Source organism: Crinia signifera, unplaced genomic scaffold (assembly GCF_055691185.1).
Source record: "Crinia signifera unplaced genomic scaffold, ASM5569118v1 HAP2_SCAFFOLD_107, whole genome shotgun sequence".
NCBI lineage: Eukaryota > Metazoa > Chordata > Amphibia > Anura > Myobatrachidae > Crinia > Crinia signifera.
Genome location: NW_028142001.1, coordinates 223185 through 367363, shown reverse-complemented (window position 1 = coordinate 367363; position 144179 = coordinate 223185). Strand labels below are relative to the sequence as shown.

The following is a 144179-nucleotide window of genomic DNA, read 5'->3' as shown; positions in this document are numbered from 1 at the left end:
GTACTTAGCCATTGCAATGATTAATTTGATTTTTTATTTATACTTTACCACTACAGTGGAAGAGATGGGACGTGATTGCAATCCCCGCCCGGCTCTAGCGCTGTTTAGTCTGGTGAGCGCACACAGTAGCCACGCCCTCTGATAAAGTCTTCTGATGAAACGCGTTAGGGTGTGGCCTGCAGCGTTCACAGCTGTCCTTCTGCACCTGGCGTCTGCTCTGACAGTGGTCTCGCAGACGAGTGATTGCAATCCCCGCCCGGCTCTAGCGCTGTTTAGTCTGGTGAGCGCACACAGTAGCCACGCCCTCTGATAAAGTCTTCTGATGAAACGCGTTAGGGTGTGGCCTGCAGTGTTCACAGCTGTCCTTCTGCACCCGGCGTCTGCTCTGACAGTGGCCTCGCAGACGAGTGATTGCAATCCCCGCCCAGCTCTAGCGCTGATTAGTCTGGTGAGCGCACACAGTAGCCACGCCCTCTGATAAAGTCTTCTGATGAAACGCGTTAGAGTGTGGCCTGCAGCTTTCACAGCTGTCCTTCTGCACCCGGCGTCTGCTCTGACAGTGGTCTCGCAGACGAGTGAGCGCAATCCCCGCCCAGCTCTAGCGCTGTTTAGTCTGGTGAGCGCACACAGTAGTCACGCCCTCTGATAAAGTCTTCTGATGAAACGCGTTAGGGTGTGGCCTGCAGCGTTCACAGCTGTCCTTCTGCACCTGGCGTCTGCTCTGACAGTGGTCTCGCAGACGAGTGATTGCAATCCCCGCCCGGCTCTAGCGCTGTTTAGTCTGGTGAGCGCACACAGTAGCCACGCCCTCTGATAAAGTCTTCTGACTAAACGCGTTAGGGTGTGGCCTGCAGCGTTCACAGCTGTCCTTCTGCACCCGGCGTCTGCTCTGACAGTGGTCTCGCAGACGAGTGATTGCAATCCCCGCCCAGCTCTAGCGCTGTTTAGTCTGGTGAGCGCACACAGTAGCCACGCCCTCTGATAAAATCTTCTGACGAAAGGCGTTAGGGTGTGGCCTGCAGCGTTCACAGCTGTCCTTCTGCACCCGGCGTCTGCTCTGACCGTGGTCTCGCAGACGAGTGAGCGCAATCCAGCGAGTAACCGTCTGCAGGACCCATGATAGGAGTACACTATTCCGGTGTTGCTGCTATTGCCTTGGTGTTTTTAAAACACGCCTTTTGGTAACCAGCCCACAGTTAAGAGCAATTTTTGTTTGAACCAGGAAAATTTGTACTTTTATTCCAATAAAAAATCTCCATTTTAATGGATGAAGCGCCCTATCCATTTCGATCTGGATTAATTACCTCCGATTGACCTTGGTGGTGTCACAGTGGAGAAGGAGCTGCAGCCATTCAATTTGGACTTTGGTGCGATTAACCCTGAGTTGTACACAGAGTGTATGCTGGAATTGTGCTTGTACTCTTATCCAGCGCTTGTTTAACCTTTTTCTTTTCATATATACTCTGTGTATATTATATTGATAGAGTGTGTACCTAATCACAATGATTCTTCCTTACAGGATAAGCTACAGATGTTACCACCATACAGCAACACTGAGCCCCGTGATGAGCGCCACGTGTTATTTACGTGTTACGAGAACATACGACCACTGAACGATACCTGGGACTCTGATGTACAATGCACCAACAATTGTGCAGTAATCTCACTTATGTGCCTTTATACACAGAATGACCACAACTTGTATAAGATACAATAAAGTATTTCTATGTAATCTGCACACCCACAGCTATCTGTATATTACCCATCACTACAATGTGTCCATGCTGCAGGTAACCGGTCACCGTCACTACGTCATTGGTTACTGTATACTCCATCTCCTACATATACACAGTATACAGATGTACTATATACACCCACAGCTATCTGTATATTACCCATCACTGCAATGTGTCCATGCTGCAGGTAACTGGTCACCATCACTACGTCATTGGTTACTGTATACTCCATCTCCTACATATACACAGTATACAGATGTACTATATACCCCCACAGCTATCTGTATATTACCCATCACTACAATGTGTCCATGCTGCAGGGAACCGGTCACCATCACTACGTCATTGGTTACCGTATACTCCATCTACATATACACAGTATACAGATGTACTATATACCCCCACAGTTATCTGTATATTACCCATCACTACAATGTGTCCATGCTGCAGGTAACCGGTCACCGTCACTACGTCATTGGTTACTGTATACTCCATCTCCTACATATACACAGTATACAGATGTACTATATACCCCCACAGCTATCTGTATATTACCCATCACTACAATGTGTCCATGCTGCAGGTAACCGGTCACCATCACTACGTCATCGGTTACTGTATACTCCATCTCCTACATATACACAGTATACAGATGTACTATATACACCCACAGCTATCTGTATATTACCCATCACTGCAATGTGTCCATGCTGCAGGTAACCGGTCACCATCACTACGTCATTGGTTACTGTATACTCCATCTCCTACATATACACAGCAGCCTGATGTACTATATACCCCCACAGTTATCTGTATATTACCCATCACTACAATGTGTCCATGCTGCAGGTAACCGGTCACCATCACTACGTCATTGGTTACTGTATACTCCATCTCCTACATATACTCAGCAGCCTGATGTACTAAATACACCCACAGTTATCTGTATATTACCCATCACTACAATGTGTCCATGCTGCAGGTAACCGGTCACCATCACTACGTCATTGGTTACCGTATACTCCATCTCCTACATATACACAATATACAGATGTACTATATACACCCACAGTTATCTGTATATTACCCATCACTACAATGTGTCCATGCTGCAGGGAACCGGTCACCATCACTACGTCATTGGTTACTGTATACTCCATCTCCTACATATACACAGCAGCCTGATGTACTATATACACCCACAGCTATCTGTATATTACCCTTCACTGCAATGTGTCCATGCTGCAGGTAACCGGTCTCCATCACTAAGTCATTGGTTACTGTATACTCCATCTCCTACATATACACAGTATACAGATGTACTATATACCCCCACAGCTATCTGTATGTTACCCATCACTACAATGTGTCCATGCTGCAGGTAACCGGTCACCATCACTACGTCATTGGTTACTGTATACTCCATCTCCTACATATACACAATATACAGATGTACTATATACACCCACAGTAATCTGTATATTACCCATCACTACAATGTGTCCATGCTGCAGGTAACCGGTCACCATCACTACGTCATTGGTTACTGTATACTCCATCTCCTACATATACACAGTATACAGATGTACTATATACACCCACAGTTATCTGTATATTACCCATCACTACAATGTGTCCCTGCTGCAGGTCCCTGGTCACCATCACTACGTTATCGGTTACTGTATACTCCATCTCCTACATATACACAGTATACAGATGTACTATATACCCCCACAGTAATCTGTATATTACCCATCATTACAATGTGTCCATGCTGCAGGTAACCGGTCACCATCACTACGTCATTTGTTACCGTATACTCCATCTCCTACATATATACAGCAGCCTGATGTACTATATACACCCACAGTTATCTGTATATTATCCATCATTACAATGTGTCCATGCTGCAGGTAACCGGTCACCATCACTACGTCATTGGTTACTGTATACTCCATCTCCTACATATACACAGCAGCCTGATGTACTATATACCACCACAGTAATCTGTATATTACCCATCACTACAATGTGTCCATGCTGCAGGTAACCGGTCACCGTCACTACGTCATTGGTTACTGTATACTCCATCTCCTACATATACACAGTATACAGATGTACTATATACACCCACAGCTATCTGTATATTACCCATCACTGCAATGTGTCCATGCTGCAGGTCACCGTCACTACAGTACGTCATTGGTTACCGTATACTCCATCTCCTACATATACACAGTATACAGATGTACTATATACCCCCACAGTTATCTGTATATTACCCATCACAACAATGTGTCCATGCTGCAGGTAACCGGTCACCATCACTACGTCATTGGTTACTGTATACTCCATCTCCTACATATACACAGCAGCCTGATGTACTATATACCCCCACAGTTATCTGTATATTACCCATCACTACAATGTGTCCATGCTGCAGGTAACCGGTCACCATCACTACGTCATTGGTTACTGTATACTCCATCTCCTACATATACACAATATACAGATGTACTATATACACCCACAGTAATCTGTATATTACCCATCACTACAATGTGTCCATGCTGCAGGTAACCGGTCACCATCACTACGTCATTGGTTACTGTATACTCCATCTCCTACATATACACAGTATACAGATGTACTATATACACCCACAGTTATCTGTATATTACCCATCACTACAATGTGTCCCTGCTGCAGGTCCCTGGTCACCATCACTACGTTATCGGTTACTGTATACTCCATCTCCTACATATACACAGTATACAGATGTACTATATACCCCCACAGTAATCTGTATATTACCCATCATTACAATGTGTCCATGCTGCAGGTAACCGGTCACCATCACTACGTCATTTGTTACCGTATACTCCATCTCCTACATATATACAGCAGCCTGATGTACTATATACACCCACAGTTATCTGTATATTATCCATCATTACAATGTGTCCATGCTGCAGGTAACCGGTCACCATCACTACGTCATTGGTTACTGTATACTCCATCTCCTACATATACACAGCAGCCTGATGTACTATATACCCCCACAGCTAACTGTATATTACCCATCACTACAATGTGTCCATGCTGCAGGTAACCGGTCACCATCACTACGTCACTGGTTACTGTATACTCCATCTCCTACATATACACAGCAGCCTGATGTACTATATACCACCACAGTAATCTGTATATTACCCATCACTACAATGTGTCCATGCTGCAGGTAACCGGTCACCGTCACTACGTCATTGGTTACTGTATACTCCATCTCCTACATATACACAGTATACAGATGTACTATATACACCCACAGCTATCTGTATATTACCCATCACTGCAATGTGTCCATGCTGCAGGTCACCGTCACTACAGTACGTCATTGGTTACCGTATACTCCATCTCCTACATATACACAGCACCCTGATGTACTATATACCCCCACAGCTATCTGTATATTACCCATCACTGCAATGTGTCCATGCTGCAGGGAACCGGTCACCATCACTATGTCATTGGTTACCGTATACTCCATCTCCTACATATACACAGCAGCCTGATGTACTATATACCCCCACAGTTATCTGTATATTACCCATCACTGCAATGTGTCCATGCTGCAGGTAACCGGTCACCATCACTACGTCATTGGTTACTGTATACTCCATCTCCTACATATACACAGCAGCCTGATGTACTATATACCCCCACAGCTATTTGTATATTACCCATCATTACAATGTGTCCATGCTGCAGGTAACCGGTCACCATCACTACGTCATTGGTTACTGTATACTCCATCTCCTACATATACACAGCAGCCTGATGTACTATATAAACCCACAGTTATCTGTATATTACCCATCACTACAATGTGTCCATGCTGCAGGTCACCGGTCACCGTCACTATGTCATTGGTTACTGAATACTCCATCTCCTACATATACACAGCAGCCTGATGTACTATATACCCCCACAGCTATCTGTATATTACCCATCATTACAATGTGTCCATGCTGCAGGTAACCGGTCACCATCACTACGTCATTGGTTACTGTATACTCCATCTCCTACATATACACAGCAGCCTGATGTACTATATAAACCCACAGTTATCTGTATATTACCCATCACTACAATGTGTCCATGCTGCAGGTCACCGGTCACCGTCACTATGTCATTGGTTACTGAATACTCCATCTCCTACATATACACAGCAGCCTGATGTACTATATAAACCCACAGTTATCTGTATATTACCCATCACTACAATGTGTCCATGCTGCAGGTAACCGGTCACCATCACTACGTCATTGGTTACTGTATACTCCATCTCCTACATATACACAGCAGCCTGATGTACTATATAAACCCACAGTTATCTGTATATTACCCATCACTACAATGTGTCCATGCTGCAGGTAACCGGTCACCATCACTACGTCATTGGTTACTGTATACTCCATCTCCTACATATACACAGCAGCCTGATGTACTATATAAACCCACAGTTATCTGTATATTACCCATCACTACAATGTGTCCATGCTGCAGGTAACCGGTCACCATCACTACGTCATTGGTTACTGTATACTCCATCTCCTACATATACACAGTATACAGATGTACTATATACACCCACAGCTATCTGTATATTACCCATCATTACAATGTGTCCATGCTTCAGGTAACCGGTCACCATCACTACGTCATTGGTTACTGTATACTCCATCTCCTACATATACACAGCAGCCTGATGTATTATATACACCCCCAGTTATCTGTATATTACCCATCACTACAATGTGTCCATGCTGCAGGTAACCGGTCACCATCACTACGTCATTGGTTACTGTATACTCCATCTCCTACATATACACAATATACAGATGTACTATATACACCCACAGTTATTTGTATATTACCCATCATTACAATGTATCCATGCTGCAGGTAACCGGTCACCATCACTACGTCATTGGTTACTGTATACTCCATCTCCTACATATACACAGTATACAGATGTACTATATACCCCCACAGTTATCTGTATATTACCCATTACTACAATGTGTCCATGCTGCAGGTAACCGGTCACCGTCACTACGTCATTGGTTACCGTATACTCCATCTCCTACATATACACAGTATACAGATGTACTATATACACCCACAGCTATCTGTATATTACCCATCACTACAATGTGTCCATGCTGCAGGTAACCGGTCACCGTCACTACGTCATTGGTTACTGTATACTCCATCTCCTACATATACACAGTATACAGATGTACTATATACACCCACAGTAATCTGTATATTACCCATCACTACAATGTGTCCATGCTGCAGGTAACCGGTCACCAACACTACGTGATTGGTTACTGTATACTCCATCTCCTACATATACACAGCAGCCTGATGTACTATATACACCCACAGTTATCTGTATATTACCCATCACTACAATGTGTCCATGCTGCAGGTAACCGGTCACCATCACTACGTCATTGGTTACTGTATACTCCATCTCCTACATATACACAGCAGCCTGATGTACTATATACACCCACAGCTATCTGTATATTACCCATCACTACAATGTGTCCATGCTGCAGGTAACCGGTCACCATCACTACGTCATTGGTTACCGTATACTCCATCTCCTACATATACACAGTATACAGATGTACTATATACACCCACAGCTATCTGTATATTACCCATCACTACAATGTGTCCATGCAGCAGGTAACCGGTCACCATCACTACGTCATTGGTTACTGTACACTCCATCTCCTACATATACACAGTATACAGATGTACTATATACACCCACAGTTATCTGTATATTACCCATCACTACAATGTGTCCATGCTGCAGGTAACCGGTCACCATCACTACGTCATTGGTTACTGTATACTCCATCTCCTACATATATACAGCACCCTGATGTACTATATACACCCACAGTTATCTGTATATTACCTATCACTACAATGTGTCCATGCTGCAGGTAACCGGTCACCATCACTACGTCACTGGTTACCGTATACTCCATCTCCTACATATACACAGCAGCCTGATGTATTATATACACCCACAGCTATCTGTATATTACCCATCACTGCAATGTGTCCATGCTGCAGGTAACCGGTCACCATCACTACGTCATTGGTTACTGTATACTCCATCTCCTACATATACACAGCAGCCTGATGTACTATATACACCCACAGCTATCTGTATATTACCCATCACTACAATGTGTCCATGCTGCAGGTAACCGGTCACCATCACTACGTCATTGGTTACTGTATACTCCATCTCCTACATATACACAGTATACAGATGTACTATATACACCCACAGCTATCTGTATATTACCCATCACTACAATGTGTCCATGCTGCAGGTAACCGGTCACCAACACTACGTCATCGGTTACTGTATACTCCATCTCCTACATATACACAGCAGCCTGATGTACTATATACCACCACAGTAATCTGTATATTACCCATCACTACAATGTGTCCATGCTGCAGGTAACCGGTCACCATCACTACGTCATTGGTTACTGTATACTCCATCTCCTACATATACACAATATACAGATGTACTATATACACCCACAGTTATCTGTATATTACCCATCACTGCAATGTGTCCATGCTGCAGGGAACCGGTCACCGTCACTACGTCATTGGTTACTGTATACTCCATCTCCTACATATACACAGCACCCTGATGTACTATATACACCCACAGTTATCTGTATATTACCCATCACTACAATGTGTCCATGCTGCAGGTAACCGGTCACCATCACTACGTCTTTGTTCACTGTATAGTCTATCAGAATAGGGGAGTGTGCCACATGTAATGCCACCACCCCACAGTCAGGGGGGAGTGTGCCATATATGATGCCACCACCCCAAGGTCAGGGCAGGGGAGTGTGCCACATGTAATGCCACCACCTCACAGTCAGGGCAGGGGAGTGTGCCACATGTAATGCCATCACCCCACAGTCAGGACAGGGGAATGTGCCATATATGATGCCACCACCCCACAGTCAGGACAGGGGAATGTGCCATATATGATGCCACCACCCCACAGTCAGGGCAGGGGAGTGTGCCACATGTAATGCCACCCTCCTACAGTCAGTGCACGGGAATGTGCCACGCGTAATACCACCACCCCACAGTCAGGGCAGGGGAATGTGCCATATATAATGCCACCACCTCACAGTCAGGGCAGGGGAATGTGCCATATATGATGCCACCACCCCACAGTCAGGGCAGGGGAGTGTGCCATATACAGTATGATGCCACCACCCCACAGTCAGGGCAAGGGAGTGTGCCACATGTAATGCCACCACCTCACAGTCAGGCCAGGGTAATGTGCCATATATGATGCCACCACCCCACAGTCAGGGCAGGGGAATGTGCCATATATGATGCCACCACCCCACAGTCAGGGCAGGTCAGTGTGCCACATGTAATTCCACCACCCTACAGTCAGGGCAGGGGAATGTGCAATATATTATGCCATCAGCCCATAGTTAGGGCAGGGGAGTGTGCCACATGTAATGCCACCACCTCACAGTCAGGCCAGGGGAGTGTGCCACATGTAATGCCATCACCCCACAGTCAGGGCAGGGGAGTGTGCCACATGTAATGCCACCACCCACAGTCAGGGCAGGGGAATGTGCCATATATGATGCCACCACCCCACAGTCAGGGCAGGGGAATGTGCCATATATGATGCCACCACCCCACAGTCAGGGCAGGGGAATGTGCCACATGTAATTCCACCACCCCATAGTTAGGGCAGGGGAGTGTGCCACATGTAATGCCCATCACCCCACAGTCAGGACAGGGGAATGTGCCATATACAGTATGATGCCACCACCCCACAGTCAGGGCAGGGGAATGTGCCATATATGATGCTACCACCCCACAGTCAGGGCAGGGGAGTGTGCCATATATGATGCCACCACCCCAAGGTCAGGGCAGGGGAATGTGCCATATATGATGCCATCAGCCCACAGTTAGGGCAGGGGAGTGTGCCACATGTAATGCCATCACCCCACAGTCAGGACAGGGGAATGTGCCATATACAGTATGATGCCACCACCCCACAGTCAGGGGGGAATGTGCCATATATGATGCTACCACCCCCTATGTGCAAGCTAATAGGGCCCTGGGAAAGCATTGACACCAGGTGGAGAGCGGGGGGAGCCAGAGAACCACGACCTGCAAGATAAATCCCTTTGAGGGGATCCAGGCTGCCCTCATACGTGGGCGACCTGGCCCCCACTTGTATGGTGGCTATATCAGACCCCCCGGGGGTGGATGACCTATGACCCGCCGCCAGAGTAGAGCTCCTGGGTGGCTCATGTGCCCCCCCAGCCACCGCGTGGCTGCACTTGCTCCCTATCGCGGGTGGGCTAGGGAGGGGGGCGAGGGGCATGTTATCCACAGGTGAAGCCGGGCGGCAACGGCGCAGTGCTGGTGGAACCAGACAAGTCCAGCGGCGAGCCGGGTGGGGACACGCCTGCTGCGCTCGCCGCTGGCAGGGAAGAACGAGAGACGGCGGACGCCGCCTCCCATCTTGTAAGCAAGGGCTCCCTGGCGATGACGCGGGAGCCCGCGCCGCCTGTCTGTCGCCACTGCGTGCTGCTGCGGCAGACAGAGGACGGACGGACTCCGCTAGCCACCGGGGAGGGGGAGCTGTCCTGCTGGAGCGACGCATTGCGGCCTGCAGCAAAACTAATGGTGACTGAGAAGGATGAACTATTATACGGGCGCTACTTTTCTTTGCAGATGCGATTGAGTTTGAAAAAACTCAGGAGCCCGAGGTGTTCTCCCTACCACCAGTGCTGTGCCTAAACACGTGCAAAGGGGGCCGTGCGATCGAAGTGGGCCATCTTCTGAAGGAGACGGGCCCCGTTTTTCCCCTAACCCCTCTCAACCATAAGGCCGAAGAGGGGAAAATAGGGAACGGTGGGTCCTCCTCGCCGAAGCTTAGAGAGACCCTCATTCCTCAACCCCCGGATTGGTTAGGAGGGTGGGTCCTCCGCACCCGAAGGTTTGGAGAGACCCTCAGTAGACTTCCCTCCGCCTTGTGGCTCGGGGTCGTCCTCGGGGGGCACGAAGCTCTCCCCAAAAGGCGAGAGCTTCGGCACATTGGGGAAATGGAAGGCCCGAAAGGGTCGACCACAAGTAATACAGACTCAAGAGGAAGAGGAACCACCTGACTACCCCTTATATACCCCTGCCTAAGCTACCGCCCATTCTACACCTGATTGGCTACACCTGAAACCCTGGATTCTATGGGTAAGAACACTTCAACTAACTTTATCATACCAATCACAAAATTCCAAGGCTCTTCTATGCCCGCCTATGCAGCCCTCGCTCACGGGGGGGGGGGTGCAACAAGTCGCTGGAGGTGGGTCACTGGGGTCCCGTGAATCGCGGGAGGGTGGGGGGGTCGCGAGGGTCCCGTGAATCGCGGGAGGGTGGGGGGGGTCGCGAGGGTCCCGTGAATCGCGGGAGGGTGGGGGGGTCGCGGGGGTCCCGCGAATCGTGGGAGGGGGGGTCCCGCAAATCGCAGGAGGGGGGGGTAATGGGAGGGGGCCGCAAATCACGGGATGGAGCGGTCGCCGGGGTCCTGCGAATCGCAGGAGGGGTGGGGGTTTGCTGGCAGAGGAGGGGGGGTGCGGGAGTAATGGTGGCTGTGGAGTAATGGTGGATGGTGGGGGTGTACTGTAGCCCTGGTTGGGCGGGGGGAGGTGATGTCAAGGGGGTGTGGTGTGTAGAACCTTATACACATGGAACACTTTTTCCAGGGGGGGTGGGTTTGTGTATCCCGCTGGGCGGGAACGTTATATACACAGGGGATGAGTGACAGATCTGGCTAAATATATAAGAGATATACTGTGTGGCACCATCTGCAGGACACAGACTGCTGACACCAATCCCAAATTAATCCAGCCCAGTAATCTGATAAATCTTGTTCTGCGGCATTAACCCCTGGAGGTCTGGCTCCTTACTGTAGGATACAGAGAATCCCGGTCATTGTATACCTGCAGCTGTAACATTAACCACCGGCCTGCGCTCAGATACTCACAGGTATTATGTACATGTAGCATGGGTCACTCACAGGTATAACATACATGTAGCATGGGTCAGTCACAGGTATAACGTACATGTAACATGGGCCGCTCACAGGTATAACGTACATGTAACATGGGCCAGTCACAGGTATAACGTACATGTAACATGGGCCAGTCACAGGTATAACGTACATGTAGCATGGGCCAGTCACATGTATAACGTACATGTAACATGGGTCGCTCACAGGTATAACGTACATGTAGCATGGGTCGCTCACAGGTATAACGTACATGTAGCATGGGCCAGTCACAGGTATAACGTACATGTAGCATGGGCCAGTCACAGGTATAACGTACATGTAGCATGGGCCAGTCACATGTATAACGTACATGTAACATGGGCCACTCACAGGTATAACGTACATGTAGCATGGGCCACTCACAGGTATAACGTACATGTAACATGGGCCGCTCACAGGTATAACGTACATGTAACATGGGCCGCTCACAGGTATAACGTACATGTAACATGGGCCGCTCACAGGTATAACGTACATGTAACATGGGTCAGTCACAGGTATAACGTACATGTAGCATGAGTCACTCACAGGTATAACGTACATGTAGCATGGGTCACTCACAGGTATAACGTACATGTAACATGGGCCACTCACATGTATAACGTACATGTAGCATGGGCCAGTCACATGTATAACATACATGTAACATGGGCCAGTCACAGGTATAACGTACATGTAGCATGAGTCACTCACAGGTATAACGTACATGTAGCATGGGCCAGTCACATGTATAACATACATGTAACATGGGCCAGTCACAGGTATAACGTACATGTAGCATGAGTCACTCACAGGTATAACGTACATGTAGCATGGGCCAGTCACATGTATAACATACATGTAACATGGGTCACTCACAGGTATAACGTACATGTAACATGGGTCACTCACAGGTATAACGTACATGTAGCATGGGCCAGTCACATGTATAACATACATGTAACATGGGCCAGTCACAGGTATAACGTACATGTAGCATGGGCCAGTCACAGGTATAACGTACATGTAGCATGGGCCAGTCACAGGTATAACGTACATGTAGCATGGGCCAGTCACAGGTATAACATACATGAAACATGGGTCACTCACAGGTATAAGGTACATGTAACATGGGTCACTCACAGGTATAAGGTACATGTAACATGGGTCGCTCACAGGTATAAGGTACATGTAACATGGGTCGCTCACAGGTATAACATACATGTAACATAGGTCGCTCACAGGTATAACGTACATGTAGCATGGGTCGCTCACAGGTATAAGGTACATGTAACATGGGTCAGTCACATGTATAACGTACATGTAGCATGGGTCACTCACAGGTATAACGTACATGTAGCATGGGTCGCTCACAGGTATAACGTACATGTAACATGGGTCAGTCACAGGTATAACGTACATGTAGCATGGGCCAGTCACAGGTATAACGTACATGTAGCATGGGCCAGTCACAGGTATAACGTACATGTAGCATGGGCCAGTCACATGTATAACGTACATGTAACATGGGCCACTCACAGGTATAACGTACATGTAGCATGGGCCACTCACAGGTATAACGTACATGTAACATGGGCCGCTCACAGGTATAACGTACATGTAACATGGGCCGCTCACAGGTATAACGTACATGTAACATGGGCCGCTCACAGGTATAACGTACATGTAACATGGGTCAGTCACAGGTATAACGTACATGTAGCATGAGTCACTCACAGGTATAACGTACATGTAGCATGGGTCACTCACAGGTATAACGTACATGTAACATGGGCCACTCACATGTATAATGTACATGTAGCATGGGCCAGTCACATGTATAACATACATGTAACATGGGCCAGTCACAGGTATAACGTACATGTAGCATGAGTCACTCACAGGTATAACGTACATGTAGCATGGGCCAGTCACATGTATAACATACATGTAACATGGGCCAGTCACAGGTATAACGTACATGTAGCATGAGTCACTCACAGGTATAACGTACATGTAGCATGGGCCAGTCACATGTATAACATACATGTAACATGGGTCACTCACAGGTATAACGTACATGTAACATGGGTCACTCACAGGTATAACGTACATGTAGCATGGGCCAGTCACATGTATAACATACATGTAACATGGGCCAGTCACAGGTATAACGTACATGTAGCATGGGCCAGTCACAGGTATAACGTACATGTAGCATGGGCCAGTCACAGGTATAACGTACATGTAGCATGGGCCAGTCACAGGTATAACATACATGTAACATGGGTCACTCACAGGTATAAGGTACATGTAACATGGGTCACTCACAGGTATAAGGTACATGTAACATGGGTCGCTCACAGGTATAAGGTACATGTAACATGGGTCGCTCACAGGTATAACATACATGTAACATAGGTCGCTCACAGGTATAACGTACATGTAGCATGGGTCGCTCACAGGTATAAGGTACATGTAACATGGGTCAGTCACATGTATAACGTACATGTAGCATGGGTCACTCACAGGTATAACGTACATGTAGCATGGGTCGCTCACAGGTATAACGTACATGTAACATGGGTCAGTCACAGGTATAACGTACATGTAACATGGGTCAGTCACAGGTATAACGTACATGTAACATGGGTCAGTCACAGGTATAACGTACATGTAGCATGGGTCAGTCACAGGTATAACGTACATGTAACATAGGTCACTCACAGGTATAACATACATGTAGCATGGGTCAGTCACAGGTATAACGTACATGTAACATGGGTCACTCACAGGTATAACGTACATGTAACATGGGTCACTCACAGGTATAACGTACATGTAACATGGGTCACTCACAGGTATAACGTACATGTAGCATGGGTCAGTCACAGGTATAACGTACATGTAGCATGGGTCGGTCACAGGTATAAGGTACATGTAACATGGGCCACTCACAGGTATAACGTACATGTAGCATGGGTCACTCACAGGTATAACGTACATGTAACATGGGTCAGTCACAGGTATAACGTACATGTAACATGGGTCAGTCACAGGTATAACGTACATGTAGCATGGGTCAGTCACAGGTATAACGTACATGTAGCATGGGCCAGTCACAGGTATAACGTACATGTAGCATGGGCCAGTCACAGGTATAACATACATGTAACATGGGTCACTCACAGGTATAAGGTACATGTAACATGGGTCACTCACAGGTATAAGGTACATGTAACATGGGTCGCTCACAGGTATAAGGTACATGTAACATGGGTCGCTCACAGGTATAACATACATGTAACATAGGTTACTCACAGGTATAACGTACATGTAGCATGGGTCGCTCACAGGTATAAGGTACATGTAACATGGGTCAGTCACATGTATAACGTACATGTAGCATGGGTCGCTCACATGTATAACGTACATGTAGCATGGGTCACTCACAGGTATAACGTACATGTAGCATGGGTCAGTCACAGGTATAACGTACATGTAACATGGGTCAGTCACAGGTATAACGTACATGTAACATGGGTCAGTCACAGGTATAACGTACATGTAACATGGGTCACTCACAGGTATAACGTACATGTAACATGGGTCACTCACAGGTATAACGTACATGTAACATGGGTCAGTCACAGGTATAACGTACATGTAGCATGGGTCAGTCACAGGTATAACGTACATGTAACATAGGTCACTCACAGGTATAACATACATGTAGCATGGGTCAGTCACAGGTATAACGTACATGTAACATGGGTCACTCACAGGTATAACGTACATGTAACATGGGTCAGTCACAGGTATAACGTACATGTAACATGGGTCACTCACAGGTATAACGTACATGTAACATGGGTCAGTCACAGGTATAACGTACATGTAGCATGGGTCAGTCACAGGTATAACGTACATGTAACATAGGTCACTCACAGGTATAACGTACATGTAGCATGGGTCAGTCACAGGTATAACGTACATGTAACATGGGTCACTCACAGGTATAACGTACATGTAACATGGGTCACTCACAGGTATAACGTACATGTAGCATGGGTCACTCACAGGTATAACGTACATGTAACATGGGTCACTCACAGGTATAACGTACATGTAACATGGGTCAGTCACAGGTATAACGTACATGTAACATGGGTCAGTCACAGGTATAACGTACATGTAACATGGGTCACTCACAGGTATAACGTACATGTAACATGGGTCACTCACAGGTATAACGTACATGTAACATGGGTCAGTCACAGGTATAACGTACATGTAACATGGGTCAGTCACAGGTATAACGTACATGTAACATGGGTCACTCACAGGTATAACGTACATGTAACATGGGTCACTCACAGGTATAACGTACATGTAGCATGGGTCAGTCACAGGTATAACGTACATGTAGCATGGGTCGGTCACAGGTATAAGGTACATGTAACATGGGTCAGTCACAGGTATAACGTACATGTAACATGGGTCAGTCACAGGTATAACGTACATGTAACATAGGTCACTCACAGGTATAACGTACATGTAACATGGGTCACTCACAGGTATAACGTACATGTAGCATGGGCCAATCACAGGTATAACGTACATGTAACATGGGTCACTCACAGGTATAACGTACATGTAACATGGGTCACTCACAGGTATAACGTACATGTAACATGGGTCACTCACAGGTATAACGTACATGTAACATGGGTCAGTCACAGGTATAACGTACATGTAGCATGGGTCACTCACAGGTATAACGTACATGTAACATGGGTCACTCACAGGTATAACGTACATGTAGCATGGGTCAGTCACAGGTATTATGTACATGTAGCATGGGCCACTCACAGGTATAACGTACATGTAACATGGGTCGCTCACAGGTATAAGGTACATGTAACATGGGTCACTCACAGGTATAACGTACATGTAGCATGGGTGTCACAGGTATAACGTACATGTAGCATGGGCCAATCACAGGTATAACGTACATGTAGCATGGGCCAATCACAGGTATAACGTACATGTAGCATGGGCCAATCACAGGTATAACGTACATGTAACATAGGTCACTCACAGGTATAACGTACATGTAACATGGGTCAGTCACAGGTATAACGTACATGTAGCATGGGTCAGTCACAGGTATAACGTACATGTAACATGGGCCAATCACAGGTATAACGTACATGTAACATGGGTCACTCACAGGTATAACGTACATGTAGCATGGGCCAATCACAGGTATAACGTACATGTAACATAGGTCACTCACAGGTATAACGTACATGTAACATGGGTCAGTCACAGGTATAACGTACATGTAGCATGGGTCAGTCACAGGTATAACGTACATGTAACATGGGCCAATCACAGGTATAAGGTACATGTAACATGGGTCACTCACAGGTATAACATACATGTAGCATGGGCCAATCACAGGTATAACATACATGTAACATGGGTCGCTCACAGATATAACGTACATGTAACATGGGCCAATCACAGGTATAACGTACATGTAACATGGGCCAATCACAGGTATAACGTACATGTAACATGGGCCAGTCACAGGTATAAGGTACATGTAACATGGGTCACTCACAGGTATAACGTACATGTAACATGGGTCGCTCACAGATATAACGTACATGTAACATGGGTCACTCACAGGTATAACGTACATGTAGCATGGGCCAATCACAGGTATAACGTACATGTAACATGGGCCAGTCACAGGTATAAGGTACATGTAACATGGGTCACTCACAGGTATAACGTACATGTAACATGGGTCGCTCACAGATATAACGTACATGTAACATGGGTCACTCACAGGTATAAGGTACATGTAACATGGGTCACTCACAGGTATAACGTACATGTAACATGGGTGCTCACAGATATAACGTACATGTAACATGGGTCACTCACAGGTATAACGTACATGTAGCATGGGTGTCACAGGTATAACGTACATGTAGCATGGGCCAATCACAGGTATAACGTACATGTAGCATGGGCCAATCACAGGTATAACGTACATGTAACATAGGTCACTCACAGGTATAACGTACATGTAACATGGGTCGCTCACAGGTATAAGGTACATGTAACATGGGTCGCTCACAGGTATAACGTACATGTAGCATGGGTCACTCACAGGTATTATGTACATGTAACATGGGTCGCTCACAGGTATAACGTACATGTAACATGGGTCGCTCATAGGTATAAGGTACATGTAACATGGGTCGCTCACAGGTATAACGTACATGTAACATAGGTCACTCACAGGTATAACGTACATGTAACATAGGTCACTCACAGGTATAACGTACATGTAACATGGGTCGCTCACAGGTATAACGTACATGTAGCATGGGCCAATCACAGGTATAACGTACATGTAACATGGGCCAGTCACAGGTATAAGGTACATGTAACATGGGTCACTCACAGGTATAACGTACATGTAACATGGGTCGCTCACAGATATAACGTACATGTAACATGGGTCACTCACAGGTATAAGGTACATGTAACATGGGTCACTCACAGGTATAACGTACATGTAACATGGGTCGCTCACAGATATAACGTACATGTAACATGGGTCACTCACAGGTATAACGTACATGTAGCATGGGTGTCACAGGTATAACGTACATGTAGCATGGGCCAATCACAGGTATAACGTACATGTAGCATGGGCCAATCACAGGTATAACGTACATGTAACATAGGTCACTCACAGGTATAACGTACATGTAACATGGGTCGCTCACAGGTATAAGGTACATGTAACATGGGTCGCTCACAGGTATAACGTACATGTAGCATGGGTCACTCACAGGTATTATGTACATGTAGCATGGGTCGCTCACAGGTATAACGTACATGTAACATGGGTCAGTCACAGGTATAACGTACATGTAGCATGGGTCAGTCACAGGTATAACGTACATGTAACATAGGTCACTCACAGGTATAACGTACATGTAACATGGGTCAGTCACAGGTATTAAGTACATGTAGCATGGGCCGCTCACAGGTATAACGTACATGTAGCATGGGTCACTCACAGGTATAACGTACATGTAACATGGGTCAGTCACAGGTATAACGTACATGTAGCATGGGTCACTCACAGGTATAACGTACATGTAACATAGGTCACTCACAGGTATAACGTACATGTAACATGGGTCAGTCACAGGTATTAAGTACATGTAGCATGGGTCAGTCACAGGTATAACGTACATGTAGCATGGGTCACTCACAGGTATAACATACATGTAGCATGGGTGTCACAGGTATAACGTACATGTAGCATGGGTCAGTCACAGGTATAACATACATGTAACATGGGTCACTCACAGGTATAACATACATGTAGCATGGGTCGCTCACAGGTATAACGTACATGTAACATGGGTCGCTCACAGGTATAACGTACATGTAGCATGGGTCGCTCACAGGTATAACGTACATGTAGCATGGGTCGCTCACAGGTATAACGTACATGTAGCATGGGTCGCTCACAGGTATAACGTACATGTAGCATGGGTCAGTCACAGGTATAACGTACATGTAGCATGGGTCACTCACAGGTATAACGTACATGTAGCATGGGTCGCTCACAGGTATAAGGTACATGTAACATGGGTCAGTCACATGTATAACGTACATGTAGCATGGGTCGCTCACATGTATAACGTACATGTAACATGGGTCAGTCACAGGTATAACGTACATGTAACATAGGTCGCTCACAGGTATAACGTACATGTAGCATGGGTCGCTCACAGGTATAAGGTACATGTAACATGGGTCAGTCACATGTATAACGTACATGTAGCATGGGTCGCTCACATGTATAACGTACATGTAACATGGGTCAGTCACAGGTATAACGTACATGTAACATAGGTCACTCACAGGTATAACGTACATGTAGCATGGGCCAATCACAGGTATAACGTACATGTAGCATGGGCCAATCACAGGTATAACGTACATGTAGCATGGGTCAGTCACAGGTATAACGTACATGTAGCATGGGTCAGTCACAGGTATAACGTACATGTAGCATGGGATACTCACAGGTATAACGTACATGTAACATGGGTCACTCACAGGTATAACGTACATGTAACATGGGTCACTCACAGGTATAACGTACATGTAGCATGGGTCGCTCACAGGTATAACGTACATGTAACATGGGTCACTGACAGGTATAAGGTACATGTAACATAGGTCACTCACAGGTATAACGTACATGTAACATGGGTCGCTCACAGGTATAAGGTACATGTAACATGGGTCGCTCACAGGTATAACGTACATGTAGCATGGGTCGCTCACAGGTATAACGTACATGTAACATGGGTCAGTCACAGGTATAACGTACATGTAGCATGGGTCAGTCACAGGTATAACGTACATGTAACATAGGTCACTCACAGGTATAACGTACATGTAACATGGGTCACTCACAGGTATAACATACATGTAACATGGGTCAGTCACAGGTATAAGGTACATGTAGCATGGGTCAGTCACAGGTATAACGTACATGTAACATGGGTCAGTCACAGGTATAACGTACATGTAGCATGGGTCAGTCACAGGTATAACGTACATGTAGCATGGGTGTCACAGGTATAACGTACATGTAGCATGGGTCAGTCACAGGTATAACATACATGTAACATGGGTCACTCACAGGTATAACATACATGTAGCATGGGTCGCTCACAGGTATAACGTACATGTAACATGGGTCGCTCACAGGTATAACGTACATGTAGCATGGGTCGCTCACAGGTATAACGTACATGTAGCATGGGTCACTCACAGGTATAACGTACATGTAACATGGGTCACTCACAGGTATAACGTACATGTAGCATGGGTGTCACAGGTATAACGTACATGTAACATGGGTCAGTCACAGGTATAATGTACATGTAGCATGGGTCAGTCACAGGTATAACGTACATGTAGCATGGGTCACTCACAGGTATAACGTACATGTAACATGGGTCGCTCACAGGTATAACGTACATGTAACATGGGTCACTCACAGGTATAACGTACATGTAGCATGGGGCACTCACAGGTATAACGTACATGTAGCATGGGGCACTCACAGGTATAACGTACATGTAACATGGGTCGCTCACAGGTATAACGTACATGTAGCATGGGTCAGTCACAGGTATAACGTACATGTAGCATGGGTCACTCACAGGTATAACATACATGTAGCATGGGTGTCACAGGTATAACGTACATGTAACATGGGTCAGTCACAGGTATAATGTACATGTAGCATGGGTCAGTCACAGGTATAACGTACATGTAGCATGGGTCACTCACAGGTATAACGTACATGTAACATGGGTCGCTCACAGGTATAACGTACATGTAACATGGGTCACTCACAGGTATAACGTACATGTAGCATGGGGCACTCACAGGTATAACGTACATGTAGCATGGGTCACTCACAGGTATAACATACATGTAACATGGGTCACTCACAGGTATAACATATATGTAGCATGGGTCGCTCACAGGTATAACGTACATGTAACATGGGTCACTCACAGGTATAAGGTACATGTAACATGGGTCACTCACAGGTATAACGTACATGTAGCATGGGTCGCTCACAGGTATAACGTACATGTAACATGGGTCACTCACAGGTATAACGTACATGTAGCATGGGCCAGTCACAGGTATAACGTACATGTAACATGGGTCACTCACAGGTATAACATACATGTAGCATGGGCCACTCACATGTATTACGTACATGTAGCATGGGTCACTCACAGGTATAACGTACATGTAACATGGGTCACTCACAGGTATAACATACATGTAACATGGGTCACTCACAGGTATAACGTACATGTAGCATGGGTCACTCACAGGTATAACGTACATGTAACATGGGTCACTCACAGGTATAACGTACATGTAACATGGGTCACTCACAGGTATAACGTACATGTAACATGGGTCAGTCACAGGTATAACGTACATGTAGCATGGGTGTCACAGGTATAACGTACATGTAGCATGGGTCAGTCACAGGTATAACATACATGTAACATGGGTCACTCACAGGTATAACATACATGTAGCATGGGTCGCTCACAGGTATAACGTACATGTAACATGGGTCGCTCACAGGTATAACGTACATGTAGCATGGGTCGCTCACAGGTATAACGTACATGTAGCATGGGTCGCTCACAGGTATAACGTACATGTAGCATGGGTCAGTCACAGGTATAACGTACATGTAGCATGGGTCACTCACAGGTATAACATACATGTAGCATGGGTGTCACAGGTATAACGTACATGTAACATGGGTCAGTCACAGGTATAATGTACATGTAGCATGGGTCAGTCACAGGTATAACGTACATGTAGCATGGGTCACTCACAGGTATAACGTACATGTAACATGGGTCGCTCACAGGTATAACGTACATGTAACATGGGTCGCTCACAGGTATAACGTACATGTAGCATGGGGCACTCCCAGGTATAACGTACATGTAGCATGGGTCACTCACAGGTATAACATACATGTAACATGGGTCACTCACAGGTATAACATATATGTAGCATGGGTCGCTCACAGGTATAACGTACATGTAACATGGGTCACTCACAGGTATAAGGTACATGTAACATGGGTCACTCACAGGTATAACGTACATGTAGCATGGGTCGCTCACAGGTATAACGTACATGTAACATGGGTCACTCACAGGTATAACGTACATGTAGCATGGGCCAGTCACAGGTATAACGTACATGTAACATGGGTCACTCACAGGTATAACATACATGTAGCATGGGCCACTCACATGTATTACGTACATGTAGCATGGGTCACTCACAGGTATAACGTACATGTAACATGGGTCACTCACAGGTATAACATACATGTAACATGGGTCACTCACAGGTATAACGTACATGTAGCATGGGTAACTCACAGGTATAACGTACATGTAGCATGGGTCAGTCACAGGTATAATGTACATGTAGCATGGGGCACTCACAGGTATAACGTACATGTAACATGGGTCACTCACAGGTATAACGTACATGTAACATAGGCCGCTCACAGCTTTAACGTACATGTAACATGGGCCAGTCACAGGTATAAGGTACATGTAACATGGGTCACTCACAGGTATAACGTACATGTAACATGGGTCACTCACAGGTATAACGTACATGTAACATGGGTCACTCACAGGTATAACGTACATGTAGCATGGGTCAGTCACAGGTATAACGTACATGTAACATGGGTCAGTCACAGGTATAACATACATGTAGCATGGGTCAGTCACAGGTATAACATACATGTAACATGGGTCACTCACAGGTATAACGTACATGTAACATGGGTCAGTCACAGGTATAACGTACATGTAACATGGGTCACTCACAGGTATAACGTACATGTAACATGGGTCAGTCACAGGTATTATGTACATGTAGCATGGGTCAGTCACAGGTATAACGTACATGTAACATGGGTCACTCACAGGTATAACGTACATGTAACATGGGTCAGTCACAGGTATTATGTACATGTAGCATGGGTCACTCACAGGTATAAGGTACATGTAACATGGGTCACTCACAGGTATAACGTACATGTAGCATGGGTCAGTCACAGGTATAACGTACATGTAACATGGGTTACTCACAGGTATAACGTACATGTAGCATGGGTCAGTCACAGGTATAACATACATGTAACATGGGTCACTCACAGGTATAACGTACATGTAACATGGGTCAGTCACAGGTATAACGTACATGTAACATGGGTCACTCACAGGTATAACGTACATGTAACATGGGTCAGTCACAGGTATAACGTACATGTAGCATGGGTCAGTCACAGGTATAACGTACATGTAGCATGGGCCACTCACAGGTATAACGTACATGTAACATGGGTCACTCACAGGTATAACATACATGTAACATGGGTCACTCACAGGTATAACGTACATGTAGCATGGGTCAGTCACAGGTATAACGTACATGTAGCATGGGTCAGTCACAGGTATAATGTACATGTAGCATGGGTCGCTCACAGGTATAACGTACATGTAGCATGGGTCAGTCACAGGTATTATGTACATGTAGCATGGGTCAGTCACAGGTATAACGTACATGTAACATGGGTCACTCACAGGTATAACGTACATGTAACATGGGTCACTCACAGGTATAACGTACATGTAGCATGGGTCAGTCACAGGTATAACGTACATGTAGCATGGGTCAGTCACAGGTATAAGGTACATGTAACATGGGTCACTCACAGGTATAACATACATGTAACATGGGTCAGTCACAGGTATAACGTACATGTAGCATGGGATACTCACAGGTATAACGTACATGTAGCATGGGTCGCTCACAGGTATAAGGTACATGTAGCATGGGTCGCTCACAGGTATAAGGTACATGTAGCATGGGTCAGTCACAGGTATAACGTACATGTAGCATGGGTCGCTCACAGGTATAACGTACATGTAGCATGGGTCAGTCACAGGTATAACGTACATGTAACATGGGTCAGTCACAGGTATAACATACATGTAACATGGGTCACTCACAGGTATAACGTACATGTAGCATGGGTCAGTCACAGGTATAACGTACATGTAACATGGGTCACTCACAGGTATAACGTACATGTAACATGGGTCACTCACAGGTATAACGTACATGTAGCATGGGTCAGTCACAGGTATAATGTACATGTAGCATGGGTCGCTCACAGGTATAACGTACATGTAGCATGGGTCACTCACAGGTATAACGTACATGTAGCATGGGTCAGTCACAGGTATAACGTACATGTAACATGGGTCACTCACAGGTATAACGTACATGTAACATGGGTCAGTCACAGGTATTATGTACATGTAGCATGGGTCAGTCACAGGTATAATGTACATGTAGCATGGGTCGCTCACAGGTATAACGTACATGTAACATGGGTCAGTCACAGGTATTATGTACATGTAGCATGGGTCAGTCACAGGTATAACGTACATGTAACATGGGTCACTCACAGGTATAACGTACATGTAACATGGGTCAGTCACAGGTATTATGTACATGTAGCATGGGTCAGTCACAGGTATAACGTACATGTAACATGGGTCACTCACAGGTATAACGTACATGTAACATGGGTCACTCACAGGTATAACGTACATGTAGCATGGGTCAGTCACAGGTATAACGTACATGTAGCATGGGTCAGTCACAGGTATAAGGTACATGTAACATGGGTCAGTCACAGGTATAACGTACATGTAACATGGGTCAGTCACAGGTATAACATACATGTAACATGGGTCAGTCACAGGTATAACATACATGTAACATGGGTCACTCACAGGTATAACATACATGTAGCATGGGCCACTCACATGTATTATGTACATGTAGCATGGGCCACTCACAGGTATAACATACATGTAGCATGGGCCACTCACATGTATTATGTACATGTAGCATGGGCCACTCACAGGTATAACATACATGTAGCATGGGTCACTCACAGGTATAACGTACATGTAGCATGGGTCGGTCACAGGTATAACGTACATGTAGCATGGGTCACTCACAGGTATAACGTACATGTAGCATGGGTCACTCACAGGTATAACGTACATGTAGCATGGGGCACTCACAGGTATAACGTACATGTAGCATGGGTCACTCACAGGTATAACATACATGTAGCATGGGTCAGTCACAGGTATAACGTACATGTAGCATGGGCCAGTCACAGGTATAACGTACATGTAGCATGGGTCACTCACAGGTATAACGTACATGTAACATGGGTCACTCACAGGTATAACGTACATGTAGCATGGGTCACTCACAGGTATAACGTACATGTAACATGGGTCACTCCCATGTATAACGTATATGTAGCATGGGTCAGTCACAGGTATAACGTACATGTAACATGGGTCACTCACAGGTATAACGTACATGTAACATGGGTCACTCACAGGTATAACGTACATGTAACATGGGTCAGTCACAGATATAACGTACATGTAGCATGGGTCGCTCACAGGTATAACGTACATGTAGCATAGGTCAGTCACAGGTATAACGTACATGTAACATGGGTCGCTCACAGGTATAACGTACATGTAGCATGGGTCAGTCACAGGTATAACGTACATGTAGCATGGGTCGCTCACAGGTATAACGTACATGTAGCATGGGTCAGTCACAGGTATAACGTACATGTAGCATGGGCCAGTCACAGGTATAACGTACATGTAGCATGGGTCGCTCACAGGTATAACGTACATGTAACATGGGTCACTCACAGGTATAACGTACATGTAGCATGGGTCAGTCACAGGTATAACGTACATGTAACATGGGTCACTCACAGGTATAACATACATGTAACATGGGTCACTCACAGGTATAACATACATGTAGCATGGGCCACTCACATGTATTATGTACATGTAGCATGGGCCACTCACAGGTATACCATACATGTAGCATGGGTCACTCACATTATGTGATCTGCTCTGCCAGTCCCTCCATTGGTTGCCTGTATCTTACTGTATTCAATATAAAACACTTCTACTCGCATATAAAGCTATTAACCATACTGCACCAGCTTATATCTCTCTACGGGATGCGGTCATCTATTAGAATGAACTTAGTTCTACAGTCATTAGGTCGACCCCACTAGGTCGACTGGCAGGAAGGTCGACCTGACTTAAGGTTGACATGGGCCAAGGTCGACATGACTTAAGGTCCATGTCGACCTTAAGTCAGGTCGACCTTCCTGCAAGTCGACCTAGTGGGGTCGACCTAATGACTGTAGACCTAAATGCAGTCTGACGAATGATCCCATTCCCTCTCTACTTATCACAGAATATCTCCCATCTCGCTCTCTCCGCTCTGCACGTGATCTGCGTCTCTTCTGCACGGATCACCAGCTCCCATTCACTATTACAGGACTGTCATCGGGCTGCTCCCATCCTATGGAATGCCCTTCCACGCACAATAAGACTCTCCGCTAGCCTCCAAACAATCAACTGCTCCATGCAAACTCACCTCTTCAGGCAGCCTATCATATTTATATACCACACACATAACCCTCCGAGGCACTTATGTATTATATAGCTTCCCTTCTGGACTTGTAACTTGGTCGGACTGCTATGCTATTACTGGTGCCTGTCCTTTTGCTTCCCTCCCATATCCCTATAGCAGTGATTTTCAACCTTTTTACCTTGCGGCACACTAAATAAGATTTTAAAATTGCCAAGGCACACCATGAGATCCCCACAGGGCAAAACACATTGGCCCACACAGGAAAAAAAAACTATTGGCCCCCATATAAAAAACAATCACACTGGTCCCCACAGGTAACAAAAATAACATGCATTGGCCCTTTACATGAAAATAAGAGACCAGTAAATACTAGTTGAACTGGTGGTGGCTGTAAACTGGTTTGGGCATCTCTAGATCTGGGGGCACACTTGGCACAGTGGTTGAAAAACACTGCCTTATAGATTGTAAGCTTGCAGCAGGGCCCTCCTACCTCCAAGTCTGTCTGTCTGTTATTAGCCAGTTTGTTTTATCACTCTAGATTGTAAAGATGAATCTTCTACAAAAATATAAGAAACTGTAAATAAATAATTCCTCTGAACAATGCTACTGTATTGGAAATATGGCTCCTCAATCCTGTGCCATACCAATCCTAACTCCCAGGTCTCACTCCCCCATTTTCTAGACTACCCCCACAACCCAGCCAACCTGATGCCCATCTCCCTGTCCCATCTTTTCTCCTGTGCACTCTGGAATGCTAGATCAAGCTGCCAACTATCCACAACCTCTTCATCTGCCACTGACATCCCCTGCTGCCCTCTCCTATGGAGGCATCTGCTTCACCCACTCGGTCATACCTGATGTCCGCCAGGTGGAGGAGTGGGCATCCTTCTCTCAGGTAACTGCACCTTTTGTGTCATCCCACCTGAGCCCTCCCTCACATTCTCCACCATTGAGGTCACACTATCTGCCTCTTCTACCTCATTCACCTCCTCGTGGCAGTGATCTACCACCCCCTGGCCACTGTTCCCACTTCTTTTTTTTTTAAATATATGTTTATTGAATTTTTTACAATATAGACTTCCATTACATACATTTTACAGAGGGTATAGAGGGGGAGAATATACATCGATTCCTTAAACATAACAGCAATTGTTTTACACCAACATTGACATTGCCAAAAAAAGGGGGGGGGGGGGAGTTTACCACCACTGTTTGTTCATGTCTAGTTCCAATCTGTTATATTGTGTGGGAATGGGGCATAGACTACCGTACTTGTGTGTCATGCTGGTGTTTTCGTCCAAGTAGCTTTGTCGGTGGTTTGGTTTTTGAGAACCTTCATGGTCTTAAATTTCTAAAGTGAGGCGAGTCACCTTGTGGTAATTTACGTTAGTTTGCAGTCAGTGGAGGGAGTATCGATGGGTTGCCGAAAGTACTTAGGGAGGAGGAGGGGATGGGGTGAAGGGAGGAGGGAGTGATTCAACTATTTACAAAGGTGGGGGGGGGGGGGGTGGAGAGGGAGAAAAAAAAAAGGGGGGGGGGGAGGGAGGTGGAGTTTGCATACATCTTAGGTTCATTTAAAGTACTGTCTTCTGGTGTATAAGTATTTATAGGTTTGCATTAATTAGTCGTTTGGTTCATGTTTGTCTCAGTGAGAAGAAGAGGGGGGGGGGGGGGGGAGGAGGGCTTGGGGGTGGGAGTGGTATTGGATGTTCCAGAGGTCTCCGACTTGCTCAGTCTCCCATATTTCTTATCTGGTTATTTCTTCATGAGCATCACTTTATATACATCACATTTAAGGTATACTAAACAATATGCACGGCACAATAAACAATATACAGTTTTCAGGTTACATTTTAGTGGTACTATGCCTGTCAGAGGTCTAATGCCAATTGGAAACGGGTTGATATTCAAGGGAGAATATCAGGAAAGAAACTCCCGGGTGGGGCACTGCCTTCTATAATATAAACGTATCAGTCTAAAATATCAACTTTATTAATACTAAAATTGATCCTGTTAATGGATCAAGAGACGAACATGAGACGAGGACATACAGATAACATGAATAGAAAAAATTGAGAAAAGATCGTGAAAATATGATATCTGGGTCTGAAAATGGGCTAAATGCCTCTGCTCAATATGGCTGTAATATCAGCGTATTCCTGTAAAGGATTATTTCAGACTAAGCACGTCTTCAATTAACCATATTGGTTATCATAAGCACATATCTAATAAATGCGTAACAAATGGCACACTGTCTGGCAGTACAACTTATTGTTATCTTAATTACTTTCTAATGGTCGAAAACTGTGTATAATCTCACTCTAATTGGACTGCAAGATCCAAGAGAAATTGAGAATTGTGGTGAAGTACCTGGGTTGAAAATGCTCGCCTAGTGGCTGCTGCCTGTGCATATGATGGCAACCGGACAACTGCACAGTTGAGCGGACTCTGCGAGCGTCACAGGTACAGGAGTTAAGACAAAAAGGAGGTTTCTGCTGTCTCCAGGGGTGACCAACCTGGCCCTGTTATACAGTGACAGCGCAGAGTCAGGTAATGGGTCCCCTGGGGATGAGAGAACCCCGACTATGGGAGATGCCAGAAAAGAAGAGCAATTTCACTTTAATCCCAGGTGTACGCTACTGTCCAGTGTGTACGCATGTAGACGTAGTGAACAATGGTTGAGCGGTATATCTGGGTAGTGAATTGCAGAAGGAAGCACAGGGTGCACTCTGGTATTGTTCCTTGTGGGTCGCTGCTATACCGTGCAAAGGTAGTAAAAAAGGAAGAGATTTCAGAAAATGCACAATCTGTACTTCACATAAGACTGAATATCTTGCTCTAATTGGCCGCAAGCCCAAGAAAGAAATGGGCTAACAAAAATTGATACAACTCCCAGTCAGATGGATATCTATGATAGAATATACACAATGGTTTAAAATGCAGTCCTGGTCTGTAGTCTTGTGTCGGCACACACTATGTGTCGACCTTACCCAAATACACTATATTCAATGTTGAAATTTTTGATGAATGGAGGGAACAAGTCCCACGTATGTGACAGGGTGAAAATATATATGAAGGAAAGAATCCCCTATAAATACGGAGTCACACTTTAAAACCTAAGGTCAATCAATACATTCAAATATAGCATCAACTGGTATAGGCAGGGTGACAGGGTGAGGTAATTGGAGAGAGAAATCCTCCATGCAATACGGGTTCACAATTTAGTGCCTAGGTGAATCAACATGTGATATCAATAAATATAGGTAGGGGGTTGTATTGCCATAACCCTGTAATTCCAACCATTAAAAAGCAGATAATGACAGTATTGCCCTGAGGGCTGTTGGTAACTCACGGACACCGGTTCCCGGGTGCAGCGCTGGGAAGTCTGTCTATCCGGTAGCAAAAATCCCCCAGTGTGTACACTCAGATACTGCTGGCTGCAATTGGTCGGTAAAGGTGAAGAAGAAAGTTTTTTGTAGTAGTAAATCTGTAAGTTGTCACGATAATAATAAATGGACAGTCTTGGTATAGAAGAAAAAGGTAAGCAGCTGCGCGCTGTTTGTATTCTCCTGCAGCGTCTGCAGGCACAGGTGTGGACTCCGTTGTGCCTCTCCACAGTCTGTGAGGCAGGCGGTGTGCACCGAGATTGCTGCAGAGATCTGATAAGCAGTACGGTGCCCCGTCCAAGAGGTAGTCCTCACAGCAGTAAGCATCCACTGTGTGCGGCGGTGGTGAATGAACAGAGCCGCCGGTGATGTAACTCAAACAGCTGTGTCAGCGTTTAGAAGGTGCACACGCTGTCCGGAATATCGCGCTGTCAGGGCAGTAGTAGTAGCCAAGTAGATATGTGTGAAGCGTGCAGGGTCCCGCTTGTACACAGCGGGGTCCTAGGACACCGAGACATACGTTTCACTTAGGAATTGCCGGATACTTCAACTGCGAGACTAAGAACTTAATCTATTGCTTGGAATGCCAATGTAATTTGAGATACGTTGGCATGACCACCCGTCCTCTGAAACAGAGAATACTCGAGCATGTTGGTAGTATTCGAAATGCAGCCTCCGACCTTAAAAAATTCAAGAAGTTAACATCCGTGGCACGTCATTTCCACAAACATCACGGAGGATCCTCCAAGGGCTTGAAAGCTTTCGGACTCGAACAACTCCATCTGGGCATTCGTGGTGGAGATATCACCAAGGAACTATTAAAAAAGGAAAGTAGCTGGACTTTTAGACATAATTCCGTCACCCCGACGGGTCTAAATGAATTTATTAATTATGGCGTCTTCCTTAACCCATGAAATCTCCATCTAATTTTCAGTCATCTGTTACGCTTTGCATTCTTTCCTTGCCTCTTGGTAGTATCTATAACCAAATAATAATTTTTTTACTCAACTATACTATGCCAGTTATCAATCTAACTCATATTGCTTTTCTTCCCTCATCCCCTCACCCTATATCACCACTTCACTCCAACCCAGCCTAATTATTACATGTCTAATATAATGGAGCACAAATAAATATCCATTTTCCCTTTATAATCACCACTCACACTACGGATGTGAGTCATATTTATACATATCCACTTTCACATTCACTATTTGTATTTTTTTCACAATTTGGCACGGCTCTGTTTTTTATTGTTTTTTACTGTGTTATGTATAAATGTGCACCTACATGTCTCCCTCACCTGTGCATATATATGCACAGGTCTTAGGTCTCCTTTTATTTATACTTTCAAACGTCACTATACGCACTATATACTCAGCATATTGCTATTTTCACTATAGGAAGAAATGAGTTTATGAACAAACATCCACATGACATATGTATTATCAATCATAATATTAAATGCCAATGCAATACTGTGCCTAGCATGCAGCACTTCCTACCATATATACGCATATATGTTTTTAGCTAGTACTTCTACTGTTCTGGGGACTTTTTACCTCCATCTCATACAATTAATTAATTAATTTCGCCACATATATTCTCCCTATGGGGTTTAATATGGTCATAATCATTATAAGAATTCTACGCTGTTCTCAAAATCAAACATAATCATTTCTCCCAGTCAATACCCTTTTACCTTCCTTTTCCTTCCTCCTTCCATCTGTTAAATGTATTTATCAATTAATCAATTAATTAGAAACCTTCCATTTAACTTATTTCAGGACGCTTTTTAGCTCCAACATGCACTTCCAATTAGGCTCAGATCCTACTCCCTCCCATTTTTCACCTGCCCCCATTTGGGATTGGCTAAGAATCATTTAAATACTGAACGCCATAGCACACCTCTACACCGATTGAGAAAGCTTCCTAAGTGAAACGTATGTCTCGGTGTCCTAGGACCCCGCTGTGTACAAGCGGGACCCTGCACGCTTCACACATATCTACTTGGCTACTACTACTGCCCTGACAGCGCGATATTCCGGACAGCGTGTGCACCTTCTAAACGCTGACACAGCTGTTTGAGTTACATCACCGGCGGCTCTGTTCATTCACCACCGCCGCACACAGTGGATGCTTACTGCTGTGAGGACTACCTCTTGGACGGGGCACCGTACTGCTGATCAGATCTCTGCAGCAATCTCGGTGCATACCGCCTGCCTCACAGACTGTGGAGAGGCACAACGGAGTCCACACCTGTGCCTGCAGACGCTGCAGGAGAATACAAACAGCGCGCAGCTGCTTACCTTTTTCTTCTATACCAAGACTGTCCATTTATTATTATCGTGACAACTTACAGATTTACTACTACAAAAAACTTTCTTCTTCACCTTTACCGACCAATTGCAGCCAGCAGTATCTGAGTGTACACACTGGGGGATTTTTGCTACCGGATAGACAGACTTCCCAGCGCTGCACCCGGGAACCGGTGTCCGTGAGTTACCAACAGCCCTCAGGGCAATACTGTCATTATCTGCTTTTTAATGGTTGGAATTACAGGGTTATGGCAATACAACCCCCTACCTATATTTATTGATATCACATGTTGATTCACCTAGGCACTAAATTGTGAACCCGTATTGCATGGAGGATTTCTCTCTCCAATTACCTCACCCTGTCACCCTGCCTATACCAGTTGATGCTATATTTGAATGTATTGATTGACCTTAGGTTTTAAAGTGTGACTCCGTATTTATAGGGGATTCTTTCCTTCATATATATTTTCACCCTGTCACATACGTGGGACTTGTTCCCTCCATCCATCAAAAATTTCAACATTGAATATAGTGTATTTGGGTAAGGTCGACACATAGTGTGTGCCGACACAAGACTACAGACCAGGACTGCATTCTAAACCATTGTGTATATTCCATCATAGATATCCATCTGACTGGGAGTTGTATGCACTAAATTGTGAACCCGTATTGCATGGAGGATTTCTCTCTCCAATTACCCCACCCTGTTACCCTGCCTATACCAGTTGATGCTATATTTGAATGTATTGATTGACCTTAGGTTTTAAAGTGTGACTCCGTATTTATAGGGGATTCTTTCCTTCATATATATTTTCACCCTGTCACATACGTGGGACTTGTTCCCACCATTCATCAAAAATTTCAACATTGAATATAGTGTATTTGGGTAAGGTCGACACATAGTGTGTGCCGACACAAGACTACAGACCAGGACTGCATTTTAAACCATTGTGTATATTCTATCATAGATATCCATCTGACTGGGAGTTGTATCAATTTTTGTTAGCCCATTTCTTTCTTGGGCTTGCGGCCAATTAGAGCAAGATATTCAGTCTTATGTGAAGTACAGATTGTGCATTTTCTGAAATCTCTTCCTTTTTTACTACCTTTGCACGGTATAGCAGCGACCCACAAGGAACAATACCAGAGTGCACCCTGTGCTTCCTTCTGCAATTCACTACCCAGATATACCGCTCAACCATTGTTCACTACGTCTACATGCGTACACACTGGACAGTAGCGTACACCTGGGATTAAAGTGAAATTGCTCTTCTTTTCTGGCATCTCCCATAGTCGGGGTTCTCTCATCCCCAGGGGACCCATTACCTGACTCTGCGCTGTCACTGTATAACAGGGCCAGGTTGGTCACCCCTGGAGACAGCAGAAACCTCCTTTTTGTCTTAACTCCTGTACCTGTGACGCTCGCAGAGTCCGCTCAACTGTGCAGTTGTCCGGTTGCCATCATATGCACAGGCAGCAGCCACTAGGCGAGCATTTTCAACCCAGGTACTTCACCACAATTCTCAATTTCTCTTGGATCTTGCAGTCCAATTAGAGTGAGATTATACACAGTTTTCGACCATTAGAAAGTAATTAAGATAATGTGAGATGGGTGTAGGGGCGGTGCGGTGTGGTGCCTGCTGCCGTGCAGGTGTCGTCGGACCACTTACCTGGCGCCGCACCCTCTCACCTTCAGGCCGTGCCAAATCACGGTCCTGGAATTCTCCGGCACCCGGACACGAACACCTAGGAGGAAGGAGAGTAGGTGAGAGCTGTTCCTCCTGGACGAAGACCGATGCGCCCTCCGTCCCGCGACGTCTCTACAGTGGCACCCTCCGGGCTCCGGGAAACATCATCATCGGCGCACTGCCTCAGAGCCCGGAGTGTCACCTATTGGCACTGGCGCACCTAGGTGAGGCCTTGACCTTGCACGGGGTACAAGGTCCGCGTAGGCCCTGGATGGAGGAAGGAAGGGAGATAGGCAGGAACACACAAACAAACAAGACGACACTCACCGTCCTCACTCTTGTACTGCGTCCGCACTCTTGTACTCTAACCCACGGTTCTCCTCACAGGTCCCTGTAAGGAGACAAACACCAGACCCGTGCAGAGCCTAACAAACCTAAACGTGGCACGACTACATAACTACAACACAAAGCCCTAGAACTGACTAAGTGTGTGTGGTGCAACACAACTACGCAAATCTAAACAACTTTGCTCTGCACGGACAACATACAATACAGTACAAGACCTTACCAACCAGCTGCTCCTTTAACCTCTGCCTGTATTCAGATGTACTCCCTTCCTGGCTAGAGCTGGCCAGCGTATGCTCACTCTAAATCAGTACCAGTTAGCTACTACAATCACTCCTAACTGACGGCTCAGGCCTAGTGCCTGTCTGGGTCCACAGGCCTAGTGCCTGACTGGGGCACAGGCCTAGGGGCCTGATTCAATTAGCCCCCCGAACTATGGAGGGCCTCGGGCCTTACACCCGGCTACGGTGCAACGGGCCTAATGCCCGGCTAAGTGGGCCACGGGGAGGAGACTCAACACAATACAACAGGGCCAGGAGGGCCCAACAATCACGTGGCCACGGGCCAAGAGGGCCCGACTATAAATCCCACAGGCCGGAGGGGCCTGAATGTACCCACGGGCCTAGTGCCCGACTCCCGGTGGTCAAGGGTAGGGGGTAGGTGGCCTGGGGCCACCTACCTGGGGTTGGGAGAGGCCGCGGGGGGGAGCTTCCTCAGCTCTGATGCTTTCCACCCCCGCTGGCCTCTCCGTGGGCGGCAGCCATCTTCTTTCTTCTGCCGCTGGCCTGGCCTGGCCAGCGGCGGCGCCGTTTCCGCTCTTCTTCCAGGAGGCGCCGGAGATCTTCTTTCTTGATCCCGGCGTCTTCTCTCTGCAGCGGCCGCCGGAGCTCTTCAATCCGTCGCCGCTGTGTCCTCTCTCCTCCGGCGTCTTCTCGCTTCAGCCGGGGCGCTCCTGCGCTCCGCCGGCGTGGGACCTTCCTGCTTGTTCGCCTCCCGGCGGCGTCTGACGTCAGACGCCGGGGGCGGGCTTTTGGACGGCGCGGCGAGCGCTGATTGGCTCGCCGCGGCCGTCTGTCATTGGCCGCCGATTTGGGAGCCATGATTGGCTCCCGAACGGCGAGAGATTTAAACTGACGCGAGCGGCGCTTCGCCGCCCGCACTGTCAGCGCTGGGATCGGTGCTTTGATCCCAGCGCTGTTCCTCCTTGTTGCTGCCTGCACTATTGGCACAGGGATCAAACAGCTGATCCCTGCGCCGGGGAAGGTGGTGTCCCGTGTGGGACCCAGCCCTCCCTCTCCTCGTCTCTGCTGCTGCTCCGGTGCTGGGAGCAGGGGAGCTGTCCCAGCACCGGGGCATATCATTACATTTCCCCCCCCTTTTTCCTTTGTAGTCCCTACAAAGTCCTCACTCACCAATATCCGGGGGTCAGGGCATTCTGAAGTCCTCTCAGGGAAGTTGTCTTCGGGAGCCCAGTCTGGACCGACTGTGGCCCCACTTTCTTCCACTGGCTCCGGACTAATCTCCGTCCCTCCTGACACTACTCTCCGGATCCTCTGGGGAAGTGGCTGCTTGTTATGGCCATTCACCATAGGCCACCAGGGAGAATCTTCTTCAATGGGTGCAGCGTTCACCCATGCTTCTTCCTCCACCTGGTCTGGGTCGTCATCACGGGCTCCATGGGGTGGAGCTGACCACCAACCTATGGCAAATTCCTCCGGGGCATCTCTTTCCTCCCGGGCAATCGTCACCATCGGACAAGCTTCTTCATGGGGCACTTCCAACGGTTCCATATCTCTGGGAACGGTCCCTCCCATGGCATCACCATCCTCTCCTTCCCCTTCCTCCATCGAAGTCCATCCTTCCAGCAGGGGGTCTTGCGCCAGGATCTTCTCTTCCTCTTCCCCGAGGGCGATCAACTGCGAACACTGCTCCACATCCTGCAAATCCGGTTCTTCAGGCATGGCTAACACTTCAGAGTCTGGATTCTTCTCTACAGACTCCGGCGCCAGGTGCCGACCTTCTTCCTCAGCGTACTCCCTCTTTTCCGCTGGCACTTCACGATACCCAGGGCACTCCTGTTCCAACCGTCTAGGTTGAGGACTCTGCCAACCTCGGGAACTTCTGGGCTTCTTTGCCACTGGGTCTTCACGCTCTTCCTCAATGCGTGGTTGCTTCACCTCCCGGTCATTCACGTCGGCCTTCAACGGGAAAGAATCTTTTCCAGAGGTCTCTTTTTCTGGGCACAACATTGCCATGGCGTCTTCCCAGGGACACTCGTGGGCCAAATGTCCCTGTCGCCGACATTTCCAACAGGGGGGCATTGACGCGGTCTTCCCCGGAATCACAGCGGCCACCTCTTCCACACAAGGGTACCTCTTGCTCGGCGCTGGCACAGACAAAATGGGCACCTGCGAACTCACTTCAAGCAGGCTTTTCCGCTCCACTGCTCTGGCTTCCTCCTGCCGTTTCTGGACCCCGCCATCGGGGATCATCCACTCTTTAGCCATCAGGTCTGAGTCCCCGTGTTTCCATTGTGGTTTAGTCTGTGGCCTCTCTGTCCACTTGGTTTTCGGCGGCCAGTCCCCAAAAGGACAGTCCGGTCGCAGATGTCTCGGATCTTCACATAACTCACACCGGCCAATGTCATCTTCACTATACGGCTCCTCCCATAAGCAGCTAAAATCCTTGTGTCCATACTCCCCACAGAGCTTACAACGGGGCTGTTTCTTCACCGGGACCTTCTGTCGACGCCTTGGAACGACATCCTGGACCATCTGGGTCGTCTTCCTCGGAGGCGTCCGGCAGGCTCCTTCTATCGCAGTTTCTCTCCAGGGACAATCACTGACGAAGTGTCCGACCTGTTGGCACGTCCTACAGGGGGTGACGGCAGCCTTCTTGCGCCCCTTCTCCCGGCGCTCTTCTTTGGTTCTCTGTATCGACCGTTCCACCATCATCCTAAATTCTTCTCCTGTCACAGTCGCCCATCCGTCGTCGTCAACCACAGGGGCGTGGATCGGTTCCGACGCAATCCGCTGGGGGGTCTTCCTGGGGACGTTCCACATCGTGTCCGCGGTGCGTATCCTGCCGACTACGCCAAATGTGAGATGGGTGTAGGGGCGGTGCGGTGTGGTGCCTGCTGCCGTGCAGGTGTCGTCGGACCACTTACCTGGCGCCGCACCCTCTCACCTTCAGGCCGTGCCAAATCACGGTCCTGGAATTCTCCGGCACCCGGACACGAACACCTAGGAGGAAGGAGAGTAGGTGAGAGCTGTTCCTCCTGGACGAAGACCGATGCGCCCTCCGTCCCGCGACGTCTCTACAGTGGCACCCTCCGGGCTCCGGGAAACATCATCATCGGCGCACTGCCTCAGAGCCCGGAGTGTCACCTATTGGCACTGGCGCACCTAGGTGAGGCCTTGACCTTGCACGGGGTACAAGGTCCGCGTACGCCCTGGATGAAGGAAGGAAGGGAGATAGGCAGGAACACACCAACAAACAAGACGACACTCACCGTCCTCACTCTTGTACTGCGTCCGCACTCTTGTACTCTAACCCACGGTTCTCCTCACAGGTCCCTGTAAGGAGACAAACACCAGACCCGTGCAGAGCCTAACAAACCTAAACGTGGCACGACTACATAACTACAACACAAAGCCCTAGAACTGACTAAGTGTGTGTGGTGCAACACAACTACGCAAATCTAAACAACTTTGCTCTGCACGGACAACATACAATACAGTACAAGACCTTACCAACCAGCTGCTCCTTTAACCTCTGCCTGTATTCAGATGTACTCCCTTCCTGGCTAGAGCTGGCCAGCGTATGCTCACTCTAAATCAGTACCAGTTAGCTACTACAATCACTCCTAACTGACGGCTCAGGCCTAGTGCCTGTCTGGGTCCACAGGCCTAGTGCCTGACTGGGGCACAGGCCTAGGGGCCTGATTCAATTAGCCCCCCGAACTATGGAGGGCCTCGGGCCTTACACCCGGCTACGGTGCAACGGGCCTAATGCCCGGCTAAGTGGGCCACGGGGAGGAGACTCAACACAATACAACAGGGCCAGGAGGGCCCAACAATCACGTGGCCACGGGCCAAGAGGGCCCGACTATAAATCCCACAGGCCGGAGGGGCCTGAATGTACCCACGGGCCTAGTGCCCGACTCCCGGTGGTCAAGGGTAGGGGGTAGGTGGCCTGGGGCCGCCTACCTGGGGTTGGGAGAGGCCGCGGGGGGGAGCTTCCTCAGCTCTGATGCTTTCCACCCCCGCTGGCCTCTCCGTGGGTGGCAGCCATCTTCTTTCTTCTGCCGCTGGCCTGGCCTGGCCAGCGGCGGCGCCGTTTCCGCTCTTCTTCCAGGAGGCGCCGGAGATCTTCTTTCTTGATCCCGGCGTCTTCTCTCTGCAGCGGCCGCCGGAGCTCTTCAATCCGTCGCCGCTGTGTCCTCTCTCCTCCGGCGTCTTCTCGCTTCAGCCGGGGCGCTCCTGCGCTCCGCCGGCGTGGGACCTTCCTGCTTGTTCGCCTCCCGGCGGCGTCTGACGTCAGACGCCGGGGGCGGGCTTTTGGACGGCGCGGCGAGCGCTGATTGGCTCGCCGCGGCCGTCTGTCATTGGCCGCCGATTCGGGAGCCATGATTGGCTCCCGAACGGCGAGAGATTTAAACTGACGCGAGCGGCGCTTCGCCGCCCGCACTGTCAGCGCTGGGATCGGTGCTTTGATCCCAGCGCTGTTCCTCCTTGTTGCTGCCTGCACTATTGGCACAGGGATCAAACAGCTGATCCCTGCGCCGGGGAAGGTGGTGTCCCGTGTGGGACCCAGCCCTCCCTCTCCTCGTCTCTGCTGCTGCTCCGGTGCTGGGAGCAGGGGAGCTGTCCCAGCACCGGGGCATATCATTACAATAACAATAAAACAAATTGTAAGTGTGTACCCAGCGCTGGACTAATTAGCTGCTGGTCTCTTGTAAGGATCAACGCCCTGATCCAAATACATACATAGAACACACAAAGATTTAACAAAAGACTAGCGCTGTATTTTTGATAACAATTGAAGGTTATCTGGGATGTGAGATGTAACAATCCCTGCAACAGAAAGCTTCCTGGTGCCGTATGGAATTGAACTTACAATTGGGTTCAATCAGGTGTTCCCGTAATGGTTTCTTTGTATAAACATCAATGCAGCAGGGAATACCAACAAGGAATCAACTTACATGTAAGTTCTGTCCCGCGTGCACATCAAGGGTTTCTTTATCAATCGATAACCAGAGGCGTCGGTAGACAGGTAAGAAGATATTACAGCCATATTGAATAGAGGCATTTAGCCCATTTTCAGACCCAGATATCATATTTTCACGATCTTTTCTCAATTTTTTCTATTCATGTTATCTGTATGTCCTTGTCTCATGTTCGTCTCTTGATCCATTAACAGGATCAATTTTAGTATTAATAAAGTTGATATTTTAGACTGATACGTTTATATTATAGAAGGCAGTGCCCCACCCGGGAGTTTCTTTCCTGATATTCTCCCTTGAATATCAACCCGTTTCCATTTGTACTTACCATACTCCCCGGGAGCACCTCCACAACGAGATTATAACATAATTTACTCACTCACATGTTGACTGGAGTTTAACCTTCTCACCTGCTAGCAAATCAGTCCTGTGCACCTGGCCCCCATCCCCTCCCCCTTTCCCCATTTTTCCAGAGGTCTAATGCCGAAAGAATGCGTGCTTGGAATTCTGGGGGTTTCGATCGGATAAATGGTTCCCATTTTCTCATGAAGCTAGTGGATAGGGTTTTTGTTGCACATAATGAGTTGTATCGTTCACATGACATATATTTCAGCAGGAGACCTTCCAAATCCATAAGATTGGGGGTATGTTTATCTATCCAAGATGTCAGAATCACCTTTTTTGCTGCAGTAAATAGAGTAGTTAGAAATGGAATCAGATGAGATTGTGTTTCATCTAATTCCCATATCGTGAAGTCTAGGAACAACATAGGTATTGGGTGTAGTGATATGCATAATTTGAATGTGGAATTCACATAACATCTTATTTTGTTCCAATACTTTTTTATGTTCCCGCAGGTCCAAAAGTTGTGGTAGTAGCATGCCGAGTGGTACCCACATTTGAGGCATTGACCCGACTCATCTGGGTCGAAGTAGCTGCGTTGCCTCTGCGACATATACGCTCTGTGAATGAATCTAAAATGTACTTCCTGAAGTACAGATGATTGGAGTAAGCGCATAGAGGATTCATATCTGTCATATATGTTACTTGTGTCTAATAAAGGGATGTCTTGTAACCATGAGAGTTTTGATTTATTCCATATATTCTGCGTGTCTTGGAGTAATAATGCTTCATAGATGATCTTGTGTTTAAAGGTGCCTTTCAGTAGTTTATCTACCCAGATATTTATCGGTGTGTGTGAGTGTGAGATGATTCGGGACGGGGATATTGATAAGACATAATGGTGTAGCTGCATAATCGGGAATAGGTTGCTGTGTGGCAATTCAAATTTTTCTCTGAGAGCTGAGAAGGGGATTAGTTTACCTCCCGGGTCGAATACTTGTGAAATCAGCTTCAAGCCTTTGGCCTGAATACGATTAAAGGTGGGGTTGTTCACCGCTGGGGGGAACATGGGGTTGCCACAGATAGGTATCCATTCAGTGTGTGTACTGGAAGTCCCTATTTTTTTGCATATCTGCCTCCATGATAGGTAGATATCCCTAAAAAGGGGGTTGTTCATTATGTTTTTAGGTATATATTTGGGGTCGGAGTGTAATAGGGCTTTAGGGGTGTATGGGAAAAACATTGCGCTATCAAGTGCGTAGATTGAGAAGGTGTCAGTTTCCGCGAGCCAACCTACTGCAAATCTTGCTAACAGGGAGCTGGAATACTTTGTTAAGTCAGGTAGTCCCAATCCACCTCCCTTTTTTGGGAGTTGTAACTTGGGTAGGGATATCCTCGGTTTTTTGTGATTCCATATAAATTTGGAGCATGCTTGGTTTAATATTTTTACTTCCTGGGGTTTTATTTTTATTGGGAGCATTTGTAGTGCATACATTATTTTCGGCATTATCACAGTTTTTACTACTTCTACTCTTCCCAAGAGTGAAAGGGGTAAGTTTTTCCAATCTTGTAATGTCTTGAGGAGTTTTTCAATTATTGGGGGGAAATTGACTTTGTTTAGGTTTGGTAGTTTGTTTGGGATTTGTACTCCTAGGTATTTTATGTGACTGGAGTTTAGTTTTATGGAACTGAGACTGTCTTCTGTCGGGAAATTTGGGGTAGGTCCCTGTATAGTTAGGAGTTCTGATTTGTCTGTGTTCACTTTATATCCTGCAAATTCTCCGAAAGAGCGTAGAATCTGGAAGACAGTCGGTATGGCATATTGCGGGTAGGAGAGAAATAGCAACATGTCAGCCGCGAATAATGAAACTCGCAGGTCGACATGTTGCAGCATGCTTCCCTGGAATTTGGGGGAATCTCTAAGGGTAATTGCCAGAGGTTCTAGAGCTAGCACAAACAACAGGGGGGACAGGGGACACCCCTGTCTCGTGCCTCTTAGTATGGGGAACGGGTCAGACAGTATGCCGTTACAGATAATATTAGAGGAGGAATCTTTGTATAATGTCATTAGTAGTTCAATAAATTGTTCGGGGAAGGCAAAACTCCTTAATGTGTGGTAGAGATGGTCCCAGTGCACCATGTCGAACGCCTTTTCAGCATCCAATGATAGGATAGCTTTCGGGCAGTCCGACACAGCGCACTGGGCTCCAGCCAACGCCACTAGGACTCTTCTAATGTTAATGGAAGAGTTGCGGTTTTTAACAAATCCTGTCTGGTCGCTGTGTATGAGGAAGGGGAGCATTTCCTTCAGGCGTTCTGCCATGATCTTGGTAAGAAGTTTATAATCTAAATTTAATAGTGAAATGGGTCTGTAGGAGCTAGGGGAGGAGAGATCCCTACCTGCTTTGGGTATTACGCGTATATTTGCCGAATTGAAATATGTAGGTATAGTTTTGGAGTGTAGTATAGTGTTAAATACTGTTGTTAGCACTGGGGTGATTTTTGCAGTTAATAATTTATAATAATCCGAAGAAAGGCCATCCGGCCCTGGTGCTTTTCCTGATTTTAGTCCAGTGTGATGTCCTTTATTAAGGCCTCTGAATTTTCAGGGGATAACTGGGGAGTCGTTAAGCCATCCCAAAATTGTTTCTCAGAGTCTGGGTTAGTAAGTGGCTGTGAATAAAGATTTGTGTAGTAGTCGCAAAGTGTTTGCGCTATTTGAGAGTTTGATGTGGCTAGGGTACCTTTGGGGGTTTGGAGAGGGTGTATCGTTGCGGGGGTCCTTTGGCCTTGTAGTAGGGAGGATAACAGTTTGCTCGATTTGTTCCCAAATCGGTGAAATCGGGATGCTTTTGTGAATGAATAGATGGATTCTGATTTCTCAATTTGTTGTTCAAAGAGAGCTTTAGATTCTAAGTATTTTTGTTTGTTGGCTAGTGTGGGATTGGTATTATATATCTGATAGGTGTCTGTTAGGGTTGCTTGTGCTTTTATATAGTCAGCCTTCATGGTTCGTTTGAATGATGACATGCGGGATATTATTTCACCTCTAATTGTGGCCTTAGAGGCCTGCCAAAACAGCAGGGGGTCGGATTGCAAGGTAGGTGCATTGTCTAGGGCGTAGTCATCCCACGCCTTCAACACTGCATTTCTTATTTGTGTGGAAGTAGCTAGTGTTTGTGGGCATCTCCACATTGTTGGTGTATTTTGTGAGGGATTTAGACATAATTTGATGTGTACTACACCATGGTCCGAAATAACAATTGGAGCCATGTCTGCATATTCAATCCGGGGTAGCATAAAATGTGATAATAATATGTAATCTATGCGGGACATGTGTCCCGTAGCTGCTGAGAGGCAGGAGTAACCTTTTTCAGTGGGATGGAGTACTCTCCAGGTATCTAAGAGGTGTAGAGTTTCACATAGTGCAGGAACTCCGAATTTTGGAAGCTTTCTGGGTTGTTTAGGGGGGCATTGCTTATCTAGCTGAGTTAAGGATACTAGATTTAGATCCCCACATAGTATGATAGGGTCGTTAGGGTGTGACGATAAGAGTGATACTAGCTTTCTCAGGAAGGATTCTGAATATTGATTGGGGGCATATACATTTAGACATATCAAGTTTTGCTGTCCCATTTTCAGGTGGCACATCACATATCGACCATTTGGGTCTGCAACAGTCTTAATTACACTCACATCTAAATGACTTTTGGCCAGGATTACAACCCCTCTGGCCTTTGAATTATAAGATGCTGAAGCTAGTAGCTTCCATTTTAGTATGTTTAATTTTGTTACCTCTGAGGGGATTAGGTGGGATTCTTGTAGAAATATCAGATCTAAGTTCAGTTTGTTAAGATAGATTAAGATCTTCTTTCGTTTTATGGGGGAGTTAATACCCCCCACATTCCAGCTTCCTATGTGTAGAGCCATTTCAGCTCATGGTTCATATATCCTACGTAGACAGATGCATGCAAATTTGGGGGAGAGGGAAAATAACAGGGGGGGAATAAAACATAACAAAACTAGAATATAACATCTTTGTGAGACTTCCTTGTCTCGTTCCGGGGAGACTAAAGATCTCTCTTGTGTGTAGTCTTTTCCTAGTGCTCCTAAGCCCTAACGGCTCCTTAGCGGGTTTCTTAAACTAAACACTGTAATCAAACATACATGTAAACATTTTAACAGTGAGAAAGTTCCATACGACCTGTAACTTGGATATTGTGATGGCTGTATGGCCTTAAAGAGGTTATAGTCTGTTATTAGTCGAGTCTTTCGTGATTTCCAGCATGTCGGTGGCATTAAACATGACCGTCTCCTATTAAGTGGGGGAAGTCTAATTTACACCAGTTCTTCTTGATGAAGCTCAGAAATCTTCTCAACTCTTTGCGTGGTTTGAGCTGGGCCTGGTGTAGGAAAGTCTGGTCATGCCAATAAACTTGCAGGCGGGAGTGTTCTTGGCAGGGAGCTGGACGTTCCTATGGGTCTGTGAAGGCTGTTCATTCGCAATCAGACATTCCGCCTTGATCATCAGGGAGGGGGGTTTCTTCGTTTATAAAGCATTCTGCGTCCGCTGCAGACATAAAGTCTTTAAAAGAAGTGCCGTTGTAAATCCTCAATTTAGCTGGGTACAAGAGTGCGAATTTGCGCTCCATTTTAATAAGCCTCGAGCATATTGGGGAGAACTCCTTCCTCTGCTTGGTCAATTCAGCTGAGTAATCTTGAAAGATCAGTATGGAGTGATCCTTCCATTTAATATTTCTGTGCTTTCTAGACGCCGCCCAGAAAAGTTCCTTGTGTAAATAATTGAGTGTTTTAAAAATCACTGTTCTTGGTCTGGATTCGTTCTGTGGGCGCTGGGGGCCAAGTCTGTGTGCCATTCAATCACCATGTCGGTGCATCTGTCCTGAATCCCCAATAGCTCTGGAAGGGTATTTTTAATGAAGTGGAACAGTTCTGGTCCTTTTATGGTCTCTGGAATCCCCACCAGACGGAGATTATTCCGTCTGGATCTGTTCTCCAGATCTTGTATTTTATTGTGGAGAGCCAGGAGTTCTCTGGAGTGCTGGGACACTGCTGGTTTAATCTCTGCCATGTCCTGAAAGCATTCTCCCAGTCTGCATTCAGTATCCAGCACCCTTTTTTGTATTTGGGCCAGTTGATGGTTTATCTTTTCTGTCTGCTCCAGGAATAGGGGTAGTATAGCAGCCCTGATAGCCCCCACCATCTCCCCATAGGTGACCGGTGCGTGCAGGTCAGGTATTACCTTGTCCTGTGGCAGAGGTACAGTCAGCTGGAGTTCCTCATCAGAGGGGTTTGCAGGGGAGGCAGCCTGTTAAATGGCTGGGGATCTCCTGGTGCCTTGTATTAACGGCGTTGTCTGGAGCTGCTGGCGCGTGGGCTCCGTGATCTGCGCCATCTTGGATGTGGCAGGCGTCGCGATTTTCTGGCGTTGTGTGCGGGGTTTGGATCCTGGCATGTCCGCCAGGAATTTCTCCATACGCTGCTCGGCGGGTGCTGGAGGGAGTCTGGGGCTGTCAGGCTGGCGTGTTTGGAGGCTCCGGGAGCCGTGAAAAGGTTGTTTAGGAGCCGGTGGGCAGCGGAGCTGAGGCGCACGCTACCTCACATCAAGCCACCGGAACCGGAAGTCCTGTTCCCACTTCTTTGACAAATTTGTTGCCTGGTTCCCTCTCTACTCAAACCTCCCCTCTATCATCCTTGGTGACTTTAACATTCCTATTGACATCATTAATGCAGCTTCCACTAATCATCTTGCCCTTTCTTCCTCCTTAGGATTTGCAATCTTGGCCACTCCGTTGACCTCGTCTTCACTCACCAATATGATCTGATTTTTCAAACTCCCACTCTCTGACAATCTGCTTTCATTTACCCGCTCATCCTTCCCTTTCCCCACACACTCAGACGCACCATCACCAGATGAGTGCCCAACCTAGGGCCTCTCGACCCACTTTCCCTTTCTCCCTCAAGACTTTCTTTCCTCTTTTCAACCAGACAGCCGCCTCCTTTTAAAACTCCACTTACCTCTGCTCTCCTCTGTCTCCCTCCACCGCTCTAAACCCAAACCCTGGCACACAAAACTAACACGATTCTTACAAATATGTTCCTGCACCTCTAAGGCTTTTGATGGAAATCTCACTCTCTGGTGGGCTTCCTCCATTTCAAGTTCTACTCTTTTCCTTGCCAAGCAATCATTTTTCCAAACACTCATTTCTTCTCAGTCTTCGTCCCTGTCATCTCTTTGAAACCTTCAACACTCTAGTCTCTATCAGATCATACCCGCTCACTGTGCACATCATATGCGGGTCGTGTCCCTCGCGTCATCGTGAGCGGGTCGAAAGAAACACTGACAACCCGCTCACGATGTGCATCGTGAGCGGGTCGTCCTGGTGTGTACCCCGCATTAAACCTTTCAATCTCTACTGACATCTTTCCCTCACCATTCAAACATGCTGTGGTGCAGTGGAGGTTTTTACCTATGGGATGCAGCTCCCCCTCCTGCCACTGCATCTGTGAGACTGAACTGGCTTCACTGTGACTTTGTCACATCCACCATGGCGTTTACCCAAAACCACTGTGCTGTGCTCAGCCCTAGGCTCTCTAGCCGCACTTATAGAACCATGGCGCTCACCTCCATCCGCTTGTGTCCCTGGCTCCGGTGGGGTACATGTGGGCCGCATTGTCATTGCGTGGTGACACTGGTGCTATGTTCTCCACTTCTATTCAGGGTATGAGTGGGGGTGTGGTATGGGACTCCGACAGTCGGGATCCCGACAGTCATTATCCCGACGTCGGGATCCCGACTGCCCGGAGTCAGACAGCATGGCGAGCGCACCTATGCTCGCCACGCTGCGGGCATGGTGGCTCGCCACCTATTCTATTCTCCCTCTATGGGGGTCGTGGACCCCCACAAGGGAAAATAGCGGGTGTTCGTCGGGCACCCGGCTGTCGGCATTTTGACAGTTGGGATCCCGACGTCGGGTAAATGACTGTCGGGATCCCGACTGTCGGGATCCCGTCCGGCACCCATGAGTGGCGTACTGCCATGTGTGTTTGTACCTGGTTTGCTCTCTGACTGAATGCCGGCGTTGCGCAGCTGCGTACATCCAGGCCGGCTGGAATCTGTCGCCCTCACTGGCGGGCACCATCTTGTTGGTTACCTCTGCCTCTCCTGGGCGGCTCCGCCTTCCCTGTCAGATTGCCTGACCAATCACCGCGCAGTCCACCTGTTAAGTACTGACTGACCAGTCAGTACAATGATGTCGATCCCTCAGCATCATTGCTCCCGCCTGGCTCTGTAGCTTTCCGCTACCATCCTGAGCGTCTCCACTGAAGATTCCCTGCTGGTCGTCTACTGCTTCAAGTGCCTAAGGACTCGCTACCGCCAAAGCGGACCTGCCAAGGTTAGTCCTTCCAAGGGGTCTCACCTTGCCTTAATTCCCAACGGTTACTTCCACGGTCATCTCTGTCTGCAGCCACGACCATACTCAGCAAGGACAAGTCTTCTTCAGTTATTTCTTCACCCAATCCTCATCCAATCATCCAAACATCCAATTCTTCATCAAATCATCCAATCCTCATCCAATCATCCAATCCTCACCCAATCATCCAATTCTTTATCCAATCTTCATCCAATCATTCAATCTTTAATACAATCATCCAATCTTCAACCAATCCTTCATTCTTCAAAACCGATTCTTTATTTACTACAACTCTTCAAACAATATTGCAATATTCTTTCAAGACCAAGCATCATCATCTTCTGCAATAATATATTGGACTATTGACTTTGTACTTTCATATCTGCCACATATATTTCATGCCATCAATATCATTGTCTTGCAATACCTTTATTAAATCTATTTAATTTTACATCACTTGTTTCACTCCATTCTGTCGTGGATGCAACCCCCTTACGTTAAAGCACCCAGCCTACGTTAATCTGCAGCTGGTGCTTCTAAAAGAGTTATATAGAAAGATTGTTCAGCGATGAACAAAGGCAAAACAAAGAGGGTTTTTGGGGCACACTTTTTTTAAAGATTGGATGAAAATGTGATAGTGTGTGAGTTAAAATTTAGCTTTTATTACACCAATTAAAAGGATGGGGAGAAAACACACAAAGACAAAAAACACGTCACTTATATAATCTATATATTATACCTTAATAGGACCGGTATTTGGCACTGTAACTGCTGGCGAAAATGATTATTGTACGGTATCCACCTCTAACATAAATGGAAGGATTATTTAATTACTCACAATAATGTGCACATAAATGACAATTATGCAGACGTCCCAATCAAGCTATATGTGCATAATGGTATCTTCAGATAATTATAGGATGGAGAAATTAAAGAGTGAGGCAGAGTTAAAGGCGAGGGAAAAGAGAGGATGAAAAGGATGGAAGCTCCTTAGTGGGCACCCTGCACTTCTGCTGTCCCGGTGTACATACAGTACCGAATATTCCCTAAGGGTCTCCCCAAAGGTACTTATTCGGCCGTTCACTGTTTAGCTACTGAGATCGGCAGGGTTCAGGCGATGCAGTGATGTGTGACCGTATACCCTGACGGATGAGAGAGTACAGCGGTGATGTAAGGGGCAAGATTTCACTTCTGCTTTCCCCCGGGTGAGTTCAGTCGTACCCTGATGCCATTTGGTATTGCAGGGAGGACCTGGTCTCCCAAGGGATGAGAGAGTGATTGAATAAATAGGGTTGGAGAATAAAGAGGTGGTTGTTGTGATTAACAGACCCTTCTGCTATCATCCATCATAGATATCTATAGGATGGAGGTTGAGAGTGGTGGTCTGTAGGCACTCACCACCGAAATTAAATGGGTGGACTAGGACCCAAAATTTGATGAATGTGCCCTCTCAACGGAAAGCAGCTATATGTCACTGTGGTGCCAGTAATTGTCAATGCTGTGCACCACTGGTGATATTGGGGCTAGATATAATCCAAGGATGGGAAAAAAGTGATTGCTTGTGCAGCAGGTTGTTGCAAAGCCTCAGATTTGTTCAGGCATAAATCAGAATTAGCGTTCAGTGATGTGCTAATACAAAATAAATATGAAAACCTGCATGCATTTGGAACAATCACTAAGCATGGTAACAATCATGAGTTACTTTACTGTAGAGGTAATAACATTGTATCACAATATCCATTATGGGTATAGTGTCACTCGTAAATGGTTTTGCTAAGTAATTAGACACAATGTATCCAGATAAATGGTCTGCACATGTAGCTTTCAAATAAAGAAAATTGACTTGATTAAATCGAAGGAGATGACAGAGTCTCCCGCTAAGTTAATTGTCACAGAACTTTTTACACGTTGGTTTTAGATATGCAAATTAGAGTGCCTGTTGCACGGCATACCTTATGGGCTTTTACAGGTGTATGATACCTTATTAGCCCTGTGTGCGGTCCAATCGGTGTAGCTATGAAAGCGGGGAGGCAGTGTGGACAGCCTTCGTGTACGCGGCACAATTGCCGTGGAAGGAAAGACCGCCGGTCCTCTCCTGCTGCTGCAGGGGGCGAGCGGGGCTGTACGCCGACAGCGCTTCTTTCCTGAACGTCTGCGGGCGTCTGAGAGGTGGATCCGGTCACGGAGACACGTGTTTCGCTGTACGGGCTTGTTCACAGTGACGTGTGTGCCCGGTGTTCCCTCCTCTCTATTTGAGCGATTCATTAACCAATGAGATTGGAATTCAGAGTGACGTATTGTTAGAATACCAGTCATGGGAATATCTTGGTGAAGGTGAAGTAATGCTGGGATACTAGATCCCTAATTAACGCTAATGGATTTGAGGGATTGATGTGAAGCTGGGACAATCTGAGTACCTCAGCTTACGGACAAGCAAGTAATATTTACTAAGATGTTTTAATATATGGGAGATTGTTGATTGTTATAAGTGGATGCTTATAAAAGAATGGAGGAAATAAATATGTATATATATGCGCGCAAAGGGATAAAAATTGGGTGTGGGGAAGGATGAAAAATTAATTATAGTACGTATATATACTGAAATATTGGGAAACGCTTAAGAGACACACATACATAAAGAGGAGAAAAAATGTGGAGAAAAATTGTGCACGCATGTATAGCGATCTATATGGTTATATATACCTGGTTTTGATACAGTGGTATGGTATTGCAGGTGATAACCTAGGGAAGATATGTCCATGTTAATATACACAATGGTGGGCTCCAGTGTAGTTAAGTGGGCTTGTGATGGTTGCAACCCATAGAGGATCCAGAGTGGCTGCCCTGTGCCAGATGGTATTAAGAGTGTGCCTGCAATATTGCTTGTGGCTAAAATGGACTGCTGGATACATGGGGCCCTCCTAGCTTAATGCTTGATTCTACTGTGGTGGAGATAATCTATTATTAATTTTTATAGGGGTGTTTCATGCTGCTGGAGAAGTTTAGATAGAAGGAAAGCTGCACTGAGACATGGATTAGAGCTCAACTGGTCTGTACATGATAGTTTATTAGTGCATGCACGATAGTTTAGTTACATACTGGAATGCGTGGTCTCGTTGTATGTTGTATGATGAGGGGTGCTTCATTTTTGGAGGTGAATGAATGGCGACCCTTGATGGAAAAGCATTGTTTACTATTGAAGATGCTATGGAGGGGAAGCCTAAGTATTTAAGGTGTATACTGGTGTGGTATAACTGTTATGCATCATAGGGTAGTTCTGAGGGTAGATTCTTCTGTGGACATGATGTTGATGGCTCATTGTAGGAATGCACCATAATTTGTACCTTCGTTAAACCCAAGGGTGCGAGTGTGGAGAGCTGGAATATCCACCAGCTTTCTTTCTGGAGGAGTGTCTGATTGACATCTCCTCCTCGACGTCCCAGGTGTACCTGCTCTAGCCCTGAGAAGGACAATTTGGAGGGGTCAGCTGAGTGATGGTTCAAAAAATGTCTGGCAACAGAGGTAAGTTGCTTAAATCTTGCCTTATCTCTGGTAGCATTTCTAATCGTTCCAATGTGCTCCAGGATTCTTTGCTTCAATGGACGTGAGGTCATCCCTACATATCGTTTTTCACAGGGACAGAAAAGGCAGTAGATCATGTTCGAGCTCTTACAGTTGTAGTATCCCCGTATTGTCAACGGTTCATCAAATCTGTTGGTGATGACCGTAGTGTTCTTAGTGTGGGGGCAGGCCTTACAGTTCCCACATGGGTGGCTGCCATTAATTATTGGGGTCTTGGGTGAGCCTTTGCTGAAGTGGCTCCTGACCAAATTATCCTTGAGGTTGGGTGCCCTCCGCCAACTTAGATCGACCTGTGGGTTTAGTTTTGTTGCCAGGTCTGTATCCGTTAGTAGGATATGCCAATGTTGTTGTACAATTTTTTTAATGGCTTTCCATTGATGGCAGTATGTGCCCACCATCCTGATGGTCTGTGCGGTATCCTTTTCTTTGTTCTGAAATAAGATCTGGTCTCTCTGAGTCGTTTCCACGCTTCTTTTAGCTTTTTTAATCAACCTCTTGGAGTACCCTCTCTCTTGTAATCTTTGTGATAGTTCGTCACATCTTGTAGAGAAGATTTTATCATCCGAACAATTCCGACGAAGCCTCAAATTCTCCTTTGGGCAAGTTGTTGACCGTCGGTGGAAAGTCGGAGCTGGTACTATACAATAAACTGTTTGTGGAGGTGGATTTTCTGTGTAGTTCAGTACAGAGTTTGTTGTTATCATCTCGATATAAACGTAGATCCAGAAATGTGATGCTTATGGGACTGTACTCAGAAGTGAACCTGAGGTTTAAATTGTTGGTGTTGAGTCTCCTAATGAAATTGGTAAGTTGGAGCTGGGAACCTTTCCAGATTATAAATACATCATCAATGTACCGCATCCAACTATATATAACCATATAGATCGCGATACATGCGTGCACAATTTTTCTCCACATTTTTTCTCCATTTTTTCTCCTCTTTATGTATGTGTGTTTCTTAAGCGTTTCCCAATATTTCAGTATATATACGTACTATAATTAATTTTTCATCCTTCCCCACACCCAATTTTTATCCCTTTGCGCGCATATATATACATATTTATTTCCTCCATTCTTTTATAAGCATCCACTTATAACAATCAACAATCTCCCATATATTAAAACATCTTAGTATATATTACTTGCTTGTCCGTAAGCTGAGGTACTCAGATTGTCCCAGCTTCACATCAATCCCTCAAATCCATTAGCGTTAATTAGGGATCTAGTATCCCAGCATTACTTCACCTTCACCAAGATATTCCCATGACTGGTATTCTAACAATACGTCACTCTGAATTCCAATCTCATTGGTTAATGAATCGCTCAAATAGAGAGGAGGGAACACCGTGCACACACGTCACTGTGAACAAGCCCGTACAGCGAAACACGTGTCTCCGTGACCGGATCCACCTCTCAGACGCCCGCAGACGTTCAGGAAAGAAGCGCTGTCGGCGTACAGCCCCGCTCGCCCCCTGCAGCAGCAGGAGAGGACCGGCGGTCTTTCCTTCCACGGCAATTGTGCCGCGTACACGAAGGCTGTCCACACTGCCTCCCCGCTTTCATAGCTACACCGATTGGACCGCACACAGGGCTAATAAGGTATCATACACCTATTAAGCCCATAAGGTATGCCGTGCAACAGGCACTCTAATTTGCATATCTAAAACCAACGTGTAAAAAGTTCTTTGACAATTAACTTAGCGGGAGACTCTGTCATCTCCTTCGATTTAATCAAGTAAATTTTCTTTATTTGAAAGCTACATGTGCAGACCATTTATCTGGATACATTGTGTATAATTACTTAGCACAACCATTTACGAGTGACACTATACCCATAATGGATATTGTGATACAATGTTATTACCTCTACAGTAAAGTAACTCATGATTGTTACCATGCTTAGTGATTGTTCCAAATGCATGCAGGTTTTCATATTTATTTTGTATTAGCACATCACTGAACGCTTATTCTGATTTATGCCTGAACAAATCTGAGGCTTTGCAACAACCTGCTGCACAAGCAATCACTTTTTTCCCATCCTTGGATTATATCTAGCCCCAATATCACCAGTGGTGCACAGCATTGACAATTACTGGCACCACAGTGACATATAGCTGCTTTCCGTTGAGAGGGCACATTCATCAAAATTTGGGTCCTAGTCCACCCATTTAATTTTGGTGGTGAGTGCCTACAGACCACCACTCTCAACCTCCATCCTATAGATATCTATGATGGATGATAGCAGAAGGGTCTGTTAATCACAACAACCACCTCTTTATTCTCCAACCCTATTTATTCAATCACTCTCTCATCCCTTGGGAGAACAGGTCCTCCCTGCAATACCAAGTGGCATCAGGGTACGACTGAACTCACCCGGGGGAAAGCAGAAGTGAAATCTTGCCCCTTACGTCACCGCTGTACTCTCTCATCCGTCAGGGTATACGGTCACACATCACTGCATCGCCTGAACCCTGCCGATCTCAGTAGCTAAACAGTGAACGGCCGAATAAGTACCTTTGTGGAGACCCTTAGGGAATATTCGGTACTGTATGTACACCGGGACAGCAGAAGTGCGAGGTGTCCACTAAGGAGCTTCCATCCTTTTCATCCTCTCTTTTCCCTCGCCTTTAACTCTGCCTCACTCTTTAATTTCTCCATCTTATAATTATCTGAAGATACCATTATGCACATATAGCTTGATTGGGACGTCTGCATAATTGTCATTTATGTGCACATTATTGTGAGTAATTAAATAATCCTTCCATTTATGTTAGAGGTGGATACCGTACAATAATCATTTTCGCCAGCAGTTACAGTGCCAAATACCGGTCCTATTAAGGTATAATATATAGATTATATAAGTGATGTGTTTTTTGTCTTTGTGTGTTTTCTCCCCATCCTTTTAATTGGTGTAATAAAAGCTAAATTTTAACTCACACACTATCACATTTTCATCCAATCTTTAAAAAAAGTGTGCCCCAAAAACCCTCTTTGTTTTGCCTTTGTTCATCTCTGAACAATCTTTCTATATAGCTTTATTGCTTAACATATTTGGGAGCACCGCCAACCCAGTACCTCATATAATTTTTTAAATTAATAGGTCTTATGTTGGTTTCATAAATATAATTAATCAAACTATCTTATTATAATTTTCGCCTGTGACAATCTCCTTTCCTTTGTACAAAGCTTCTAAAAGAGTGACAGACTTACAGTGACTTTCTATTGGAAATCCGACCTGCCAGTCACCAAGGCAGTTCCATTGGGAGGTGTTCCCTCCCTCCGGGACACCTCTCTATACTGAGCAGCAGCCCATAAAATACAGGGTCTGCGCTTGCACAGAACCTATGTTGGTACTGCACTGTATTGGTACTGCTCATGCACTGGTTCCGGTGCCTGTCATCTGTATTGTACAGGCACCTGGACCATGATTTTAACTGCTATGCACTGTTCTCATCATTGTGCAGGTGACCAGGAAGAGTGGCGGCAGGGGGGGTGCTGGCATCATGGGCAGTACAAGCATCCTCCTACCATAAGGTATGAGCCACCACTGCTGTGGTCTATGCTATAATAAAAAATACCAACCTCGACTTCATCACCCACTAGCTACCGCCCCATCTCTCTTCTCTCATTCTCCTCTATACTACTTGAATGGCTGGTTTACACCAATGACCTGCTGTCAGCCAAATCCAGGGGCCACTTCTCCCTGCTTATCTTTCTGGACCTCTATGTTTCCTTTGATTCTATGGATCATCCTCTCCTCCTACACACACTCCAAAACATTGGTCCCTCTGGCACTGTCCTTGACTGGTTTACCTCTTACCTCACTAACTGCTCCTTCTTGGTGTCTGCTTCCTGAACCACCTCACCCCTTTCCATCCTTCCTGTTGGTGTCCCTCAGGGTTCCGTCCCTGGCCCCTTCTTTTCTCCCTGGGTGCGCCACTTCACTCATTTGGCCTCCAATACAACTCTCTCCGATTTCCATCTGCCTCTCCACCATCTCCTCCTGGATGTCTGAGCGCTCTCTGAAGCTCAATATGGACAAAACTGAACTCCTTGTTTCCCCAGGTCAGAGTAACACCCCCTACTAATATCTCTATCACTGTTGACAACACAGTCATCTCCACCATTTCCCAACTCTGCTGATTGGGTGTCACTTGACTCCTCCCTCTTCTTTGCACCTAACATCTAAGCTCTGGCACTATCCTTTTGGTTCCAGTTATGCAACATTGCACCGCACTAGGCCTTTTCTATCCCAGAGTCAACTAAATTTATAATCTACTCACTGGTCATCTCATGGCTCGACTACTGCAATATTCTCCTCACTGGCCTCACTCACTCCCCCTCCAATCAATCTTCAACTCCGCGGCTAGGCTTATCTTCTTCTCCCACCACTACCCTTCAACAAACTCTGTACTACTCCCATTTCCCCTACAGAAACTTCTTCAAGCTCCTCACCCTCACACACAAGGCCATCTCTGATCCCACTGCTCCATACTGTCAGAACCTGAGTGTTTTGTGAACCTGGACACTGGTCAGGATTCAGAGGATCTGGATCGGCTGGAGATTGGAAAGTAGCTGGGTGGATTTTATTATTTATTTATTTATTCCCCCAAGACCTGGCAGGGGTCTTGGGGGAGTGAGGACCCCTCAATGAAGGGGTCCTTCCTTCAGAATTTACCTACCCAGGTTAAAGCCTGGGGATGTCCCCGGTGCCCCTGGGCGGTGGGCATTGGGCTGATTGTGGTGTAGAAAAATGTAATAAACCATTGTATATTGCTGTGGAAATATGAGTCCCAGCAAGCCTCCCCACATGCAGGGACTTGGAGAACCACAAGTCCCAGCATGCGAGCTTTAATGGGCCCGCTGGAACTTGTAGTTCCACCGTAATACAATTAGTCAAATAAACACACAAACACACAAGAATAATAAAACTTTATTACATTTGGAGCCCTTTTATCCAAATATTTACCTATCTTAAGCCTGTAGGTAGGTCGCCGTCCATCGGTCTGTCCGTCAGCTGGTGGTCCTAAAGAAATCCTTTCTGTACCTGTGGAAGGAAATTCTACTTACTCTTCGTTTCATGTAGGCATCCATGGTCTTGGCAAAACAAAAAAACACTGGTCCCGGCACCAGAACGTTTTTTGGAGGAGAGGTAGGAGGTGTGTTTACATCCTGTGGCTTCTCCTCCCGAATGCCACTATTGGCCACCTAGCAGCACTTAGGGCTTTATTTTGGTTCATTCTTTCTGACAAAATCCTTCTTAGATGGACAAAACCATGTGCACTGCAGGGGGGGGCAGGTGTTACTTGTGCAGAGAGAATTAGATTTGGGTGAGTAATTTTGTTTCTGTGCAGGGAAAATACTGACTGCTTTATTTTTACACTGCAATATAGATCTCACTTTGAAGTAAAACCCCACCCAAATCTAATTCTCTCTGCACATGTTACATCTGCCCCACCTGCAGTGCACATGGTTTTGCCCATCTAAGAAGGATTTTGTCAGAAAGAATGAACCAAAATAAGGCCCTTAGTGACCAATCAGGAGCCACTAGGCCAAATTTGCCCTTAGGGGTCATCCCCGGGCAGAATTAAATTCCATTAGAGACCAGGTATCAGCCATCCCCTGTAAGCAATTATTAAAAACTAAGGATACTGATAAGGGCATTAAAAAGCTATTAGGGTCCCTTGGACCTTGTTCTACCACAGACTCTGTATCCAATACTAAAAAAGTCAAATCTTTATGGCCAATTCTAGCCACTGATAGAGATTACATTACTACAGGGGTAACGAGTTCTACCTAGTTACACCAGGGGAAGAAACATTAGAGACTCCGTAGTCAAATTAGATATTATGGGGTGGGATAAGATTCCCGCCACCCATTTTTTATCAAAAAATAATGGGTGTCATCGCTGTTTGGGATGCACCACTTGTAGGTCTATGTCCACTGGAAATTTCTTTAATCATCCCCATACAGGGAAAAAGATCTTTAGGGTTAAAACCCTAACATTTCCCCTTAAATGCACTTGAAACTTGTTATTTACATCCTAACATGTCCATGTGGCCTGACCTATGTGGGGAAAGCCCAGCGCATGCCCCTACATAGGTCAGCCCTACATCAGGCTTTATCTAACAGCTCCTATTATTTAGACACAGCGTGGCTAGTATTAGGACAATGATAATTGATTACGTTCCTCCTCGACTAAGGGGAGGAAATAGAGATAAAATCCTTTCACATAAGGAGAGCCATTGGGGGGGTGTCCAGTGTTTTCTGTGATGTCCCCTTTTATTTCACATCGTATTCTGATACAGGCCTTTTATATACACATCAAATATTTTTTGCAATCATGGTAGTTTTTCATGGTTTTTCATATTCATTTGTGACTATAGTGTTTTTTTCCCTCCCATATTGTTTTGCCTACATTTATACATAGATTTCTTCGATCATGTGTATGTTTTATTGTATGTGTTCTTTATTGTAGCTTTTTTCCAATTATAGAACCAGTTTCTATTTGTTATTGGTTCATTGCAATAATTCAGTGTGCCTTAGTGAGGATATAAAATATGAGCAATCTCCTGGCAGACCTAATATAATCCCAGATAGGCATACTACCTATTCTACAATGTATGTTCATATTTCCTCCACATTTAATCCTTGCGCACAGATGTATCATGGTCCCTCCTGCACACAATCTCACACATCACTACCGGATGCGGTCATCTATTAGAATGAACTTAGGTCTACAGTCATTAGGTCTACCCCACTAGGTCGACTGGCAGGAAGGTCGACCTGACTTAAGGTCGACATGGGCCAAGGTCGACATGACATAAGGTCGAATTTGCATAAAGGTCGACATGAGGAAGGTCGACTGGTCATAAGGTCGACATGGGTTTTTCACTGTTTTTTTAGCCGACATGTGCCGACAGGCGGTATTTCATGCCCTACCATCCACTAGGGCGTGGTGGGAGAATAAAATAGTGTGCCGAGCGCAGCGAGGCACCGTGCCCGAAGCATTGCGAGCGAAGCGAGCGAAGCGAGGGTCCGATTCTCATTGCCAACTGTGTCCATGTCGACTGTGTCAACATTCGGATCAAAAAACAGTGAAAAACCCATGTCGACCTTATGACCAGTCGACCTTCCTCATGTCGACCTTTAGCAAATTCGACCTTATGTCATGTCGACCTTGGCCCATGTCGACCTTAAGTCAGGTCGACCTTCCTGCCAGTCGACCTAGTGGGGTCGACCTAATGACTGTAGACCTAAATGCAGTCTGACGAATGATCCCATTCCTCACTACCAACACGCTAGTGCTGCTTTCCCACTGCAGACCCGTTATAAGTACTGGTATTTTTAAACGGTATTTAAAATGGTATTAGCATTCCCACTGCAGCAAATTACCATTTTAAATACCGTTTAAGTGCTATTCCCATCGCAGTGAACCGTTTAAAAAAGAGTGCCTGTCGTTCATAACCCCCTCCCCCCCCTTTCCCCTGGTACCTTTCCTGGAGTCACCCTCCGTCCCTTGGTACCTGCCCTGCACCCCCCTCCCTCCCCTGGTACCTGCCCTGCACCCCCCTTCCTCCCCTTGTACCTACCCTGCACCCACCCCCTCCCCTGGCACTTACCTGCGTGGGGGGTCCGGCATCATGGCATGGGCACAGCACTTCAGGTCCCTCCCTGTGGCTGGTGATGGATGCAGGGCAGCGGGGTGGGGTCCATTTGGGATCCGGGCCGTCCCTGGGGCTGATGGTAACTAGTAGTTCCCAATATGCGCATGTGTAATGAGCGGCTCATTTATATGCACGGCACTCATTACACATGCGCATAGTGGGAACTACTAGTTACCATCAGCCCCAGGGACGGCCCGGATCCCAAATGGACCCCACCCCACTGCCCTGCATCCATCACCAGCCACAGCGAGGGACCTGAAGTGCTGTGCCCATGCCATGATGCCGGACCCCGCTGCCCAGATCCCCCACGCAGGTAAGTGCCAGGGGAGGGGGTGGGTGCGGTGCAGGTACCCTTCCAGGAAAGGTACCAGGGGAGGGGGAATTAGTGTGGGGTTTTTAAATACCGTTTAAGAGGCATTCCCACTGCCTTAAAAACGGTATTTAAACGTGTAGGACCCTGCTTTTAAAACGGGTTGAAATACCGGTTAACTTTAACCGGTATTTCAACTCTGGCGCTTTCCCACTGCAGCCTTAAACGGTAAATTGTGGGGAAAGAATGGCAATATACCATTGCAGTGGGAAAGGGGCATAGGAGAGGCATTCCCAAGCACGGTCCTCAAGGCACACCAACAGTGCAGGTTTTAGTGATATCCAGGCTTCAGCACAGGTGACTTAATTAGTACCTGAGTGACTGATTAATCCATCTGTGCTGAAGCCTGGATATCACTAAAATCTGCACTGTTGGTGTGCCTTGAGGATCATGGTTGGGAATGCCTGCTCACAATTGAATAATGCCTCACCATACACCCCAGAACATGGTGTCAATAACAGAGCCACGCCTGCGCACACACATAAGGTGGAGAAGCACTGCCCGTGTGGTGACCTGACACACACATAAGGTGGAGAAGCACTGCTCGTGTGGTGACCTGACGCACACATAAGGTGGAGAAGCACTGCCCGTGAGGTGACCTGACACACACATAAGGTGGAGAAGCACTGCCCGTGAGGTGACCTGACACACACATAAGGTGGAGAAGCACTGCCCGTGAGGTGACCTGACACACACATATGGTGGAGAAGCACTGCCCGTGAGGTGACCTGACACACACATATGGTGGAGAAGCACTGCCCGTGAGGTGACCTGACACACACATAAGGTGGAGAAGCACTGCCCGTGTGGTGACCTGACACACACATAAGGTGGAGAAGCACTGCCCGTGAGGTGACCTGACACACACATAAGGTGGAGAAGCACTGCTCGTGTGGTGACCTGACGCACACATAAGGTGGAGAAGCACTGCCCGTGAGGTGACCTGACACACACATAAGGTGGAGAAGCACTGCCCGTGAGGTGACCTGACACACACATAAGGTGGAGAAGCACTGCCCGTGAGGTGACCTGACACACACATATGGTGGAGAAGCACTGCCCGTGAGGTGACCTGACACACACATATGGTGGAGAAGCACTGCCCGTGAGGTGACCTGACACACACATAAGGTGGAGAAGCACTGCCCGTGTGGTGACCTGACACACACATAAGGTGGAGAAGCACTGCCCGTGAGGTGACCTGACACACACATATGGTGGAGAAGCACTGCCCGTGTGGTGACCTGACACACACATAAGGTGGAGAAGCACTGCCCGTGAGGTGACCTGACACACACATAAGGTGGAGAAGCACTGCCCGTGTGGTGACCTGACACACACATAAGGTGGAGAAGCACTGCCCGTGAGGTGACCTGACACACACATAAGGTGGAGAAGCACTGCCCGTGAGGTGACCTGACACACACATATGGTGGAGAAGCACTGCCCGTGAGGTGACCTGACACACACATAAGGTGGAGAAGCACTGCCCGTGTGGTGACCTGACACACACATAAGGTGGAGAAGCACTGCCCGTGAGGTGACCTGACACACACATATGGTGGAGAAGCACTGCCCGTGTGGTGACCTGACACACACATAAGGTGGAGAAGCACTGCCCGTGAGGTGACCTGACACACACATAAGGTGGAGAAGCACTGCCCGTGTGGTGACCTGACACACACATAAGGTGGAGAAGCACTGCCCGTGTGGTGACCTGACACACACTTAAGGTGGAGAAGCACTGCCGGTGAGGTGACCTGACACACACTTAAGGTGGAGAAGCACTGCCCGTGTGGTGACCTGACACACACTTAAGGTGGAGAAGCACTGCCCGTGTGGTGACCTGACACACACATAAGGTGGAGAAGCACTGCCCGTGTGGTGACCTGACACACACTTAAGGTGGAGAAGCACTGCCCGTGTGGTGACCTGACACACACATATGGTGGAGAAGCACTGCCCGTGTGGTGACCAGACACACACACATAAGGTGGAGAAGCACTGCCCGTGTGGTGACCTGACACACACACATAAGGTGGAGAAGCACTGCCCGTGTGATGACCTGACACACACATAAGGTGGAGAAGCATTGCCCGTGAGGTGACCTGACACACACATAAGGTGGAGAAGCACTGCCCGTGTGGTGACCTGCCACACACATAAGGTGGAGAAGCACTGCCCGTGTGGTGACCTGACACACACATAAGGTGGAGAAGCACTGCCCGTGTGGTGACCTGACACACACATCAGGTGGAGAAGCACTGCCCGTGAGGTGACCTGACACACACATAAGGTGGAGAAGCACTGCCCGTGAGGTGACCTGACACACACATATGGTGGAGAAGCACTGCCCGTGTGGTGACCTGACACACACATAAGGTGGAGAAGCACTGCCCGTGTGGTGACCTGACACACACATAAGGTGGAGAAGCACTGCCCGTGTGGTGACCTGACACACACATAAGGTGGAGAAGCACTGCCCGTGTGGTGACCTGACACACACATAAGGTGGAGAAGCACTGCCCGTGTGGTGACCTGACACACACATAAGGTGGAGAAGCACTGCCCGTGTGGTGACCTGACACACACATAAGGTGGAGAAGCACTGCCCGTGTGGTGACCTGACACACATAAGGTGGAGAAGCACTGCCCGTGAGGTGACCTGACACACACATAAGGTGGAGAAGCACTGCCCGTGAGGTGACCTGACACACATAAGGTGGAGAAGCACTGCCCGTGAGGTGACCTGACACACACATAAGGTGGAAAAGCACTGCCCGTGTGGTGACCTGACACACACATCAGGTGGAGAAGCACTGCCCGTGTGGTGACCTGACACACACATCAGGTGGAGAAGCACTGCCCGTGTGTTGACCTGAGACACACATCAGGTGGAGAAGCACTGCCCGTGAGGTGACCTGACACACATCAGGTGGAGAAGCACTGCCCGTGTGGTGACCTGACACACACATAAGGTGGAGAAGCACTGCCCGTGTGGTGACCTGACACACACATAAGGTGGAGAAGCACTGCCCTTGAGGTGACCTGACACACACATAAGGTGGAGAAGCACTGCCCGTGAGGTGACCTGACACACACATAAGGTGGAGAAGCACTGCCCGTGTGGTTGACCTGACGCACACATAAGGTGGAGAAGCACTGCCCGTGAGGTGACCTGACGCACACATAAGGTGGAGAAGCACTGCCCGTGAGGTGACCTGACGCACACATAAGGTGGAGAAGCACTGCCCGTGTGGTGACCTGACGCACACATAAGGTGGAGAAGCACTGCCCGTGTGGTGACCTGACGCACACATAAGGTGGAGAAGCACTGCCCGTGTGGTGACCTGACGCACACATAAGGTGGAGAAGCACTGCCCGTGTGGTGACCTGACACACACATAAGGTGGAGAAGCACTGCCCGTGAGGTGACCTGACACACACATAAGGTGGAGAAGCACTGCCCGTGTGGTGACCTGACACACAAATAAAACAGATTTAAAAATCACAGTATTTTATTGATACATTATGGATCTGACATGTTCTAAATGAGATTACATTAAATATAGTATTTACACATTTACATACATATGCTGAGGACTGGAAGAGTCTGGACCTTAATAATAAAAATTCAAAATAAATCCTAATTGTTTTTAGGAATATTCATTATTTGAAAAGTGGGTACTTATGTATTATCTGGGCTCCCATGTTACATGCACCCCATTTTTTCATACCTCTACTATCCAACTACGCATGGAGTTGATTTTATATAGTGTGGCGAGCGTGGCTAGTGCAGCGAGCCCCGCGAGGGGAAGCGGTCTCATAAGAAAAATGGGAGCCCAGTTATTACATAAGTACCGAAAAGTGTCAAGGAGTGTATGCAGGGACAAGGACAGCACGTAGCAGGAACCTACACCTTGTACCAGGGACTAACAGGGACCTACACAATGTACCAGGGACTAACAGGGACCTACACGGTGTACCAGGAATCTACACCTTGTACCAGGAACTAACAGGGACCTACACCGTGTACCAGGAATCTACACCTTGTACCAGTAACTAACAGGGACCTACACCGTGTACCAGGAATCTACACCTTGTACCAGGAACTAACAGGGACCTACACCATGTACTAGGGACTAACAGGGACCTACACCATGTACCAGGGACTAACAGTGATCTACACCTTGTACCAGGAATCTACACCTTGTACCAGGGACTAACAGGGACCTGCACCATGTACCAGGGACTAACAGTGATCTACACCTTGTACCAGGAGCCTATAACTTTTACCAGGGACTAACAGGGACCTACACCGTGTACCAGGGACTAACAGGGACCTACACCGTGTACCAGGAATCTACAGCTTGTACCAGGAACTAACAGGGACCTGCACCTTGTACCAGTGACTAACAGGGACCTACACCATGTACCAGGAACTAACAGGGACCTACACCTTGCACCAGGAACCTACACCTTGTACCAGGAACTAACAGGGACCTACACCTTGTACCAGGAACCTATACCTTGTACCAGGAACTAACAGAGACCTACACCTTGCACCAGGCACCTACACCTTGTACCAGGAACTAACAGGGACCTACACCTTGCACCAGGAACCTATACCTTGTACCAGGAACTAACAGGGACCTACACCTTGCACCAGGAACCTACACCTTGTACCAGGAACTAACAGGGATCTACTGTACTGTACACCTTGTACCAGGAACTAACAGGGACCTACACCTTGCACCAGGAACCTACACCTTGTACCAGGAACTAACAGGGATCTACTGTACTGTACACCTTGTACCAGGAACTAACAGGGACCTACACCTTGCACCAGGAACCTACACTTTGCACCAGGAACCTACACCTTGTACCAAGGACTAACAGGGACCTACACCTTGTACTAATATCTCTCCCATTACAGAGGAGCTGGTGACAGGAGGGGGATCAGGAGAATGGTGCACTAGTGGCCATAGGAATGTATGCAGGGAATAAGGTCAGGGTCCTACACCTTGTACTAGGGGCTAAGCTCTCTTCTCCCTAAAGCCAGGAGCTGATGATGTGAGTGGGATTATGGAGCTGATGTAGAGTTTATGACTTTGAGTGTGAAGATCACGCGTCCTTGGAACGCATCTCTGGAATCTGTGTTTATGATGTTCCCGGCATTAATGCGACACTGCACTGTATGAAGCATGTTGGGAGTAACATTCAGGAACTGGACGGCCACAAATGGCTGGGTGTAGTTTTGCTGTAAGAAAAAAACATAGATGCTTCAGTCACAGAATAGACCAACAGATGGGGGAGCGAGCAACACAGCGACAGCAGAGACATCACCCTACAGATGGGGGAGCGAGCAGCACAGCGACAGCAGAGACATCACCCGACAGGCGAGGGGAGCGAGCAGCACAGCGACAGCAGAGACATCACCCGACAGACGGAGAGCGAGCAACACAGCGACAGCAGAGACATCACCCTACAGACGGGGGAGCGAGCAGCACAGCGACAGCAGAGACATCACCCGACAGGCGAGGGGAGCGAGCAGCACAGCAACAGCAGAGACATCACCCTACAGACGGGGAGCGAGCAGCACAGCGACAGCAGAGACATCACCCTACAGACGGGGAGCGAGCAGCACAGCGACAGCAGAGACATCACCCGACAGACGGGGAGCGAGCAGCACAGCGACAGCAGAGACATCACCCGACAGACGGGGGAGCGGGCAAAACAGCAACAGCAGAGACATCACCCGACAGATGGGGGAGCGAGCAGCACAGCAACAGCAGAGACATCACCCTACAGATGGGGGAGCGAGCAGCACAGCGACAGCAGAGACATCACCCGACAGACATGGGAGCGAGCAGCACAGCGACAGCAGAGACATCACCCGACAGACGGGGGAGCGAGCAACACAGCGACAGCAGAGACATCACCCTACAGATGGGGGAGCGAGCAGCACAGCGACAGCAGAGACATCACCCGACAGGCGAGGGGAGCGAGCAGCACAGCGACAGCAGAGACATCACCCGACAGACGGAGAGCGAGCAACACAGCGACAGCAGAGACATCACCCTACAGACGGGGGAGCGAGCAGCACAGCGACAGCAGAGACATCACCCGACAGGCGAGGGGAGTGAGCAGCACAGCAACAGCAGAGACATCACCCTACAGACGGGGAGCGAGCAGCACAGCGACAGCAGAGACATCACCCTACAGACGGGGAGCGAGCAGCACAGCGACAGCAGAGACATCACCCGACAGACGGGGAGCGAGCAGCACAGCGACAGCAGAGACATCACCCGACAGACGGGGGAGCGAGCAGCACAGCGACAGCAGAGACATCACCCTACAGACGGGGGAGCGGGCAAAACAGCAACAGCAGAGACATCACCCGACAGATGGGGGAGCGAGCAGCACAGCGACAGCAGAGACATCACCCGACAGACATGGGAGCGAGCAGCACAGCGACAGCAGAGAAATCACCCGACAGACGGGGGAGCGAGCAGCACAGCGACAGCAGAGACATCACTCGACAGGCGGGGGAGCGAGCAGCACAGCGACAGCAGAGACATCACCCGACAGACGGGGGAGCGAGCAACACAGCGACAGCAGAGACATCACCCGACAGACGGGGGAGCGAGCAACACAGCGACAGCAGAGACATCACTCGACAGATGGGGGAGCGAGCAGCACAGCGACAGCAGAGACATCACCCTACAGACGGGGAGCGAGCAGCACAGCGACAGCAGAGACATCACCCGACAGGCGGGGGGAGCAAGCAGCACAGCGACAGCAGAGACATCACTCGACAGATGGGGGAGCGAGCAGCACAGCAACAGCAGAGACATCACTCGACAGGCGAGGGGAGCGAGCAACACAGCGACAGCAGAGACATCACCCGACAGACGGGGGAGCGAGCAGCACAGCGACAGCAGAGACATCACCCGACAGACGGGGGAGCGAGCAACACAGCGACAGCAGAGACATCACTCGACAGATGGGGGAGCGAGCAGCACAGCGACAGCAGAGACATCACCCTACAGACGGGGAGCGAGCAGCACAGCGACAGCAGAGACATCACCCGACAGGCGGGGGGAGCAAGCAGCACAGCGACAGCAGAGACATCACTCGACAGATGGGGGAGCGAGCAACACAGCGACAGCAGAGACATCACCCGACAGGCGGGGGAGCGAGCAACACAGCGACAGCAGAGACATCACCCGACAGACGGGGGAGCGAGCAGCACAGCGACAGCAGAGACATCACCCGACAGGCGGGGGAGTGAGCAACACAGCGGCAGCAGAGACATCACCCGACAGACGGGGGAGCGAGCAACACAGCGACAGCAGAGACATCACCCGACAGACGGGGGAGCGAGCAACACAGCGACAGCAGAGACATCACCCGACAGACATTATATATATATATATATATATATATATATATATATATATATATATATATATATATATATATACATATACTCCAAACCATCCGGCACTCCCAAACATACAGGGTTCAGCTGCCCCGGGTGCCCTTGTATAAATTTAACAGAGGGGACTGGCTGGGGGTACACTCTCACAACCAACCCGGCAACAGAGCATGTAGGAGCCGGACTGGAGGCAAAGCCTGGGGGTAGGCTCCCCTGACAGGGTTTGTAGGGAGCTGACTAGCAGTTAGTCATAGGAGGAGTGCTTAAGGAGAGGGTCATAGGGGGAGGGGCTTAACGGGGTGTTGGAGGGGTTTATAAGCAGGGTTCAGGCAGGAAATAGGGGTCACTGGGAGATTTTCTCAACAGCTAAGCAGCGTGACATCTCCCATGGCTTCCCCAGGCAACGCTGATGCAGAGGTATCCGCTGCGCTTGCTGCCCTCAGGGAGGCAGCTGGCACCAGAGGGACTGAGTGGCTGCAGCAGCAGATGTCAGGTCTGCTGGGGGGACTGGGAGCAGCAACGCAAGAGGCTGCTCCAGCGGGTGCACGGCCTCGGAGGTCCAGGCCTCCGGAGCGCTTTAGCCCATCTGTGTCCCCCAGGGTTCAGCGCCGTTCACGGAGCCCCGTTAGGGACCCTCCAGGCCAGGCTGTGGGCCGGGCACCTTCCGCCCGCAGGACCAGGTCTGGGAGGAATCCAACCAGCAGGCGGAACCCTCCGCGCGGGGGGGATCCCCCCCACGTGCAAGAAGATCCGGCGTTGCGTGGTACTGGACCTGGTGCGGTGGGGCATGCGGGGCATGCTGCTGCCCAGCGCGGGGTGAGTCGTGCCAGGGGGGCAGAAGTACAGGCTGAGGACCGCAGGCCTGGTACACGGAGCGAGAGGCGCACAGCTGGCTCCGCCTCCAACGAGGTCACGCCGGCTGGTGCTGTACCTGAGGGTCGGGATGTCAGGAGAAGAGTGATGGCAGCGTCAGCAGATGATGGAGAAATGCCTGGTCCTTCCTCATTGGCTGCAGTTCGTCAGGACACTGGACCTGCGGCTGCTGGGTTCACAGCCCCCAGGCAGCCTGGTGAGTCTGTCTCTATGTCTGTTAATGCTTTAGCGCAGAGTCAGGGGGGGGGGGAGGGTTAGCCCTCCAAGGGGAAATGAGTAGAGGTTTTACTGAATTATTGAGTGGGTTTGCAGATTGGTTGGTGGGTTTGCGGCAGGGGGCGGGGCCGTCCCCGGCGGCAGCATGGGTGCCGCAGAATGCGGGCACACCAGCTAGCATTAGTGTGCCAGTCAGTAATAGTGTGCCGGTTAGCAGTGGGGTGCCGGTTAGCAGTGGGGTGCCGGTGAGCAGCGGGGTGGCGGTACCAGGCGGTGAGCAAAATAGCAGTAGTGCAGGGGAAGAAGGGGGCAGTGTCGGGACGCAGGAGGAGAGTGGAAGGCTCAGTGACACTGCAAAAGGGGAGGTGTATGTATGCTTTGAGGGGCCATTGGGGGCCCACCTGAAGCAGGAGGTGAGGGAGAAGATTTGGAAAGGGGAATACGTTGATATATTTTCATTGCTCCCTTTAGAGCGTTTTAATCTGGATAGGCCCCGTAAGGAGGAGAAGAAGGAGGAGGAGGAACGGCGGCGGTACCGGCTGATACCGCGGTCATTCACGAACTGGCTCCAAGCATTTGCTATTTTAGCTAGTGTGATTGGGGAGAAGGCGCCTGACAATTGTTCAGGCTTGTTTTGTTACATGGATGCGATAGGAGAGGCATACCGTGTGTATGGGGGCTTGGCTTGGCTCAGGTATGATGAGCAGTTTAGGCAGAGGAAGGCTGTTCGCCCTAACATACGTTGGGACCATAAGGATATTGCTTTATGGTTAAAGGTGACGGCTCCCACAAAAAGTGGGCAGCCCTTTCGTGGGGACGGGGGGGGGGGCCGAGGGAGGCCACAAATGGGACGGCCATGCAGAAGGGACTCTGCTTTGCCTTTAATGACGGGTCATGTCGTTTTGGGGCGAAATGCAAATTTAAACATGAATGTTCCTCGTGTGGAGGGACCCATGGTGCAAATAAATGCTTCAGAGGGAAGTCACGGGACGGTAATTCAAAAGGGGGAGACACCGGTTCGGCTGGAAAGGATGCTGGGGTATCTGCATAGGTATCCTGACCAGCAGACAGCCGTGTTGTTGGAGGAGGGGTTTAGGGAAGGTTTTAAGATACCTTCCGACGTGCAGGTTTCAGGGGGCTTGAGGAGGAATTTGAAGTCTGCAAGGGAGCATCCAGAGGTGGTGCAGGATAAACTGCGTAAGGAGGTGCAGCTGGGTCGTATGGCTGGACCTTTTGGGTCGGCACCATGGCCAGATTTGATAGTCTCCATTGGGGGTGGTGCCAAAAAAGGAGGCGAACAAGTTTTGTCTTATACACCATTTATCTTTTCCAAAAGGGGCGTCGGTCAATGATGGCATTGACCCTGACATCTGCTCGGTGGTTTATACATCGTTTGACGCGGCTGTTCAGTGGGTGAAGCGGTTTGGGAAAGGGGCCAGATTGGCAAAGACTGATATTGAATCGGCATTCCGTTTGCTGCCGGTTCACCCAACCAGTTTGCGTTTGTTGGGTTGTTGTTGGGACGGGGAATTTTTTGTTGATCGTTGTTTACCGATGGGTTGTTCTTTGTCATGTGCTTATTTTGAGGCCTTTAGTTCTTTTTTGGAGTGGGTGGTTAAGGATGTCTCTGGGTGTAGTTCAGTTATTCATTACCTAGATGACTTCTTATGTATTGGTCCTGGGGGGACCGGAGTATGTGACTTATTGTTGAGGACTGTTGAAAGGGTGTCGGCAGACTTTGGGGTCCCGCTTGCTCCAGGTAAGACGGAGGGCCCTGCGACTGTGATCAGTTTTTTGGGTATTGTCATTGATACCGAGAATATGGAGTGCCGCTTGCCCGAGGAGAAATTGCTGGGTTTGAAGGCCGAGGTAGGGAGGGCATTGCTGTTGAAGAAGATTAGATTGCGGGAATTGCAATCCTTGCTGGGCAAATTGAATTTTGCGTGTCGCATTATGCCTATGGGCCGCATTTTCAGCAGGAGGCTGGCAGCAGCGACAGCAGGGGTGGTTCTTCCTCATCATTTTGTCAGATTAGGTAGCGAGTTGAAAGGGGATTTGCGGGTGTGGGCAACTTTTTTGGAAGTTTTTAACGGCAGAGCTTTGTGGATGTCAGACACATGCGTCGCTACTGAGCTAGACCTTTTCACAGACGCGGCCGGGAGTGGTGGGTTCGGGGCATATTGCCAGGGACATTGGTGTGTAGGCCGGTGGCCGGAGTCTTGGGTGCAGAGAGGCATGGTTAAAAACTTGGCATTGTTGGAGTTGTTTCCTATCTTGGTAGCAGTAGTTGTTTGGGGGGAGCTATTCCGCAATAGGAAGATTTGTTTTCACTGCGATAATTTGGGGGTTGTCATGGCTATTAACCAATTGTCGGCATCTTCACCGTCAGTGGTCACTGTTTTGCAGCAGTTAGTATTGGAATGTCTGGCTTTGAATTTGTGGGTTGTGGCTAGGCACGTTCCTGGTGTCTCTAACGGCATTGCGGATGCTTTATCTCGTTCACAGTGGGAGCGTTTTCGGGAGTTGGCACCAGAGGCGGACAGGGAGGGGACCGGATTCCCGAGTCGGCTCTGGGCTCTGCTGGACGGGTAGTCGATCAGCTCATCAGGGAATCCTTGGCCCCGAATACATGGTCGGCATACAATCAGGAATGGCGGAGCTGGTTAGAATGGCGTGAGGTAGTAGGTCTGAAGGAGGATGATGACGAGTTGGCTGTCTTGCTATATATAGGCCATTGTAAGGAGATTGGTTGGTCAGTGGCAAAAAATCACGCGCTGCATGGCGGGCTTGGCTTTTGGGTTTCGTGCAGGCGGCAGGCCTGACGTCACTAAGAATTTCCTAGGCTTTGAAAGGTTGGAGGAGAGGTCATGTCGTACAGGATCAGAGAAGGCCGGTGTCTTTCCAGTTGTTACAGAACATGGGCATGAAGTTAGGGGAGGTCTGTAGTTCCAATTTCGAGGAAAGGTTGTTTGGGGTAGCTTTTTCGCTTGCCTTCTTCGGGGCACTGCGGATTGGGGAGCTCGTGAGTCCAAGCGTGTCCAGGCCGGGAGGTTTGTTAGGAGAGGATGTGGATTTATACTCGGATAGGGTGGAGATAGTGGTGAGGAGGTCTAAGACGGATCAGTTAGGGAGGGGGAAGAAGGTAGTTCTCTTCTCTGTACCAGGGTCGGATATGTGCCCGGTGGCACGGCTGAGGATATTTAAGGAGGTCAGAGTGGGCAGGGAAAGGGATCCTTTGCTGATGCATGTGAATGGATCCTTTTTATCACGGTTTCAGTTCACAAGTGTGTTTAGAGCAGTCCTGCGGACGTTGGGCCTCAAGGGGGAGGAATACGCGGGTCACTCTTTCCGCATTGGGGCCGCAACTGAGGCTGCTAGAATGGGATTTGGGGATGAGTTGATTAAGCGCATTGGGCGGTGGGAATCGTCTCGCTTTCGGTCTTATGTTCGTTTAGGGGATTGTTGAGGTTGACCGTGTTTTTTCTGTTTTAGGGCAGCCTCCGTGCCTGATTTGGATTTTAGGACATTCATATGTCTTTTGGGGAGCTTTACGGGCGGATGTCAGACCGAACGGCCGCCAGCTGGGTTTGGATAGAGAGGAGGCAGTGGTTCGCTGGCTGGGAAAACGCGGTATGGTATGGAGTGGAGTGCTGCAGGAATTTCACCGTTTTGTTCGGCTCGATAGGGTTCCCGACATATTAGTTCTGCATGTAGGCGGGAATGACCTTGGGAGCAGACCATTTAGGGAGTTGATACGGGATATCAAGTTTGATCTCCTACGGTTATGGGCAATGTTTCCGGAATTAATCACGGTTTGGTCAGACATCGTGCCACGCCATTATTGGAGGGATGCGAGGTCGGCTGACAAGCTCAATAAGGTACGGATTAAAGTTAACAGGGCGATTGGGCGTTTTATGGCCAGGAACGGGGCTGTTGTGGTGAGGCACAGGGAACTTGACTCTGGTGCCGGGGCATTTTGGAGAGGTGACGGTGTGCACCTGAATGCTGTGGGGATAGATGTTTGGTCTTTGGGACTACAAGAGGGAATAGAAACAGCGTTCCGGATGTGGGGGGGGCGCACGGGGTTAAGGGTTTAACCTCGTGCTTTGTGGCGGAGGGGGGTCCTCGAGGTTGGTGGCATTGAGGCTTAATTATGCGGCGGGGAGGGCCCCATGAGGGGGCTGGACTCCCCTGGGTGAGGTTAATTAATGAGCACTGGGTGTGTACAATTGGTGCCCTCGAGCCAATCGCTATCGGCTGGGGGTAAGAGCTCCTGGAAGTGCTTAGAGGTGTGGATATATATTTATTGAGGGCCTCGGGGACCACCTTCCGTGGGAATGTTTTTGGATTATTGTTTAAAATTGTATTGTTCAATAAAGATGGCTGCTGTGGCCAATTTTATCCAACAAGAGAGTTATGTCATTTGTGGGGGGATAGTTGGACACAGCGATTAGACAATACCCTGTCATGTAGGAGCCGGACTGGAGGCAAAGCCTGGGGGTAGGCTCCCCTGACAGGGTTTGTAGGGAGCTGACTAGCAGTTAGTCATAGGAGGAGTGCTTAAGGAGAGGGTCATAGGGGGAGGGGCTTAACGGGGTGTTGGAGGGGTTTATAAGCAGGGTTCAGGCAGGAAATAGGGGTCACTGGGAGATTTTCTCAACAGCTCCCACCCACCCTTCCCTATTTTTTATAGTTTAGGTAGAATATTTGCTAGGATGTCTTTTTGTCACAGTGGCCTGTGCGGAGGGGGGTCCTCGAGGTTGGTGGCATTGAGGCTTAATTATGCGGCGGGGAGGGCCCCATGAGGGGGCTGGACTCCCCTGGGTGAGGCTAATTAATGAGCACTGGGTGTGTACAATTGGTGCCCTCGAGCCAATCGCTATCGGCTGGGGGTAAGAGCTCCTGGAAGTGCTTAGAGGTGTGGATATATATTTCGGGGACCACCTTCCGTGGGAATGTTTTTGGATTATTGTTTAAAATTGTATTGTTCAATAAAGATGGCTGCTGTGGCCAATTTTATCCAACAAGAGAGTTATGTCATTTGTGGGGGGATAGTTGGACACAGCGATTAGACAATACCCTGTCATGCTCTTTCTTAAATAAGCACCTTGATTTGTTCACTGTTCTCACTTGTCATTTCCACAGTACAGACACCAGCCGGTAACCAGTGTCCCTCTGGTTGCTGGGCAACGGGGAGGCGCGGCTGCTGACCCGGATCCTGCGATCAGTGCTGACGTCATCCACAGGCGCCCAGCAGCGGGGGAGGAAGGCTGACGGTGTCCTGCACTGTGGCATCTTATTTATACCGCTATGTTTCACTATGCACTTTGTTCTCACTTTTGCCTGATGACGGAGCTACGGGCTCCGAAACGTTGCAAATAAATGTACACAGTTTCTACAGACCCTGGAGTGGAGTGCCGTGTTGGTTGTGAGTGTCTACCACCAGCCAGTCTCCTATATATATATATATATATATATATATATATATATATATATATATATATATATATATATATATATATATCACATACAGATGACCAGCAGGTGGCATTCAGAATACTGATGCTGGCATCCCAAAGGTTGGAATCCTGACATGGGTCAGGTAAGTATACCTGCATCCCACCACCACCCCGTGCCTGTGTCCTACCGCCACCCCCTGCCAGCGTCCCACCGCCACCCCGTGCCTGTGTCCCACCGCCACCCCCTGCCCGCGTTCCACCGCCACCCCCTGCCGACGTCCTACCGCCACCCCCTGCCAGCGTCCCACCGCCACCCCGTGCCTGCGTCCCACCGCCACCCCCTGCCAGCATCCCACCATCACCCCCTGCCAGCGTACCTGATGTTCCCCAAGCCATGATTGATTCATGACAGATTTTTTAAAAAGTCACCCCTTCCTTTAATTGGCAGCCACCTTTTAACTGCACTGCAGCTGGGACCCAATGCTACGGGCTCAGCCTCCGTCCCAGCGTCGCTGCCAATGGAGATGTGTCTTTTAGAGGGATGCTCCTCCTCACACTGGGATCCCAGACTCCATCCCATACTCGTACGATCCCTACTGTGGCAGTGCATCATACTGCATATACCGCCCCACTTCAGGTGCCATGCACATCCCAGTCTGACACGGCTTAGGCCCTTATTCTGGTTGGTGCGGTCAGAGCCGCACACGGGGCTCCGACCGCACAAACCAAGGGCCGCCCACCCGACGGATCGCCACGGCCGTCCGTACACGGACGGCTGGCGATCCGCACAAAAATGGTGGAGGCTACGCCTCCACCATGGTGGGAGCTGCCCCCTGCCTTCGATGGTCGACGACCATCGAAGGCAGGCCCGCACGCCGCGGCAGCTCCCGCAAGCTCAGACCACACGGACAATCGTCCGTGTGGGAGCTTGAAAGGGGGCTGAAAGCTGACATCCGGCGACGTCAGCTTTCCGCCCCCATGTCATGGTAATGAGGGCGTCATGCCCTCATTACCATGCATACGCCCCGCGTTTGCATGGGAACGCCCATGAAACGCGGGGCGTACACATAGGGTAATGAGGGGCTGAAGCCCCTCACGCCCCTATACGCCCCCTTTGCGGCGGACGAAATCCGTCTGCGGCGAAGGGGGCTGCACATGCGCAGAATGACCTCTGCGCATGTGCAGAACAAAAACATCGGCGGTACGGCCGCACGCGGGCCGTACCGAGCCGAGTAGAATAAGGGCCTTAATGCTGGTACTTGTGGGCAGTATTTACCCCCTTGCATTGCAAACTGGTTTGTTCCAGAAGGAAAGTATTCCTTTTTTTATTTGATTGTAACTGTGTGTAACCCCTATAATGGTTGAGCCTTGTAGTTCCCTATCACACCAGACACAAAGGCGAGATGAGCTGGGGGGGGGGGGGGGGGGGTAGCATGTTACCTGCGCTCTGTTCCCGTAGTAGGGGAAATACATCAGATCAATGCTTCCTAAGCCGGCAGTGCTGGGGTAATAGGCCCTCGTCCCCAGGAGGTAATCATTCGCCTCATTCTGCAAAGGATATTACAATATAAAAGGAGTTCAAAACAGGTAATAAGCTTATATTATATACTGTAATATTTATATTCATTTCTATAGAGATAGAAGAACTATATAGAACTATATATAGAATATTATACAGATACTAATTTATAGATCGTTTGGATACAATTAGGTAAAATGCCATTCCCTTACTGTGTGGTTGTCAAACTCGGTCCTTAAGTTCATGTTATCCAGGTAAGCCTACAGGTGTACTCATTACTCACTGTCACATTTCCCAGGTCACCCGGCAGGTGCACAGGTGTACTCATTACTTACTGACTAAGTATATGTGGCGTAGGGTGTACATAGTATATAGTGGCTATAGACACATGTATACGTGGCATAGGGTGTACAGGGGGTATATAGTATATATTGGCTATAGACACCTGTATACGTGGCATAGGATGTACAGGGGGTATATAGTATATATTGGCTATAGATACCAGTATACGTGGCATAGGGTATATGTAACACTCTGTGGGAAGTGTCATGAAAGGTATTAATTTACAGGTAAGTATTAGGAAGGGTGATACTCTGGTTGACGGTGTTACTTTATTTCTTCTGGTATTTCTCACCTAAACCTGGTGTTTGTGGTGTCTAATGGGAAGCAAGTTTTACTAGTAATGCACAATACAATACAGTTCAAAATACATTACTCACAGCCACTAATTACACAATTGCCTTTCTGTATTTTTATTACAATACAATGAATCTGTGAAGCCTTTCCTTCACTAAAAGAACTTAAAAATGTTTTTTTACCAATAAAGTATACACAATGCATATTACAATGTAGCTACCTATATACACAAAGCAAAAATCTCTCTCTAAAATGACTCTATAGTCGGGGCCCCGTTTACCTTTATAGCCGGCTGGATTAATTTTATAGTGCACTTTTTAGTGACAATATCTAATCTTGTTGAAACAAATGTTAAAAGCCTGAAGTAGATGCTGCAAATGGGCGATGAGAAGATAAAAACGTAGCACTCTCTAGTTAGTGTTGTAACTCCTTTCTTTCTAACGCTCCATGCAACAGTGTCCTTTTATGCTGAGCTGCAATAATAATCTTTGTACAACAGTGGTTCTTGCTTAGTGGTTGGTGAATAAAGTCAAAGCTCAGTGCCGCCAATATCTGAATTGCAAGGTGTTACTTACTCTAGCTGGTGTAAGGCCCTGCTCGCTAGTAAAAGCTGTCAGTCCTAGCCACACTGCTTCCACGAAGTCCTGTCACCTCCTGTATCAGTAGTCTATAGATGGTGGCTGCTTGTTAATGGTGAGGGTGCTGCATGCATCTAGATGAACTGTCATTAATAACATCAATCAAGCTGAGGGCCCAATAAAATTGACCCACACAATGGACACTACCACCATTAATTATTTGGATGTTACCCTAACATACATTAACAAAACTATCCAAACAACAGTCTTCCAAAAAGAAACGGACAGAAATACTTTGTTAAAATACAGCAGCAACCACGCTCCCGCCCTAAAACAGGGATTGCCAAAATCGCAAATGATACGGGTGGCAAGGATCACAAGCGATACATCGATGCTGGAAAAAGAATTGGACAAACTAATTCTAAAATTTGTCCAAAGAGGATACAACCCGTCTATCCTTAACAAACAAAAAATCCAAGTACTAAACACCCCAAGAATAAACCTGTTACAGCCGAGCAAGAAAAAATCCATAGACCAGAGAATACCTTTCGTCACAACATACACCCCAGCGAGCCAAGTACTGCCACGGGCCCTACATGCCGTCTGGCCACTTGTAAAAAGTGACAAACAATTACCTTGTTTTAAAAACAAATCCATAATGCCCAGTTACAAAAGGGGAAAACATTTAAGGGACATGCTTGTTAGAACCAATTTGACTCCACAAACCCCAGAGAATACCATCTTCAATGTTCAACAGAAAAAACCGGGTTGCTATCGGTGCCCCAAATGCACCACATGCAACTCTATGACCTCAGGGAATACTTTCCAAAATTCTCAAACAGGAGAAACGTTCAAAATCCGGCATGTAGTTTCCTGCAAATCACAATACATTATATATCTCTTATCATGTACCTGTGGTAAACAATACGTAGGCCAAACTATAAGAACTTTCCGGGACAGAATGGCCCTACACAGATCAGCGATTAATGCCTGTTTGAGAGGAGAAAAAATTGAACAGCCGGTGGCCAAACACTTTAAAACAAGTGGCCACACACTGAACGATTTGAAGAGTCAAATCATTGACCATATCCCCCCCCTCAGCCGAGGAGGAGACCGCCAGCAGTTACTAACACAAAGAGAATCGCAATGGATCTTTAAGTTAAATACCATGGCACCCAATGGACTGAACGAAAAAATAGCATGGAATGCGTTCATTTGAACATATCCTTTTAGTACACATGAACAATCGTTTAAGAGTTTTGCATTATTATGATAGACTAATGTTTAATTGCATCCTCATCACACAGTGTTGCTTAAGAAAAGCGCAGATATTACTGTGTGGATACCCCATATATAGGCCCTTATTCTTGTTCGTGCGGTACGGCCCGCGTGCGGCCGTACCGCCGATGTTTTTACACTGCACATGCGCAGAGGTCAATCTGCGCATGTGCAGCCCCCTTCGCCGCAGACGTATTTCGTCCGCCGCAAAGGGGGCGTATAGGGGCGTGAGAGGCATCATGCCCTCATTTCCCTATGTGTACGCCCCGCGTTTCATGGGCGTTCCCATGCAAACGCGGGGCGTACGCATGGTAATGAGGCCATGACGCAACTCATGGGGGCGGAAAGCTGACGTCGCCGGATGTCAGCTTTCAGCCCCCATACAAGCTACCACACGGACGATTGTCCGTGTGGTCTCAGCTTGCGGGAGCTGCCGCGGCGTGCGGACCTGCCTTCGATGGTCGACGACCATCGAATGCAGGGGGCAGCTCCCACCATGGTGGAGGCGTACGCCTCCACCATTTTTATGCGGATCGCCAGCCGTCCGTGTACGGACGGCCGTGGCGATCCGTAGGGTGGGCGGGGATTCGTCTGGTGCGGTCGGAGCCGCATATGCGGCTCGACCGCACCAACCAGAATAAGGGCCTTAGTTAGTCGTCCACAGACTACCCCGTCCACCATATAAATACATTGAACAGATATTAAGTTACCATCGTTTTTTTAACTTTTTAAGCAAATTACCCCCAGTTTTCATTTAACTATGTCTATTCACGTTTTTTAATCTAGCAGCGCTTTTATTAGAAGTGTCATTTTTTTCACATTTGCTTTTCATCCAACAGTTTGTTACTGCTGGTCTTACGTTTACAAGCCTGACACGGAGCCGATGAAACCCTGAAGCCAGCGTCTATGGTATCTCAGCAACGGCCCCGCGTCATCGAGTGGGCGGAACTGACAACCCGGAAGCACGGCCGGGAATCACCGGCGTCTGTGAGGCTTTTTCATTCGCACAAGCTGCTAGATAAGGTAGGAGAGCTCACGGCTCTGATCTTTTTTGCACAGCACTATCAGCACTTTTCAGAAGCACACGTCCTGAGGAAAAAGCCGTTAAGGCTTTGAAACGTCGACTATGCTTTGATTATCCTGTATCACCATTTAACCTGATAAATTTTGGATATCACCAACGCTCGTGAGTGCCGCCTGTCTGTTATAGGGGTTACACACTCCTGGGACAGCTACTTGTACATTCATTCTGAGGAAGGCATAGGGGCACCTTGGACTTCTTCGACGAGAGTGCCGGACAAATCCATCCCTTTTATATATATATATATATATATATATATATATATATATATATATATATATATTATTATTATTATTATTATTATTATTATTATTATTATTATTATTATTATTATTATTATTATTTATATACATTTGGTCTATCTATAATACTTTAACTGACCCGGCATATACTGGGTCACCTAAGTGTCCATCTCCGTGCTTTGCTCCGCCCCTCTGGAAACCCCCTTCTGAAAATCCTGTGTTTGCCCCTGACCTGTATATGTGGCATAGGGTGTACAGGGGGTATATAGTATATAGTGGCTATAGATACCTGTATACGTGGCATAGGGTGTACAGGGGGTATATAGTATATATTGGCTATAGATACTGTACCTGTATACGTGGCATAGGGTGTACAGGGGGTATATAGTATATATTGGCTATAGATACCTGTATACGTTGCATAGGGTGTACAGGGGGTATATAGTATATATTGGCTATAGATACTAGTATACGTGGCATTGGGTGTATAGGAGGTATACAGTATATATTGGCTATAGATACCTGTATACGTGGAATAGGGTGTACAGGGGGTATATAGTATATATTGGCTATAGATACTAGTATACGTGGCATAGAGTGTACAGGGGGTATATAGTATATATATATTGGCTATAGATACTGTACCTGTATACGTGGCCTAGGGTGTACAGGAGGTATATAGTATATATTGGCTATAGATACCTGTATACGTGGCATAGGGTGTACAGGGGGTATATAGTATATATTGGCTATAGATACTAGTATACGTGGCATTGGGTGTATAGGAGGTATACAGTATATATTGGCTATAGATACCTGTATACGTGGCATAGGGTGTACAGGGGGTATATAGTATATATTGGCTATAGATACTAGTATACGTGGCATTGGGTGTATAGGAGGTATACAGTATATATTGGCTATAGATACCTGTATACGTGGAAAAGGGTGTACAGGGGGTATATAGTATATATTGGCTATAGATACTAGTATACGTGGCATAGAGTGTACAGGGGGTATATAGTATATATATTGGCTATAGATACTGTACCTGTATACGTGGCCTAGGGTGTACAGGAGGTATATAGTATATATTGGCAATAGATACCTGTATACTTGGCATAGGGTGTACAGGGGGTATATATTGGCTATAGATACTAGTATAAGTGGCATTGGGTGTACAGGGGGTATATATTGGCTATAGGTGATCTACGAGGCACGTCTACAGGGATTATTGCCCTATAGGCGCTACCTCTTACCGTTGCATTCACAGCACTCTTTAACCTCTGGAGACAATAAAGAGAAAATCTGAGACATCTCAGGCACAGGACAGAATGTGAGCGTCAGACAGTAGCGCTGAATACTTACTGCTGCTGTACAATTAATGGTCACCGACTTATTAGACAGACTGGGTACAACTGCCGGCAGAAAATTAATCACCTGAACGAAACGAAACAAAAAAAACGATATGTTACGCCGGCTGGCCACGTATGGACGGATCAGAGGGAGAGGGGCCAGGTGTGGACGGATCAGAGGGAGAGGGGCCAGGTGTGGACGGATCAGAGGGAGAGGGGCCAGGTGTGGATGGATCAGAGGGAGAGGGGCCAGGTGTGGACAGATCAGAAGGAGAGGGGCCAGGTGTGGACGGATCAGAAGGAGAGGGGCCAGGTGTGGACGGATCAGAGGGAGAGGGGCCAGGTGTGGACGGATCAGAGGGAGAGGGGCCAGGTGTGGACGGATCAGAGGGAGAGGGGCCAGGTGTGGAGGGATGAGAGGGAGAGGGGCCAGGTGTGGAGGGATGAGAGGGAGAGGGGCCAGGTGTGGAGGGATGAGAGGGAGAGGGGCCAGGTGTGGAGGGATGAGAGGGAGAGGGGCCAGGTGTGGAGAGATGAGAGGAAGAGGGGACAGGTGTGGAGGGATGAGAGGGAGAGGGGCCCGGTGTGGGGGGATGCGAGGGAGAGGGGCCAGGTGTGGACGGATGAGAGGGAGAGGGGCCAGGTGTGGACGGATCAGTGGGAGAGGGGCCAGGTGTGGACTGATCAGAGGGAGAGGGCCAGGTGTGGACTGATCAGAGGGAGAGGGGCCAGGTGTGGACGGATCAGAGGGAGAGGGGCCAGGTGTGGACGGATCAGAGGGAGAGGGGCCAGGTGTGGACGGATCAGAGGGAGAGGGGCCAGGTGTGGACGGGACAGAGGGAGAGGGGCCAGGTGTGGACGGATCAGAGGGAGAGGGGCCAGGTGTGGACGGATCAGAGGGAGAGGGGCCAGGTGTGGACGGATCAGAGGGAGAGGGGCCAGGTGTGGATGGATCAGAGGGAGAGGGGCCAGGTGTGGACGGATCAGAGGGAGAGGGGCCAGGTGTGGACGGATCAGAGGGAGAGGGGCCAGGTGTGGACGGATCAGAGGGAGAGGGGCCTGGTTTGGACGGGACAGAGGGAGAGGGGCCAGGTGTGGACGGGACAGAGGGAGAGGGGCCAGGTGTGGACAGGATAGAGGGAGAGGGGCCAGGTGTGAATGGATTAGGAGGGAGAGGGGCCAGGTGGGGACGGGAGAAAGGGAGAGGCGCCAGATGTGGACGGGAGAGAGGGAGAGGCGCCAGGTGTGGACGGGAAAGAAGGAGAGTCCCAGGTGTGGACGGGAGTTCATTTTAGTAAATCTGTCCCCTACATACATAGAACACATTTTTACCCTGTTCATTTTGATGAGCACACACGGCATTCCAATTGAATATCCATATGTTGGGTCACTCCCATTTACCCCAGAACAGTTCCCCAGAGAATCCCTTGTGAACTGACAAGCCTTCTTGGGGTAATTGCGCACATCTGTGTCGTCCTGCATGAAGTATTTGCCCGAGGTGCAATTGGTCCCTCTCTGGTCTTGCACGGTGCCGTTATAGTCTGAGGAAGGGAAACACAAGAGGGTCACGATGTGCAGGTGTGTATCATATTGGAGCCAGAGACACACAACTCTAATATTGTCTGATCTAAGCATGTCATGTAATCCCACGTGGGGATAGGGAGTGTGTAACTCAGGGTAAGTACTGACACGTGAGGATGGAGAGTGTGTAACACAGGGTAAATAATGTAACGTGGGGATAGAGAGTGTGTAACACAGGGTAAATAATGTCATATGGGGATAGAGATTGTGTAACAGGGGGAAAATAAAGACCTGTGGGGATGGGGAGTGTAACATGTGGGGATGGAGATTGTAACACAGGGTAAGTAATGTCATATGGGGATAGAGATTGTGTAACAGGGGGGAAATATTGACCCATGTGGATGGGGAGTGTCTAACACGTGGGGATGGGGAGTGTAACATGTGGGGATAGAGAGTGTGTAACACAGAGTAAGTAATGTCACATGGGGATAGAGATTGTGTAACAGGGGGGAAATATTGACCCATGTGGATGGGGAGTGTCTAACACGTGGGGATGGGGAGTGTGTAACACGTGGGGATGGAGAGTGTGTAACACGTGGGGATGGAGAGTGTGTAACACGTGGGGATGGAGAGTGTAACATGTGGGGATAGAGAGTGTGTAACACAGAGTAAGTAATGTCACATGGGGATAGAGATTGTGTAACAGGGGGGAAATATTGACCCATGTGGATGGGGAGTGTCTAACACGTGGGGATGGGGAGTGTGTAACACGTGGGGATGGAGAGTGTGTAACACGTGGGGATGGAGAGTGTGTAACACGTGGGGATGGAGAGTGTGTAACACGTGGGGATGGAGAGTGTGTAACACGTGGGGATGGAGAGTGTGTAACACGGGGTAAGTAATGTCATGTGGGGATGGAGAGTGTAACACGTGGGGATGGAGTATGTAATGTCAGGTGGGGATAGAGTATGTAGCACGAGGTAAATAATGACCTGTGGGGATGGAGAGTGTGTAACACGTGGGGATGGAGAGTGTGTAACACGTGGGGATGAACAGTGTGTAACACGGGGGGATGAACAGTGTGTAACACGGGGGGGATGAACAATGTGTAACACGGGGGGGATGAACAGTGTGTAACACGGGGTAAGTAATGGCATGTGGGGATAGAGAGTGTGTAACACAGGGTAAGTAATGTCACGTGGGGATGGTGAGTGTAACACATGTGTTACACACTCTCCATCCCCTGTTATACACTCTCCACCTGTCCATCCATGTGTTACACACTCTCCATCCCCTTAATGATAAAGTGTGTGTAACATGGGATAAGTAATGTCATGTGGGATGGAGAGTGTGTAACACGGGGTAAGTAATGACATGTGGGATGGAGAGTGTGTAACACGGGGTAAGGAATGACACGTGGGGGATGGAGAGTGTGTAACATGGGGTAAGTAATGACATGTGGGATGGAGAGTGTGTAACACTGGGTAAGGTATGACACGTGTGATGGAGAATGTGTAACACAGGGTAAGGAATGACACGTGGGATGGAGAGTGTGTATCACGGGGTAAGGAATGACATGTGGGATGGAGAATGTGTAACATGGGGTAAGGAATGACACATGGGATGGAGAGTGTGTAACACGGGGTAAGTAATGACACGTGGTATGGAGAGTGTGTAACATGGGGTAAGGAATGACACGTGGGATGTGAAGTGTGTAACACGGGGTAAGGAATGACACGTGGGATGGAGAGTGTGTAACATGGGGTAAGGAATGACACGTGGGATGAGGAGTGTGTAACATGGGGTAAGGAATGACATGTGGGGATGAAGAGTGTGTAACACGGGGTAAGGAATGACACGTGGGATGGAGAGTGTGTAACATGGGGTAAGGAATGACACGTGGGATGGAGAGTGTGTAACACGGGGTAAGGAATGACATGTGGGATGGAGAGTGTGTAACATGGGGTAAGGAATGACACATGGGGATGTGGAGTGTGTAACATGGGGTAAGGAATGACACGTGGGATGGAGAGTGTGTAACACGGGGTAAGGAATGACATGTGGGATGGAGAGTGTGTAACATGGGGTAAGGAATGACACATGGGGATGGAGAGTGTGTAACACGGGGTAGGGAATGACATGTGGGATGGAGAGTGTGTAACATGGGGTAAGGAATGACACGTGGGATGGAGAGTGTGTAACATGGGGTAAGGAATGACATGTGGGATGGAGAGTGTGTAACATGGGGTAAGGAATGACACATGGGGATGTGGAGTGTGTAACACGGGGTAAGGAATGACACGTGGGATGGAGAGTGTGTAACACGGGGTAAGGAATGACATGTGGGATGGAGAGTGTGTAACATGGGGTAAGGAATGACACATGGGGATGTGGAGTGTGTAACACGGGGTAGGGAATGACATGTGGGATGGAGAGTGTGTAACATGGGGTAAGGAATGACACGTGGGATGGAGAGTGTGTAACATGGGGTAAGGAATGACATGTGGGATGGAGAGTGTGTAACATGGGGTAAGGAATGACATGTGGGGATGTGGAGTGCACCACATGTATGTATGAGCAGGACACGTATGAATGAAAAGGAAATGGAGAAGGAAGGTCAGGAGACACAGATAGCATTAAGGCATAGTTACCTCCCCTCCTGCGTTCTGCAGGAGACTCCCTGACATAGCAGCAATCTCCCTCTCTCCCTCATTAGTCTAGCAATCTCCCTCATGTCACCTAGCTCACATTACACTGTTACATCATAGTTACCTCCCCTCCTGCATTCTGCAGGAGACTCCCTGACATAACAGCAATCTCCCTCATTAGTCTAGCAATCTCCCCCATGTCACCTAGCCCACATTACACTGTTACATCATAGTTACCTCCCCTCCTGCGTTCTGCAGGAGACTCCCTGACATAGCAGCAATCTCCCTCTCTCCCTCATTAGTCTAGCAATCTCCCTCATGTCACCTAGCCCACATTACACTGTTACATCATATTTACCTCCCCTCCTGCATTCTGCAGGAGACTCCCTGACATAGCAGCAATCTCCCTCTCTCCCTCATTAGTCTAGCAATCTCCCTCATGTCACCTAGCCCACATTGCACTGTTACATCATAGTTACCTCCCCTCCTGCATCCTGCAGGAGACTCCCTGACATAACAGCAATCTCCCTCATTAGTCTAGCAATCTCCCTCATGTCACCTAGCCCACATTACACTGTTACATCATATTTACCTCCCCTCCTGCATTCTGCAGGAGACTCCCTGACATAGCAGCAATCTCCCTCTCTCCCTCATTAGTCTAGCAATCTCCCTCATGTCACCTAGCCCACATTACACTGTTACATTATAGTTACCTCCCCTCCTGCATTCTGCAGGAGACTCCCTGAAATAGCAGCAATCTCCCTCTCTCCCTCATTAGTCTAGCAATCTCCCTCATTTCACCTAGCCCATATTGCACTGTTACATTTTTTTGAGGAAAAGGAATGAGAGATAGATACATTTATATTGAACCATCAGCACAATTTTCCAGCACTTTACCAAGTATAGTAGCTCTTACTAACTGCTCTGGGGATCATCTATATTTGTATATAAGTAATTTTTAAAGATCCCTCTCAGATGTAGCAGTACACACCCACACTTCTAGGTGCCACTTTCACAATCTCTTTTCACAATCTCTCCATATATGGAACTAGACACGCCCTTTGGGTGGAGAATGACACACCTCCTTAAAGCTGCAATGTGCAAAAATCTACTACCAAATATAATCTCCCTGAAACTAGTTTTTAAAAGTAGGCAAGTATGCATTAAGGTTACATGTTACAGCAGATACTCACCATCTAGCAGAGAGCTAAGTGCATCTACGTACATCTTGTAGCTGGATGGGGACTGTGGGTTTATTTCAATGTCCAGGCTACTCAGCTTTGGTCGGATCATTAGCCCTGGTGGTAGAAGCAGTTGTACAATATATTACATGGGCCCCATTGCATCTAGAGATATGAGCCAGCCACTATATAATCAGACCACATGTGCCAACACAACACTAAGCCCTGTGCACTGAGGACAGGACTGATACGCTCTCTGTGTGTGATAGGGAATATAGAGTGTAAGCAGCACTGGGGCAGGGGCTGATGTGACTGGTATGCTCTCTGTAATGTATGTACATATGATAGGGAATATAGAGTGTAAGCAGCACTGGGGCAGGGGCTGATGTGACTGGTACGTTCTCTGTAATGTGTGTACATGTGATAGGGAATATAGAGTGTAAGCAGCACTGGGGCAGGGGCTGATGTGACTGGTACGTTCTCTGTAATGTATGTACATGTGATAGGGAATATAGAGTGTAAGCAGCAATGGGGCAGGGGCTGATGTGACTGATACGCTCTCTGTAATTTGTGTACATGTGATAGGGAATATAGAGTGTAAACAGCACTGGGGCAGGTGCTGATGTGACTGATACGCTCTCTGTAATGTGTGTGTACATGTGATAGGGAATATAGAGTGTAAGCAGCCCTGGGGCAGGGGCTGATGTGACTGATACGCTCTCTGTAATGTGTGTGCACATGTGATAGGGAATATACAGTGTAAGCAGCACTGGGGCAGGGGCTGATGTGACCGATACGCTCTCTGTAATTTGTGTACATGTGATAGGGAATATAGAGTGTAAACAGCACTGGGGCAGGGGCTGATGTGACTGATACGCTCTCTGTAATGTGTGTGTACCATGTGATAGGGAATATAGAGTGTAAGCAGCACTGGGGCAGGGGCTGATGTGACTGATACGCTCTCTGTAATGTGTGTGTACATGTGATAGGGAATATAGAGTGTAAGCAGCCCTGGGGCAGGGGCTGATGTGACTGATACGCTCTCTGTAATGTGTGTGCACATGTGATAGGGAATATACAGTGTAAGCAGCACTGGGGCAGGGGCTGATGTGACTGGTACGCTCTCTGTAATGTGTGTACATGTGATAGGGAATAAAGAGTGTAAGAACCACTGCGGCAGGGACTGATGTGACTGATACGCTCTCTGTAATGTGTGTGTGCACATGTGATAGGGAATATAGAGTGTAAGCACCACAGGAACAGGGGCTGATGTGACTGATACGCTCTCTATAATGTGTGTACATGTGATAGGGAATATACTGTAGAGTGTAAGCAGCACTGGGTCAGGGGCTGATGTGACTGATACGTTCTCTGTAATGTGTGTACATGTGACAGGGAATATAGAGTGTAAGCAGCACTGGGGCAGGGGCTGATGTGACTGATACGCTCTCTGTAATGTGTGTGTACATGTGATAGGGAATATACAGTGTAAGCACCACTGGGGCAGGGGCTGATGTGACTGATACGCTCTCTGTAATTTGTGTACATGTGATAGGGAATATAGAGTGTAAGCAGCACTGGGGCAGGGGCTGATGTGACCGATACGCTCTCTGTAATGTGTGTGTACATGTGATAGGGAATATAGAGTGTAAGCAGCACTGGGGCAGGGACTGATGTGACTGATACGCTCTCTGTAATGTGTGTGTACATGTGATAGGGAATATAGAGTGTAAGCAGCACTGGGGCAGGGGCTTATGTGACTGATACGCTCTCTGTAATGTGTGTGTACATGTGATAGGGAATATAGAGTGTAAGCAGTGCAGGGGCTGATGTGACTGGTACGTTCTCTGTAATGTGTGTGTACATGTGATAGGGAATATAGAGTGTAAGCAGCAATGGGGCAGGGGCTGATGTGACTGGTACGTTCTCTGTAATGTGTGTGTACATGTGATAGGGAATATAGAGTGTAAGCAGCAATGGGGCAGGGGCTGATGAGACTGGTACGTTCTCTGTAATGTGTGTTTACATGTGATAGGGAATATAGAGTGTAAGCAGCAATGGGGCAGGGGCTGATGTGACTGGTACGTTCTCTGTAATGTGTGTGTACATGTGATAGGGAATATAGAGTGTAAGCAGCAATGGGGCAGGGGCTGATGTGACTGGTACGTTCTCTGTAATGTGTGTACATGTGATAGGGAAAATAGAGTGTAAGCACCACTGGGGCAGGGGCAGATGTGACTGATACGCTCTCTGTAATGTGTGTGTACATGTGATAGGGAATATAGAGTGTAAGCAGCACTGGGGCAGGGGCTGATGTGACTGATACGCTCTCTGTAATGTGTGTGTACATGTGATAGGGAATATAGAGTGTAAGCAGCACTGGGGCAGGGGCAGATGTGACTGATACGCTCTCTGTAATGTGTGTGTACATGTGATAGGGAATATACAGTGTAAGCAGCACTGGGGCAGGGGCTGATGTGACTGATACGCTCTCTGTAATGTGTGTGTACATGTGACAGGGAATATAGAGTGTAAGGAGCACTGGGGCAGGGGCTGATGTGACTGATACGCTCTCTGTAATGTGTGTGTGTGTGTATATGTGATAGGGAATATAGAGTGTAAGCAGCACTGGGGCAGGGGCTGATGTGACTGATATGTTCTCTGTAATGTGTGTACATGTCGTAGGGAATATACAGTGTAAGCAGCACTGGGGCAGGGGCTGATGTGACTGATACGCTCTATGTAATGTGTGTGTACATGTTATAGGGAATATAGAGTGTAAGCACCACTGGGTCAGGGGCTGATGTGACTGATACGCTCTCTGTAATGTGTGTGTTCATGTGATAGGGAATATAGAGTGTAAGCAGCACTGGGGCAGGGGCTGATGTGACTGGTACGTTATCTGTAATGTGTGTTTACATGTGATAGGGAATATAGAGTGTAAGCAGCAATGGGGCAGGGGCTGATGTGACTGGTACGTTCTCTGTAATGTGTGTACATGTGATAGGGAAAATAGAGTGTAAGCACCACTGGGGCAGGGGCAGATGTGACTGGTACGTTCTCTGTAATGTGTGTACATGTGATAGGGAAAATAGAGTGTAAGCAGCACTGGGGCAGGGACTGATGTGACTGATACGCTCTCTGTAATGTGTGTGTACATGTGATAGGGAATATAGAGTGTAAGCACCACTGGGGCAGGGGCAGATGTGACTGATACGCTCTCTGTAATGTGTGTGTACATGTGATAGGGAATATAGAGTGTAAGCAGCACTGGGGCAGGGGCTGATGTGACTGATACGCTCTCTGTAATGTGTGTGTACATGTGATAGGGAATATAGAGTGTAAGCAGCACTGGGGCAGGGGCAGATGTGACTGATACGCTCTCTGTAATGTGTGTGTACATGTGATAGGGAATATACAGTGTAAGCAGCACTGGGGCAGGGGCTGATGTGACTGATACGCTCTCTGTAATGTGTGTGTACATGTGATAGGGAATATAGAGTGTAAGCAGCACTGGGGCAGGGGCTGATGTGACTGGTACGTTCTCTGTAATGTGTGTTTACATGTGATAGGGAATATAGAGTGTAAGCAGCAATGGGGCAGGGGCTGATGTGACTGGTACGTTCTCTGTAATGTGTGTACATGTGATAGGGAAAATAGAGTGTAAGCACCACTGGGGCAGGGGCAGATGTGACTGATACGCTCTCTGTAATGTGTGTGTACATGTGATAGGGAATATAGAGTGTAAGCAGCACTGGGGCAGGGGCTGATGTGACTGATACGCTCTCTGTAATGTGTGTGTACATGTGATAGGGAATATAGAGTGTAAGCAGCACTGGGGCAGGGGCAGATGTGACTGATACGCTCTCTGTAATGTGTGTGTACATGTGATAGGGAATATACAGTGTAAGCAGCACTGGGGCAGGGGCTGATGTGACTGATACGCTCTCTGTAATGTGTGTGTTCATGTGATAGGGAATATAGAGTGTAAGCAGCACTGGGGCAGGGGCTGATGTGACTGGTACGTTCTCTGTAATGTGTGTTTACATGTGATAGGGAATATAGAGTGTAAGCAGCAATGGGGCAGGGGCTGATGTGACTGGTACGTTCTCTGTAATGTGTGTACATGTGATAGGGAAAATAGAGTGTAAGCACCACTGGGGCAGGGGCAGATGTGACTGATACGCTCTCTGTAATGTGTGTGTACATGTGATAGGGAATATAGAGTGTAAGCAGCACTGGGGCAGGGGCTGATGTGACTGATACGCTCTCTATAATGTGTGTACATGTGATAGGGAATATAGAGTGTAAGCAGCACTGGGGCAGGGGCTGATGTGACTGATACGCTCTCTGTAATGTGTGTACATGTGATAGGGAAAATAGAGTGTAAGCACCACTGGGGCAGGGGCAGATGTGACTGATACGCTCTCTGTAATGTGTGTGTACATGTGATAGGGAATATAGAGTGTAAGCAGCACTGGGGCAGGGGCTGATGTGACTGATACGCTCTCTGTAATGTGTGTGTACATGTGATAGGGAATATAGAGTGTAAGCAGCACTGGGGCAGGGGCTGATGTGACTGATACGCTCTCTGTAATGTGTGTGTACATGTGATAGGGAATATAGAGTGTAAGCAGCACTGGGGCAGGGGCTGATGTGACTGATACGCTCTCTGTAATGTGTGTGTACATGTGACAGGGAATATAGAGTGTAAGCAGCACTCGGGCAGGGGCTGATGTGACTGATACGCTCTCTGTAATGTGTGTGTACATGTGATAGGGAATATAGAGTGTAAGCAGCACTGGGGCAGGGGCTGATGTGACTGGTACGTTCTCTGTAATGTGTGTTTACATGTGATAGGGAATATAGAGTGTAAGCAGCAATGGGGCAGGGGCTGATGTGACTGGTACGTTCTCTGTAATGTGTGTACATGTGATAGGGAAAATAGAGTGTAAGCACCACTGGGGCAGGGGCAGATGTGACTGATACGCTCTCTGTAATGTGTCTGTACATGTGATAGGGAATATAGAGTGTAAGCAGCACTGGGGCAGGGGCTGATGTGACTGATACGCTCTCTGTAATGTGTGTGTACATGTGATAGGGAATATAGAGTGTAAGCAGCACTGGGGCAGGGGCTGATGTGACTGGTACGTTCTCTGTAATGTGTGTTTACATGTGATAGGGAATATAGAGTGTAAGCAGCAATGGGGCAGGGGCTGATGTGACTGGTACGTTCTCTGTAATGTGTGTACATGTGATAGGGAAAATAGAGTGTAAGCACCACTGGGGCAGGGGCAGATGTGACTGATACGCTCTCTGTAATGTGTGTGTACATGTGATAGGGAATATAGAGTGTAAGCACCACTGGGGCAGGGGCTGATGTGACTGATACGCTCTCTGTAATGTGTGTGTACATGTGATAGGGAATATAGAGTGTAAGCAGCACTGGGGCAGGGGCAGATGTGACTGATACGCTCTCTGTAATGTGTGTGTACATGTGATAGGGAATATACAGTGTAAGCAGCACTGGGGCAGGGGCTGATGTGACTGATACGCTCTCTGTAATGTGTGTGTTCATGTGATAGGGAATATAGAGTGTAAGCAGCAATGGGGCAGGGGCTGATGTGACTGGTACGTTCTCTGTAATGTGTGTACATGTGATAGGGAAAATAGAGTGTAAGCACCACTGGGGCAGGGGCAGATGTGACTGATACGCTCTCTGTAATGTGTGTGTACATGTGATAGGGAATATAGAGTGTAAGCAGCACTGGGGCAGGGGCTGATGTGACTGATACGCTCTCTATAATGTGTGTACATGTGATAGGGAATATAGAGTGTAAGCAGCACTGGGGCAGGGGCTGATGTGACTGATACGCTCTCTGTAATGTGTGTACATGTGATAGGGAAAATAGAGTGTAAGCACCACTGGGGCAGGGGCAGATGTGACTGATACGCTCTCTGTAATGTGTGTGTACATGTGATAGGGAATATAGAGTGTAAGCAGCACTGGGGCAGGGGCTGATGTGACTGATACGCTCTCTGTAATGTGTGTGTACATGTGATAGGGAATATAGAGTGTAAGCAGCACTGGGGCAGGGGCTGATGTGACTGATACGCTCTCTGTAATGTGTGTGTACATGTGATAGGGAATAAAGAGTGTAAGCAGCACTGGGGCAGGGGCTGATGTGACTGATACGCTCTCTGTAATGTGTGTGTACATGTGACAGGGAATATAGAGTGTAAGCAGCACTGGGGCAGGGGCTGATGTGACTGATACGCTCTCTGTAATGTGTGTGTACATGTGATAGGGAATATAGAGTGTAAGCAGCACTGGGGCAGGGGCTGATGTGACTGGTACGTTCTCTGTAATGTGTGTTTACATGTGATAGGGAATATAGAGTGTAAGCAGCAATGGGGCAGGGGCTGATGTGACTGGTACGTTCTCTGTAATGTGTGTACATGTGATAGGGAAAATAGAGTGTAAGCACCACTGGGGCAGGGGCAGATGTGACTGATACGCTCTCTGTAATGTGTCTGTACATGTGATAGGGAATATAGAGTGTAAGCAGCACTGGGGCAGGGGCTGATGTGACTGATACGCTCTCTGTAATGTGTGTGTACATGTGATAGGGAATATAGAGTGTAAGCAGCACTGGGGCAGGGGCTGATGTGACTGATACGCTCTTTGTAACGTGTGTGTACATGTGATGGGGAATATAGAGTGTAAGCAGCAATGGGGCAGGGGCTGATATGACTGGTACGTTCTCTGTAATGTGTGTGTACATGTGATAGGGAATATAGAGTGTAAGCACCACTGGGGCAGGGGCTGATGTGTCTGATACGCTCTCTGTAATGTGTGTACATGTGATAGGGAATATAGAGTGTAAGCAGCACTGGGGCTGGGGCTGATGTGACTGACAGGCTCTATGTAATGTGTGTACATGTGATAGGGAATATAGAGTGTAAGCAGCACTGGGGCAGGGGCTGATGTGACTGGTACGCTCTCTGTAATGTGTGTGCACATGTGATAGGGAATATAGAGTGTAAGCAGCACTGGGGCAGGGGCTGATGTGACTAATACGCTCTCTGTAATGTGTGTGCACATGTGATAGGGAATATAGAGTGTAAGCAGCACTGGGTAGGGGCTGATGTGACTGGTACGTTCTCTGTAATGTATGTGTACATGTGATAGGGAATATAGAGTGTAAGCAGCACTGGGGCAGGGGCTGATGTGACTGATACGCTCTCTGTAATGTGTGTACATGTGATAGGGAATATAGAGTGTAAGCAGCACTGAGGCAGGGACTGATGTGACTGGTACGCTCTCTGTAATGTGTGTGCACATGTGATAGGGAATATAGAGTGTAAGCAGCACTGGGGCAGGGGCTGATGTGACTAATACGCTCTCTGTAATGTGTGTGCACATGTGATAGGGAATATAGAGTGTAAGCAGCACTGGGTAGGGGCTGATGTGACTGGTACGCTCTCTGTAATGTGTGTACATGTGATAGGGAATATAGAGTGTAAGCACCACTGGAGCAGGGACTGATGGGACTGATACGCTTTCTGTAATGTGTGTACATGTGATAGGGAATATAGAGTGTAAGCACCACTGGGGCAGGGGCTGATGTGACTGGTACGTTCTCTGTAATGTGTGTGTACATGTGATAGGGAATATAGAGTGTAAGCACCACTGGGGCACGTGCTGATGTGACTGATACGCTCTCTGTAATGTGTGTACATGTGATAGGGAATATAGAGTGTAAGCACCACTGGGGCACGTGCTGATGTGACTGATACGCTCTCTGTAATGTGTGTACACATGTGATAGGGAATATAGAGTGTAAGCAGCACTGGGGCAGGGGCTGATGTGACTGATACGCTCTCTGTAATGTGTGTACATGTGATAGGGAATATAGAGTGTAAGCACCACTGGGGCAGGGACTGATGGGACTGATACGCTTTCTGTAATGTGTGTATATGTGTCCCCCATGCCTAGTTACTATAGATTGCAAGCTCTATGGACACAACTCTGTGTGTCATAACTTGTGCAGACTGTGTGGCTCTATTGAAGGAAAGTCTCCATACTCCGTAGACATTTATAGTGATATGCCAGTCAAGTTAGTCGCCATATTACGTACTGGGAAGACATTGGTGGTGAGGGAAGCGAATATACCTGGGTTGGTGAGTCGATCTTCATATGTCGGCGTATATTCATCGATAGTCTGTAACATCACCCACATACTCAGCACGAAGACGGCGGTAAGGAAGGCGTAAAACACTATGTAGAATGTCAAAATCAGAACTGTGGAAGAGAGAGTGGTAAGTGCATTATTAGAAACATAGAATGTGACGGCAGATAAGAACCACTTGGCCCATCTAGTCTGCCCCTTTATTAAACCAAACTTGATACTTATTTCTGTGTAAGGATGGGAGGCTATTCCACTTATCTACTACGCATTCTGTGAAGTAGAAACTTTCAATATATCAAGTATATCAAATGCGTAATCATATTCCCAAACAATATGCCACACTGTAGCACTGCCAGTATAAATTATACCACCTAGTGCCACCAGTTCATATTATGCCACATTATATTCCCAAACAATGTGCCATATTGTAGCACCAACCATACACAAAATACAACTAAAAGCCAACAGTTCACAATATGCCACAATGTAATGCTGCCAGCTTCATGCACATTTTCCTGCTTTGTGTGCCTCCCTTTCAGGGGTTAGGTGGGTTATCAGTAATAGTGCGAGAGTGTCCAGAAGCTTCTGTGAGAGTAGGTCAGGTGTAGAAGGGGGTTGGCGAGAAAAACTAGATTTAGTAAGAAATCAGTAGCACACCTAGAACACAATCAAACCTTAAAGGGAATTAAAAAAGTAAAAGTAAACTGAAATGCTTGTTGGCTAATGCAAGAAGCTTGGCAGGAAAAATTGGGGAACTGGAAACCGTGGCCACAAGGGACAACTATGATTTAATTGGTATAACAGAAACCTGATGAAACGAGTCGTACAATTGGGCTTAAAACATGGAGGGATATACCCTTTTCAGAAAAGACAGGGAAATTAGAAGGGGCGGGGGTGCCTATATGTAATAAATAACTGAACACCGTGTGAGTAGAAAATGAGCTCAGAGATAGATGAAGATAGTACTGAGGCCGTGTGGGCAGAGATAACTAATAATAACAAAACATCTAACAATAATATTTTAATAGGGGTATGCTACAGACCGCCAAACGTGAATGAAAGGGATAAGTCTCTATTTTTAAACCAAATAAAAAAATTGGCAGATCAGGGGCAGATACTAATTATGGGAGATTTTACCTTCACAGACATTGACTGGACAAATGAGACATGTAAGTCAGTAAAAAGCAGTGGGTTCCTAAACTTACTCAAGGACCAGTTTATCACACAATCGGTTGAACACCAACTCGTAACTGGACATTATTGGGTCTTGTAATAACAAACAACATAGATATTGTTTCAAATACCACAGTAATAGAACATCTAGGACACAGTGACAACAACATGGAATCAATGGAAATCAACTTCTGTAAACCACATCATACAGGACTGGCTAAAATATTAAATTTTAGGAAGGCTAGCTTCGAATTACTCAGGGACTCTTTAAAATAAATTGAGTGGGTAACGCTGAAAAATGTGCTCAAATCATTAACTATTATATATATCACAAATGGCAATAAGGGTAAATTCAATAAGAAAAAGTCATCATGGTTGGACAAAAAAGTAAGGACAGCAATTAACAATGACAAGAGCATTTCAATTTTACAAGGGTAATGTGAATGAGGAGTCCTTCAGTAAGTACAAAGAATTAAATAAAATTTGTAAAGGGGTAATCAAATTAGTTGAAAGGGAAAACGAAGAGCAAATAGCCACTGAGAGCAAAAACAATCCCAAGAAGTTTTTCAAATACATCAATAGTAAACGAGTAATTAGAGAACATAGGCCCATTAACCAATATCAATTGTAAAATCTTTCCAGTGGATAAAGGATAAGCAGAACTGTTAAATGAGTTTTTCTCATCAGTCTCTATTCTCATCTCCAGACATCTCATCAGTCTCTATTCTCATCTCCAGACATCTCATCAGTCTCTATTCTCATCTCCAGACCTCTCATCTCATCAGTGTCTATTCTCATCTCCAGGCCTCTCATCTCATCATTCTCTATTCTCATCTCCAGACCTCTCATCTCATCAGTCTCTATTCTCATCTCCAGACCTCTCATCTCATCAGTGTCTATTCTCATCTCCAGACCTCTCATCTCATCATTCTCTATTCTCATCTCCAGACCTCTCATCTCATCAGTCTCTATTCTCAACTCCAGACCTCTCATCTCACCAGTCTCTATTCTCATCTCCAAACCTCTCATCTCATCAGTCTCTATCCTCATCTCCAGACCTCTCATCTCATCAGTCTCTATTCTCATCTCCAGACCTCTCATCTCCAGACCTCTCATCTCATCAGTCTCTATTCTCATTTCCAGACCTCTCATCTCATCAGTGTCTATTCTCATCTCCAGACCTCTCATCTCATCAGTGTCTATTCTCATCTCCAGACTGAACATCTCATCATTCTCTATTCTCATCTCCAGGCCTCTCATCTCATCAGTCTCTATGCTCATCTCCAGACCTCTCATCTCATCAGTGTCTATTCTCATCTCCAGACTGAACATCTCATCAGTCTCTATTCTCATCTCCAGACCTCTCATCTCATCAGTCTCTATTCTCATCTCCAGACCTCTCATCTCATCAGTCTCTATCCTCATCTCCAGACCTCTCATCTCATCAGTCTCTATTCTCATCTCTAGACCTCTCATCTCATCAGTCTCTATTCTCATCTCCAGACCTCTCATCTCTTCAGTCTCTATTCTCATCTCCAGGCCTCTCATCTCATCAGTGTCTATTCTCATCTCCAGACATCTCATCAGTCTCTATTCTCATCTCCAGACCTCTCATCTCATCAGTCTCTATTCTCATCTCCAGACCGCTCATCTCATCAGTCTCTATTCTCATCTCCAGACCTCTCATCTCATCATTCTCTATTCTCATCTCCAGACCTCTCATCTCATCAGTCTCTATTCTCATCTCCAGACCTCTCATCTCATCAGTCTCTATTCTCATCTCCAGATCTCTCATCTCATCAGTCTCTATTCTCATCTCCAGACCTCTCATCTCATTAGTCTCTATTCTCATCTCCAGACCTCTCATCTCATCAGTCTCTATTCTCATCTCCAGACCTCTCATCTCATCATTCTCTATTCTCATCTCCAGACCTCTCATCTCACCAGTCTCTATTCTCATCTCCAGGCCTCTCATCTCATCAGTCTCTATTCTCATCCACAGACCTCACATCCCATCAGTCTCTATTCTCATCTCCAGGCCTCTCATCTCATCAGTGTCTATTCTCATCTCCAGACCTCTCATCTCACCAGTCTCTATCCTCATCTCCAGACCTCTCATCTCATCATTCTCTATTCTCATTTCCAGACCTCTCATCTCATCAGTCTCTATTCTCATCTCCAGACCTCTCATCTCATCAGTCTCTATTCTCATCTCCAGACCTCTCATCTCATCAGTGTCTATTCTCATCTCCAGACCTCTCATCAGTGTCTATTCTCATCTCCAGACCTCTCATCAGTGTCTATTCTCATCTCCAGACCTCTCATCTCATCAGTCTCTATTCTCATCTCCAGACCTCTCATCTCATCAGTCTCTATTCTCATCTCCAGACCTCTCATCTCATCAATCTCTATTCTCATCTCCAGACCTCTCATCTCATCAGTCTCTATTCTCATCTCCAGACCTCTCATCAGTGTCTATTCTCATCTCCAGACCTCTCATCTCATCAATCTCTATTCTCATCTCCAGACCTCTCATCTCATCAGTCTCTATTCTCAACTCCAGACCTCTCATCTCACCAGTCTCTATTCTCATCTCCAAACCTCTCATCTCATCAGTCTCTATCCTCATCTCCAGACCTCTCATCTCATCAGTCTCTATTCTCATCTCCAGACCTCTCATCTCCAGACCTCTCATCTCATCAGTCTCTATTCTCATTTCCAGACCTCTCATCTCATCAGTGTCTATTCTCATCTCCAGACCTCTCATCTCATCAGTGTCTATTCTCATCTCCAGACTGAACATCTCATCATTCTCTATTCTCATCTCCAGGCCTCTCATCTCATCAGTCTCTATGCTCATCTCCAGACCTCTCATCTCATCAGTGTCTATTCTCATCTCCAGACTGAACATCTCATCAGTCTCTATTCTCATCTCCAGACCTCTCATCTCATCAGTCTCTATTCTCATCTCCAGACCTCTCATCTCATCAGTCTCTATCCTCATCTCCAGACCTCTCATCTCATCAGTCTCTATTCTCATCTCTAGACCTCTCATCTCATCAGTCTCTATTCTCATCTCCAGACCTCTCATCTCTTCAGTCTCTATTCTCATCTCCAGGCCTCTCATCTCATCAGTGTCTATTCTCATCTCCAGACATCTCATCAGTCTCTATTCTCATCTCCAGACCTCTCATCTCATCAGTCTCTATTCTCATCTCCAGACCGCTCATCTCATCAGTCTCTATTCTCATCTCCAGACCTCTCATCTCATCATTCTCTATTCTCATCTCCAGACCTCTCATCTCATCAGTCTCTATTCTCATCTCCAGACCTCTCATCTCATCAGTCTCTATTCTCATCTCCAGATCTCTCATCTCATCAGTCTCTATTCTCATCTCCAGACCTCTCATCTCATTAGTCTCTATTCTCATCTCCAGACCTCTCATCTCATCAGTCTCTATTCTCATCTCCAGACCTCTCATCTCATCATTCTCTATTCTCATCTCCAGACCTCTCATCTCACCAGTCTCTATTCTCATCTCCAGGCCTCTCATCTCATCAGTCTCTATTCTCATCCACAGACCTCACATCCCATCAGTCTCTATTCTCATCTCCAGGCCTCTCATCTCATCAGTGTCTATTCTCATCTCCAGACCTCTCATCTCACCAGTCTCTATCCTCATCTCCAGACCTCTCATCTCATCATTCTCTATTCTCATTTCCAGACCTCTCATCTCATCAGTCTCTATTCTCATCTCCAGACCTCTCATCTCATCAGTCTCTATTCTCATCTCCAGACCTCTCATCTCATCAGTGTCTATTCTCATCTCCAGACCTCTCATCAGTGTCTATTCTCATCTCCAGACCTCTCATCAGTGTCTATTCTCATCTCCAGACCTCTCATCTCATCAGTCTCTATTCTCATCTCCAGACCTCTCATCTCATCAGTCTCTATTCTCATCTCCAGACCTCTCATCTCATCAATCTCTATTCTCATCTCCAGACCTCTCATCTCATCAGTCTCTATTCTCATCTCCAGACCTCTCATCAGTGTCTATTCTCATCTCCAGACCTCTCATCTCATCAATCTCTATTCTCATCTCCAGACCTCTCATCTCATCAGTCTCTATTCTCATCTCCAGACCTCTCATCAGTGTCTATTCTCATCTCCAGACCTCTCATCAGTCTCTATTCTCATCTCCAGACCTCTCATCAGTGTCTATTCTCATCTCCAGACCTCTCATCTCATCAGTCTCTATTCTCATTGTGAGGTTAGCAGGCTGACCGTAAGACTGTAATTATGATATTTTATTATTTGTAGTGAAAAATGTACACTTTAGTCAGTCTGTACCCTGTAGTCCTATGTATGTCTGTATTTCCCAGGACTTTATTCATGTAAGCATTATACCATTGAGACCATTTGCCCGTGGTTACGTCACTGCCTCCAGGTAATGTTCTTAGTAAACTGTGATGGTATCATGAATAAGGGATTTGTGACTATGAAGTTAATTATGGCAGTCTTCCCAAATGCGTATTACTTAAATATTGTAACTGTGTATGTGGAGACAAATGGTCCGGCTAGAAGCGACCAAATGCTTAGATTAGAATCTGTTCAGTTTGTGTATAGTTTTTGGTTCAGGGATCAAAGGACCTCTTTATAGGCTGTTTAGTAACAGAGACAACAGGTAGTGGCAGAGACATACACTTCCCCCCCAAATAACAAGAAGCTAAAGGCTGGATAACACCAGGGTCACTCTCCAGAGAAGAGATCTGTTTACATGAAGGTGTGAAATCCCTCACATACACAAGCTTCAAAGCCAGATGAAGGGAGTGAGTTAATCAGCCCCTGGACAGGTAATAGGAGACCCTGTTACATTCATGCAACTGCACCCAGCATAGGAAGGGTTAAGAATTCCTGAGGGAGGGGGAGAGGGGTGCCTTTGGGATGTAAGTTGGGGTTTTGCAGGAAGAGAGGGGAGAGAATTGATGGACTGTCCTGGACTAAGAGGTTATGCTCTGTCTAGGTATCGTGTGGACTTATATGCTATCACTGCTGTGGGGATTAAGTGATAGTTTGCCCTGTGGAACTGATCTGGGACTGTGACTATACAAGGACTGTCTGTTTGGGCCTGCTACCTGAATATCTTTCTACTCTGCAATTTACCTTTGCCACTGTTTATTGTCTATTTGTGCGTGCTGTGGAAAATAAACCATTCTTCTGGTTTCATCTGCTCGGTGTCTGAGTGATTGAGGAACTCGTACCCTCACATTTGGCGGCAGCGACAGTGGGATCATTCAGACACCAACCATCGAGCACAGAAAGCACAGAGGACAGAGGATCAGACCATATGAAAGGAAACGGAAAATGCAATAAGGTGATGTTCAGCAAGTGAGCAGGTGTCAGTCCTGTGAAAGGGAAAATGTTTCCAAGGAAAGAAAATCGATGCCTCAAGACCCCTGTAGCAGAGGAGCTCAGGGATGGAGGTTCTTCAGTGTATCGGCAGGCTGGGAAGCCGGATCTGTTATTTATTGTCAGGAAAATGCAGTATATCTGGAAGTACTGGGAAGACGCTCAGCAGATGGTCAGCGGGTGGAGAGTATCCAGCATACAGGACAAAGTGTGTTACCTGGGGGATGCATTCCTGCACTGTAAAGGTGAGGCCACTTCTTGGAATCTGCTGGGGGAGCCAGAGTTTGTAGAATTCACAGAGGAAGTGATTGCTACAGTTACCCAGATGCTACAAAGAGGACAATATTCTGAGGCTGAAGGACAAGTCCAGAATAAATTGATGCCCCAGATAGAACCAGAGAAAGGGTCTAGAAGGGGGCTACTGCAATCTGGGCAGACAACCGAGGGGTCTGCCACGGAATTAATTGTTACCGCAAGAGAAGGGTCGTTGTCAGGGGGGCCCCTAACTGCCCTTGAAGAAATGAGTATGGAGGAGCTGATAGCAGAATGTCAGCTGCGAGGTATACCCATCCAATCCTGCACTCGCGGGGAAATCCTTCAGCAGATCCTTCGCGATCAGGGAGATCCTACAAAAGCATTTACCGATTATCGGGCATGTATCCTTTATTTCGGTGCACAGCTGAGTGTGTGGGAACAATTGGAGTGTCTGGAGGAGTGCTTTATTGTGGCAGAGGAAGAGGCGATTGATCGCGGGCTCCTGGATACCCCAGCATGGCAAGATCAGTGTCGCAAGGGGCGTGATGAAAGGCACCGCCTGCAACAGCTTCTCCCACAGCCTAGGGGAGAAGCTGCTCAGTGTTCTATACAGGGGAAGGTTATCCCCAAAATGAAGGAAGTGAGGCCTCTGCGCCAGGCACCCCGGGAGGAGCTGCACTACTGCTTCCCTTTTGCTGAGGTGGGAGGTGCAGAATTATTAACCTTCTGCCAGGGGATTTATGAGGACTGCGTCCAGGAGGAGATCACCGTGGTTAGAGGAGTATCCGACAACATCCAGGCCACCAGCACACCAGTCACAGATGACGTTGTGTTTCGGTCTGCCCAGCATACTCAGCTGGGGAAGGAGGCTATCGCGGAGAAGGAGGTGTGCGCAGAAGTAGCTGCAGGTGAGCATCTGGCTTTTAAGGGGACAGAGCTGACACAGCCTGTCCTGCAGCCACCAACGGAATTGTTTGTGATGGAGGGTCCCTCCTCAGCCCTGGACATTGAGACCAAATGCTGGACTGAAATTTGCCATGCCCCTAGTTTGGGTTTGGGGGAGGAAGGACATGACGGGGTGGTGGAAGTGCCAGGGCCAGAGCCCCTATATTGGCCTGCTGTTTGGCCCCTGTTCCGTGGGCAAGAGGGGGAGGTGGAAAGTGGTCCCCGCCCCATTGTGCCCGAGGCAAAAGTATTAGTAGGTTACAATGTTGCAGAGGGGGGGTACCCAGAATCCGAAGAAGAGGAATCGCTACATCCCTTGTTAGTTCCAATGTATGACTTAGACTGTAATCATGCCCTTGCTGGTTCGGCAAACCAGCCGCCTTTTACAAGATGGGTTTGGTATGATGTCACCCTGTGGGACTCCGGTGGTACATCCAAACCCCAGATTCTCGGCTCTGCATCCCGCTATTCCAGGTTGTTATTGGTTCCTGAGCAACTGGGCACAGTGACTAAAGATGTAGGGGGAGGAGTGTGAGGTTAGCAGGCTGACCGTAAGACTGTAATTATGATATTTTATTATTTGTAGTGAAAAATGTACACTTTAGTCAGTCTGTACCCTGTAGTCCTATGTATGTCTGTATTTCCCAGGACTTTATTCATGTAAGCATTATACCATTGAGACCATTTGCCCGTGGTTACGTCACTGCCTCCAGGTAATGTTCTTAGTAAACTGTGATGGTATCATGAATAAGGGATTTGTGACTATGAAGTTAATTATGGCAGTCTTCCCAAATGCGTATTACTTAAATATTGTAACTGTGTATGTGGAGACAAATGGTCCGGCTAGAAGCGACCAAATGCTTAGATTAGAATCTGTTCAGTTTGTGTATAGTTTTTGGTTCAGGGATCAAAGGACCTCTTTATAGGCTGTTTAGTAACAGAGACAACAGGTAGTGGCAGAGACATACACTTCCCCCCCAAATAACAAGAAGCTAAAGGCTGGATAACACCAGGGTCACTCTCCAGAGAAGAGATCTGTTTACATGAAGGTGTGAAATCCCTCACATACACAAGCTTCAAAGCCAGATGAAGGGAGTGAGTTAATCAGCCCCTGGACAGGTAATAGGAGACCCTGTTACATTCATGCAACTGCACCCAGCATAGGAAGGGTTAAGAATTCCTGAGGGAGGGGGAGAGGGGTGCCTTTGGGATGTAAGTTGGGGTTTTGCAGGAAGAGAGGGGAGAGAATTGATGGACTGTCCTGGACTAAGAGGTTATGCTCTGTCTAGGTATCGTGTGGACTTATATGCTATCACTGCTGTGGGGATTAAGTGATAGTTTGCCCTGTGGAACTGATCTGGGACTGTGACTATACAAGGACTGTCTGTTTGGGCCTGCTACCTGAATATCTTTCTACTCTGCAATTTACCTTTGCCACTGTTTATTGTCTATTTGTGCGTGCTGTGGAAAATAAACCATTCTTCTGGTTTCATCTGCTCGGTGTCTGAGTGATTGAGGAACTCGTACCCTCACACTCATCTCCAGACCTCTCATCAGTGTCTATTCTCATCTCCAGACCTCTCATCAGTGTCTATTCTCATCTCCAGACCTCTCATCTCTTCAGTCTCTATTCTCATCTCCAGACCTCTCATCTCATCAGTGTCTATTCTCATCTCCAGACCTCTCATCAGTGTCTATTCTCATCTCCAGACCTCTCATCAGTGTCTATTCTCATCTCCAGACCTCTCATCAGTGTCTATTCTCATCTCCAGACCTCTCATCAGTGTCTATTCTCATCTCCAGACCTCTCATCTCATCAGTGTCTATTCTCATCTCCAGGCCTCTCATCTCATCAGTCTCTATTCTCATCTCCAGACCGCTCATCTCATCAGTCTCTATTCTCATCTCCAGACCTCTCATCTCATCAGTCTCTATTCTCATCTCCAGACCGCTCATCTCATCAGTCTCTATTCTCATCTCCAGACCTCTCATCTCACCAGTCTCTATTCTCATCTCCAGGCCTCTCATCTCATCAGTCTCTATTCTCATCTCCAGACCTCTCATCTCACCAGTCTCTATCCTCATCTCCAGACCTCTCATCTCATCATTCTCTATTCTCATTTCCAGACCTCTCATCTCATCAGTCTCTATTCTCATCTCCAGGCCTCTCATCTCATCAGTCTCTATTCTCATCTCCAGACCTCTCATCTCATCAGTCTCTATTCTCATCTCCAGACCTCTCATCTCATCAGTGTCTATTCTCATCTCCAGACCTCTCATCAGTGTCTATTCTCATCTCCAGACCTCTCATCTCTTCAGTCTCTATTCTCATCTCCATACCTCTCATCTCATCAGTGTCTATTCTCATCTCCAGACCTCTCATCAGTGTCTATTCTCATCTCCAGACCTCTCATCAGTGTCTATTCTCATCTCCAGACCTCTCATCTCATCATTCTCTATTCTCATCTCCAGACCTCTCATCTCATCAGTCTCTATTCTCATCTCCAGACCTCTCATCTCATCATTCTCTATTCTCATTTCCAGACCTCTCATCTCATCAGTGTCTATTCTCATCTCCAGGCCTCTCATCTCATCAGTCTCTATTCTCATCTCCAGACCTCTCATCTCTTCAGTCTCTATTCTCATCTCCAGACCTTTCATCTCATCAGTCTCTATTCTCATCTCCAGACCTCTTATCTCATCAGTGTCTATTCTCATCTCCAGACCTCTCATCTTATCAGTCTCCATTATCATCTCCAGACCTCTCATCTCATCAGTGTCTATTCTCATCTCCAGACCTCTCATCTCATTAGTCTCTATTCTCATCTCCAGACCTCTCATCTCATCAGTCTCTATTCTCGTCTCCAGACCGCTCATCTCATCAGTCTCTATTCTCATCTCCAGACCTCTCATCAGTCTCTATTCTCATCTCCAGACCTCTCATCTCATCAGTCTCTATTCTCATCTCCAGACCTCTCATCTCATCAGCCTCTATTCTCATCTCCAGACCTCTCATCTCATCAGTCTCTATTCTCATTTCCAGACCTCTCATCTCATCAGTGTCTATTCTCATCTCCAGACCTCTCATCTCATCATTCTCTATTCTCATCTCCAGACCTCTTATCTCATCAGTGTCTATTCTCATCTCCAGACCTCTCATCTCATCAGTCTCCATTATCATCTCCAGACCTCTCATCTCATCAGTGTCTATTCTCATCTCCAGACCTCTCATCTCATTAGTCTCTATTCTCATCTCCAGACCTCTCATCTCATCAGTCTCTATTCTCGTCTCCAGACCGCTCATCTCATCAGTCTCTATTCTCATCTCCAGACCTCTCATCAGTCTCTATTCTCATCTCCAGACCTCTCATCTCATCAGTCTCTATTCTCATCTCCAGACCTCTCATCTCATCAGCCTCTATTCTCATCTCCAGACCTCTCATCTCATCAGTCTCTATTCTCATCTCCAGACCTCTCATCTCATCATTCTCTATTCTCATCTCCAGACCTCTCATCTCATCAGTGTCTATTCTCATCTCCAGACCTCTCATCTCATCATTCTCTATTCTCATCTCCAGACCTCTCATCTCATCAGTGTCTATTCTCATCTCCAGACCTCTCATCTCATCAGTCTCCATTATCATCTCCAGACCTCTCATCTCATTAGTCTCTATTCTCATCTCCAGACCTCTCATCTCATCAGTCTCTATTCTCGTCTCCAGACCGCTCATCTCATCAGTCTCTATTCTCATCTCCAGACCTCTCATCAGTCTCTATTCTCATCTCAAGACCTCTCATCTCATCAATGTCTATTCTCATCTCCAGACCTCTCATCTCATCAGTCTCTATTCTCATCTCCAGACCTCTCATCAGTCTCTATTCTCATCTCCAGACCTCTCATCTCATCAGTGTCTATTCTCATCTCCAGACCTCTCATCTCATCAGTGTCTATTCTCATCTCCAGACCTCTCATCTCATCATTCTCTATTCTCATCTCCAGACCTCTCATCTCATCAGTGTCTATTCTCATCTCCAGACCTCACATCCCATCAGTGTCTATTCTCATTTCCAGACCTCTCATCTCATCAGTCTCTATTCTCATCTCCAGACCTCACATCCCATCAGTGTCTATTCTCATTTCCAGACCTCTCATCTCATCAGTGTCTATTCTCATCTCCAGACCTCACATCTCATCATTCTCTATTCTCATCTCCAGACCTCTCATCTCATCAGTCTCTATTCTCATCTCCAGACCTCACATCCCATCAGTGTCTATTCTCATTTCCAGACCTCTCATCTCATCAGTGTCTATTCTCATCTCCAGACCGCACATCTCATCAGTCTCTATTCTCATCTCCAGACCTCTCATCTCATCAGTGTCTATTCTCATCTCCAGACCTCACATCTCATCAGTCTCTATTCTCATCTCCAGACCTCTCATCTCATCAGTCTCTATTCTCATTTCCAGACCTCTCATCTCATCAGTGTCTATTCTCAGCTCCAGACCTTTCATCTCATCAGTCTCTATTCTCATCTCCAGACCTCTCATCTCATCATTCTCTATTCTCATTTCCAGACCTCTCATCTCATCAGTCTCTATTCTCATCTCCAGGCCTCTCATCTCATCAGTGTCTATTCTCATCTCCAGAACTCTCATCTCATCAGTCTCTATTCTCAGCTCCAGACCTCTCATCTCATCATTCTCTATTCTCATCTCCAGACCTCTCATCTCATCAGTGTCTATTCTCAGCTCCAGACCTTTCATCTCATCAGTCTCTATTCTCATCTCCAGACCTCTCATCTCATCATTCTCTATTCTCATTTCCAGACCTCTCATCTCATCAGTCTCTATTCTCATCTCCAGGCCTCTCATCTCATCAGTGTCTATTCTCATCTCCAGAACTCTCATCTCATCAGTGTCTATTCTCATCTCCAGACCTCTCATCTCATCAGTCTCTATTCTCATCTCCAGACCTCTCATCTCATCAGTGTCTATTCTCATCTCCAGGCCTCTCATCTCATCAGTCTCTATTCTCATCTCCAGACCTTTCATCTCATCAGTCTCTATTCTCATCTCCAGACCTCTCATCTCATCAGTGTCTATTCTCATCTCCAGACCTCTCATCTCATCATTCTCTATTCTCATCTCCAGACCTCTCATCTCATCAGTCTCTATTCTCATTTCCAGACCTCTCATCTCATCAGTGTCTATTCTCATCTCCAGAACTCTCATCTCATCAGTCTCTATTCTCATCTCCAGACCTCTCATCTCATCATTCTCTATTCTCATCTCCAGACCTCTTATCTCATCAGTGTCTATTCTCATCTCCAGACCTCTCATCTCATCAGTCTCCATTATCATCTCCAGACCTCTCATCTCATCAGTGTCTATTCTCATCTCCAGACCTCTCATCTCATTAGTCTCTATTCTCATCTCCAGACCTCTCATCTCATCAGTCTCTATTCTCATCTCCAGACCTCTCATCTCATCAGTCTCTATTCTCAGCTCCAGACCTCTCATCTCATCATTCTCTATTCTCATCTCCAGACCTCTCATCTCATCAGTGTCTATTCTCATCTCCAGACCTCTCATCTCATCAGTCTCTATTCTCATCTCCAGACCTCTCATCTCATCAGTGTCTATTCTCAGCTCCAGACCTCTCATCTCATCATTCTCTATTCTCATCTCCAGACCTCTCATCTCATCAGTCTCTATTCTCATCTACAGACCTCTCATCTCATCAGTGTCTATTCTCATCTCCAGACCTCACATCCCATCAGTGTCTATTCTCAGCTCCAGACCTCTCATCTCATCATTCTCTATTCTCATCTACAGACCTCTCATCTCATCAGTGTCTATTCTCATCTCCAGACCTCTCATCTCATCAGTCTCTATTCTCATCTCCAGACCTCTCATCTCATCAGTCTCTATTCTCATCTCCAGGCCTCTCATCTCATCAGTCTCTATTCTCATCTCCAGACCTCTCATCTCATCAGTCTCTATTCTCATCTCCAGACCTCTCATCTCATCAGTCTCTATTCTCATCTCCAGACCTCTCATCTCATCAGTGTCTATTCTCATCTCCAGACCTCTCATCTCCTCATTCTCTATTCTCATCTCCAGACCTCTCACGGGGATGAGTCCTCCTCTGTTATTGTATCATTGGATGCGGCAAAAGCCTTTGATTCAGTGGCCATTCATTTAGGAGGTTAGGCGATGTTTGGGAATAGGACCAGTCTATTTCAAATGGGTCCAATTGCTTTATTTTAAACCCACTGCTCGTATATCAATAAATTATTACATTTCTGTTCCATTTTCCCTCCCTCGAGGTACCCAGCAGGGTTGCCCATTGTCTTCCGCCCTTTTTGCTTTGGCTGTTGAACCACTAGCATGCCTTCTTCGGGCGCATCCTGATATTTCTGGCCTACGATTAAATAATCGGGTTGTTACTGTCACTTTGTACGCAGACGACATGTTACTTTTCCTTAAAGACTATTCAGCTTCCATGCCAGTGGTTCTTCAGGTAATAGAAGAATTTGGGAAATACTCTGGCTTAACTATCAATTGGACCAAGTCCTCTATCCTTCCCCTTAGGGGAATGCCCCCGGACAGAACTTATTTAAAGGATAAAATGAAGGCGTGGCGTAAATTTCCTCTAACACTTACTGGAAGAGTAAATTTAATAAAAATTATAGTTCAACCAAAGTTCCTATAGATATATTTCATCAGGCCCCAATTTATCTACCAAATTAAATTTTCCAGAAACTCAATAGTAGGATTTCCTCTCTGATCTGGATGGACAAAAGGCCTCATATACAGTTGGATGTACTTACTAGTTCCACTGTGGCTCCAGGACTGTGCTACAGACTCCCTTTCAAACCTTTTGGTTTCTGAAATGGCACATGGTCATACACCACTCCAGGCTCTGTTAGGTAACACCTTTTCTCGTAAGACTCTCCCTCTTATAATTCAGGATCTGAAAATTTGGAGAGCTATACATGTTTTTTTAAAGTTTCAAGATGTTGACCCTGACACTCCCTTATGAAATTCACTTAAACTATCTAAACTTTCCTCTCTTAAGCCTTGAGTGGTGTGGGGGGATAGGGGAGTGATATCTATGGGTCAGTTATATCATGACATAGTTTTAAAATCCTTCACTCAGTTAGTTGGTGTTTTTGGAATTCCATGTATGTATTTCTTTAGATACCTACAACTTCACCAGTCCTTGTCCTTACAATTCCCTCAGGGTCCACCAGTTATTCGACACTCTCCACTCAAACCATTCCTTTTAAAATTAGGCTCTAAACATTCTCTCTAAAGCATGTACTCCTTTCTTCTAACCCTAACCCTCTGACTTACCAAGTCTACAGCAGAAATGGGAAATGGAAGTGGGCAGGTTGTCTGAGGATGAATGGTGAAGGAAGGAGGGATTTGTGTTCATGGAACACTGGGCGGACTTCTCAGTCAGGCACCATCTTTTTTGCCGTGATGGATTGCACCTGAACGAGGAGGGGTCTGCGGAGCTGGGGGGGGGAAGGATGGTTAGAGGGTTGGAGGAGATTTTAAACTAGGCAATGGGGGGGGGGGGGGGTAGCTAGATACTATGGGACCCATAGTGAGAATAGTAGGATTGGGGTCAATAATCAATTTGGGGGAGGAGGAGGGGGGGGAGGACATAGTTACAGGCAATGTCCGGGGTACTAATAAGGGTAATATTGTGGGAAATTCATGGGGTGCTCCAGGAATATTATGTAATAACAGTAATCTTACCTCATTACAGCTCTTAGGTACAGATGACCTTAGGGTATGGGAAGGAGTTAACGACATAGGAAGAAGTTTCAAAACTGTAAATAGGTCGGACAGTGGGAATGGTGGGGAGGCCTGTAGAGAGTCTATTGAGGGGGAGGTGGGTACGAGGAAGTTAGTAAGGAATACAAATAAGTCCAGAGGCGAAATTCAACACAATGTTAGGGACGCAAATAAAAATAAGCATAAATTAAAATGCCTACTGGCTAATGCAAGAAGCTTGGCAGGTAAAATAGGGGAACAAGCATCTGTGGTCACTAGGGACGATTATGACATTATTGGTATTACAGAAACATGGTGTAATGAGTCGCACAATTGGGCATTATACATGGAGGGATATACGCTCTACAGAAAAGACAGGGAAAATAGAAGGGGTGGGGGTGTGTGCCTATATGTAAAAAATAACTTAACATTGTGTGAGAAAGAAATGAGCACAGGCACAGAGGAAGACTACATGGAGGCCGTGTGGGCAGAAATAACCGACAATAACAAAAAACCTAATAATACAATTTTAATAGGGGTATGCTATAGATCGCCGAACATAAACGAAGGGGACGAGTCTCTTCTTTTAAACCAAATCAAACAATCATCAGATCAGGGTCAGGTATTAATTATGGGGGATTTTAATTTACCTGATATTGATTGGAAAAACGTAACGTAAAACAGCAAGAAACAATGGGTTCCTAAGCTTACTTAAAGACCAGTTTATCACACAAATGGTGGAAGCTCCAACTCGTAATAAGGCATTATTGGATTTGGTTTTAACAAATAACAGATTTAGTTTCAAACACAAAAGTAATTGAACACCTAGGGAACAATGACCACAATATGGTTTCACTGGAAATCAACTTCAGTAAATTACATCATAAAGGATCGACAAAAATACTAAACTTCAGAAAAGCGAACTTTGAAATATTCAGAGAAGCCCTAAAAAGAATTGTGTGGGAAACAGTTTTTGAGGGGAAAAATGCTGAGGAAATATGGGATACTCTAAAAAATATACTTGAATCATTAACTATTAAATACATTCCTAAAGTAACTAAGGGTTAGGACAAATTCAATAAAAAAAAGCCACCATGGTTGGACGAAAAAGTTAGGTCAGCAATCAACAATAAAACAAGAGCATTTAAATTCTATAAAAATAACTTAAATGAGGAGGTGATCACCAAATACAAAGAATCAAACAAAATTTGCAAATCGGCAATCAAAGTAACTAAAAGGGATTATGAAGATCGCATAGCCACTGAAAGTAAAACTAACCCCAAGAAGTTTTTCAAATACATAAATAGTAAGCGTATAATTAAGGACTACATAGGCCCACTAACCGATATCAAATGATAAAGTTTTACAGAGGACAAGGGAAAATCAGAACTGTTAAATGAGTTCTTCTCAGCAGTGTTTACTAAGGGAGAGCAGGCTGTGGAACGCACACATACCACAAATGGGACAAGCCGGACCTCAATATTGAATTCTCTACCGAGGAAATAATATTGAGGCTCAGCAAAATCAAAACAAACAAATCACCTGGGCCCGATGGGATTCATCCTAGGGTATTAATGGAATTAAGGGAGGAATTAGCTTCCCCTCTACATTATATCTTTGATAATTCACTATCATCAGGAAAGGTACCAAAAGACTGGAGAATAGCAGAAGTAGTGCCATTATTCAAAAAAGGAAAAAAGGAAGATCCCGCTAATTACAGACCTGTTAGTTTAACATCAATAGTGGGTAAACTATTTGAAGAATTTTTAAGAGATGGTATCAAAGAATATTTAGACCTTCATCGTTTACTGAGTAATAACCAGCATGGGTTTGTGAAAAATCGTTCATGCCAAACTAATCTACTTGGTTTCTATAAGGAGGTTAGCAAAAACCTTGATAATGGAAATGTTGTAGATGTGATTTTCCTAGATTCTGATAAAGCCTTCGACACCGTACCACACAAGAGGTTGATAAATAAAATGGAGGACCTGGGATTATGGGCAAATATCTGTAGATGGGTAGGGAACTGGCTGTGTAATGGAGAACAAAGAGTGGTTGTGAACAGTGCCGTATCTAATATGATACCAGTACTAAGTAGAGTGCCACAGGGTTCGGTTCTAGGGCCCATTTTGTTTAACATATTTATCAATGATATTGGGATGGGGTTACTCAGCAATGTATCCATCTTTGCGGACGATACAAAACTGAGCAGAGTTATTAAATCATCAGAAGATGTCACCACGCTTCAAAATGATCTTGACAATCTAGATGAGTGGGCAAAAAAGTGGAAGATGAGGTTCAATGTGAACAAATGCAAGGTCATGCACCTCGGGTGACATAACCAGTGTGCTAGTTATAACCTAAGCGGGGATGAATTGGGTAAATCAGTACTCAAAAAGGATCTAGGAGTCCAAATAGACAAAAAACTGGGGTGTAGTGCTCAATATAATATAGCAACAAAAAAGGCCAACAAAATTCTAGTATGTATTAAAGGGGCATGGAAACTAGGGACTCAAAAGTAATTATGTGTGGTTAGACCGCACCTCAAATACGAAGTGCAGTTCTGGGGCCCCGCACTATAAAAAGGACATCATAGAATTAGAAAAAATCCAAAATAAGAGCAACAAAGCTTATTAGGGGAATGGAGAATTTAAGCTACAAGGAGAGATTAAACAATTTGGGACTATTTACACTAGAGAAAAGACGTTTAAGGGGGGACATGCTCAACATGTATAAATATATTAGGGGCCAATATAAGGAACTGTCAAACACCCTTTTTTCTACTAGAAAGGAATCTAGGACGCGAGGGCACGAGTTTAGATTAGAAGAAAAAAGATTTTGTTCATCTAGAAGAAAACATTTCTTTACAGTCAGAGCAGTCAAACTTTGGAACTCTCTTCCTGGAGAAGTGGTGCCGGCAGACACTATAAATACGTTTAAAATAAGGTTGGGTAAAAATGTATTGGTTAAAAACATCCAAGGGTAGTAATAGTAACATAATCTGTCTTTAAAATATCAGAACATATTATACAACAAGGGATAAACTACTATAAACATAGGTTGAACTAGATGGACGCAAGTCTTTATTCAGCCTCACCCATAGGCAAATCTAGAATTATGGTAATGGGTGGTCCCAGATGTAGACACAATAGCAGGGGGACCTTTGCGCGGCATAGCCACACGGCAAAAAGGGAGCGTGGCCTCATGAGAAGGAGGCGTGACATCACAAAAAGGGGTGTGGTATTACACTTTAGACCATACACAGTAATGCCCATTACACATTTTAGCAAACTCCGTAATACCCATTACACATAAAGCCACATGCCGTAATGCCAATTACACATAAGGCCACACACCATAATGCCCATTACACATTGTGCCACACATCATGATGCCCTTTACATACTGTATAACAACCCGTAATGCCCATTACATATTTGCCACGTTAGTGCTGCTTACCTACATGCTCATTGCTAGTTGGTTCTTGCTTGATGGCACCATAGTACCCATTACACATGATGCTGCACACCATAGTACCCATTACACATGATGCCGCACACCATAGTACCCGTTACACATAATGCCGCACACCATAGTACCCATTAAACATAATGCCGTGCACCATAGTACCCATTACACATGATGCTGCACACATAATGTCCCTTACACATGATGCCGCACACCATAGTACCCATTACACACATAGGCGTGCGCAGCCCGTTTTATTAGGGGGTGCACCATTGGAGGGGCGTGTCCATCACTATCTACTGGGCGTGTTCATCATCTATTATTACACATAAATCACTAGACATAATGTCACGCACAATAATGCCCATCACACATTATGTTAGGGCTTAAAAAAATATTAGTAAAACAGGGACAATAGGGACTGTGCACGTCGAATGCGCGCGCCAAGAATGAACACATACTTACATACATATTACACAGCCATTACATAGTATACCACATTCCATAATGCCCATTACACGTTGTACGTGTAATTCCCATTACACGTTACGCCTCACACCATGATACCATGATGCCCATTACACGTTACGCCTCAGACTGTGATGGCCATTACAGATTATGCCATGAGGGGGGGGGGGGGGGGGGGGGGGAATATGTGAAATGTTCTTTGCCAGGAGTCACATGCTCCCTGGGAAGGGGGTGGTTAAATGCTTGTTGACAAGGGGAGTTTCATGCTCATTGCTGGGGGTGCGCATTGCACACCAGTGCTCCCGTGAATCCGCACTTCCGGGTAGCGCTGGGCACTCTTCTTATAAGATGCCCACCGGAGCCGCTGCCTCCTTCCCTTTTGAGCCGCTGGCTGGATGCTACACGCCGCACACTGAAGCTACTTTACCTGTCAGCGGCAGGCAGCATCTGGTCAGCCGCTCAAAAAGTACCCAGGGGCAAATGCCCGCCCGTACACATAGTATACACACACACACACACACACACACACACACACACACACATACACACATACAAACATACAGAGCCCCCCACACATAGTATACATATGCACTGCCCCCCTTTGCTCACCCACATACACACATACAGATGTAGTATATACATAAAGAGCCCCCCCCACACATAGTATACATATATATATATATATATATATATATATATATATATATAGCCCCCTACAGTATGCACTAATATATATATATATACACACACAAACACAGTATACATATACACAGATATACACAGCCCACACATATATGCACACATAGTATACATACAGGCACAGCATGCACACACACAATGTCCTGTAGTATACACAGAGCCCCCTCCCACACACATAGTAAACATATACACAGCCCCCCTATGCACACATAGTATACTTACAACATGCTGATAAACACACACCTTTAAGACATAACATAAAAAAGTAGCCAGCATTATTAAAAACCAATATACCTTACCCCTCTAAAACAAAGTCATAGCCTCATAACATACACACCCCCCTGTTCCAGCTCACCTGCAGCACATTTCAATTTCAAACACAAGGAACAAGGAAGTCCTCACTCGGCCAGCACTGTTTAGTAATGCCTGGGAGGAGCTGTCATCAGCTCCCCCTACAGGCAGCCAGGGTCCTCACACGTCTGTCACTGCAGCCGGCTCCCGAAAAAAAAAAAAAAAGCTATTCTGTGATGTCGGACCTGGCTGCGATCGTGCGGAGGTGCCTGCCATTAGGAGGTGCCTGTGCACCCCCGGCACCCCCCTTGCGCACGCCTATGATTACACATAATGCCGCACACCATAGTACCCATTACACATGATGCTGCACACCATAGTACATATGATGCCGCACACCATAGTACCCATTACAGATAATGCCGCACACCATAGTACCCATTACACATAATGCCGCACACCATAGTACCCATTACACATAATGCCGCACACCATAGTACCCACTACACATGATGCTGCGCACCATAGTACCCATTACACATGATGCCGCGCACCATAGTACCCATTACACATGATGCCGCGCACCATAGTACCCATTACACATGATGCCGCGCACCATAGTACCCATTACACATGATGCCGCACACCATAGTACCCATTACACATGATGCCGCACACCATAGTACCCATTACACATGATGCCACACACCATAGTACCCATTACACATGATGCCGCGCACCATAGTACCCATTACACATGATGCCGCGCACCATAGTACCCATTACACATGATGCTGCACACATAATGTCCCTTACACATGATGCTGCACACATAATTCCCCTTACACATGATGCTGCACACATAATGCCCCTTACACATGATGCTGCACACCGTAATGCCCCTTACACATTAAGCCACACATTATGCGTAATGCCCCCACATACCGCCACTTGTAGCGCCCCTTAAGCAATGCCCCCAAAAGTGCCACTTACTGTAAATTTTTATATGAGCCTTCGCTGCTGCTGCTGCTGCTGCAGGGAGAGATGGAGAGCGGTGAAGCTGCTTCTATGGGGAGAGGAGCAGAGCGCAGCGCAGAGCACGCTCCCACTCCCCTCCTGGTGTCCCCTCTAGCCGAGTGGACATTTGAAATATTGTGCGCGCTGTTGTTGTGCGTGACGTGGGGGGAGCACGCCGGGCGCTGGCACCACATGAATAAAGGGGGGGCGGGCTGAGGTGAAAGCGTGGAGAAGAATTGGAGCAGAAGCTGCAGGGGTGACAGTCATTGACAGTTGGGCAGAGAGCAGGGGGCTACCCGGCTGTATTCAGAACACTGCAGGTCACGGCTGTTTGAAATAATACCCCTTTCACAACAGAAAATGCAGGGATTTACCCAGGAATATGGTCCCAGGATCATGCAGGGACATTCCCAGGCTGACCCCTTATACACCAGCCTTTTCTGGTGTGAGGGGGAGAGACAACCACTCCCCTCTCCTTACCCCCCTTTAACCAACCAGCTATATCTTCGGAACCAACTGACCCATTTACATGAGACCAGTATCATATTGAAGAACTTTTGAGTGGGCTTTGAATGATTTTGGTCCCGTGAAACTGGGCTGTTTGGTTCCAGAGAAATCTGCCCTCAAAGAACATAAACAGTCATGAAATTACATTTAAGAAATGAAAAAAAATGGTTTAACCTCAATATCCCTGGAACCAATTAACCCATATGGATCCAGCCTGGTATCAGATTGAAGGCCCAGCGATTTGGGTTAGACTGAGATCAACCTCGAGCTTCAGTGATGCTCGGTGGGTGGGGTGGGGGTCGGAATTAGCGGGTCCCATGTTATCCTATAGGGAAAACGTTCCAGCTTTGCCTGACAGTATCTCCGATTCCCAGGGGGCTAGAGACATGGAGCTGGGCGCACCCCCGGACCACCTCCTAAATTCGTCTCTGGCCTCACCTACTATGTAACTATGTAACTATATATAAATGGAGTGAAGCATTTGCTTGTCCTCCGGAATCTACTGCTTCAGGTAGATTTCAGCAAATTCAATTATTCATACTGCTTAGAACTTATCTGATTCCAGCTAGAATGGTAAAGTTTGGTGGGAGGGCTTCACATGTATGCCCCAGTGGCGTAGCTTTGTTTGGGGTGCCCCCACCCCGCCATTAATGGGGGGGCGCCCCCCCTCTCCCCGCCCATCCATCCGCCCGTGCCCCCCCGCCCGTGCCTCCTCCCCCCATTACCGCATGCTTACCTCTCCGCGCGTCCCGACTCCCCTCCTGGCTTCAATTAATTCTATGCAGACGGACCACGATAAAATGGCCGCCCCCATACCGCAGACAGTTTCAGAGAACAGTCTGCTTTATGGGGCTCCATAGCATTGATTGAAGCCAGGAGGGGAGCCGGGACGCGCGGACAGGTAAGCCTGCGGGGGATGGGGGGCAGGGGGATTACTATAGCACTGCAGCCCCCCCGGCGCCCCCATATGCACAGCGCCCCCCCGTGACCGCAGGGGCTGCGGTGCTATAGTTACGTCACTGGTATGCCCTAAATGTCAGGGAACCGCTGGAAACTTTTGGCATTAATTATGGGACTGCCCAGTGGTGAAACCCTTTTGGGATCAGGTGATACAAGCTATGACTGTTACAGGAATCACCCAAATTAATCTAAACGCCCCCATACATTAGTCCGACTTGTCCTAGGGACAAGTCGGACCTGATTTCCCCTGAAGCTCCCCAGGAGGGGGGACACACGATAAGGTACTTGATGTGCCAAGTTTTGCATATGATAAATTGCATGTCCCCGGAGAGCTGCAGGAGGATGGAGCCGTGCGGGGGAAGTCAGCGGGCAGGGATGCCGGCTAATAGAGAGCCAGGCAGAGGGAGCAGGGTGTCGGGCAGGGAGAACTTGAAGATGCTGGCTGCCAGGCAGCGGTGGGAGCCGGGAGAAGCAGAGCACTTGAGCCATTGATTGGCTTCCTTGTCATATGTATGGGCGTTTTTTTGTTCAAGTGCTCTGCTTCTCCCGGCTCCCACTGCTGCCTGGCAGCAAGCGTCTTCTCCCTACCCGGCGCGCTGCTCCCGCTGTTACCACAATAGCTTCCTCCTGCCCGGCTCCCTACGTAGCCTCCCCCTGCTCCCTCTGCCTGGCTTTCTATTAGCCGGCATCCTCCGCCTGCTGACGACCCCCGCACGGCTCCAGGGCCGGGCTGCACATAAGATTTAGCAAATCTTATGTGCAACCGTCCGACCTTCCGACTCTGATCCGATGCACACGGGACCGCACATCGGATCGGACGGAATGTCTACAAGTGCGATTTGGGCCAATTTCACGGCCTGATTCATCCTAATCGGGTGAAATCGTGCCCAAATCGCATAGTGTATGGGGGCCTTAACACCTAGGTTTTGCTGCCTTGGAGAGTCTGGTGACAATGGCCTGGATAAACATACTAGCCAGTATGCTATTAATCTATGTACATTGGCTAAAGTCTGCCTACTGTAGCTAGACTCTGGATGGCTTCCTCGGCTCCTGACTTTAAGGCCTGGACTTCCTTGGTTTATACTACAGTACAGCATGAGAAATATTTATTTATTATTCTTAAGGCTGAATCCAAATTTGATTTGGTTTTGATGGCTTTCTTCAAAATATGCATCCCCTCAACATTCCATTAATTGATTAACCCCTTCCCGACATTTGACGTACATTTACGTCATGGTCGGGATGTACTTCCTGACGCATGGCATAAATGTACGTCATGACTTTAAAGTGTCACCGCGTCTATAGACGCGGTGACAGAGGGACGATGGCTGCTGCCCCCCCCATCGGCGATCGCTGTGATTGGCTGTTCAAATGTGAACAGACAATTGCAGCGTTTTCTGTGTACCGGCGAATAACGACGCTCGGTAACACAGGGATCGGTGGTGATTGGTGCTGTTAAGTACAGCACCAATCACCACCGGGTGTAAAGGGGTCACTGGTGGTCACCCCACCTCACCCCACCTGCCCCCAAGGCTGTGATTGGTCCGTCGGACCGACGGACCAATCACAGCCATTACACCTCAGAGGAAATAATGGAGACAGCCCTGCAGCCGCCATTCCGGTCAGGAACAGCGTGCAGAGCGGTCTCCGTGCCCATCTGTCCTCTTATACTGACCTGATCAGCGTTGTGGTGTGGTGGCATCCGTGCTGCCTGCTGCTGGTGCTTCCTGGTTGTTGGTGCTTCCTGCTGTTGTGCTGCTGCTGCTGCTTGTTGTGCTGCTGCTGCTGCGGTGTCATTGTGTCATATTATATAATATTGTGTAATATAATTTTGTCTCTGCTGCCCCCTGCTGCCCCCCTTTTGTGCTGATCAGTATAAATTAACTGATCAGCAACTTTTTTGGGGTGCAGGTTTTTTTTTTATATATACCCCGTCAGGTTGCACCAAAAGTTGTGTGCCTGCTGCCCCTCACTGCTAATCAGTGTTGCATCACTGATCAGCATTTTTTTTTTTTTTTTTGAGGGTGCTGTGGGGTTTTTTTTTTTTTAATTTTTACACCCACGGTGATTTTGTGGGTGTCCTGTGGCCGCTGAGCGCTGATCAGTGACGTACATCACTGATCAGCATTTTTGGCACAGGGCTGATCTAATTTTTTTTTTTTGGATAAAATTCCTGTTGCCTTTGACTCATCAGCAGTTTTTTTTTTATTTGTTTTTTTTGGAGGGTGCTGTGGGGTTTTTTTTTTAAATTTTTTTTACACCCACGGTGATTTTGTGGGTGTCCTGTGACCGCTGAGCGCTGATCAGTGACGGACGTTACTGACCAACATCTGTGCTCAATTTTTGGCGCAGGAGCTTTTTTTTTTTTCTTTTAACCCCTTCAAGGTTGTACCAAAAGCTGCCTTGAAGCTGCTGCCCCTTAAGTGCACTTACACGTGTTAAAGCACTACATACACACTACATACCCCCCGTGTTGAAATAAAGTTTGTACCCCCCCTACACTATACATGTGTTGAAACACTACACTTACACAAACACAAAAATAATAAAAATGTCCCAATCACCCCAAAGACTGTTTTCAGCGGAGGAGGCATATGCCCTTATTGCCTCTGACACTGACACAGCCAGTGAAGTAAGTGATGAATTTGCATTCGTCTTAAGCTCCTCTTCCTCTTCTAGTGATGAGGGACCCCCTCAAAGACGCCCCCGTAGAGCAGCTGAGACCCCCCCCCCCCCCCCCCAATGATTGATCTCGTATGGACCCCACCACCAGACAATTTTGAGCCCCAGGTTCCTGAGTTTTTGGCCAACCCAGGAATCCAATTTGATACTACAGGCCTCAAAGAAATTGACTTTTTCAAAGTCTTTTTCTCTGATGATTTTATAAATTTAATGGTGGACCAAAGTAATTTATATGCCCAGCAGTTTATTGCCCAAAACCCCACGTCATCATTTGCTAGGTGGACCCCTGTAGATGCAGTAGAGATGATGACGTTTTGGGGTCTGGTGTTACATATGGGCATAGTTAAAAAGCCAGAAATTAGGCAATATTGGAGTACAGATGTTCTGTACAGCACCCCACTTCATCGTATGGCCATGACCCGGACTCGTTTTGAGATTTTTTTACAACGATAATGCACAGTGCCCACCCAGAGATAATCCCACCTTTGACCGGCTATTCAAAGTCAGGCCGGTCATTGATCATTTCAGCGCCAAATTTGCTGAGATGTACATCTCAGCAAATTCATTTGTGTAGACGAGTCACTTATACATTTTAAAGGAAGGGTTAAATTCCGCCAGTACCTTCCCAATAAGAGGGCAAGGTATGGCATAAAAATGTATAAGCTGTGCGAAAGTACCTCAGGGTACACCCACAGGTTTAGGGTATATGAAGGGAAGGACACAAGAATTGAACCGCCAGAATGCCCCCCTCCCTCGTAGGTGTTAGTGGAAAGATTGTCTGGGATTTAGTGCACCCCTTCCTGGATAAGGGTTATCACCTCTATGTGGATAACTTTTACACCAGCATCCCCCTGTTTAAGGCCCTTGGTTCAAGAGGTACAGCAGCTTGCGGTACTGTGCGCAAGAACCAAAGAGGCCTCCCAAAAACGCACATTGCCCAATTACTGAGAAAGGGTGAAAGCAGGGCACAATCCACCGAAAATATGTTGTTGGTCAAATATAAGGACAAGAGGGATGTCCTTATACTGACAACAATTCACGGAGACAGTACCACCTCCGTCCCTGTACGAGGTACCAGTACCCACACCTCAAAACCTATTTGTATCCTAGATTACAATAAGTACATGGGCGGAGTGGATCTTTCAGATCAGGTACTGAAGCCGTACAGTGCCCTGCGGAAAACAAAAATATGGTATAAGAAGCTGGCCGTGTATATCATCCAGATGGCACTGTATAACGCTTACGTACTATTCCGTTCTACCAGCCAGACGGGGACATTTACGCACTTTCAAGAGGAAGTCATAAAGGGCCTAATATTTGGGAACCAGCAGGCAGAGGGCCCCAGTACTTCTAGTACTGGCCCCAGTACTTCTAGTACTGGCCCCCGTATTGTATCAGGGCAGCATTTTCCTAACGAAATCCCCTCCACTGGAAAAAAGGGCAGGACACAAAAAAGGTGCAAAGTTTGCTATAAAAAGGGAATAAGAAAGCAAACTATTTTCCACTGTGAAACTTGCCCCGACAAACCCGGCCTATGTATGAAGGAGTGTTTTAAAATATACCACACATCTATGGATTATTAGGTTCATCATTTCACCGTGCTTCGGGGGTCTTGCTAATGCGACATAGCACCCACCATTCATTCCACCAGAATCTGTGCTGCAAAATCCAAATATCACTCCTTCCCTTCGGAGTCCTGCCATGCACCCAAATGGTATTTTTTGGTCACATATGAGGCATTGCCGTACTCGGGAGAAATTGCGGCACAGATTTTGGGGTGCTTTGTCTCCTTCATTCCTTGTGAAAATGAAAAATTTTGAGCCAGAACTGCATTTTTGTGTAAAAAAATGTAATTTTTCATTTTCACAGCCCAGTTGTACCAAAATTGGTACACTATACCCCTAAATGAATTCCCTGAGGGGTGTAGTTTGCAAAATGGGGTCACTTGTGGGGGGGTTCCACTGTATTGGTGCTTCGGGGGTCTTGCTAATGCGACATAGCACCCACCATTCATTCCACCAGAATCTGTGCTGCAAAATCCAAATATCACTCCTTCCCTTCTGAGTCCTGCCATGCACCCAAATGGTATTTTTTGGTCACATATCAGGCATTTCCATACTCGGGAGAAATTGCGGCACAGATTTTGGGGTGCTTTGTCTCCTTCATTTCTTGTGAAAATGAAAAATTTTGAGCCAGAACTGCACTTTTGTGTAAAAAAATGTAATTTTTCATTTTCACAGCCCAGTTGTTTGAAATGTACACTATACCCCTAGATGAATTCCCTGAGGCGTGTAGTTTGCAAAATGGGGTCACTTGTGGGGGGGTTCCACTGTATTGGTGCTTCGGGGGTCTTGCTAATGCAACATAGCACCCACCATTCATTCCACCAGAATCTGTGCTGCAAAATCCAAATATCACTCCTTCCCTTCTGAGTCCTGCCATGCACCCAAATGGTATTTTTTGGTCACATATGAGGCATTGCCGTACTCGGGAGAAATTGCGGCACAGATTTTGGGGTGCTTTGTCTCCTTCATTCCTTGTGAAAATGAAAAATTTTGAGCCAGAACTGCATTTTTGTGTAAAAAAATGTAATTTTTCATTTTCACAGCCCAGTTGTACCAAAATTGGTGAAACCCCTGGGGGTTTGAAATGTACACTATACCCCTAGATGAATTCCCTGAGGGGTGTAGTTTGCAAAATGGGGTCACTTGTGGGGGGGTTCCTAACTTTTAGCATCTTATGGTGCCTAGAAACCTACATGGTGCCTAAAAAATAATCTCATAAAAAGGAGGCTCCAAAATCAAGTAGGTGCTCCTTCTATTATGAAGGCTGTGGTTTGGTCAACGTGCACACTAGGGCCACATATAGGATATTTATGAAAACAAAAGAATTGGGGAAATCAATTTTTAGTCACATTTCTCTAGTAAAATCTACTGTGTTCCTTAGAAAAATGTATTAAAATTGAAAAACTGCTAAAAAAATTAAATTTTGAAATTCCACCTACACTTTGTTTTAATTCCTGTGAAACACCTAAAGGGTTAACAAACTTCCAAAATGCTGTTTTGAATACTGTGAGGGGTGCAGTTTTTAAAATGGCATCATTTATGGGGGTGTCTCACAAACACGTCCCTCAAAGTCACATCAGAACTGAACTGGTCCCTAAAAAAATCAGTGTTTGAAATTTTCTTGAAAATTTTAGAATTTGCTATTCATATTTTAAGCCTCCTAGTGTCCAAAAAAATTAAAAGGAGGTTGAAATAATGATGGCAACATAAAGAAGACATATGGTCTTTGTTAGTTATTAACTATTTTGAGTGGTATGATTATTTGTCTCACAAGCAGAAAATTTAACATTTTGCAAATTGCTAAATTTCAATTTTTTTACGACATTTTGGTATTTTTCACAAATAAACACAGACTGTATCGACCAAAATTTACCACTAACTTAAAGTACAATGTGTCACGAGAAAACAATCTCAAAATCACTGGGATAAGTAAAAGCAATAAAAAGTTATCCCCACATAAAGTGATACATGTCAGATTTGAAAAAAAGGGCTCTGTCAGGAAGGCAAAAACAGGCTGCGGCGGTAAGGGGTTAATGCTCAGTTTTTTGTGTACTTTTTGGGCGTTTTAAGGAGAAGTATTTGTAGACCATTCTAATTCAATTCTACTAACAGTTTGGTCTATACTGTAGCCTTTTTGGGTGGTTCAAGGGTAATTGATTTGTACTGTGTCCTAGATTAAATATGAATATTTATTCTGTCCTCGTAAATGTTGTAAGTGTAATGATAAAATTGCTTACCATGTGATATTCTTATATATTTATTTAAATATATAATCAAATCTTTTTTTCTTTCTTAAATTATTATTTGTTTAAGTTTGTTAAGTTGTTGTTCATGTGAAAAAATCAATAAAAAATTACTCAATTCAAAAAAAGAAAAGCACATGAGGAGAGAGGGGACTGCTTGTTAGAGCTTACATTCTAAAGGTAACGGGCAGACAAACTGGGGTGGCACAGCAGGGATAGAAGTGAGCATACACAGAGGGCTAGTTATCCACCAATCAGAGTATGGAAGCCAGTCACAGTATGGAAGCATGTGGAAGGACAGGAAAAGTCACAGAGCTCGCATCCCGAAATTCTCATATCCGACGTTGGAATTCCCGTGTGACCCTGCCACACTCGGCCCCGAAAAGGGGCATGATGCCACACCCCATGGTAAATAGGCAATGCGCTAAGCAGAGCAGCTACCTCCTACGGCGCGTGGGCAAAATTTGGGGTCATGGCCTGTCGGCACGGGGTGTGATCTATAAATCTCATCACATCCATAAGGCCACACCCAGTTTTGAGGCGGTGGGGGCATGGCCATCAGCTTTGTGAGCTTCTGGCCATGCCCCCAACCCCTCTACACATTACAGTACCCAAGTGATCGCCTCCCTGCAGGTTACACATTACAGTACCCGAGTGATCGCCTCCCCGCAGGTTACACATTACAGTACCCGACTGATCTCCTCCCCGCAGGTTACACATTACAGTACCCGAGTGATCTCCTCCCCGCAGGTTACACATTACAGTACCCGACTGATCTCCTCCCCGCAGGTTACACATTACAGTACCCGACTGATCTCCTCCCCACAGGTTACACATTACAGTACCCGACTGATCCCCTCCCCGCAGGTTACACATTACAGTACCCGACTGATCTCCTCCCCGCAGGTTACACATTACAGTACCCGAGCTATCCCTTCCCCGCAGGTTACACATTACAGTACCCGACAGATCTCCTCCCCACAGGTTACACATTACAGTACCCGAGTGATCTCCTCCCCGCAGGTTACACATTACAGTACCCAAGCTATCACCTCCCCGCAGGTTACACATTACACTACCCGAGCGATCTCCTCCCCGCAGGTTACACATTACAGTACCCGAGCTATCCCTTCCCCGCAGGTTACACATTACAGTACCCGACAGATCTCCTCCCCACAGGTTACACATTACAGTACCCGAGTGATCCCTTCACCGCAGGTTACACATTACAGTACCCGAGTGATCTCCTCCCCGCAGGTTACACATTACAGTACCCAAGCTATCACCTCCCCGCAGGTTACACATTACAGTACCCGACTGATCTCCTCCCCGCAGGTTACACATTACAGTACCCGAGCGATCCCTTCACCGCAGGTTACACATTACACTACCCGAGTGATCTCCTCCCCGCAGGTTACACATTACAGTACCCGACTGATCTCCTCCCCGCAGGTTACACATTACAGTACCCGACTGATCTCCTCCGACGCAGGTTACACATTACAGTACCCGAGCTATCACCTCCCCGCAGGTTACACATTACAGTACCCGACTGATCTCCTCCCCGCAGGTTACACATTACAGTACCCGACTGATCCCCTCCCCACAGGTTACACGTTACAGTACCCGACTGATCTCCTCCCCGCAGGTTACACATTACACTACCCGAGCGATCTCCTCCCCGCAGGTTACACATTACAGTACCCGACTGATCTCCTCCCCGCAGGTTACACATTACAGTACCCGACTGATCTCCTCCCCGCAGGTTACACATTACAGTACCCGACTGATCTCCTCCCCGCAGGTTACACATTACAGTACCCGACTGATCTCCTCCCCGCAGGTTACACATTACAGTACCCGACTGATCTCCTCCCCGCAGGTTACACGTTACAGTACGCGAGTGATCACCTCCCCGCAGGTTACACATTACAGTCCCCGAGCGATCCCCTCCCCGCAGGTTACACATTACAGTACCGACTGATCTCCTCCCCGCAGGTTACACATTACACTACCCGAGCGATCTCCTCCCCGCAGGTTACACATTACAGTACCCGACTGATCTCCTCCCCGCAGGTTACACATTACACTACCCGACTGATCTCCTCCCCGCAGGTTACACATTACAGTACCTGAGCGATCACCTCCCCGCAGGTTACACGTTACAGTACGCGAGTGATCACCTCCCCGCAGGTTACACATTACAGTCCCCGAGCGATCCCCTCCCCGCAGGTTACACATTACAGTACCCGACTGATCTCCTCCCCGCAGGTTACACATTACAGTACCCGACTGATCTCCTCCCCGCAGGTTACACATTACAGTACCCGACTGATCTCCTCCCCGCAGGTTACACATTACAGTACCCGAGTGATCTCCTCCCCGCAGGTTACACATTACAGTACCCGAGCGATCACCTCCCCGCAGGTTACACATTACAGTACCCGAGCGATCGCCTCCCCGCAGGTTACACATTACAGTACCCGACTGATCTCCTCCCCGCAGGTTACACATTACAGTACCCGAGCGATCCCCTCCCCGCAGGTTACACATTACAGTACCCGACTGATCTCCTCCCCGCAGGTTACACATTACAGTACCCGACTGATCTCCTCCCCGCAGGTTACACATTACAGTACCCGACAGATCTCCTCCCCGCAGGTTACACATTACAGTACCCGAGCGATCCCCTCCCCGCAGGTTACACATTACAGTACCCGAGCGATCTCCTCCCCGCAGGTTACACATTACAGTACCCGAGTGATCGCCTCCCCGCAGGTTACACATTACAGTACCCGACTGATCTCCTCCCCGCAGGTTACACATTACAGTACCCGAGTGATCTCCGCCCCGCAGGTTACACATTACAGTACCCGACTGATCTCCTCCCCGCAGGTTACACATTACAGTACCCGACTGATCTCCTCCCCGCAGGTTACACATTACAGTACCCGACTGATCTCCTCCCCGCAGGTTACACATTACAGTCCCCGAGCGATCCCCTCCCCGCAGGTTACACATTACAGTACCCGACTGATCTCCTCCCCGCAGGTTACACATTACAGTACCCGAGTGATCTCCTCCCCGCAGGTTACACATTACAGTACCCGACTGATCTCCTCCCCGCAGGTTACACATTACAGTACCCGAGCGATCCCCTAACCGCAGGTTACACATTACAGTACCCGACTGATCTCCTCCCCGCAGGTTACACATTACAGTACCCGACTGATCTCCTCCCCGCAGGTTACACATAACAGTACCCGACTGATCTCCTCCCCGCAGGTTACACATTACAGTACCCGAGCGATCCCTTCCCCGCAGGTTACACATTACAGTACCTGACTGATCTCCTCCCCGCAGGTTACACGTTACAGTACCCGAGTGATCCCCTCCCCGCAGGTTACACATTACAGTACCCGAGCGATCCCCTCCCCGCAGGTTACACATTACAGTACCCGAGCGATCGCCTCCCCGCAGGTTACACGTTACAGTACCCGAGCGATCGCCTCCCCGCAGGTTACACGTTACAGTACCCGAGCGATCGCCTCCCCGCAGGTTACACGTTACAGTACCCGACTGATCTCCTCCCCGCAGGTTACACATTACAGTACCCGAGTGATCTCCTCCCCGCAGGTTACACATTACAGTACCCGAGCGATCGCCTCCCCGCAGGTTACACATTACAGTACCCGAGTGATCGCCTCCCCGCAGGTTACACATTACAGTACCCGACTGATCTCCTCCCCGCAGGTTACACATTACAGTACCCGACTGATCTCCTCCCCGCAGGTTACACATTACACTACCCGAGCGATCGCCTCCCCGCAGGTTACACATTACAGTACCCGAGAGATCTCCTCCCCGCAGGTTACACATTACAGTACCCGAGCGATCTCCTCCCTGCAGGTTACACATTACAGTACCCGAGCGATCTCCTCCCCGCAGGTTACACATTACAGTACCCGAGCGATCGCCTCCCCGCAGGTTACACGTTACAGTACCCGACTGATCTCCTCCCCGCAGGTTACACGTTACAGTACCCGAGCAATCTCCTCCCCGCAGGTTACACATTACAGTACCCGAGCGATCGCCTCCCCGCAGGTTACACATTACAGTACCCGAGTGATCGCCTCCCCGCAGGTTACACATTACAGTACCCGACTGATCTCCTCCCCGCAGGTTACACATTACAGTACCCGACTGATCTCCTCCCCGCAGGTTACACATTACAGTACCCGAGCGATCCCCTCCCCGCAGGTTACACATTACAGTACCCGACTGATCTCCTCCCTGCAGGTTACACGTTACAGTACCTGAGTGATCACCTCCCCGCAGGTTACACATTACAGTACCCGAGTGATCTCCTCCCCGCAGGTTACACATTACAGTACCCGAGCGATCCCCTCCCCGCAGGTTACACATTACAGTACCCGACTGATCTCCTCCCTGCAGGTTACACGTTACAGTACCTGAGTGATCACCTCCCCGCAGGTTACACATTACAGTACCCGAGTGATCTCCTCCCCGCAGGTTACACATTACAGTACCCGAGTGATCGCCTCCCCGCAGGTTACACATTACAGTACCCGAGTGATCGCCTCCCCGCAGGTTACACATTACAGTACCCGAGTGATCGCCTCCCCGCAGGTTACACATTACAGTACCCGACTGATCTCCTCCCCGCAGGTTACACATTACAGTACCCGAGTGATCTCCTCCCCGCAGGTTACACATTACAGTACCCGAGTGATCCCCTCCCCGCAGGTTACACATTACAGTACCCGAGCGATCCCCTCCCCGCAGGTTACACATTACAGTACCCGACTGATCTCCTCCCCGCAGGTTACACGTTACAGTACCCGAGCTTTCCCTTCCCCGCAGGTTACACATTACAGTACCCGACTGATCCCCTTCCCGCAGGTTACACAATAGAGTACCCGACTGATCCCCTCCCCGCAGGTTACACATTACAGTACCTGAGTGATCACCTCCCCGCAGGTTACACATTACAGTACCCGAGTGATCTCCTCCCCGCAGGTTACACATTACAGTACCCGAGTGATCGCCTCCCCGCAGGTTACACATTACAGTACCCGAGTGATCGCCTCCCCGCAGGTTACACATTACAGTACCCGACTGATCCCCTCCCCGCAGGTTACACATTACAGTACCCGAGCGATCTCCTCCCCGCAGGTTACACATTACAGTACCCGAGTGATCTCCTCCCCGCAGGTTACACGTTACAGTACCCGAGTGATCACCTCCCCGCAGGTTACACATTACAGTACCCGACTGATCTCCTCCCCGCAGGTTACACATTACAGTACCCGACTGATCTCCTCCCCGCAGGTTACACGTTACAGTACCCGAGTGATCACCTCCCCGCAGGTTACACATTACAGTACCCGAGCGATCACCTCCCCGCAGGTTACACGTTACAGTACCCGACAGATCTCCTCCCCGCAGGTTACACATTACAGTACCCGACTGATCTCCTCCCCGCAGGTTACACATTACACTACCCGAGTGATCTCCTCCCCGCAGGTTACACATTACAGTACCCGAGCGATCCCTTCCCCGCAGGTTACACATTACAGTACCCGAGCGATCGCCTCCCCGCAGGTTACACGTTACAGTACCCGACTGATCTCCTCCCCGCAGGTTACACGTAACAATACCCAAGTGATCGCCTCCCCGCAGGTTACACATTATAGTACCCGAGTGATCTCCTCCCTGCAGGTTACACATTATAGTACCCGAGTGATCGCCTCCCCGCAGGTTACACATTATAGTACCCGAGCGATCTCCTCCCTGCAGGTTACACATTATAGTACCCGAGTGATCGCCTCCCCGCAGGTTACACATTACAGTACCCGAGTGATCACCTCCCCGCAGGTTACACATTACAGTACACGAGCGATCACCTCCCCGCAGGTTACACATTACAGTACCCGACAGATCTCCTCCCCGCAGGTTACACATTACAGTACCCGACTGATCTCCTCCCCGCAGGTTACACATTACACTACCCGAGGGATCTCCTCCCCGCAGGTTACACATTACAGTACCCGACTGATCTCCTACCCGCAGGTTACACGTTACAGTACCCGAGCGATCCCTTCCCCGCAGGTTACACATTACAGTACCCGACTGATCTCCTCCCCGCAGGTTACACGTTACAGTACCCGACTGATCTCCTCCCCGCAGGTTACACGTTACAGTACCCGAGTGATCGCCTCCCCGCAGGTTACACGTTACAGTACCCGAGTGATCGCCTCCCCGCAGGTTACACGTTACAGTACCCGAGTGATCGCCTCCCCGCAGGTTACACGTTACAGTACCCGAGTGATCTCCTCCCCGCAGGTTACACATTACAGTACCCGACTGATCTCCTCCCCGCAGGTTACACATTACAGTACCCGAGCGATCGCCTCCTCGCAGGTTACACATTACAGTACCCGACTGATCTCCTTCCTCGCAGGTTACACATTACAGTACCCGACTGATCTCCTCCCCGCAGGTTACACATTACAGTACCCGAGTGATCGCCTCCCCGCAGGTTACACATTACAGTACCCGACTGATCTCCTCCCCGCAGGTTACACATTACAGTACCCGAGCAATCACCTCCCCGCAGGTTACACATTACAGTACCCGACTGATCTCCTCCCCGCAGGTTACACGTTACAGTACCCGAGTGATCGCCTCCCCGCAGGTTACACATTATAGTACCCGAGCGATCGCCTCCCCGCAGGTTACACATTACAGTACCCGACTGATCTCCTCCCCGCAGGTTACACAATACAGTACCCGAGCGATCCCCTCCCTGCAGGTTACACATTACAGTACCCGACTGATCTCCTCCCCGCAGGTTACACATTACAGTACCCGACTGATCTCCTCCCCGCAGGTTACACATTACAGTACCCAAGTGATCGCCTCCCCGCAGGTTACACATTACAGTACCCGAGCGATCGCCTCCCCGCAGGTTACACATTACAGTACCCGACTGATCTCCTCCCCGCAGGTTACACATTACAGTACCCGAGTGATCACCTCCCCGCAGGTTACACATTACAGTACCCGAGTGATCACCTCCCCGCAGGTTACACATTACAGTACCCGACAGATCTCCTCCCCGCAGGTTACACATTACAGTACCCGAGTGATCCCCTCCCCGCAGGTTACACATTACAGTACCCGAGTGATCGCCTCCCCGCAGGTTACACATTACAGTACCCGACTGATCTCCTCCCCGCAGGTTACACGTTACAGTACCCGACTGATCCCCTCCCCGCAGGTTACACATTACAGTACCCGAGTGATCGCCTCCCCGCAGGTTACACATTACAGTACCCGACTGATCCCCTCCCCGCAGGTTACACATTACAGTACCCGAGTGATCCCCTCCCCGCAGGTTACACATTACAGTACCCGACTGATCTCCTCCCCGCAGGTTACACATTACAGTACCCGAGCGATCTCCTCCCCGCAGGTTACACATAACAGTACCCGACTGATCTCCTCCCCGCAGGTTACACATAACAGTACCCGAGCGATCCCCTCCCCGCAGGTTACACATTACAGTACCCGAGCGATCCCCTCCCCGCAGGTTACACGTTACAGTATCCGACTGATCCCCTCCCCGCAGGTTACACATTACAGTACCCGACTGATCTCCTCCCCGCAGGTTACACATTACAGTACCCGAGGGATCTCCTCCCCGCAGGTTACACATTACACTACCCCAGCTCCCCTGTATCTGACCCCAGCTCCCCTGTATCTGACCCCAGCTGCCCTGCATCTCGCCCCAGCTCCCCGGCATCTGACCCCAGCTCCCCTGCATCTGACCCCAGCTCCCCTGCATCTGACCCCAGCTCCCCTGCATCTGACCCCCGCTTCCCTGCATCTGACCCCTGCTCCCCTGCATCTGACCCCAGTTTCCCTGTATCTGACCCCAGCTCCCCTGTATCTGACTCCAGCTCCCCTGCATCTGACCCCAGCTCCCCTGCATCTCGCCCCAGCTCCCCTGCATCTGACCCCAGCTCCCCTGCATCTGACCCCAGCTCCCCTGCATCTGACCCCAGCTCCCCTGTATCTGACCCCAGCTCCCCTGCATCTCGCCCCAGCTCCCTTGTATCTGACCCCAGCTCCCCTGCATCTCGCCCCAGCTCCCCTGTATCTGACCCCAGCTCCCCTGCATCTGACCCCAGCTCCCCTGCATCTGACCCCTGCTCCCCTGCATCTGACCCCAGTTTCCCTGTATCTGACCCCAGCTCCCCTGCATCTGACCCCAGCTCCCCTGCATCTGACCCCAGCTCCCCTGCATCTGACCCCAGCTCCCCTGCATCTGACCCCAGCTCCCCTGCATCTGACCCCAGCTCCCCTGTATCTGACCCCAGCTCCCCTGTATCTGACCCCAGCTCCCCTGTATCTGACCCCAGCTCCCCTGCATCTCGCCCCAGCTCCCCTGCATCTCGCCCCAGCTCCCCTGTATCTGACCCCAGCTCCCCTGCATCTCGCCCCAGCTCCCCTGTATCTGACCCCAGCTCCCCTGCATCTCGCCCCAGCTCCCTTGTATCTGACCCCAGCTCCCCTGTATCTGACCCCAGCTCCCCTGCATCTGACCCCAGCTCCCCTGCATCTGACCCCAGCTCCCCTGTATCTGACCCCAGCTCCCCTGCATCTCGCCCCAGCTCCCCTGTATCTGACCCCAGCTCCCCTGTACCATTCCAGCCTTACCCCAGCTTGTTCCAGTCCTGCCCATAAATTCCCTGGTCGCTGGGTTCCACATAAACTCCTTGAAACCATCCATGTATTGGCCGCATGATTTCTTCTGGCTAAGCGCTGCCATTGTGCCTCCAGCTCTAATCCAATATGTTCTCCAATTCCTCAGACAGTGGACACTAATCCAGGGATGCAGCCACCTGTCTATTTATCCTCTTACAGACTCCGCCCCTTCATGAATATTCATCAGAAGCACCTGCTATATCTGGTAACAGTAACTGAGTTATGGCGCAATAATAAAAGCTTTTAATAGAAACAGGATTTACCTTCATCTGCAACATAGTAAGTAACACTGGAAGTAACACTGGAAGTAACTAACACTGGAAGTAACACGGGAAACAGACACAAATACCCGTAGTCTTATTTCCATATAAACGTTTCTCTTCCTCTGCAAATCTCACCCCAATAATCCAACTTCCAGAACCCAGTTATTGAAATGTTTATTTCATTTACAGTATTAATGTTCCAGTATGAAGTCGCAGGGTGACGCAGACAGAAGGGAGCTATGAGCCTGCCCCTTCCCCTGCAGGGTGACCCAGACAGAAGGGAGCTATGAGCCGGCCCCTCCCACTGCAGGGTGACACAGACAGAAGGGTGATATGAGCCTGCCCTCCCCCTGCAGGGTGACACAGACAGAAGGGTGCTGTGAGCCTGCCCCTCCCCCTGCAGGGTGACACAGACAGACGGGAGCTATGAGCCCGCCCCTCCCCCTGCAGGGTGACACAGACAGAAGTGAGCTATGAGCCTGCCCCTCCCCCTGCAGGGTGACACAGACAGAAGGGTGATCTGAGCCTGCCCCTCCCACTGCAGGGTGACACAGACAGAAGGGAGCTATGAGCCTGCCCCTCCCCCTGCAGGGTGACACAGACAGAAGGGTGATCTGAGCCTGCCCCTCCCCCTGCAGGGTGACACAGACAGAAGGGTGATCTGAGCCTGCCCCTCCCCCTGCAGGGTGACACAGACAGAAGGGTGATATGAGCCTGCCCCTCCCCCTGCAGGGTGACAGACAGAAGGGAGCTATGAGCCCGCCCCTCCCCCTGCAGGGTGACACAGACAGAAGGGTGATCTGAGCCTGCCCCTCCCCCTGCAGGGTGACACAGACAGAAGGGTGATCTGAGCCTGCCCCTCCCCCTGCAGGGTGACACACACAGAAGGGTGATCTGAGCCTGCCCTCCCACTGCAGGGTGACACAGACAAAAGGGTGATCTGAGCCTGCCCCTCCCACTGCAGGGTGACACAGACAGAAGGGAGCTATGAGCCTGCCCCTCCCCCTGCAGGGTGACACAGACAGAAGGGTGTTCTGAGCCTGCCCCTCCCCCTGCAGGGTGACACAGACAGAAGGGAGCTATGAGCCTGCCCCTCCCCCTGCAGGGTGACACAGACAGAAGGGTGTTCTGAGCCTGCCCCTCCCCCTGCAGGGTGACACAGACAGAAGGGAGCTATGAGCCTGCCCCTCCCCCTGCAGGGTGACACAGACAGGAGGGTGATCTGACCCTGCCCCTCCCCCTGCAGGGTGACACAGACAGAAGGGTGATCTGAGCCTGCCCCTCCCCCTGCAGGGTGACACAGACAGAAGGGTGATATGAGCCTGCCCCTCCCCCTGCAGGGTGACAGACAGAAGGGAGCTATGAGCCCGCCCCTCCCCCTGCAGGGTGACACAGACAGATGGGTGATCTGAGCCTGCCCCTCCCCCTGTAGGGTGACACAGACAGACGGGAGCTATGAGCCCGCCCCTCCCCCTGCAGGGTGACACAGACAGAAGTGAGCTATGAGCCTGCCCCTCCCCCTGCAGGGTGACACAGACAGAAGGGTGATCTGACCCTGCCCCTCCCCCTGCAGGGTGACACAGACAACTGGGTGATCTGAGCCTGCCCCTCCCCCTCCAGGGTGACACAGACAGACGGGAGCTATGAGCCTGCCCCTCCCCCTGCAGGGTGACAGAGATGGAAGGGAGCTATGAGCCCGACCCTCCCCCTGCAGGGTGACACAGACAGAAGGGAGCTATGAGCCCGACCCTCCCCCTGCAGGGTGACAGACGGAAGGGAGCTTTGAGCCTGCCCAACAGAATGCAGGGTGGCACAGACATAAACCCGCCCCCCCCTCCCCCCCTGCAGGGTGACACAGGAGGTTCCTGTGTGGCATTTTGCATGCATTGCTCGGAATGCTCAGTAACTCTCGCCCTGTGGCCTCCTCCCTCTGTGAACCTGCTGGGCGACTTTTTGCTGGGTCAGGTACAGACTGGATCTCTTCTCACATCCCCATTAAAATACCTGAGCTGATGTCTATCAGACTCTCACCCACATTGTCTGCACAGGACAGATGGAGGGCGTGATTGGGGTGATGACATCTGGCTGGTACGTGGCAGTGAGGAAAGTTTATATCCAATTATAGTTAGAATTTACCTACAGGACACGGTGCACCTATATCATCTCCCAGTGGGGCCCATTTATTATACAATGCGATCGGGGTGCCAGTTACCACCCAGGATCACATCATCATATGTATGTCCCTGTGCTGGGGTCTGAGCTAACCCTGCGTCCGCACCGCCACGCCAGTAATGCGATCCATATCCCAAATACTACAATGGGTTACCACTAGCCCAGGGACCCACTGTTGTATATGGGCAGCATTGCAGCCCCCACAGAAACAGTAAGACACTGAAGATCGACATGGCTTAGCTTGTCTCCTGAAATAGATGGACATGCTCAAGGACGACATGGTTGGAAGGGCGACATCAGAAATAGGTCGAAGTGGGTTTTTCAATTTAATACTAATTTACACAGAAACAAAATAACTTCCCCAAATCCAAGTCTCTCTACACGTTACATCACCTGCCCTCGGCTGAGGCACAGAGGGTACCGCTAATAGCTCACACCTCAGCCGAGGCACGGAGGGTACCGCTCATAGCTCACACCTCGGCTGAGGCTGAGGCACGGAGGGTACGGCTCATAGCTCACACCCCGGCTGAGGCTGAGGCACGGAGGGTACCGCTCATAGCTCACACCTCGGCTGAGGCTGAGGCACGGAGGGTACAGCTCATAGCTCACACCCCGGCTGAGGCTGCACATGGACGGCACCGCTCATAGCTCACACCCCGGCTGAGGCTGCACATGGACGGTACCGCTCATAGCTCACACCCCGGCTGAGGCTGCACATGGAGGGAACCGCTCATAGCTCACACCCCGGCTGAGGCTGAGCATGGAGGGTACCGCTCATAGCTCACACCCCGGCTGAGGCTGCGCATGGACGGTACCGCTCATAGCTCACACCCCGGCTGAGGCTGAGCATGGAGGGTACCGCTCATAGCTCACACCCCGGCTGAGGCTGAGCATGGAGGGTACCGCTCATAGCTCACACCCCGGCTGAGGCTGCGCATGGACGGCACCGCTCATAGCTCACACCCCGGCTGAGGCTGCGCATGGATGGCACCACTCATAGCTCACACCCCGGCTGAGGCTGCGCATGGACGGTACGGCTCAGAGCTCACACCGGCTGAGGCTGAGGCACGGAGGGTACCGCTCATAGCTCACACCCCGGCTGAGGCGGCGCATGGACGGTACGGCTCATAGCTCACACCGGCTGAGGCTGAGGCACGGAGGGTACCGCTCATAGCTCACACCCCGGCTGAGGCTGCGCATGGACGGTACGGCTCATAGCTCACACCCCGGCTGAGGCTGCGCATGGACGGCACCGCTCATAGCTCACACCCCGGCTGAGGCTGAGCATGGACGGTACGGCTCATAGCTCACACCCCGGCTGAGGCTGCGCATGGACGGTACCGCTCATAGCTCACACCCCGGCTGAGGCTGAGCATGGAGGGTACCGCTCATAGCTCACACCCCGGCTGAGGCTGCGCATGGACGGCACCGCTCATAGCTCACACCCCGGCTGAGGCTGCGCATGGATGGCACCACTCATAGCTCACACCCCGGCTGAGGCTGCGCATGGACAGTACGGCTCAGAGCTCACACCGGCTGAGGCTGAGGCACGGAGGGTACCGCTCATAGCTCACACCCCGGCTGAGGCGGCGCATGGACGGTACGGCTCATAGCTCACACCGGCTGAGGCTGAGGCACGGAGGGTACCGCTCATAGCTCACACCCCGGCTGAGGCTGCGCATGGACGGTACGGCTCATAGCTCACATCCCGGCTGAGGCTGCGCATGGACGGCACCGCTCATAGCTCACACCCCGGCTGAGGCTGCGCATGGACTGTACCGCTCATAGCTCACACCCCGGCTGAGGCTGCACATGCACTGTACAGCTAATAGCTCACACCCAGGCTGAGGCTGCGCATGGACGGTACGGCTCATAGCTCACACCCCGGCTGAGGCTGCGCATGGACGGTACGGCTCATAGCTCACACCGGCTGAGGCTGAGGCACGGAGGGTACAGCTCATAGCTCACACCCCGGCTGAGGCTGCGCATGGATGGTACCGCTCATAGCTCACATCCCGACTGAGGCTGCGCATGGACGGTACGGCTCATAGCTCACACCCCGGCTGAGGCTGCGCATGGACGGTACGGCTCATAGCTCACACCCCGGCTGAGGCTGCGCATGGAGGGTACCGCTCATAGCTCACACCCCGGCTGAGGCAGCACATGGACGGTACCACTCATAGCTCACACCCCGGCTGAGGCTGTGCATGGAGGGTACTGCTCATAGCTCACACCCAGGCTGAGGCTGCGCATGGACGGTACGGCTCATAGCTCACACCCTGGCTGAGGCTGCGCATGGACGGTACGGCTCATAGCTCACATCCCGGCTGAGGCTGCGCATGGAGGGTACGGCTCATAGCTCACATCCCGGCTGAGGCTGCGCATGGACGGTACGGCTCATAGCTCACACCCCGGCTGAGGCTGCGCATGGACGGTACGGCTCATAGCTCACACCCCGGCTGAGGCTGCGCATGGACGGTACCGCTCATAGCTCACACCCCGGCTGAGGCTGTACATGGAGGGTACCACTCATAGCTCACATCCTGGCTGAGGCTGCGCATGGAGGGAACCGCTCATAGCTCACACCCCGGCTGAGGCTGCGCATGGACGGTACCGCTCATAGCTCACACCCCGGCTGAGGCTGCGCATGGATGGTACGGCTCATAGCTCACACCCCGGCTGAGGCTGTGCATGGAGGGTACGGCTCATAGCTCACACCCCGGCTGAGGCTGTGCATGGATGGTACGGCTCATAGCTCACACCCCGGCTGAGGCTGCGCATGGACGGTACGGCTCATAGCTCACACCCCGGCTGAGGCTGCGCATGGACGGTACGGCTCATAGCTCACACCCCAGCTGAGGCTGCGCATGGACGGTACCGCTCATAGCTCACATCCCGGCTGAGGCTGCGCATGGACTGTACCGCTCATAGCTCACACCCCGGCTGAGGCTGCGCATGGAGGGTACGGCTCAAAGCTCACACCCCGGCTGAGGCTGTGCATGGATGGTACGGCTCATAGCTCACACCCCGGCTGAGGCTGAGGCTGCGCATGGAGGGAACCGCTCATAGCTCACACCCCGGCTGAGGCTGCGCATGGACGGTACGGCTGATAGCTCATATCCCGGCTGAGGCTGAGGCACGGAGGGTACGGCTCATAGCTCACACCCCGACTGAGGCTGAGGCACGGAGGGTACGGCTCATAGCTCACACCCCGGCTGAGGCTGCGCATGGATGGTACGGCTCATAGCTCACACCCCGGCTGAGGCTGCGCATGGAGGATACTGCTCATAGCTCACACCCAGGCTGAGGCTGCGCATGGAGGGTACCGCTCATAGCTCACACCCCGGCTGAGGCTGCGCATGGACGGTACTGCTCATAGCTCACACCCCGGCTGAGGCTGCGCATGGACTGTACCGCTCATAGCTCACACCCCGGCTGAGGCTGAGGCTGCGCATGGAGGTTACCGCTCATAGCTCACACCCCGGCTGAGGCTGCGCATGGACTGTACCGCTCATAGCTCACACCCCGGCTGAGGCTGCGCATGGGGGGTACGGCTCATAGCTCACACCCCGGCTGAGGCTGAGGCACGGAGGGTACGGCTCATAGCTCACACCCCGGCTGAGGCTGCGCATGGACGGTACCGCTCATAGCTCACACCCCGGCTGAGGCTGCGCATGGACGGTACGGCTCATAGCTCACACCCCGGCTGAGGCTGCGCATGGACGGTACGGCTCATAGCTCACACCCCGGCTGAGGCTGCGCATGGACGGTACGGCTCATAGCTCACACCCCGGCTGAGGCTGTGCATGGACGGTACGGCTCATAGCTCACACCCCGGCTGAGGCTGCGCATGGAGGGTACGGCTCATAGCTCACACCCCGGCTGAGGTAGCACATGGACGGTACGGCTCATAGCTCACACCCCGGCTGAGGCTGCGCATGGACGGTACGGCTCATAGCTCACACCCCGGCTGAGGCTGTGCATGGACGGTACGGCTCATAGCTCACACCCCGGCTGAGGCTGCGCATGGAGGGTACGGCTCATAGCTCACACCCTGGCTGAGGCTGAGGCACGGAGGGTACCGCTCATAGCTCACACCCCGGCTGAGGCTGAGGCACGGAGGGTACCGCTCATAGCTCACACCCCGGCTGAGGCTGAGGCACGGAGGGTACCGCTCATAGCTCACACCCCGGCTGAGGCTGAGGCACGGAGGGTACCGCTCATAGCTCACACCCCGGCTGAGGCTGAGGCACGGAGGGTACCGCTCATAGCTCACACCCCGGCTGAGGCTGAGGCACAGAGGGTACTGATTATAGCTCACACCCCGGCTGAGGCTGCGCATGGAGGGTACGGCTCATAGCTCACACCCCGGCTGAGGCTGCGCATGGAGGGTACTGCTCATAGCTCACTCCCCGGCTGAGGCTGCGCATGGAGGGTACGGCTCATAGCTCACACCCCGGCTGAGGCTGCACATGGAGGGTACCGCTCATAGCTCACACCCCGGCTGAGGCTGCACATGGACAGTACCGCTCATAGCTCACACCCCGGCTGAGGCTGAGGCATGGAGGGTACAGCTCATAGCTCACACCGGCTGAGGCTGAGGCACGGAGGGTACGGCTCATAGCTCACACCCCGGCTGAGGCTGCGCATGGACGTACCGCTCATAGCTCACACCCCGGCTGAGGCTGCGCATGGACGGTACGGCTCATAGCTCACACCCCGGCTGAGGCTGTGCATGGACGGTACGGCTCATAGCTCACACCCCGGCTGAGGCTGCGCATGGAGGGTACGGCTCATAGCTCACACCCTGGCTGAGGCTGAGGCACGGAGGGTACCGCTCATAGCTCACACCCCGGCTGAGGCACGGAGGGTACCGCTCATAGCTCACACCCCGGCTGAGGCACGGAGGGTACCACTCATAGCTCACACCCCGGCTGAGGCTGAGGCACGGAGGGTACCGCTCATAGCTCACACCCCGGCTGAGGCTGAGGCACAGAGGGTACTGATTATAGCTCACACCCCGGCTGAGGCTGCGCATGGAGGGTACGGCTCATAGCTCACACCCCGGCTGAGGCTGCGCATGGAGGGTACTGCTCATAGCTCACTCCCCGGCTGAGGCTGCGCATGGAGGGTACGGCTCATAGCTCACACCCCGGCTGAGGCTGCGCATGGAGGGTACCGCTCATAGCTCACACCCCGGCTGAGGCTGCACATGGACAGTACCGCTCATAGCTCACACCCCGGCTGAGGCTGAGGCATGGAGGGTACCGCTCATAGCTCACACCTCGGCTGAGGCACGGAGGGTACCGCTCATAGCTCACACCTCGGCTGAGGCACGGAGGGTACCGCTCATAGCTCACACCCCGGCTGAGGCACGGAGGGTACCGCTCATAGCTCACACCCCGGCTGAGGCACGGAGGGTACCGCTCATAGCTCACACCTCGGCTGAGGCACGGAGGGTACCGCTCATAGCTCACACCTCGGCTGAAGCACGGAGGGTACCGCTCATAGCTCACACCCCGGCTGAGGCACAGAGGGTACTGATTATAGCTCACACCCCGGCTGAGGCTGCGCATGGAGGGTACGGCTCATAGCTCACACCCCGGCTGAGGCTGAGCATGGAGGGTACAGCTCATAGCTCACACCCTGGCTGAGGCACGGAGGGTACCGCTCATAGCTCACACCCCGGCTGAGGCTGCGCATGGAGGGTACCGCTCATAGCTCACTCCCCGGCTGAGGCTGCGCATGGAGGGTACGGCTCATAGCTCACACCCCGGCTGAGGCTGCGCATGGAGGGAACCGCTCATAGCTCACACCCCGGCTGAGGCTGAGGCACAGAGGGTACCGCTCATAGCTCACACCCCAGCTGAGGCTGCACATGGAGGGAACCGCTCATAGCTCACACCCCGGCTGAGGCTGTGCATGGACGGTACGGCTCATAGCTCACTCCCCGGCTGAGGCTGCGCATGGAGGGAACCACTCATAGCTCACACCCCGGCTGAGGCTGCGCATGGACGGTACGGCTCATAGCTCACACCCCGGCTGAGGCTGCGCATGGAGGGTACCGCTCATAGCTCACACCCCGGCTGAGGCTGCGCATGGACGGTACGGCTCATAGCTCACACCCCGGCTGAGGCTGCACATGGAGGGTACCGCTCATAGCTCACACCCCGGCTGAGGCTGCGCATGGACGGTACCGCTCATAGCTCACATCCCGGCTGAGGCTGCGCATGGAGGATACCGCTCATAGCTCACACCCCGGCTGAGGCTGTGCATGGACGGTACTGCTCATAGCTCACACCCCAGCTGAGGCTGTGCATGGACGGTACCGCTCATAGCTCACACCCCGGCTGAGGCTGCGCATGGACGGTACCGCTCATAGCTCACACCCCGGCTGAGGCTGCGCATGGAGGGTACCGCTCATAGCTCACACCCCGACTGAGGCTGCGCATGGAGGGTACGGCTCATAGCTCACACCCCGGCTGAGGCTGAGCATGGAGGGTACAGCTCATAGCTCACACCCTGGCTGAGGCACGGAGGGTACCGCTCATAGCTCACACCCCGGCTGAGGCTGCGCATGGAGGGTACCGCTCATAGCTCACTCCCCGGCTGAGGCTGCGCATGGAGGGTACGGCTCATAGCTCACACCCCGGCTGAGGCTGCGCATGGAGGGAACCGCTCATAGCTCACACCCCGGCTGAGGCTGAGGCACAGAGGGTACCGCTCATAGCTCACACCCCAGCTGAGGCTGCACATGGAGGGAACCGCTCATAGCTCACACCCCGGCTGAGGCTGTGCATGGACGGTACGGCTCATAGCTCACTCCCCGGCTGAGGCTGCGCATGGAGGGAACCACTCATAGCTCACACCCCGGCTGAGGCTGCGCATGGACGGTACGGCTCATAGCTCACACCCCGGCTGAGGCTGCGCATGGAGGGTACCGCTCATAGCTCACACCCCGGCTGAGGCTGCGCATGGACGGTACGGCTCATAGCTCACACCCCGGCTGAGGCTGCACATGGAGGGTACCGCTCATAGCTCACACCCCGGCTGAGGCTGCGCATGGACGGTACCGCTCATAGCTCACATCCCGGCTGAGGCTGCGCATGGAGGATACCGCTCATAGCTCACACCCCGGCTGAGGCTGTGCATGGACGGTACTGCTCATAGCTCACACCCCAGCTGAGGCTGTGCATGGACGGTACCGCTCATAGCTCACACCCCGGCTGAGGCTGCGCATGGACGGTACCGCTCATAGCTCACACCCCGGCTGAGGCTGCGCATGGACGGTACTGCTCATAGCTCACACCCCAGCTGAGGCTGTGCATGGACGGTACCGCTCATAGCTCACACCCCGGCTGAGGCTGCGCATGGACGGTACCGCTCATAGCTCACACCCCGGCTGAGGCTGCGCATGGAGGGTACCGCTCATAGCTCACACCCCGACTGAGGCTGCGCATGGAGGGAACCACTCATAGCTCACACCCCGGCTGAGGCTGCGCATGGAGGGAACCACTCATAGCTCACACCCCGGCTGAGGCTGCGCATGGACGGTACCGCTCATAGCTCACACCCCGGCTGAGGCTGCGCATGGACGGTACCACTCATAGCTCACACCCCGGCTGAGGCTGCGCATGGAGGGTACCGCTCATAGCTCACACCCCGGCTGAGGCTGCGCATGGACGGTACCACTCATAGCTCACACCCCGGCTGAGGCTGCGCATGGAGGGTACCACTCATAGCTCACACCCCGGCTGAGGCTGTGCATGGACGGTACGGCTCATAGCTCACACCCTGGCTGAGGCTGTGCATGGACGGTACGGCTCCTAGCTCACACCCCGGCTGAGGCTGCGCATGGATGGTACCGCTCATAGCTCACACCCCGGCTGAGGCTGCACATGGAGGGTACCGCTCATAGCTCACATCCCAGCTGAGGCTGCACATTGAGGGTACTGCTCATAGCTCACACCCCGGCTGAGGCTGCACATGGAGGGTACTGCCCATAGCTCACACCCCGGCTGAGGCTGAGCATGGACGGTACAGCTCATAGCTCACACCCCGGCTGAGGCTGAGGCACGGAGGGTACGGCTCATAGCTCACACCCCGGCTGAGGCTGCACATGGATGGTACCGCTCATAGCTCACACCTCGGCTGAGGCTGCACATGGAGGGTACTGCTCATAGCTCACACCCCGGCTGAGGCTACGCATGGACGGTACCGCTCATAGCTCACACCCCGGCTGAGGCTGAGCATGGAGGGTACGGCTCATAGCTCACACCCCGGCTGAGGCTGCGCATGGAGGGAACCACTCATAGCTCACACCCCGGCTGAGGCTGCGCATGGACGGTACTGCTCATAGCTCACACCCCGGCTGAGGCTGCGCATGGACGGTACGGCTCATAGCTCACACCCCGGCTGAGGCTGCGCATGGACGGTACTGCTCATAGCTCACACCCCGGCTGAGGCTGCGCATGGACGGTACGGCTCATAGCTCACACCCCAGCTGAGGCTGCACATGGAGGATCCTGCTAATAGCTCACACCCCGGCTGAGGCTGCGCATGGACGGTACGGCTCATAGCTCACACCCAGGCTGAGGCTGCGCATGGAGGGTACTGCTCATAGCTCACACCCTGGCTGAGGCTGCACATGGAGGGTACGGCTCATAGCTCACACCCCGGCTGAGGCTGTGCATGGATGGTACCGCTCATAGAGGCACCACTGCACCCAGCAATACCAGTTCCGGCCTGGTCACTACAACTTCTGACTGACCTGTTCTGATGCACCACTGCTCCCAGCAATACCCGGCTCTGACCTGTTCTGCTGCACCACAGTTCCCAGCAGTACCAGTCCCGGCCTGGTCTCTACTGGCTCATTAACCACCCACTTTCCTACATGTGATGGATAAACCAGATCCAACTAAGGGGTATCTTTACAAATGCTTGTAACAGTGACAAGTTTGGATGTTGCCCATAGCAACCATTTAGATTCTAGTTATCATTTTTCTATTGCATTCTAGAAAAGAGACAGACTCTGGTTGCTATGGGCAAGTGTTAGTAAGAGACAGACTCTGGTTGCTATGGGCAAGTGTTAGTAAGAGACAGACTCTGGTTGCTATGGGCAAGTGTTAGTAAGAGACAGACTCTGGTTGCTATGGGCAAGTGTTAGTAAGAGACAGACTCTGGTTGCTATGGGCAAGTGTTAGTAAGAGCAGTATTCCCCTTCTGATAGGTGTCTATGCAGCAGCCGTACCTCCTGCGTGCAGCCACCGAGCCGCGGACATGAGCTGTGGGCACAGAGTGAGAATAATTTAGGGCCTTATTCTGGTTGGTGCGGCCGGCCCGTACGCGTACGTTCCGGGGTTTTTTCATTATCTGCGCATGCGTACAATCGCCAATGCGCAGGCGTGAACACTCCACAACGCTTACGGACGGGTCTCTCCGTGCGAAAAAACCTGTACGCGAGAGTACGGGCATTGGGGGCGGCATAGGGGCGTGTTGAGGGGAGCGGCCGAAATAATGAGGGAAAATGGGCGTAAATATGGGCGTACACGGGCGTGTGCACCAAAAATGAACGGTGCTACTACCGCACAATCGGCTAAAGCACCGTTCATTTCGGACACAAAACAGGCGGCCGCCAACCGCCACCTCCAGACCACCCCTACAGATACCGCATGCCAGCGTGCGCCTGGGTTTGCTAATTAACGCTGATTACTACTCAAACACATACACCTGAATGTAATAAGCAATGCTGCAGTCTATTAAGTCCAAA

The 144179-nt window shown here is 48.7% G+C and overlaps 1 protein-coding gene across 2 annotated transcripts; it reads right to left on the bottom strand.

The window, feature by feature from the left end:
* Positions 1–63033: 63033 nt before the first annotated feature.
* ATP1B2 (ATPase Na+/K+ transporting subunit beta 2) lies at positions 63034–132073 on the bottom strand. Of its 2 annotated transcripts, XM_083167923.1 has the most exons (8): positions 131928–132073; positions 93695–93823; positions 85531–85635; positions 81501–81709; positions 80182–80253; positions 80073–80099; positions 74920–75027; positions 63034–64750 (listed from the first exon to the last, which is right to left on the bottom strand). In XM_083167923.1, exons 1-8 carry the CDS (start codon positions 132037–132039, stop codon positions 64574–64576), a joined length of 939 nt encoding a protein of 312 aa, XP_083024049.1. In that variant the 5' UTR covers positions 132040–132073; the 3' UTR covers positions 63034–64573. The 2 variants fall into 2 exon arrangements, with proteins under 2 accessions (XP_083024049.1, XP_083024050.1); XM_083167924.1 differs by lacking the exon at positions 80073–80099.
* Between the last annotated feature and the right edge of the window lie 12106 nt (positions 132074–144179).

What these genes read in the sequence shown, in the direction of transcription:
- ATP1B2 (XM_083167923.1), bottom strand. Translation starts at nt 132,039, where the DNA reads ATGGCAGCGCTTAGCCAGAAGAAATCATGCGGCCAATACATGGATGGT. An exon ending in AGATCGACTCACCAACCCAG is followed by an intron (nt 85,636 to 93,694) that starts GTATATTCGCTT and finishes TTCTACCACCAG; the next exon opens with GGCTAATGATCCGACCAAAG. An exon ending in TGCTCATCAAAATGAACAGG is followed by an intron (nt 80,254 to 81,500) that starts GTAAAAATGTGT and finishes CGTTTCGTTCAG; the next exon opens with GTGATTAATTTTCTGCCGGC.